This window comes from Symphalangus syndactylus, chromosome 19, assembly GCF_028878055.3.
Source record: "Symphalangus syndactylus isolate Jambi chromosome 19, NHGRI_mSymSyn1-v2.1_pri, whole genome shotgun sequence".
Classification (NCBI taxonomy): Eukaryota; Metazoa; Chordata; class Mammalia; order Primates; family Hylobatidae; genus Symphalangus; species Symphalangus syndactylus.
Window position 1 is genome coordinate 50,391,183 of NC_072434.2, and position 120,710 is coordinate 50,511,892.

Below are 120,710 nucleotides of genomic sequence, written 5' to 3' on the forward strand. Positions count from 1 at the left end.
CTCTCTGCTGAGAGCAGCAGACGTTGGGATAACCTGCCTGCAGAAAGGAGCTACCCACTGTGGGTCTCCTCTGAGCCGTTCTAATACTTAGTAAAGCTCATCTTCATCTTGTTCACCCTTCACTTGTTTGCATACCTCATTCTTCCTGGACACAGGACAAGAACTCAGGCTGGCCACAGAGGTTTCCAGCCAGAAAAATTGACACCTGGAAGATTCTGTAACATTAGGGCCCACCCTACTCAAGTATGACTTTATCTTAACTAATTACACCTGCGATTACCCTATTTCCAAATAAGGTTGCATTCTAATGTACTGGGGGTTAGGACTTGGACATAAGAATTTTGGGTAGGCACAATTCAACCCATAACATATGTTTTGAAAATCTTCTGGCTGGGCATGGTGGCTCATGCTTATAATCCTAACACTTTGGGAGGCTGAGGCGGGTGGATCACTTGAGCCCAGTTCAAAACCAACCTGGGCAACATGGCAAAACCGTGTCTCTACCAAAAAAATACAAAAATAAGCCAGGCATGATGATGTGTGCCTGTAGTCCCAGCTACTCAGGAGGCTGAGGTGAGAGGATTGCTTGAGCCCCGGAGGTGGAGGTTACAGTGAACTGTGATCATGCCACTGCATTCCAGTCTGGGCAACAGAGCCAGACCCTGTCTCAGGGGAAAAAAAAAAAAAAAAGGAAAAAAGAAAAAATATTCCAGTGCTTTGCTGTTATATTCTTTTCTTTTCTTTTCTTTTCTTTTTTTTGACAGAGTCTTGCTCTGTTGCCCAGGCTAGAGTGCAGTGGCGTGATCTCATTTCACTGCAACCTCCACCTCCTGGGTTCGAGCGATCTCCTGCCTCAGCCTCCCGAGTGGCTGGGATTACAGGCGCCCGCCACTGCGTCCGACTAATTTTTGTATTTTTAGTAGAGACGGGGGTTTCACCATCTTGGCTAGGCTGGTCTCGAACTCCTGACCTCATGATCCATCCACCTCGGCTTCCCAAAGTGCTCGGATTACAGGCATGAGCCACCACACCCGGCCGCTGTTATATTCTCTTAATGGTGTTGTAGCACATTAAAGATGGCAATAAATTCTTTTTCACTCTCTCCATTGAGAGTTGGTGTTTATTACCTCCTCCCTTGAAAAAAAAGCTTGTCCTATGACTGATTAACCAATAAAAACGTGTTGCAAGTGATCCTGTGTTAGTTCTGGGTCTAGCCTCGAGAGAAATGCAGATTCCATTTCTTCCCTCTTGAAAGGCTTGTTCTTGGAATGTTCATTCACTCTTGGGGCCCCAGGCTGTGAGAAGCCCAAACCACACAGACAGGCCATGTGTACGTGCTCCTGAGTCAACAGCCCAAGCTGGGCTCCTGGTCAGTAACCAGCATTAGTCAACCAGCCATGTGAAAAAACCCTCATGGACATTCCATCCCAACTGAGCTCAACCACAGCCATCATCTCCTCGGCACATTGAGATTTCTGCACTTCCAGCATGTGTGGCACTCTTAGGTTGTGCCGGAGAATGACCCAGGGAACAACTCTCACCACACACCAGTGCACGTAGGTGAATCGGGGTTGAGGCGCCCACTGGCCCAGCTCCGTGAGCATTGTGGGCCCGCAGTGCTGAGATAGCGGCGCCTCCGGGCTGATGTGCGTTTATCTAGGTGAGGAGCTCAAAGGGCCTAAGCGAGTGTGGCAGTGAAATCAGCGGTGGCAGAGGCAGAAAGGCTGCCGTGTCACTAGACATAATTTCTGTGCTGGCTGGGCTCGCCAGGAAACATGCATAGAGAGTTAGAGCTGGGAAAGTTTATCGGGAACAGCATCTGTGAAAGAAAGAAAGAATTGGGCAGGGAGAGCTGTCAGATGGCGATGCTTTGAGCAGACTGTCCAGAAAGGAATCCTGCCTTGGGGGGAAATGGTGAGGCCTCATTCCACCTCTTTGCTCAGTCATCGCCTGAGAGCTGCCCAGAGGCCACGGAGACCTCAGCCAGACAGATGAAGTGGTGTGCTGGAGCCAGCTTGCTCTGGCTCGCACTAGCTGATTGTGAAATTTTCAGGAATTTTATGAGCCAGTTGTTAAAGACAGCCATTATTACAAATTAAATTATGTAAACTTACAATTGAATAAAATATATTAAAAAACAAATCTAATACAGATGGCAAATAAGCACATGAATAGATACTCAAGATCATTAACCCTTAGGGAAATACAAATGAAAGGTATGTTTAGATATCTCTAAACACTGATGGCTAAAGTTTTTTTAAAACATTGATAATAACAAGTGCTGAAAAGGATGAGGGGCAACCAGATCTCTTGTACACTGCTGATGGCAGTGTAAAATCGTACAGCCATGGCTGGGTATGGTGGCTCACGCCTGTAATCCCAGCACTTCGGGAGGCTGAGGCGAGTGGGTTACCTGAGGTCGGGAGTTTGAGACCAGCCTGACCAACGTGGAGAAACCCCATCTCTACTAAAAATACAAAATTAGCCTGGTGTGGTGGCACATGCCTGTAATCCCAGCTACTTGGGAGACTGAGGCAGGAGAATCTCTTGAACCCAGGAGGCGGAGGTTGTGGTGAGCCGAAATTGTGCCATTGCACTCCAGCCTGGGCAACAAGAGCGAACTCTGTCTCAAAAAAAAAAAAAAAAATAGGTACAGCCACACTGGAAAAGTTTGGTAGCTCCTTTTCTTTTCTTTTCTTTTCTTTTCTTTTCTTTTCTTTTCTTTTTTTTTTCTTTTCTTTTCTTTCTTCTCTCTTCCTTCCTTCCTTTCTTTCCTTCTTTCTTTCTCTTTCTTTCTTTCTTTGTTTCTTTCTTTTTTCTCTTTTTCTTTCTCTTTCTCCTTTCTTTCTTTCTCCTTTCTCTCTCTTTTTTTTTTTTTTTTGACAAGGTCTTGCTCTGTTGCCCAGGCTGGAGTGCAGTGGCACAATCTCAGCTCACTGCAACCTCTGCCTTCCGGACCCAAGCAATCCTCCCATGTTAGCCTCACCACCATGTCTAGCTAATTTTTGTTTTTGTTTTTTTGAGAAGGAGTTTCACTCTTGTCGCCCAGGCTGGAGTGCAGTGGTGTGATCTCAGCTCACTGCAACTTCTGTCTCCTGGGTTCAAGCGATTCTCCTGCCACAGCCTCCCAAGTAGCTGGGATTACAAGAACCTGCCACCATGCCCAGCTAATTTTTGTATTTTTAGTAAAGATGGGATTTCACCATGTTGGCCAGGCTGGTCTCGAACTCCTGACCTCAGGCGATCCGCCCACCTTGGCCTCCCAAAGTGCTGGGATTATAGGCGTGAGCCACCGTGCTCAGGCTGCCTGGCTAATTTTTGTATTTTTTGTAGAGACAGAGTTTCGCCATGTTGCTTAGGCTAGTCTCGAACTCCTGGGTTCAAGGGATCCTCCCACCTCAGCCTCCTAAAGTGCTGGGATTATGGGCATGAGCCACTGCGCCCAGATTGGTAGTTTTTATAAAGTTGAACATACGTTTATCATATGAGCTAGCAGTCTTACTCCTGTGTATTTATCCTAAAGAAATGAAAATTTATGCTCACACAAACACCTGTACAGTGTTCTAGACATAAGAAAGTAAAGGAGAAAGGTTAATATTGCATACTAAATTTAAAAGTGTGCCATGTCTGTACATTGTAAATAGTACAAAAAATTGAGGGATATTCTAGTATTTGAAAATAGTTATCTGATTCACAAAGAAGTCACTCATGCTATTGAATAATGAATGAAGTTCCCAATATACACCTTTGTTCTTTTACTTTCATTTTAATCCTTAATGTAAACAAAAATACCAATCAATGTTCATGTCAGAATCATACCTGATATATGTTGAATAAGGATTCTTTAAACAGAAATACAGGTAAAACAATGTTAGATATTAATGGGCTGATGAAAATGTAACCAGAGGCCCTCAGGAACCTTATTCTGTATTTCCTCTAAGAGCAATGGTTCAATATTCACTATTTCAGTGTTTGAAGCCACTTTGTAGAACTTATAGAACTACAGAGAATACTGAGAGCCCACTGTGTATATGCACACATTTCTCCCTGATAAGAACTGGGATTTTTTTGTTTGTTTTTTGTTTTTTTGTTTTGTTTTGTTTTTTTGAGATGGAGCTTCGCTCTTGTTGCCCAGGCTGGAGTGCAATGGCACGCTCTTGGCTCACCACAACCTCCGCCTCCCAGGTTCAGCCTCCCAAGTAGCTGGGATTACAAGCATGCACCACCACGCCCAGCTAATTTTGTATTTTTAGTAGAGACGGGGTTTCTCCATGTTGGTCAGGCTGGTCTTGAACTCCCGACCTCAGGTGATCCACCCGCCTCAGCCTCCCAAAGTGCTGGGATTACAGGTGTGAGCCACCACGCCCAGCGAGCTGGTTGTTAAACAATACCAATACACCATTGACTGCAGAAGCTCACCACACTGGGGGCTGCCAGCAAACCACATGGCTGCAGCCTGGCAGTCCTGTCTTAAAGTGGGATCTGAGTGATACATCGCCATGTTGGCCCCAATTTCCAGGCCTACAGTTAAGAGAGGTTTAGTATTTAGGTCACAAAGATCTAAGTTTGAATCCTACCTCCCCAATTTACTGGTTGTGTGTCCTCACGCAAGTAACACTCTGCCTCAGATCCTCAATAAGAGAACAGCTATTTCAGTTTTGTTGTGAGTCCCAGTGAGGTTGTGTCATGTATATGAAATGCCAGTACATGGTAGATAGTGTGAAAGGAAAATATCTTGGGCCCCCAAAATCACTAAGGAAAACTCAAGCTGGAAACTGCTTAGGGCAAACCTGCCTCCCATTCTATTCAAAGTTATCCCTCCCCTCACTGAGATGGATGCATATCTGATTGCCTCCTTTGGAAAGGCTAATCAGAAACTCCAAAGAATGGAACTGTGACCTGGAAGCTCCCTCCCGCTTCACTTAGAATCTTCCTGCCTTTGCTTCAAGTTGTCCCACCTTTCAGACGGAACTAACGTACTTCTTACAATATTGATTGATGTCTATGTCTCCCTAAAATGTATAAAACCAAGCTATGCCCCCACCACCTTGGGCACATGTCTCAGGACTTCCTGAGGCTGTGTCACAGGCACGTCCTCAACCTTGGCAAAATAAACTTTCTAAATTAACTGAGAACTGTCTCAGATTTTCTGGGTTCACAATAGTGACTAGTATTAATCGTCCTACACACGACCCCAAACTCCAGCAAAGGCACAGAGATGCCCCATTCTGTCTGCTGCTCAGTCCTTTGATTACGGAGGATCAGACTGCAGTAGCATTGTGCCCAGTCATTCTAAATCAGTTTTCAACACGAGTACTCACTCCGTCTGAAAGGCCCAGGCTGGGTCCTGCAGTGGAGATGCCCAGACCTGAGATTTTAGAGATCTGCTGCCTGAAAAACTTTCCCTCTTTCCAGGAGCATACAAGGGGCCCACCTTACAGTCTAACTCTTGATGCTTTCCTGTCATGACAGGAATAGTAAGCAATGTTCTTGCTGGTGTCTCAGTGTCGGGGGCTTCTGGTTTTGTGTGGGGTGGGGAGGTGGGGGGGAGTGGGGGTGGGGATAGAGGATTTGCTTCGTCTGTTTTTCTCCCAGTTTCTCAATACCCTAATCTGGGCTTCAGAAGCCCAGGCTGCCCCAGTTCAGATCTTGCTTTCTCTGACTCAGCTTTACCCTCAAGACACAGTCTCATCTCTGAGTCATCAGGCTCGTCTCCTGCTTTCGAGGACAGCAGTCTGGCACTCCCGCTCCATCTTCCCAGGAAAGGTGCTGTCTCCACACCCCAGTGCCAGCCCCATGCCTAACTTGGCTCACAATGCCCAGAACCAAGAAACAAATTCTCCATGAGATCAGAGAATGCCCAGAGAAAAGGTTCCAGGACGAGGAGTTGTGGAATGTCTGCTTTCAGTTCCAGCTCCAACAATTTGCTTGTGTGACTTTGGGCCAGTTCTGGAGCCCACCTGAACTAGGCTTCCTCTTCCCTAAAATGGAAATATGATCCACACTGGGTCTATCCCACAGGGATGTTGAGAAGCCCAAATGAAAAGAGTGTGAAGTGCCCCCAAACATGGGAGCACAAAGCCCTGGCCTGTAGGCTGGATCTGGTCTGTAAAGCCATTTCCTGTGGCTTGAACAGTGTTGACCTGTGTAGAAAGTGTTTAGCATTACACAAATGAGCTCCTAAGAAATTTGGGGCCTTCACTTAAATAGCTGACTTATGGCTTTTTTTTGAGACGGAGTCTCGCTCTGTCACTTAGGCTGGAGGGCAGTGGTGCGATCTTGACGCACTGCAATCTCTGCCTCCCGGGTTCAAGTGATTCTCCTGCCTCAGCCTCCTGAGTGGCTAGGATTACAGGCACGCACCACCACGCCTGGCTAATTTTGTATTTTTAGTAGAGATGGTTTCACATGTTGACCAGGCTTGTCTCCAACTCCTGACCTCAGGTGATCCACCCACCTCGGCCTCCCACAGTGCTGGGATTACTGGCGTGAGCCACCGTGTCCGGCTGATGGCTTCTTTTTAAAAATGGGAGGATCTGGCCACATGAATCCCTTTCCCTAGATGACAAAATAGACTGAGCTTGAGTAGCAGCAGCCCCTTCCCTTGGGCAAGAGCCTGGAGCTGCTATCAAGCTCACCACAGTCCCCACCACTCCCTACTATGTCCCAACACTGGGACAAAGTCTCTGCTGCCATTTATTATTGCTCTGGGATATTGATTTGCTCCAATGGAGCTCTAGTGGAAGTGAAATCGTTCAAATAACCATATTTCTATAAAAATGTAAAATGAAAGTCCCAGAAAGTACTCCCCCATCTGGGTCACAATGTCAAAAATGAAACCCCTTTGTTTAAGTGTTAGCCCTTGCCAATGGGCCCATGAAGGATGCCCATTGTGGGGGTCAGAGCTAGCATCCGGAGTCTTACGGGCTCCACAGCCCTCTACTTCCCTATCTCTGTTTTCATCTGTAAAGGGGGAGTAGCAGCAGTTCCTTTTTCCTAGGGTTAGGGTGCACGACGCCCACCAGGCACTTAGTGAGCTGTTCATTCAACGTTAGCGGTTGAAACGCAAACATTTGAACTGGTAAAAAAACTCCGGTGGGCTGGGCGCCGTGGCTCACGCCTGTAATCCCAGCACTTTGGGTGGCCGAGGCGCGCGGATCACCTGGCGTTCGAGACCCGCTGGCCAACATGGCGAAACCCCGTCTCTACTAAAAATACAAAAGTTAGCTGGGCGTGGTGGTGCGCGCCTGTAGTTCCAGCTACTCGGGAAGCTGAAGCAGGAGAATCGCTTGAACCAGGGAGGCGGAGGTTGCAGTGAGTAGAGATCGCACCACTGCTCTCCAGCCTGGCGATATCGCATCACTGCTCTCCAGCCTGGCGATAGAGCGAGACTCCGTCTCAAACAACAACAACAACAAACCTTTGGTGGGAGGTCGGCGTGTGAAATGACTTAGTTAGGGTTCCCGAGTGGGACTACAGCAAGGATTGGAAAGAAAAAAAGGAGATGGAAAAAGACGATTTAGGAGAGGTAAAAGTTCTGTTACTAGGACCCCAGCCCTCACTGGCCCACATCCGCTGGCGAGGACCTCACTTACTGCACGCAGTTTCCCAGTGGCCAGACCAAGGTTCCAGTCCTGGCTGGGGCAAGTCATTACCTTGTCTAGTGCTGTTTCTGCACCTATCAAATGAGGATGGAAATGTCTAGATGAACCGAGATAAACGCATACGAAAGCACTTTGGGAATCTGAAAAGCGCTATGAACAGGTTAGGAGTTTTTGGTCTCTTTTCAAAAAGTTTTTCTTCTAAGCTCATGTTTATCAAGGGCTTTTGACTTTATCTAGGCTAAGACCCTCCCCTCGGTTTCGCAATTCTGCCCCTTCCTACACACCAAAGCCCGTGCCGCGTCAGGAGTCTTTTTTTTCTCCCCTAGCGAAGGCGGGGACTCGGGCGCTGTTGGCAGCTGGCGACCCGGGGCGAAGCCACGGCTGGCGGCGCCTGGCCAGTCCCGCATCCGCCGCGGTGGGTGTGCCCGCAGGGGTGCGCCGGGGCCAGGGCCGAGACCGTCGGCCAGAGGGCGCCTGGAGGGTGTGCGCGCCGCGGACGACCAGGGTGCGCCAGCCCCGGGGTGCGCGCCTGGGACGCGGACAGTGCACCCGGAGGTTGCGTGCGCCCCGAAGCCGGGGTGTGCGCCCAGCTGCCCCGGCCCCGTGCACCGCGGGCTGCCTCGCGCAGGACTTCCGCAGCTCGCTAAGGTAAGGGACTCTGCGACCCCAGTCCCCGGCAGCGCGTCTGCTGGGGTGTTCAGCACCCGCCCTGCGCGACCCGAGTGTTCGCCCCGGCGCTCGACCACTCTCCTTTCGCCTCTGCCACCCGCCTCGCCCCCTCCCCAGCGCCGCGTTCCCGGCTCCCTTTAAAGCAGCGGCTGCGGCAGCTTGGGCCGACCTGGCGCCCCCGCCTCCCAGCCTGGGGTCTGCGACAGAAAAGGAGGGGGGCTGCCCCTTTTCCAGCCCAGATTGGCTCTCCGCGCCCCAATTCTGGGGATGGAGAACACTGGTGAGGAGGGGGAGGCCGTGCTGTCCTTGTGGCTCAGGTGGTGCAGCCCCCGTCCACCTTTTCCGAGCTGGGCGCTGCGGTCGGTGATGCAGCCTGCGGGACCGGGCGCTCTTTGCCGCGGGCTCCCACTACTACCTGGAATCGAGCTCTTAGTCTCTCTCTTGTCGCGAAAGTCTCCCCGTAGTGCCAACCCTGGCACTCCTCGGCCCCTGGCTGAACTTTCCAGGGCTCCCTTTGGGCAACGACCTTGGGTGGAGGCAATGGGGCAGCTCCGAGTGCTCTAGACGCCGCCGAGGGCGCTTTGCCCAGCCCGCATGCCTCCTGTGAGCTCCTTCCCCTTCTGCCTCTCCGGTAAGGTCAAACCTGTGACTCTGGGTACTTTGACCCCGCAGACCGGCCAGAAATGGGAGTTGGAAAGTCGAGCCCACGGCCGCTACGCTGGGTCTGAACCTAACTCTTGCCCTGGGCATCCTTCGGGGCTGCCAAACGCAGTCTTAGTTCCTAAGCGCCCTGGAGTGCAAGGCTTTAGGGCAAAGAAGGAGTATTTTCCAGGAGAGGGAGGAGGACCCCCTGAGGCCTGGGCAAAGTCCTGTCCACCAAATAGGGCCAGAGGAGGATCAGATGCAGCCAGTGACCCGGCTGAGGCATGGGAGAAAGCATCTTGAGTTAAACACGATTCCCAAGGACCTGCTTGGGTAAATCAAGCCCAGGTTGCTTAGAGCCTCTCAAAACGTGACACAGGAAAGCTACGCTGGGAATAGAGGCAGATTCCGTTCTAATATTGCCTTTTCAAGCCCAGCCTTCCCACCTCACTGGACCATAATGTGACCTGGGGAAAGTGAGTTTTGGGGAATGGCTCGGGGATCAGACCAGACTAATTCAATCAACAAATGCTCTGTGCCAGGCACTGGTCAATGTAGTGAGGTACAGAAGTGAACAAAACTGGCACCTTCTGGCCTCATGGAGCTTGCATTCCAGTGGCCAACACCAACAGGAATCAAATCACTCACATAAATAGAGAATTCTCCAGTGCTGAGTTCTTTGAAAGGACTAGATACCCTGAAAACCTGATAGGTCCAGTAGTCGGTCAGTCTGCAGAATGACAGGAGAGAGTGGAATGAGCCTTAGGCAGAAGGAGCCGCATGTGAGAGGGCCTAAGGTGAGTAGCAGAGTGGGTTAGAGGAACTGAAAGCCTTTGTTGGCTGAGTTACTACCAGGGGCCCAAATGGGCAGTCCTTTAGTTGTGCATCCCATTGACTGGTCCAGACAGTGCCTTCCTTTCTTAACTGTAATAATGAGCAGTTGGAAGCCCCCTGGCTAGATCATAGTGTGGGGAGAAGGAGAGAGAGAGACCAACAGCAGCTCGCTGGACTCACTGCCCCATGTGCACACCTTGGTCAGACAGCCCATGCCTGCTCGTGGTGCCAAGAGCAGCGGTTCATTCCTAATGTCCATTCAGCTCACAGTGAACCAAAGCCTCTGCCCAACATTTAGGGATATTTGTGCTAGGAGTGGTGGCTCATCCTAGACTTTTAAAACTAGAAAGAACTTGCTGACAGTGTTAAATTCCTTAGGGTGGCATACATGGTATTTCCTCATCTGGGCCTTACCTGCCTTCCCAGCCTCACTTCTGGCTCTAACACTTTCCCAGCCCCTTGCAATGAGCACCCTCAATATGTTCAGCACAATTATGCTTCAAGTGGTTCCTGGGCCACGCGTTGCCTTTGCACATACTACTACCCTTGGTCTAAAATATTATTCTTGCCCACCCAGTGAATGCACTCTTAGCTTTGAACTTCAGCATTAAACATAAGGTTTTTTGCCCTGTAGAAGGCCCTTCCTGACAAGATAGAGGCAAATGCTGCTTTCTCTTTGTTCCTAAAGCTCCCTGGACATGCTTCTGTCACAGCAAACATCAGCTACACTGAGCACCTTAAAAACAGGGCTCTCCAAGTACCTAGCACAGAGCAGGGCACATAGAAGGTGTTCAAAAAATGCTTGTTAGATGGAAACTGTCCTGTCCAGTATTTCTTAACTTTTTTATGTGGGGAGGGGATGGTGGTTATTGCATATATCTTTGAGATTCTGGTGAAAATTATGGATACTCTCCTCCAACTGCGTAAAACCTAAAATATCTTGCATACAATATTACATGATTCACAGCTCCCTGCTCCATTAACCCATTTCCAAAACTTTGGACTTCAATTTTACAGAAAATGGATGATCAGTGAGGTGCGGTGACTGCCTAAGTACCCACAGCTGGCTATGAGTAGGGATTCCCAAGCTCCTTCCAGCTCTGTCTGCTTCTCTTAGCCAAGCAGCCTGTTTTCGTTCCTGGTACTTTATGAAGGCCACTGCTCATGGCTGGAAGACGGATATCTTGGTTTTGCTTCAGTTCAGTAGCAGCCTAAGGTGTGACAGGGAGAAAAATCTTATTATGGGCAGAGTTGACAATTAGGAAGACAGATGGGCCCTCTCCCTGGCCTGTTCACCGCCCTTTGCCTGCAATGTTATTACATCTGTTTTAGCTGGAGGAGGGTCACGTGTGCTTCACAGTTACCTCCTGGGTCCTGGATTGGGCCATGTAGGCCAGACTGGGGCATACGCTTGGTGGACCATTGAGATCAGAGGCCCAGCTATTGACCTTGTCAAAGGTTTCTTCCTGCAGAACAGGCTAAGGAGAGAACGGGGTTCTTGCTTGCTGCTACCAGAGCTCTTGCCTGCCTGACCCCTTTCTTAGCAGACTGGGATTTTCATTGACTCAGGAATTCACCCATTCTTTGAAACTGCATTGAGCCTCTGCTCTGTGCCAGGACCCGTGCTGATTCCAGTTTACAAGAAAGGGCCGTGGAGTATGTGCTTGTGCACTCGTGGCTCTGCTCTGCAGTGGGAAGGGAAGAGGCAACTTTTACTCCTAGTTCAACCTGTACTTCGGTAGGTATGGTGGGGAGGATATTTAGGACTTCCTAGTGCTGATAATACGCTTACTTTTATTTATTTATTTTTGAGACAGGATCTCACTCTGTTACCCAGGCTGGAGTGCAGTATCATGAACATGGCTCACTGCAGCCTCCACCTATATACTTACTTTTAAAACTCTGATGTTGTGCAAGTTATGTCATCTCTGGGCGGGGGGACTCAATTTTCCTGTCTGCACAGTGGGTTTGAGAACAATCCTTTCTTGCCAATTTCTGGATGGTGGCGTGGATACAGTTATCACAGATCCACTTGATTGTGTGTGAAACAGGAACAGTACAATATCATAATGTACATGTGTGTCGATCCCTGGCATAGTCAAGCCTCACCCTTATCCTAGAGTTAGTTACTGCCATAATCCCCAATGTATAGGTAAGGAAATCGAGGCTCAGAGAGGTTAAGTGACTTGCCCAGGGTCATGGTCCATATTAAATGACCATAAAACTGGGATTTCACAGAGCCCTCTGTCTTTGGAGATCAGATGGCTAACCACTTTGTGCTACACTGCAGTAGAATTTGTGGGAAGAGGCATGGGTTTGGAGGTCAGTGTATCCTGGGATTGGAGCCTAGATTCACCGCTAAGCAGCTGTGTGATTTACAGCTGGTTCCTAACCTCTCTGTGCCTCAAAACGCCAATCTTCCAGACCAAGTTTGGACTAAGAGGCTTCTAATGGGCCTTTTTGTGAACAGCCTCCAGTCTACACAGATAATATTTCAAAGTAGGATTAAAGGAGAGAAAAGGGGCCCTCCGGCTAAAAATAGGGCTGTCACAGTTTCCAGGATAAAATAAATGCTGTCCCAAGATTTAAAGTACGTAGATGGTGAATGTGATACATGGGCAGTTATAGATTGGTGGCGTCTGAAGAAGCTGGCCGAGCGTTCCTTCTCCAAGAGAAAGAAGCCCTGTTTTCAAAAGGATCGCCTCACTGTCTCGCCCAGGCCCTGGGCTCTGCCTCCTCAAATAGCTTTCTGGAGACACAGGCATTGTGGGAGAAAACACAAATCCCAGTTCCATCACTCTGCTCATTTTTTCCCCAAAAGTAAATAAAACTTGTTGGTTGGATAGTTTTTTTTTTTTTTTAATGTGGCTGTGGCTTTTCCCCCTTTGTGTGGAAGGATCCTTTGTGTCTGCAGAGTTTCCTTTGGTATGTATTTCTAATTTGTGGCTCTGACGTCAAGTGACAAGCGGGGAGAGAAATACAGCATCGGGAGAATTTGCTCCACACAAGGATAAAAGAGCAGCCTTCGGTGCCGATTCCCCTCCACAGCCTGGTTTCTGCCCAGCAGCCCAGAGATGCCAGCTCTCGGTGCCATCGATGTGGATGTTCCTAGCAGGGCACTGGGCAGCAGGGCTGAGTGTTTTCAGGCGCTGCGCTCAGTTCATCGGTGTTTCCCACCCCGCTGTCCCTTCTACCTTGGAAAAGGTAGCCATCCTACTCCTGGGGAAAGGTTTAAAAGACAGAATGCAGGCCGGGCGCAGTGGCTCACACCTGTAATCCCAGCACTTTGGGAGGCCGAGGCAGGCCAATCGCCTGAGGTCAGGAGTTCAAGACCAGCCTGGCCAACATGGAGAAACTCCATCTCTACTAAAAATACAAAAATTATCTGGGCATGGTGGCATATGCCTGTAATCCCAGCTACTCAGTAGGCTGAGGCAGGAGAATCGCTTGAACCCAGGAGCGGGAAGTTGCAGTGAGCCGAGATCGCGCCACTGTACTCCAGCCTGGGCGGCAAGAGCAAGACTTCATCTCAAAAACAAAACAAATCAAATCAAAACAAAACAAAAAGACAGAATGGCAAGTTCAGTAGTGGCTGAATATAATAGTGTGGTCAGGGTCTACAGTTATTAGGTACAACGTTGAGTGTGAATGGGGAGGGCATTTTATCAATGTTTAAATTAAAAAATATATTATTTTACTTTTAGCCTGGGGATACATGTGCAGAACGTGCAGGTTTGTTACGTAGGTATACATGTGCCATGGTGGTTTGCTGCACCTATCAACCCGTCATCTAGGTTTTAAGCCCCAAATGCATTAGGTATTTGTCCAATGCTCTCCCTCCCGTTGCCCCTCACCCCCGGCAGGCCCCGGTGTGTGATGTTCCCCTCCCTGTGTCCATGCGTTCTCATTGTTCAACTCCTACTTATGAATGAGAACATGCGGTGTAACGTTTGAATTTTTAAGAGATTATTTTCATGGATCATTTGTGTGATTTGAAATAAAAAATAATAACAAAAGGCATTACCCACCTGCCCTCCATAATAGGGTGTTTGGGAGTGAGAGGAAAAGAAAGGGAAAATGGCTTCACCATTTATTATCCCTGTGAGCCTGAGAACATTATTCAAGTTTACTAAACTTCAGCTTCTTTGTCTATATTAATAAAATGGTGCTGACCCGGGGCTCTTGTAACACAGAAAACAGAGACTCCCTTGAGTTGTGGTTCCGGGAAGAGACTGAGAAGCCATAAAATGCAGTACAGTAGTGCCTCCTTCCCCATGGGAGATACATTTCAGGACCCTCCGTGGATGCCTAAAACCATGGATAGTACTGAAATCTATATATGCTATGCTTTTTCCTATGCATACATACATACCTATGATAAAGTTTAATTTATAAATTAGCATAGTAAGAGATTAACAATAACAAAAGACAACAATTATAACAATAATACTGTAATAAAAACTATGTGAATATGGTCTTTCTCTCTCTCTCTCAAAATGTCTTGATATTTTTGGACCTTGATTAACCATCGGTAACTGAAACTTCAGAAAGCGAAACTGCAGATAACAGGGGTTTGGGGGGACCACTGTATTGATGTCTAAGCACAGGTCTGGAAGGAGGCCAAGCATCCTTGAGGCAGTTGATGCTGTGGAGAGGATTTTGAGTTCAAGGTCATCCCACCACTACAGCTGGTCACTGGCCTACATTCTAAGTGCCATGGATTAACACAGCCCCTGCCAACCCACCCCTTGCCCTACGATTGCACGAAGCTCTCTTTTGTTGCTGACTTCAAGTTCCAGAGAGTATCCTGATGTCTGAGCTGGTTCTCTGAAAGTGAGGCTTTCTCTCCAGTCTGTGTCTTGGCAGGTGCCAGGCAGCCAGGGCATGGGATGACACTGTGGCAGGGGTCCTCCCTGGGCCAGTTGGACGAGAGGGGTGGGCAGAAGAGAGTCCTATGTGAAGAACTTTTGAGGCAGAAAGGATGTGGGTGGAGATTCTTCAAGAAGGAGAGAAGGGTGAGCGGGAACTCAGAAATGTGCCCAGTACAAATACTTACAGAGCCATAAAGGATCTAACGGAGACTCTTAACTTAGGGTCAAGAGCCCCAAGGGATTCGTGTATAGAATTCAGAGGAGTCTGTAAACTTGGGTGGGGAAAAAAAAGAGCATCTTTATTTAGGATTTTCTTGTATTATGAATGTAGGCAACAATTCACAGTGTATTTGCAGTCCCTGTGACATTGTCACCAATAGAAATCACAGATATTTTCATGTTACATTTTAGCTGCTACAGATACCTTGAAATATTATTTATGTCCCCTATGGCTTTGTATTTATAGTAGTTACTATACCCGCTGCCAGAGCTTGTTATTTAATGCATTAATAAAGAAGAATATATTACTATATTACACAATTTAAAAAATTTTAATAATTTTATTTCAATATTATTGGTTTTCTTTGTAGTCAAGCTATGCATTTTATTTTACGCATTTTTAAATGTTCTGAGAAAGAGTCCATTAGGCTTCACCAGTCTGCCAAAGGGATGAAAGCACAAAAAAGGTTAGGACCCCCTGACAGGAAGTCAGTAAGCTTTATCCCCAATTTCCTACCCTCCCTCACCCTGACTTTTTTTTTTTGGAGACGGAGTCTTACTCTGTCACCCAGGCTGGAGTACAGTGGCACGATGTCAGCTCACTGCAACCTCCACCTCCCAGGTTCAAGCGATTCTCCTGCCTCAGCCTCCCAAGTAGCTGGGATTACAGGCACCCACCACCACATCCAGCTAATTTTTGTATATTTAGTAGAGATGGGGTTTCACCATTTGGGCCAGGCTGGTCTTGAACTCCTGACCTTGTGATCCACCCGCTTCGGCCTCCTTAAGTGCTGGGATTACAGGCGTGAGCCTCCACGCCTGGCCACCCTGACTTTTTATATACTCATCTATCACTGTCTAATTAGTGGAAGACATTCTTAAGCAGTAGTAAATTTTATTTAATTGTTGGCAAATTTGCAAAAGCACAGAATTTGTGGTTTGGGTAGAAGGCTTTGATGTTATCTAGTGGTCACTTTACAAATTGCAGGCACATACGGGTGACTCATCAGGTAATTCTATCAGCCCACAAACCCACCAGCCCCTGAGCTGATTGCTTGGTTAATCCCATGCAAAGCAACCTACTGGAACAACCACCTAGTGCACAATGATGATCCTGAGAGGTTAAGGAGTCTGTGTAGACTAACTGATGAATCCCTTGATCCAGTGCAAACTAGAATCCTAGAAAGGAGATGAAGCTGGTGAAGAAGTAGCTTTGAAGTGGGTTCTGAAATGGAGGGTATGCAAAGGAGGAGGAGGGAGGATGTGGAGGACTGGCCCCATGTTGATTTTGAGGAAGAAGCCAGGAAACAGGAGAGTCTACTGGAGCAATATTTATTACAGTAGTGGTTCTGTTTTTTTTGCTACCTTTTATCAAACTTGTGCCAGACACCATGCCAAGACCTTTGAATATAGCAGTTGTTTCATCTTTACCCGCTACTCAATAAGGTATGACTGTTATTCCCGTTGTATTGGTGAGCAAAGTGAAGCTCTAAGAGGTTAAACACTTGCTCTGGGGTACCCGAGATATCAAGTGGTGGAGCCAGGAGCTCAGCCTGGATCTGCCTGATTCTAGAAACTTGTTCTTAAAACCTACTACAGGCAACCGGGAAGAGTGTGTTTGGGAAAACTCTGGCTGCCATATTGTTTTGGTAGGAAAGTGCCTACTATCCATCCTCATCTTCCCCAATCCATCTCTCTGGCCTTTGCTTGTTCTCACGCCAGTTCCCTTCCCCTCTCACCCTTAACCCACTCACAGGCACACAGTCTGCAGGAGTGATGACAGAATAGAAATTACAAGCAAAAGCTGTGGGGTCAGGCAGAATGGGTTCTAATGCCAGCTCTGCTACCTGGCCGTGACCATGCTGAACCTCAGTTTTTGTATTTGTGAAACGGAGATAATGGTGCTTCCCTAAATTTACCTATTCTCCCTCTAGTGCTTCAGCGCCATTTTGGATAGTTCTTTCCATTTGGGTGGGAGGAACTAGACTTAGACTGGGTGAAATTGTCCCCATCTTCTCAGGTGAGCTCCTGTAGGAAGGCTTCCCTGATTTCTCTCCAACATGAGCAGCAGGCACTATTCATCATAGTACCTGGCTCTGGCCTTGTGAAGAGCTCATTGCTGTTGCTGTGCATGGCTGTCCCTCTGCATGGAAGCTCCCTCTCCCCTTCCCAGTGCCCAGTGCCGCATCTGTCATGGAGTCCTTCTCAGTAGAACCTTGATAAAAGCAAATGAACTGTTTCTTTCATCCCCCTTTTCAGGGAATTTGCCCATTCTTGTCACCCCAACCTCCCAAACCCCTTTTCTGGGCTCCGTCACCTACAGCTTGTCTCTCACCTTTCTTTGGCCCCTGCTGCTTTCTCCCTCTCTCTCCAGTCCTCCCTGCAGCCTACCTTGGCCATTAATGCTGCTGCTCCAAGTGCCAGATGCACTAGGCTCCTGCGCGGTTTTGTATTAGCTGAAGGTGGAAGAAACCTTACCGCTTACCTAGATCGTCCCCCTTGTCTTACAACTCAGGAGCGAACCAGAGAGGGCAGGTGGCAGGCCCTGGGTTGCAAGGGGATTGAGTGACTGAGCTGAATGAGGACTTTTGCCCCAGTTTGCTGCCGTGCCCTGGCACTGATGATTCCACGTTGTTAAGTGACTGATATTTGGGGCAAGGGGACAGGGGAGGAGCACATTCTTCAGGTGCTTGCTTGCCTTGCTGTAGTGCCTGCCATGGGGCTGGCCTTCCCTGACCTAATCCTCTTCTTCATTCTACCCCCATGTCCCTTGGCTTTGCCGACTGCTGAATGGAGCCCTGTGTCAGCCAGGCCGGTGGGCGGCCGCCTTCGGGTGATGCTTGGTGGTGCCAAAAGGCTCCTGCCCTGACAGCTCTGCCACTGGCAGAGAAATTCCCAGCTTTTGAGCCATTGCTTTGGGCTACTGTGTCTTCTCCAGGCAGCTCTTGTTAAAATGCAGTTGTGTTACCTGGAAGGAGAACCTGTTAGCCCATCGCAGTGTGGCCCGTGGAAGAGTGAAATTCCCTGGGCCTTGGCTAAGTCACATCGCTGCCCTATCCTCAGCTTCCTATCTGTAAAATGGGGACAAAAAAGATTGTATTATAGGGTTACCAAAGATGAAATGAGATAGTGCACTTAAAGCCCTTGGCATATAATAACTAGTTAATAAAATTAGCCTTTTTTTTTTTTAAGTAATGTAGTCTTCTTTCAGTTGAAGGTTTCTTTTTCCTTTCTAATTATAAAGTGGTTTTGAAGTTAACTTTCTTGCCTTTAAAATAGGTTAAAAGATCCTACCTCACTGGTGTGTTGAGGATTTATTTTTTATTTATTTATTTTTTTTTTAATTTTTTTTTTTGAGACGGAGTCTCGCTCTGTCGCCCAGGGTGGAGTGCAGTGGCGCAATCTCGGCTCACTGCAAGCTCCGCCTCCCGGGTTCATGCCATTCTCCTGCCTCAGCCTCTCCGAGTAGCTGGGACTACAGGCGCCCGCCGCCACGCCCGGCTAATTTTTTTTTTTGTATTTTTAGTAGAGACGAGGTTTCACCGTGGTCTCGATCTCCTGACCTCGTGATCCGCCCGCCTCGGCCTCCCAAAGTGCTGGGATTACAAGCGTGAGCCACCGCGCCCGGCCGAGGATTTATTGAGCTAAAGTGCCGGTGGATGCTACCAGGTCTGCCTGGAGTTCTCAATGAGAGCCTGGTGCTGTGGTCTGAAAGCTGGTGTCCTCCCAGAATTCATATGTCGACGTTCTAATCCCCAATGTGATGGTATTAGGACATGGAATCTTTGGGAGGTAATTTAGGTCATGAAGGTGGAGGCCTCACAAATGGGATAGTGCTCTTAGAAGAGAGAGCTCTGTCAACCCTTCTGTCACATGAGGACACACCAGATGCCAACAGTCTGCAAGCTGAAAGAGGGACTGCACCAGAACCCGGCCATGCTGGCACACTGATGGTGTTCTCCCAGCCTCCAGAACGGTGAGACATACACACATCTTTTGTTTGGAAGCCACCCATCCTATGGTAGTTTGTGATAGCAGAGCCCAGACAGGCTAAAACACGTGGTATTCTTCAAGTTATCCTGGAGGTGAGGATTGAAAGCCCCGGGGAGCCCCAAGGGAGGTTCTGGGAGGGTCCCTAAGGGAGGAGATGGAGGAAAAAGAGGCAGGAGAATCAGAAGTCAGGGGGACCCTGCTCCTCCACCCCAGCTGCTTAGATGCCAAGTCTAGGTGGGAGGGGACTTAGGAATCTGCCTTGCTCTGGCAGGGGTTGGGCCCTGTGACATTTTTCCCAGATCGTTGCCTTCTAGGCAAGTTCTCTGAGGTGCTGAGTTCCCTGGGGAGAGGTGCCCTCGGTGTTCCCTCCCTGGCTTGACTTTGGGGGTGGTGGTTGTGGTGGTGGTAGCAGGAAACGAGAGTTTTCCTTAACCCTTTGATCTTGGGATGAGTGTTGGTGGATGTTGGAAACTGCTCCTTTGAGAGGGTGGTTGGGCTTTTGAGAATGTCAGCCTGGCTAGATTCTCTGTGATTCCTCCTGAGACCAGGATAGTTCTCTCCAGCCTGGACCAGGAGAGAGATCGGAAGCAGGAGCACCTGGCCCAGTCTCCTGGCTGGTGAGTGAGGAGGGGTAGGGGGGTGCAGCTGCTCAGGAGTTTTCTGGTAACCAACATAGCCTCACTTCAGGGCTCTCTAGACGATCCTCCCACCCCTGCTCTTGTCCTGACTGCAGAAGGCACATTTTCTGGCCAGGCAGCCGCCCTGGGCAATAAGAGTGTCATTAGGCTCCTCTCCATGCAGGCGCCTGTGTGAGCCTCTCCAGCTGGCTTTCCTGTTAGCCTCTGGGGAAGGTGCGTCCCCACTGTCATCCATCATAACTGTAGTTAGCCTTCCAAAGAAGAGCCTGAATCATGCAGAAAACACTTTTCCCTAGGGCGCTAGAGACCAGGAGCAAAGGGCAGGCAGAGGTGAATGCTGGTTCCTGGGGCCCGGAGACCAAGCTGCAACCTGCCACTTGCCAGTCTGATAGAAAAGACAAAAAAGGGCATCCTACAGGGTGGATATGGGGTGAGCAAAGGCACAGGGGTGTTAAGGCAGGGGATGAGGTGTGAGTGGCATTTGTGAAGGGCAGAGGAATTGGAAATGAGGCTGGAGAGGTATGCTGAGACAGCCTTCAGGGCCTAGCTGGCAGGCACAGGGGTGGCATTTGGCTTGCATTTGGGTTTTGTTTGACCTTCATAGCATTTTTTTAAAAAGAAGAATTCTGTCAACATTTAAAAATCAGATTTTACATAAATCCACATGTCTAGCTTCTTTTGAAAAACAAATCAGGTCTGGCAACACTAGCCTTGAGTCACTCCCACCATGGCCACACCTGGCTGGAAGGTGAGCAGTGGACCTTCGGTGATGGCTGAGGTCCCACAGCCAATTGACTTGTCTGAGATCTCTGCCATAAGCTTACTGTGGAGTTATTACAATGTTATCAGAATGTTAATATGTTACAGGGGAGGAGAAAGGAAATTCTAAACTATTCACATTATAGTCTGTTTATCAGATTAGGAAATGAATTTTAACTACTCCTTAGGAATTTTTTTTTTTTTTTTGGCAGAGTCTCTTTCTGCCACACAGGCTGGAGTGCAGTGCTGTGATCTCAGCTCACTGCAACCTCTGCCTCCCGGATTCAAGCCATTCTCCTGCCTCAGCCTCCCAAGTAGCTGGGACTGCAGGTGTGCACCACGACGTTCGGCTAATTTTTGTATTTTTAGTAGGACAGGGTTTCACCATGTTGGCCAGGCTGGTCTCGAACTCCTCACCTCAGGCGATCTACCCACCTCAGCCTCCCAAAGTGCTGAGATTACAGGTGTGAGCCACCGCACCCGACTCCTCAGGAAAATTTTGATTGTGGGTTGAGAAGCAGTTAGGTGAGGCAAATGGGATGCTTCCTGCATGATGGCCTGAGAAGGAACCTGGAGGAAGTGAACGTGGGGCCAGGACATCTGGAAAAATGCAATGACGGGTGGGCCCGTTTGCTCTCAGCTGTGGTGTCTGGCATCTTTACTGGGGATGACACCAAAACACCCACCCTTGGCAAACATTTATTGCATTGTAAGATGTTTACTATCTTACTTTATTATCCTTTTAAGCTTAAAAAAAAGGACAGAGTGAAATGTTTGTGTGTGTTTGTGTGTTTAATTGCTACGGAAACTAATAGAAAGAGAATTTTTAGGAATAATTTGGAAAAGGAGGAGAGGAAAAGAAATTATTATTATGTTATATTGTATTATATTACTTCCTCCAAATAAAGTGTATGTTGGAGGGGGTGGCCTTTACAATTTGAAAGCCTCTGTGAACACTATTGGGAATTTTTTTTATTAAAAATTATTATAAATATCATACCAGTTAGCAGCAAACATTGAAAAATATATAGAGGCAATGAATTATGATCATGCCACTGCACCTCTGCCTGAGTGACAAGGATAGAGAATCTGTTTAAAAAATAATAATAATAAAATAATATAGAAGCATATAAAGGCAAAAACTTTAAACTGTCAAGAACTGGTGGTTAGAGCATATGGACCAGTTTGGAGGAAATTGATCTAGTTTGGCACTATATGTATATGATATATAACTGCATATTCTTATATAGTGTTAGATACATATCCAGATATATTTGGATAGAAAGTTTTTTAAATAAAAATGGGGCCCAGCTATTGTCCTGCTGTTTTTTTCCTCACACTCCATCTTGAACTTACTGCAAGTCATTATATTATGTCTGGGTCTGAGTAAAGAAAATCTGTGGTCTGGGTGCAGTGACTCATGTCTGTAATCCCAGTGCTTTCAGGGGCTGAGGCAGGAGGATCGCTTGAGGCCAGCAGTTTGAAACCAGCCTGGGCAACATAGTGAGACCCCTATCTCTACAATAACATACAAATAAAAATTAGCCGGGCATGGTGGCACATGCCTGTAGTCCCACCTACTTAGGAGGCTGAGCCAGGAGGATTGCTTGAGGCCAGGAGTTTGAGGCCACAGTGAGCCATGATGGCACCACTGTACTCCAGCCTGGGTGGCAGAATGGGACCTTGTCTTAAAAAAAGAGAGAGAGTGAGTCTGCAATGGGGAACACTACTAAATAGAAAGAGCGAGTCCTGAATCCCTACTGGGCACCTCCAAACCTCAGTTGCCAATTCTTTTAAATGGAGATAATAATTCCTTCCTTCAAAGGTTCTACTGAGGGTTAAATAAAATGTGAATGTGTTCAAAGCAGCTTTTTGGGTACTGGGTTATCAGAGCCCAGTGCAGCATCAAGAGAAAGCAACCCCTGCTTAACATCTTCCATTCTTTAGATTCCCCATTTTCCTTCCTTCACCGTGTTGCAGGAGGGTTCAGAGGGCCAGTGAACCTTGGATGAGTTAAAACTTTCACAATGGAGCTTAAAATCCTCCTTTCAGTGCTGTGTAACATTAAAATCTCAAGCAGGGCCAGGCATGGTGGCTCACATCTGTAATCCCAGCACTTTGGGAGGCTGAGGTAGGTGGATCACCTTAGGTCAGGAGTTCAAGACCAGCCTGGCCAACATGGCAAAACCCCGTCTCTACTAAAAATACAAAAAAATTAGCCAGGCTTGGTGGCGGGCACCTGCAATCCCAGCTACTTGGGAGGCTGAAGCAGGAGAATTGCTTGAACCCGGGAGGCGGAGGTTGCAGTGAGCCGAGATCATGCCATTTCACTCCAGCCTGGGTGACAAAGCAAGACTCTGTCTCAAAAAAGAAAAAAAAAAAAATCTCAAGCAATTCATTAACAGCTGCATTCGGGTTTTGTTTAGGACATTTTCCGTGGAATCACTTTTATTTATTCAGCTGCAGGAAAATTTCTGAAGCCAGGTATGTGGTGTTCTCTGATAGGAAGGCTTCGGCCTGTGCTGGCTCTTGGGGAGGTGGAGGTGCCCTCCTGCCGTAGGAAAGGTCAGCCCCTCTTAGTACAATGGAGGGGATTCACACCTTGTCTTTGCAAGTGACACCTCCTTCCTGAACCCTCCTTTTCCTTTTTCACGTCTCTTCTGCTTCCCTCTCTAGATTACAATATTCCCTTTCATCTGGGTATCACTTCTTCTTTAGCAAAGCATTTGTACTCCCATTATCTCATTGAACCCTCTGGCAAGTCCGTAGACTTAGGACAGTATTAGTAGGTAGCAGATAAGCAGCTGAGGCCCAGAGAAGTTGTGATGTGCCTTAAACTCACCCAGCAGAAATTGGACAAATCTGAGGTAGGATCTGGATTTCCTGGCTCACAAGCCATGCCGGTCGCGCTGTATCTATTGCCTCCTTTCTTAACTGTTGGCAGGAATCTCCTGAAAGGGGAGGCTGCTGGCAAGGGGGCGGGTAATCGGCCCCAGTGCTGGCTGGTTGGGAAAGGCTTTTTGGAATGCATGAGGTTGTTGGGCTTAGTGTCCTAAAGAGACTGGTGGGAGCAAGCGAAGAGGATGGGGCGGGGTGGGGCGGTTTGGAGGTCACCTGAGGTCAGTGGAGGGGGCAGACAGGAGCTGGGGAAGTTAAGGCCCAGTGCAGAGCTAGAAGGGGAGAATCCTGGATTGGAAGCAGGTCCAGGGTCATCCTTGTCTTCACTGGAAGGCTTGTGGGCTTTTTTGACATTTGGTCTCATTTTGAATGTTTGGCTCTTTTCTTGCCCCAATCAGTGGCACATCATAAAAATCTGCTTCTGGTATCCCAGTGAGCACCTCTTTCTTATTTCAGGTCACAGCTCCCTGGCACTCCATTCCCATGTCCAACAAATCAAAACGTATCAGTTCTGTTGCTATTCAGATCAACTTCTTGGTTAAATGGGCCCAAAACATTCATTTAGCCCAAATTTGGTATATGGACCAGCTCTTGCCAATAGAAGTAGAATCTGAAGGTCCAGGCGTGGTGGCTCATGCCTGTAATCCCAGCACTTTGGGAGGCCAAGGTGGGCAGATCACTTGAGGTCAGGAGTTCAAGACCAACCTGGCCAACATGCTGAAACCCTGTCTCTACCAAAAAATACAAAAATTAGCCAGGCGTGGTGGTGTGTGCCTGTAGTCCCGGCTACTTGGGAGGCTGAGGTTGGAGAATCACTTGAACCTGGGAGGCGGAGGTTACAGTGAGCTGAGATCACACCACTGCACTTCAGCCTGGGTGACAGAATGAGAGCCTGTCTCAAAAAAAAAAAAAGAAAAAAAGAAAAAGAATTTGAGATACATTTTAAGTTTTCTAGGAGTACATTAAAGAAAATAAAAAGAAAACAGGTGAAATTAATTTTAATATATTTTATTTAATCCAATATATCCAAAATATTATCATTTCACCATGTAAACAGTACCAAAAAAAGAGAAATTTTACATTCATTTTTTCATATTAAATCTTTGAAATTCAGGTGTACTTTACACTTATAGCAGATTTTAATTCAGACTAGCTACATTTCAAGTGCTCAGTAGTTAGTTAACTAACATGTAGTTGGTGGCTACCATATTGGGCAGCAGAGTTATGAACCAAGAAGACTTAGTTTGGGATGGGTGGTGGGTGCTTTTGGGCACCTTTGTAATGAGGGTGTCTTCGGGTCAGGGGGCTGGTCAGCAAACCTCAGCTATAACACATCATGGCTGCTCGCCCTGCCCTCACCTTTGCACTTGTTGGTATGGATGACATGGTGTTGAAAATACCGCCCCTCCCGATTATGCCAACTATCACGCCCTTCTTTGTGCTCTACAATCTCCCTCTCTCAACTCCTTTGACTTTTGTCAGCCCCATCCTAGATTAAACTTTACTGTCCCGTTTCTCTGACCCTGCCTTGGGACTGTTGGATCCGTTAAAGCCATGCCCTTTAACTTCAGCTGCTACTTGGCATCCTCCATGTGTGTCAGCTGCCTCTCATCCCAGTATCCTCACTGACTATTGCAAACCTCATCTACACTTCATAAGTTCCCAAGTCCATTCACACAGCCCTCAGTCTCAGCTCTTGGCCTCTTCCTACCTGAGAAGATGGAGATCATGTGGCTTAACTTCCTCGTTCCCACCTTGCTGTTTTTCTCCGTCTTTGCTCTCCTCTCCCTTGCCAAAGCCAAACCTTCCCTTCCCACCTCCAGAAACTCTAGCAAACTGGCCCTTTGGATAAAAGCCATGAACTCTTAAGCCAGAGCTTTTGGCTTCAAATTTCAGATTTTCCCACTGCTAACCTGGGTAAACTATTTCACCTCTGTCTTAGTCCATTTGGGTTGCTATTACAAACTACCGTGGACTGGGAGGCTTATACATTTTAATAAATTTTATTTCCCATGGTTCTGGAGGCTGGAAGTCCTGGGTCGAAGTGCTGGCAGATTCTACGTCTGGGGGAGAATCTTCTTCCTGGCTCATGGACAGTCACCTTCTTCTGAGTCCTCGGTGGAAGAGGCCAGGGAGCACTCTGGGGACTTTTTTATAAGGACATTAACCCCATTCATCCGCTCTATCTGCCGAAAGCCCTATCTCCTAATACCATCACATTGTGGGTTAGGATTTCAACATACAAATTTTAGAGGGGGCTCATTCAGTCTATAGGCACCCTCTCTTTGCCTAGTCTTCTCATTGTAAAATATGAAATAAAATAATAAAAGCACCTAGCTCCTAAGGTAGTGGTAATGAGTAAATTCAGCATGTGTTGCATCTTTTATTTAGCACAGTGCCTGGAGTAAATGTCGACTCCTATGCCACCTCCTCTTTCTTGCATCTAGAAGTTCATCCTTCTCCCTCGGCTTCTTCCTTCAGACCTGCAAACATGCTTACCTTTCCCAGAGCTCACCTTGTCCCTCCCTGGAGCTACTGTCCCTTTCTCTCCTGAATTGCACTGGAAAACAGCCAAAGGGTAGCCTATCTGCTGCTTCAACCATCTTGTCTACCCTTGACGTCTGCCTCCTGCTCTTTTGAAACTAAGCCCGAGCCTCATACGGTCTTCAAGTTCCATAGCATCTGACACCATAGAACAGTCTTCTCAAAATTGACCCCCTTTGGGTTTCTGAGCTGCACCCCACCCTGGCTCTTCCTTCTTACCTGCTCCCCATGCATAACTGTCTTCAGGGGTGCTCCTCAGACTCCTCTGCTTGCTCTTGCTTCTCACCACCCCCCACCGCCAACCACGTGGTGATCACACGGAAATGGATGGCTCTTGAATCTACATCTCTAAGCTTCAGGTTTCTCCCTTGTCCCAGCTATTAGGTGCCAAGTGCTTTCTTCCTTGCTTTCTCTCTGGTTGGTCATCTTTCAATCCCCACTGCAGGCACTGTGATAAGCATTTTACATACCTCATCCCAATTCATCTGTATAATCCTATAAGGAGGAAATTGTTTTTTTCTCGTGTTACCTATTTGGACACTGGGCTGGCAGTAGAGGTGGTGGGCACAGTTAGGGAACCTAAACACGCACTGGTAAGTGGCAGAGCTGGGATTCAGACCCAGATCCACACACTCCAAAGCCCACACCCTTAATCTTTGTGCTTTCCTGTCTCTGTCCGGTCTAGTCCCAGGCTACACTCTTTTCATAATTTAATAAGTGGTGGGTGCTGAATACCATTCATGTATGTCAGACATTCTTCTGTGCCTGTGTTCTGTTTACCCTGCTGTTAGCCAGGTTCATCACTGGTTAATTTCAGTCTGTGTCTGGACCTTTGGTGTTAGCACCTGAAAATCTTGACTGAGCCCAGGTCCCTGCTATGCAATGCAAGAACCCAGTAGTAGGAACGTGCACACATTTCCACATAGTGCATATGTTTCTCTTTCTCCCAGTCTCCCCATCTGTGAAATGAGAGAGTTGAACTCGGTAATTGCAGGAGCCTGTCCAGCTCTTGTGCTCCTTGGGTCTGTTTCATGTTCTGCTTCCTGGAGCCTACTGTGTTCCCAGCACATGATAGATGCTTTTGGGCAATGCTGAGAGAACACAAAAGGCATTGGGCTGTCATGGAGCCGAAACTCAGTCAGGAAGACAAAGCCAACACTCGTGAAACTGCCAACTATATAAGACGTTATGTAATTATGCCTGCAATTTCAGATTATATACATTTGTAATGGTTCAGTACAGGAGAAGAAAAGCTTCTGTTCTCTTATAAGAAAAAAAATAAATAAAAGGAGCATTTAGAGAAAGGTATTAAGTCTGGCCAGACTGCTTGCCAGACTTGCTATTTCCCTCTTGAAATCAGTTGTTCATTCTGTAAATATTTATTGAATGTCTACTGATAGGCCAGAATCTGGGGACATACGCCCCTCGTTGCAGTCAGAGTTGTATTTAAAACCCAGCTTTCATCTTGTTCCTCCCTGCTTAAGAACTTTTGATGGTTTCCTATTCTAGAAAATAAAATGAGCTGACTTCCAGCCTCTGTCTTCTGCCATCCACTTCCCCGACCCTGCCAGGATTGCTGGTCATTCTTCAAGCCCACCATACATGTTTTCATCTCTAGCTAGAGAGCTGCTTCTCCCATCTGCCTGCTGAATTTTTACTCATCCTTCAACACCCAGCTCAAAAATACCAGATCTGTGATGCTTTTCTGATCCTCTGAGATGCTCCGGCCACACCTCTCTAACACCACATAGGTCCTTGTTTATGTCTCTGCCTCCCATTTTGGACGGTGCGTTCCTTAAAGAAAAGAACCCTGTCTTTTTCATCCATGAGTCCACAGAACCTAGCCCAGTGCCTGAAGAAGAATTTCTGATAAATGGGTGATTGCACACAATCTGTAGAGGCTGGTCTTTGAACAGAAAAGGATCTCTTTTCTTCTTTCCTCAAGTTACTGGGCTGTTGAACTTCATGTCTCGTGGCCAGTGAAGGGGACTCAATGGTTGAGAAAGCATTGTGTCTCTTTCTCTGAGCAGTAGTGGGGAGACTGGAGCCACCGGAGCCTCACTTTTGCCCTGGAGGGGGACTTGCAGCAGCAGCAGCAGCTGAACCCACACACGCCAGAGGACTGTGGTGAAGGAGGCATTTGTGTTGGGCTTGGCAGGTGGGAGGCCTTTGTGTTCCAGAGCACAAGTGGGTAAGTATGTCAGACAGGCTGCAGGCTGCACACACATGCCGAGGGGCTGGGCCCAAAATGCCTTCTGACCTGGGAAGAAAAAGAGGCATTGTGTGCACTGGCAGCACTCCAAGGGAACTATTCCAGTTGTTCTTCTCTTTTGAACGGCTCACTCTTTTAAAAAAGAAAAGTCCAGAGGTGAACATCTCTCTCCCACTCCAAAACATCCTGCCTAGCAATTTCAAATCAGTTGCTACCCTCAAAATATGAATTAATCCATTATTTAAATAATTCATTAATTCAACTGCTACATCTTTATGAGGCAGCACTGTGGTCAGCACTGTACTAAGCACTTGGGAAACAGAAGTAAAGAAGACACAGTCCTCATCACTTTAGGCTCTATTCCTGATTGCTTGCTGGGTGTCTAAATCCTTTTGGAACCTCATCCTGCCCCTTCTCTTGGGCTTGATTTTTCTGTGCTCCTTGGCAATCCTTCCTTGAGGCTTCTGTCTGCCACTGCCCATTCTCTACCTCTGCACCCCCTGGTCCTGTACTGTGCCATGTTGTGGGGTCATCAGGTACCAGCTCACCACCTTTCCTAGACTCAGGTGGGCATGGACAGAACCAGGCTTCAGTCTGGTCCGTTAAGAGCTTGGGCAGTTATCTGGGTGTGTCGCTCATGCCTGTAATCTGAACACTTTAGGAGGCTGTGGCAGGAGAATCACTTGAGCCAGGAGTTTGAGACCAGCCTGGGGAATATAATGAGAGCCTGTCTTTACAAAAAATTTTTTTAAAATTAGCCAGGCGTCATGGCATGCACCTGTGGCCCCAGCTACTCTGGAGGCTGAGGCAGGAGGATCACTTGAACTTAGGAGGTTGAGGCTAGATTGAGCTGTGATTTTAACCACTGTAATCCAGCACTCCAGCCTGGGCAATAGAGCAAAACGCTGTCTTAAAAAAAAAAAAATCTTGGGCAGGAACACCTAAATTCATCCCTAGCTCTGCCTTTTACTATCTTTGTGGCTATGACCAAGTTATTAAACCTCTCTGAGCTTAGGCTTCCTAATCTGTTAAACAGAAAAAAAAAAAAATACATAGAGACATAGAGTCTTTGAGAAGAGTAAATAATAGTAGTGTAATACTTGGCACAGTGCCTAATATACCACACAACAACTCTCAATAAATAATAACAAAACAACTGACCATTATTGGGCACTTACTAGTTTCTTCCTTCCCTCAAAAACAACAGCAACCACAGCTTGTATTTCAGTGTCTTCTACATGCCAAGTACTGTGTAAAGTATAGGCATGTAGCCATCAGAATAGCCTTATAAAGTGGAAAGTATTACTTTGTACCATTTTATAGCTGAGGAAGCTGGCTTCAAGGGCTAGAGTGACTTACCCAAGGTCACACGGTTTCAAGTGCTGGTGCTAGGAATCATGATTCAGGCTGTTGAGCTCCTTCCCATTCCTCCCCAACCAGACAAATACCCTGACCACACACTTTGCTACTTGGCTCTGGGACCAGCAGATCAGCATCTCTTGAGAGCTTGCTGGAAATGCCAACTGTGAGGCCCCACTCCAGACCCACCAAATCAGCATCTGCATGTTAACAAGATCTTCAGGTGTATAGGCATACTACAGTTTGAGAAACACTGAGCTACAGTTTACCAAAGATTTTTAAAAGTAGGCTAGAACAGTACTTCTCAAACTATCATGTGCATAAAAATTACCTGGAGGGCTGGCTGGTTAGAACACGGATTCCTGTGTTCACTTCAGCAGCAAATATACCAAAATTGGAATGATACAGAGACGATCAGCATGGCCTCTGCACAAGGAATGACACGAAAATTCATGAAGCATTTCATATTTAAAAAAGAAAAAGCCCCACAGATTCCTACCCCTGTGATTCTGATTTGTATCCATGGCTTATTATTGACAGGGAGGACCATCGTGCTCCCAAGTTACCAAGGCAGGAGCTGTGGATGCCTGCATCAGCCATTCCACCCTCCCCCTGCCCTGCCTAGAGAACAACAGAGAAACGAAATTAATTTGTAACCTAAAACCCTTGTATCTGCCCTGAAAATATGTCTTTCTAATGGAAAATTTGACAGAGTGTTCCATCTGCAAAGAGCATTTTATATGAAATGGATATCTGTGTAACTCAACTGCTGCTATCTGGTTAAATAGCAATTAAACACCTCAAGACTCCTTGGAACTTTCAAAGATTATTTGAAAAGTAATTGTGTTTTATTGATTAAATAATTTGCAGTGGATTAGAAAGTCACTGAATTTTTTAGCTATTCCTTCACAAGTAAATTGGTCTTATTTAGAGACCTAGCGTGTCCCCAACCATGTTTATATTTTAATAATCGCCTGATGTTTAATAGCATGGCTGGTGGTGGAATTTAATGCTAGATTCGTTCCTTTGCTAAATCCTTCTATCTGGTTCTTTCTCTTTCCATTTAGACTTCCAAAAGCTACTTGCTTCATAGATGGCTACAGAAATAGGACCCAAAAGGCAAAGAACACTGTCGTTAAGAGCTCGGTCTCTGGAGTCAGACAAACCTCAATTTGAATTCCAATCCTGCCACTTACTAGATTTGTGCCCCTGAACCTGTGATCTCTGAAAAGGATATAATAGCACCTACCTAATATGGTCATCATGAACTTAAATAAGTTAGCATTTGTACAATATAGGACAGTATCTAGCTAGTAATAATAATTATTATTATTATAACAGTGTAAGTATTTACTAGTTTTTTTTTTTTGAGACGGAGTCTCACTCTGTCACCTAGGCTAGAGTGCAGTGGTGCAATCTCAACTTGGTGCAACCTTGGCTCACTGTAACCCCTGTCTCCCGGGTTCAAGCTATTCTCCTGCCTCAACCCCCTGAGTAGCTGGGACTATCGGTGCGCATCACCACACCCAGCTAATTTTTGTGTTTTTAGTAGAGATGGGGTTTCACCTTGTTGGCCAGGCTGGTCTCAAACTCCTGAACTCAGGTGATCCACCCTCCTTGGCCTCCCAAAGTGCTGGGATTACAGGCGTGAGCCGCTGAGCCTGGCCTAGTACTAGTATTATTAAGCCCGAGTTTTCTAATCTATAAAATGAGTGTACAGGGAATAAAACCATCAACATATGAGTATTAAAAACATGTTTGCAGCCAGATGTGGTGGCTCACACCTATAATCCTAACACTTTGGGAGGCCAAGGCGGGTAGATCACTTGAGCCCAGGAGTTCAAGACCAGCCTGGACAACATGCCAAAACACTGTTTCAAAAATTAGCCGGGCATGGTGGTGTGCACCTGTAGTACCAGCTACTCAGGAGATTGAGGTAGAAGGATCACCTGAGCCCAGGAGATTGAGGCTGCAGTGACCTGTGATCATGCCACTGCACTCCAGACTGGGTGTCAGAGCGAGACCCTGTCTCAAAAAAAACAAAAACAAAAACAAAACCACCAAAAATAATTTCTGTGCTTTTGGAGCCTTCTAATTAATTTCCTCCTAAGGACACTTCTGGCAGAGCTTTCTTGGCTGTTCTCCCTCCGTTATTATGCAGATTGAGGTCATTCAGTGATGAAAAAGCCATGGACAAATGGAGCCAATATTGGAATTCCCAATGAAGGGGCCAGAGAGAGGCTGGCAGTGGAGGGATGAGTAGATGCCAGAGTCGGGGGAGGTGAGGGAGTGAAGAACCAGGTGGGGGGATTCACATAAGGATGTTGGGGAATGGCACACACTGCTGCTGGGGCGGTTGCTCTGCCGGAAATAGACACCTAGAACAGCAGAGATGGGAAAGAAAAAATTTAAGACTTTTGCTTTGTGCTAAGAATGCACTTCCCATTTGGTATTTTCTCTAGAGACTGCAGCGAAGGTTTGGATTGCTTCCAATTAACTTTTTTCTACTTAACTGCTGATTCTTTGAACACAGCCCTGAACTCAGACTGGGCCATGAGGCAGCATCTTTATCTGGTTTACAGAGGAGTCTTGCCCATGTTGTCCTAGGTGCTGAGTAAGGATGGGTAAAGGACTTACATAGGACAGAGTCAATACTTAATTGATGTTGGCAACTATTTTTATTGTTATGCGTTATACTTTCCCTGTAGCCAGAGGCTGCAAGCAAAGATCACCAACAGAAGTATGAGCAGTTCTCTGGCACACTTTACCACAATAAAAACTCCATTATTCCACATTTCATCTAGGGACGCCGGCCACATTCTTTTTAAAGAAACCATCAATTCCATGTCCTCCAATATCACACTGAGGACCAGTACATGAGATTTGTAAAGGAAAGCACTGGGTTAGGAGTCTCAAAAGCAGACTCTGACCTTGGTCCTGCTGTATGGGGTGGGCAGGTCATTCAGCCTCAGTTGCCCCTTTATGGGTGCAAATGTTGTCCAAGACCCTGTTTTATACTTCTCTCCTCCCAATAGTAGATAATCAGTGGACTGATTGAACACTTGCCACCTGCAGGGCCCTGAACTGGTGCCATAAAGGATACCCAGGAGCACAAAACGGGAACCTTGATTTGAAAGAGCACATAATCTGGCTGGAAGAAAAGATGTGAGCAAGGCCAGGTGCAGTGGCTCACTCCTATAATCCCAGCACTGTGGGAGGCCAAGGCGGGTGGATTGCCTGAGCTCAGGAGACCAGCCAGGATTGCCTGAGACCAGCCTGGGCAACAAGGCGAAACCCTGTCTCTACTAAAAATACAAAAAATCAGCCGGGCTTGGTGGTGGGCGCCTATAGTCCCTGTAGTTACTTGGGAGGCTGAGGCAGGAGAATCGCTTGAACCCGGGAGGTGAAGGTTGCAGTGAGCCAAGATGGCGCCACTGCACTCCAGCCTGGGCGACAGAGCAAAACTCCATCTCAAAAAAAAAAAAAAAAAAAAAAGAAAAAGAAAAAAAAAAAGAAAAGATGTGAGCAGAGTCACTAATAAAAGTCTGCCTATGCTATGCTCCAAATGCCCAACCATTCTGTGACACCTTCGAGCAGCTCCATGGGGTGATATAAACCTGAGTGATATTGTCAATTTTGGCAATGCCTTTTCTTAGTAACTTTGCCCACATTAAAGCAAAACAAAACCCAGGCCGCAACAATATATAACCTTCCTTTGTATTACCGGATGGTACACTGAAGGAATCCCATCTCTTTTAAGGGAAAGTTGAAGTTGAGAGAAGTTTCTGGTGCTCCTCATCTCTCCTCGAGTCTCTTTGGTTCATCTCTGATGACATCTGCCCTTCCTCTGGCTGGCATGCTGCTGAGGCTGGGTGTCACCATCTTTGTGGACCCACATCACACATGTCCGCTTCTTGTCAGACTGAACTTGCCAGAGGGCTAGGTGGGGCATTGTGAAATAATAACAGCTTTCCCGTCTGAAAAATCTGGAAACATCGCTTTCTCCACCCAGGTGTCTGGGGATCACTTAGCCTCAGTTTGGTTTAAACTGATTTTCCTGAATGTGCAGGCTGTGCATATTTGAGCCAACAAAAACCTTCCTCCCAACCCAGAAGGCAGATGCAACAGCCCACACAAGCTCTAAACTGTCTGCACCTGCAACTGGAGCTACGGCGCCCAGCTGATGCCTGCAGAGGCATCTGCTGAATTCTGACCAGGGATGATGCTGCTTGGATGGGAGCTGCCCAAAGAGGGTGGGTGCAGGGGTGCCCCCCTGTGGAGTATTTGTGCCTACCCTTGAGATGCTTTCACTAAAGTGACCCAGGAGGGAGGAAGTGGAGCTGAATTCCTAGGAAACATTAATTCCAAGTTGTGGTTTCCAAGCCCTCTGGACTGTGGCCCAGTTCAGGGGAGCAAAAGACTTTGTGGCCCACTGAGTCCACTCACTCCTACTTTGCAGTGGGAAAGAATTTGGTAGTAACAAAGGATTAAAGGAGAAGAGAAAACTAATCAAAGTGGTAATGCAGCAAATACTCAGGACAACAATCAACAGAAACTCCTAAAAGTAATTTCATAAGTAATGTAAATTAATAGAGTAGAAGCAGTTTAAAACCAAGAGATTGCCGACGCTGCGTTATAGCCATCAAGGGTCATGGTTGCAAACACCAGAACCCGCTCTAGCAGTCCATCTATCTATAATAGAAGAGGACTTTATTAAGGGATATGAAGTAGCCAAACATCACTCCACCATCTCCCCATAATTGCTTGCTGTAAATTCCAGTTTCAATCTTGGGGAGGTGGGTCTTCTGAGAAGGAAATAACCAAGCATAGGAAGGGTGTTCACAAAGTGCTGGGTAGCTGAAAAAAAGCACACAACAAATGTCTTCTGCACTAATAACAAAACGCCCTTCCTGAGAATTGGAATTCCAGCTCTTAGCCTGGGTGCATACACAGGAGTTTTGCTGTATTGTTTAGTGATGGATGGTGGTCACCCTTCTTTACAGAATAGAAAATGAATATTCTCAGTAAACTCTTCTAACACACTAATTTTTGTTTATTAATGCCAAGGTTTATTAACCCTCAATAACTCACATACTATGTTCCTAGTTCCTTATAAAAATGAATTCCCATGTAATACACTTGCTTGTAAGAATTGAAGAGAATATATTTATTTGGGATGCATTTTTTATTCTTTTAGAAACCCTTAGTTTCTATCACTGGGCCAGGGACTCTGCTTTGAGAATTATAGATTTAAAGAATTGAGGCCGGGCATGGTGGCTCACACCTGTAATCCCAGCACTTTGGGAAGCCGAGGCCGGTAGATCATCTGAGATCAGGAGTTCGAGACCAGCCTGGCCAACATGCCAAAACCCCATCTCTACTAAAAATACAAAAAAAAAAATTAGCGGGGTGTGGTGGCGCATGCCTGTAATCCCAGCTACTCAGGAGGCTGAGGCAGGAGAATCGCTTGAACTTGGGAGGCAGAGGTTGTAGTGAGCCGAGATTGTGCCATTGTACTCCAGCCTGGGCAACAGAGTGACACTCTGTCTCACACACACACACACAAAAAGATTGAGACACTTAATGGCAGGGGCATTTCTGGGGCCCTATTAAGAGATCTCTGGGAACTGTGAAAGACCCAGAAGAAGAAGGCTTGATTCTTGCCGTCAGGGAGCTTTCAGTCCAGCAAGAAGCATTAGGCAATTATCCAGTGACAAAAGTGGATGGCAGGACAAGATAGGGACCATGAGACGAGTTAGTTAACTTGCCCAAGATCTCAATATATAGGAAAAGCAGCGTTTGAACCCGTGTCTGTTGGATTCCAAAGCTGATTTTTGCCACTACCCTGTCCAGCAGGCTGACAAATCAGTGATCAGCTGACTTCCTTGTGTAGAAGAGGTGATCCAAAACATGTCCAGATATATCAAACTGGGATTTCTGAAGCCTTTCAGCGTTCACCTCCCATTAAAGTAGAGATTTGTCATTCTCAATTGGAGGAAGGCTTTTATAGTTAGAAATTGGATTCCTAATCCCATGTGGCCTCACATGGATTAAAGAGTAGTTATTTACTATAGGATTTCAGAAAATAGAGAATTCTACCCAAATAGGCTCTCCAGATGGCTTCCTGGGGGAGGTGGAGTCTGGTGAGAGGAATGGGTAGGATTTGAACAATAGGTAATATGGGGAAATAGTGGTCCTTGAAGGAGAGGCTTAGAGTGCAGTTCTCATTGAGAACTTGCCATACCTCCTGTGTGTTGACATGTTTCTCGGGTCATGGTTATTAAGGAAGAAAACACAGAACGGGCCCTTGTATGGACTCTGTTACCAAGGTACTGTATGATACTGAAAACAGGGTTAGATTAGGTGACCTGAAAAAATCCCTTTTCGCTCTTGTGAACCTTGAAAACATCATGTTAAGTGAAAGAAGCCAGTCACAAAAGATCACAGTGTTGTATGATTCCATTTATAGGCAATGTCCACAATCGGCAAATCTGTACAGACAGAAAGTAAATTCATGGTTTCCTGGGGTTGGGAGGGAATGGGGAGTGGACTGGAGGGAATAGGGAATAACTGCTAATGAGTAGGGCATTTCTTTTTGGGGTGGCGAAATGTTCTGAAAATAGAGGGTGATCTTTTCAACAAATGGTGCTGGGAAAACTGAATATTCACATATAAAAAAATAAAGTTGTCTGGATATGGTAGCTCACGCCTATAATTCCAGCACTTTGGGAGGCCAAGGTGGGTGGATCATTTGAGGTCAGGAGTTCCAGACCAGCCTGACCAACACAGTGAAACCCCATCTCTACTAAAAATACAAGACTAGCCAGGCGTGGTGGTGCACACCTGTAATCCCAGCTACTTGGGAGGCTAAGGCAGGAGAATCACTTGATCCTGGGAGGTGGAGGTTGCAGTGAGCCGAGATGACGCCATTGCACTCCAGCCTAGGTGACAGGGAGAGACTCTGTCTCAACAATCAAAAAAAAAATTAGGTGGACATGGTGGTATGCACCTGTAGTGCTAACTACTCAGAAGGCTGAGGTGAGAGGATTGCGGAGCCCAGGAGTTCGAGCCTGTGGTGAGCTATGATTGCACCACTGCACTCCAGCCTGGGCAACAGAGTGAGACCCTATCTAAAAAAATTAATTAATTCATTAAATTATACAAAAGAATGAAGCTGGAAGCTTATCTTATACCATATACAAGATTATTGCAAAATATATCAAGAAGAAATTTTTTGCAAATCATGTATCTGATAAGAGGTTAATATCCTGAATGTGTGAAGAACTTGTACAACACAACAACAACAAACAAACAAGCCAATTCAAAAATGCGTAAAGAGCCGGGCGCGGTGGCTCACGCTTGTAATCCCAGCACTTTGGGAGGCCGAGGCGGGCGGATCACGAGGTCAGGAGATCGAGACCACGGTGAAACCCCGTCTGTACTAAAAATACAAAAAAATTAGCCGGGCGTGGTGGCGGGCGCCTGGAGTCCCAGCTACTCGGAGAGGCTGAGGCAGGAGAATGGCGTGAACCCGGGAGGCGGAGCTTGCAGTGAGCCGAGATTGCGCCACTGCACTCCAGCCTGGGCGACAGAGCGAGACTCCGTCTCAAAAAAAAAAAAAAAAAGGCGTAAAGAACTTGAATGGACATTTCTCCAAAGAAGATATACAAAAGCCAAAAAGCACATGAAAAAGATAGTCAACACAATTAGTCATTAGGGAAATGCACATCAAAACCACAGTGAGATACCAATTCATACCTACTACACCTACTAGGATGGCTATAATTTAAAGCAAACAAACATAAACCAGGTGTTGGTGGGACCATAGAGAGATTGGAATGGCCAGGTGTGGTGGCTCGTGCCTGTAATCCCAGCACTCTGGGAAGCCGAGGCAGGCGGATCATGAAGTCAGGAGATCAAGACCATCCTGGCTAACACGGTGAAACCCCGTCTCTACTAAAAATACAAAAAAAAAAAAAAAATTAGCCAGGCATGGTGGCAGGTGCCTGTAGTCCCAGCTATTTGGGAGATTGAGGCAGGAGAATGGCGTGGACCCAGGAGGCGGAGCTTGCAGTGAGCCGAGATCGCGCCACTGCACTCCAGCCTGGGCGACAGAGTGAGACTCCATCTCAAAAAAAAAAAAAAGTCCTTTCCATCCCTGACAGTCTCTGATCCATCCACCCATCCATCCATCTATTTATTTATTTGATTCAACACATTTTTATTGAGTTCCCATCATGCTAAGTGTTAAAAATGGGGTGAGAAAGAAAACAAACATGATCCTTGCCCTTTCCTTGCTTCACATTGTGGGTTTTAAAAAGTGATCCTAGCCAAATGTATTGAGTGTTTATTATATCCTGGGCACCAGCACAAGCACTTTGCATACCTTATCCCCTGCGGTCTTCACACGGTGTACTGAGCTGTGCTCTTCTTGAATAAGGACATTTGCTCAGGGTCACGCAGCCAGGATTTGAACCTGGCCTGTCCCACCTCAAAGCCCATGCAGCTGAGATCCAGCCACCTGGAAATGGGGTCTTCCCTGGAGACCTGAGTGACGACCGTCTGTCAGGCTGGCTACTGTGGTAGCATTGAAGGGAGAATTAAACAGGAGGTGGCATGACCCTCTCTAGGGAGGGGTTTGGAAAATAAGGTGCAAGTCAATGGACGTTTGTATAGCCATTTATAGTAATCATTACAAAGCAGGTAAAACTATACTTTTAAAAATGGTTATATAATAGAATTTTGAATACAAAATTGGATTTATAATTGAATTTATAATTGAATTTCTACTATTATATTAAAAATAACGAATGTATTTACTCATTGAACAGGACTACATACCGGACTCTGTTCTAAGTGGTTTGCATGTATTGTCATCCTATTTAATCTTTCTGACAGCTCCGTGACTTACAGGAAATACTACTAGTCTTATTTCACATGCAAAGCAACTGAGGCACAGGGAGGTTCAGTCATGTGACCAAGATTATATAGTCAGTCATTGGCAGAGCTGGGATTTCAGCTACTACTTGACTTGGAGCCCAGGCTACAAGTCCACTATAGAACTTGCCCTTCAGTTATGTTAAATATGCAAAATAGGTGATCATGAAAATTGCTGTAGTCAGGTGGCAGAATTATGTTGACTTCCCATCTCTTTCCCCCCAAATAATTTATTTTTTATTTTCCAAGAATACATCATAATAGTTATGATTCCTAGACCACCAAGGAAAGAAATCACACGTGACTATGACCTTTTTTTGTTTTCTTCTCTCTTCACCATTGTATTTTGCTGTATTTGATTTTGAATTCCCCTATGCACATGCACAAACTGGACAGTGCCATTGGACACGCAGGCAGTGTACTGGGAGATAGTCGTGGTGTGCTCGGAGGCATTGCCACGGCCTGAAGTTCCTCTCTTGGCTGCAGCTGCCCCCACTCTGCTGCAATCTTTTGGGGAGGGTGAGTCCCCTCCTCATCAACACTGACGCTCTTTGAAAAAAACGTTTTTCTAACTCGTAAGAGAGTCTGCTGTACCATGGTTAAGAGCAGCATATTAGCATCAGAAAAACATGGATTCGAATCTTGGCTCGGATGGTCTCAATACCTGGGCAAGTGCTTTAGGCCTCTGCTTTGACTTTGGACGATAGAAGTAACAGTACGCAGGGGTGTCCAAGGGAGAGAATGCAGTCACGGGTTCTTAATTTCTGTTTCTGGTTAGGCCAGTAAAGACCTTTCCTCATCCCTCTTTTCCACCTATCACTAGAGACAGAAACTAAAACCCATGGCTTCAGGTGCTAAAAGCCTAAAACAAAACAAAACAGAACAACAACCACAAAATAAGGCGGGTTGGACAAGCTTGGCAGAGTTTTTTTGGGAATAGAATGCTGTTTGGATTGGACCAGAGCACCCGGCTCATTGTAGGGTATGGCATGTCAAGATTTATCTGATATCTTTTTTATTAATTTGTGAGGTTATACATTTCTCAAATATTAACCATTTGTATTTCTTCTTTGATGAATTGCCTGCTCATGCTGCTTCCTCATTTGGCAATTGGCAGTTTGATTTTACGGTATGTTTAAGTCAAGGACCAAGAGCATTTTGGAAGCATCTAAATGAAAAAAGAGATGCGGAATGGGGGTCTTTTTCCGTGCAAGTCTAATGCCTTTTTTCCCTCCAAGGAGCATTTTTCATTGGTTAGTGCAGCCTCCTCTCTCCCTACAACTGGCCTGGCTTCTTCTCTCAGAAAATTACATCTGCTTTGTAGAGTCAATCTTTAGAATAGCTGATTTCCCTCCTGGATGGCTGCACCCACAGGTCTCACATGCATAATATCTTTCTCTGCCTATTTAGTTGCATTCTGTGGGAATGACTGTGGCTGTGACCAGTCTGCTCAGAGAGGCCCTATTTGAGTGTGTGAATACCTAACAAGCGTGCCCTTCTCAGCCCTGTGCAGTCATACAGGCTTCCAAAGCGCTGACCTTTCTGAGTAAAGTGCAAAAGCCTAAGGGATTGCTTAGATAAAAGGCGCATTCTTCAGATAGCTGAACCTCTTTTCCCCTCTGGCCTGGCGCCCATCTTGCTGGACTTGGACAGTTCATCTTTTTTTCCATCATGGGGCAGAAGGGACCTGGGCCATAGAAGTTGAGCATTTCTAAATTGCAAAAGGAGCCAAATCTCCCTCCAGTCCCGTGATTCTGGTCAGGAAAGTTCTTGTGGATAAACGTGTTTGGTTCAGGAGATGGTCCGTGTGGCTTGGTGGGAGCATGAAGCTGGCTGCTGGTCTTAAGACATACGTCTGAGTAAGGCATAGGGGTAGGGGATGCTGGTATCCCAGACATGGCAAAACCATGGGGAGAATTCCCCCCGAAAAGCACAGACTCCTCTAGAGAAAGTGGCTGTGGCTTCTCATGGGTCCCATTCCCAAGGTATCTCATTGTGTATATGCAAATATTCCAAAACCCAGAACAATTCGAAATCCAAAAAACCTCTTGTCTCAAGCATTTCGGATAAAAGATACTCAACCCATACCTTCCCTCATTCTGTAGTCTTTTAAAATCTGATAAGAGGCCTGGGGGCTGTGGGAATGGCAGAGCGCTCCCTTGACATGTAAGAAAGTGGCTGGAGAGGTCGCCTATGTTCAGAGCTGCAGGGATTGTAGATAAGTTCAGTTCACAAACTTTATGGAGCATTTAGCCTGTGATGCTGTCCAGGAGACAGATACAGAAGCAGCAATTAGAATATGATGCCACACACTGCAGTAGCAAGCAGACAGGGACAGTCGCAGCTGGAAGGATGGTCGCTGCACTTGGAGATGTCTGAGTGGAGGAACTGGACAGGCAGAGAAAGTGAACAGCATTCCAGGTAGAATGTGGGGTCTTGCAGGCAAGGCATGGCTCTGGAGGAAAACCTCTCACCTATTTGTCCTGGATAAGGAAGAATTTATCCCGGGAGAGGGAAAGACAGTGCTTATCTTGCTCACATAGATAGACCAGAGGGGAAGGGCGGGTGGCTGGAAAGGCATCGGAGCTGGTAACATGGAGGGCTTTTCTTCCGTCTGCATCTTAGAGGAATGCTGTGTGCCTCCAGCTGTTCTCTAGCCAGTTTAGAAAGGACAGTCGATGATCATTTGAAGTGTATCAGAGAAGCAGTTTGCTCCACGGTATATTTTTTCTATACCCTTAGAGTTCAAGGTATACTTTGGATTCTTTTTTATTCTGATGATTGGTCTGCGTACTCAGTTAACTGGAAAAATACTTTTACCAGTTGAGAAAAGTGATGTTGGTATTCCATAGACTTGCCTACCACCACGTCATCCTGTGTACTCTGCAAAGTCTCCTAACCTCCATCTTGAGCAAGAGTCTCTAGAATCTTCCAAGAAAAGTAAGGAAATTGATCCAGGGCAATGGGAAGAACACAGAACTTTACCCCAGGACACTCTGCTCTTGGATGACCCAAGAGAAACCACTTAGATTGCCTCTCATTTTCTTCACCTTTACAATGGAGAGATTCATCCCTGGTCTGGCTGCCTCAAGCATTGATGCAAGGATAAATGGGACACAGGACGGAAAGTGCTTTGCAAGTGTACCAGGCTCGATGCAGGCAGTGTTTCAGGGTGACACTCCTTGCCAGCATCAATTTCAGCATGGGTTAGACAGGAACCTGCTCTGGTCTTGGAAGGCACATCCAGACAGTCAGTGTCAGTGAAGGTCAGGGCTGCATTTGATGTGTCTTACTGTGAGGCTTCATTTCCCAGCACAGCCTCACTTGGTTAGAGGACCAGGAGGTGAAGGAACAAGGTCCCTCTAATCCTTTTACTGAGTCTGCATAAAGGAACCCAGACGCTTTCCTGGCCCCTCCTGGACCATCCCTGCTCCTTCAGGTCCGGGAGCAGCACAGGGTTTGGAGAGTGTGGAGTCTGGTGCCAGCACCTCACACCTGTCTCTGCTCCTAAGAACTGCGGCACTTTGGGCTGTAGGAAGACCCTCCACTGTGCTTGCCCCAGACACTCTGAAACCTTGCTCCTCTGACAGCTGCTTGCTCCCTGGCTCCTGCACCCCACCTCTCAGAGTCTCTGGTCTGCGCTGCAGTTAGAAACCCTGCCTGGAGCTGGATCCACGGTACAGTAATTTGGTCGTCACAGCAGGTACTTCCTTGCTTTTTCATTCCTGCCAGAATTGGGTGTGTTTTGGTGCTCTAGGGCAGCAGATTGGTAGAGCAGCAGGAATAAGGAGCTGCCAGTCCAGCCCCAGGAATTTACTGGTCATTGTTTCTGTCTTGGCTCTGCCCCGACAGACTTCCGTTTGTTTAATGATCAGAGGCTTCATGTGGTCCTGGGGCCCCAGGAGGGGGTAGGGAAGGATGTTTCTAAAGCAGAGCCAGGAAGAAAGTGATGCACTACTGAAGGGTTTCAACTCTAAGGAGGCTACGTCCTCATTAGGAACTAATTCATTAATGAGCCACATCAGCTGCAGGGAGGAAGAAGCTCATAATTAATTATAGCTGCTCAGATGAGCTGCCAGATTTGGAGGAGTCAAGAAGGAAGATTGTGTGTTGTTTGGATGTCTTTAGCTGTGTTCCTCGGAAGCGATGGCAGCTCTGGGAACTAACTTTCTAGTTGAAGGATTTGAGCATTCTTCCTCTTTCTGCAAGATCCAGTCTTAGCTTATTGAGCAGTGAATTCCTTTCTGACCCCACTCACCTATTCCCGGGAGCAAAAAGGAAGTCAGTATTTGCTTTTCCAGCAAGGTCAGGGATCACCTGACCAAGTCCTTCAACAGCTGCGAAACAGACACGGCTGTGCTGAAGGCATGAGCTATCAGCTCTGGCCCTGCAGCCCAAACCTGGCTTTCAGGGAAGGAGACGAGTCCTCCCTGCTATGCAGCAGGAGGATGCAAGGGAAGGTAATGTGGGCACAGCGTTCCTCCCGACTGTTTTCTCTTCTCCGTGAAGCTCCAGATTCAGCTGCTGCAATGCAGGTGAAAATGACAGACACTTGCAAAAAACGTGGGAATGGAGTTAATGAGATTGTGTTAATGTGTCATTTATTGAGCAGGAGTTATCTCTTTGTTTCCCCGGTCCACAGGAGGTGAGCCTGCTGGAGAACTCAGTTCTTTCTCAGTGCTTCTCACCTCGCCTGGTGTCCCGGCTTCGGCCCTCTCAATGTTTAGAAGCAGCAGTCAGATGCCTCCTGCTTCTTGGCACAGGGAATATTTACACTTGAAAGGCTGGGGTCCTGGGATGGGGAAACAGGAAACTCTCATCATTTTGGCATGATCAGTCCGAGGTACAGGTGATTTTTTTTTTCTCTTTTGGAAAGAGTGCTTTGTCTTTGCAAGGGATCATGCAGGGATTGGCAGGGTTGTTGTTTGGTGAACTACCTTGCTAAATACTTGACTTTGTAAGGTTGAATTCTCCAAGAATTCTCGTGGCAATGAGGCTGAGACTTGAGCCAAGCTGTCTTTTCAAGGAAATCCAAGGTGCTATTTATTTTGGCATGCAGCCAGCTCTGGGATGAAATACCACATTTTTATTATTGCAGAATAAAAAGAGGTTTGAAGAGAACAAAACTACAGAACCAGGTTTGTTTCAAGACTAAGTAAGGGAAGGTCTCTTTATATCTGGATTTGAGGTTAGAAATGGCTTGAAAATGGCATCATAAAAGGAGTAAGTGTGGAGAGGAGAGGGTGCGGATAAATGCTGCAGGAGTTGGGCTTACCTGGGGAAACCCATGCTCCCGGGCACTGAGGGTGGATCCAGCTGGAATGGTCTCCAGTCTGGCCTGGTAGCTGCACGTGGACTGTCATCGCTGTCTGCCAAGTGACCACTTCTTTGCTGGATTTTTGAATGGTCAGCCTTGGTCCTCACCTCCTTACCGCCCCATAGGCTTGGAAAAGCACTGTGGAATGATGGAGTCACACAAGCTATCCTGCTCCTAACTAACTGGGGAACTTTGGATTGGCCACATGGACTCTTTGTGCCTTAGTTTCCTCATTTGTAACTTGGACATGTTCCTGTTTCCTGGGATTGCTTGTATGAGGATGAAATGAGAAATTCTACCCAGTAGCTGATTCCCAGTGGAAAGAGCTGTTTCCATGGGTTCCCTTTGAAGACAGACAATCTTGTTCCTTTTATTTTGTTCATCTAAGAACCATAGACTGAGTGTCTGCCATGAGTTAGACATGAGGAGTTGGGGGTGACACGGGAACAAGACTTGCAATAATTCTGACCTTCACAAGCTTACAGATTAGTAGGGGAGAAGAGCTAGAGAGAAAGCAAGCTATGCATGCCCAAAACATCTAGAATATGAGAATATGATGATAGAGAGAGGCTGGAACTCTGGATCCTCGACCCTGGCATAGGACAAAAACAAATGAAAAGTAACGTAATAATACCAGATATTTAAAGGTTCTGAACAGTGGGGATACAACTTAACAGAATGGGTAAGAAATGGCTTTATGGTCGGGTGCAGTGGCTCACTCCTGTAATCCTAGCACTTTGGGAGGCCAAGGTGGGCGGATCACCTGAAGTCAGGAGTTCAAGGCCAGCCTGGCCAACATAGTGAAACCCTATCTCTACTAAAAATACAAAAATTAGCTGGGCATGGTAGCGTGCGACTGTAATCCCAGCTACTCGGGAGGCTGAGGCAGGAGAATGGCTTGAACCCAGGAGGCGGAGATTGCAGTGAGCTGAGATCAAAAGAAATGGCTTTATGTCAAAGCTTTAAATGATCCAGAGAGTTGCAAAATTCCATTTTAAAGGGGAACTGTGTCCCATAAAGCTATTTTCATATTCTGTTTTATTGCAAACAAGGTAGCATGCATATGTTGATGTGGCAGTTATTTTTACCTAACCTAACCACATTGAGCATCTGCCCAATGGAAGGAAACTCCCTTAGCTAAGCTCCACGATGTCTGTTGTTAGGATGATGGAGGAAAGTGGAGAAGGCTGGGGGTGGGAGTTGGGGCTGGAAGTGGTGACTTGTGCACATGACAGATCCCTCCTTCCTTCCTGTATTATGAGCCCTTTAGAGTAAAAAGTTGCCGAGACCCCTCCTTTGAGAGTTGGGTGTCAGCTCCACTTAATTTCTGTAGCCTTGAAATGATTAATTTTAGTGAAATCCAAGTCTAAGAGAAATCTTCAAGGTCTCTACAGAGTTCTTTTTAATGAAATTTGACCTAATGTGTGCTGAATAATTCTTTAAAGTCATATGATCTGATACACGACGGGCTGAATTCCTAATTCTAACCAAACGCTAGGTGTGTGATTGAAAAGTCCCTGGGCTGATGATGAGAGTTTGTGTAGCCAAAAGTCCAGCTGTACCCAGGTGGCCCCCTCCTCTGCAGTAGGAGCTTCTCCAGCCTTGGAGAAGCAGAGCTCTCCTTTGGCCCGGGAGGCTTTACAAGAGAGCCGTTCTCCTCTAAGCCCAGAGGCTTTTTGTGTTTACTATGGGAGAGGCAGAGAAGCACCAGTCAGAAGCATTTTCCCTCACAAGGGGAACTAAAGATCAGTCATAGTGTCAGGGAACCGGGCTGACTTACAAGGTGGACAAAGGTTTACAAATCACTTTTGTTCCCAACTCAGGCTTGGAGTCGTCTAGACTTGAGGGCAAATCCTGCTGCAACACTTGCTTGTTATGTGACATGGATCAGCCCTGTCAACTCCCTCAGCCTCAGTCTCCCTCCCGTAAAAATGGGAATAATAAGAATCCTCTTTGGGTGATGGTGTAAAGACTGCATGAGATAATTCATGAATGTCAAATACTCCCAGCTCTGCCTGTTGCCTAGTAATGTTACAGGGGTGGGAGGGAGAGGGGAGCAGGAGCAGGAGAGGCTGCGATGGTGGAGATGAAGGGTCAAGCTTAGGGTTTGCCACCTCACTCTTTTCTTCTGCAGGTTTCACCTGCCACTGCCTCCTGCATGCCAGCATCGCCTGCTGCAGACTGCAGAGCTGGGGTGGTGAGAGAGGCAGTGGTGTTCTCTGCCTGGGAGCCTTCTCTTTGTAACAAGAGCAAGCCTGCCTCACCCCAGGTTAGAACCTTCCACACCTCTCCACCGTCTGCCTCCTTGGCGGCCACTCTCAGCCTCTGCAAGACCACCTACACTCTCAGCTCCCTTGTCCCTAACTTCTCTAGCTCTTTGTTTTCAACAAACCAGGATGTGCTGGTGCATTGCCTGCTGCCTCAGAGGTAAGCAAGGTATTCAGTGTGCCAATCCTTCTGCAAGGATTGTCTCCGCTTCTAGAAAACATGCCTGCCCTTTGGGGCTCCATCCACCTGAATAGGGCAAGGCCCCTCTGGCAGCTGCTTGGCAAACGGGCTGGAGGAGATGAGGCAGAAGCAGCACTCGCAGGAAGAAGTGATGCTAAACTTTCTGGTGGCAAACTTTGGCATTTCTATCTTATTCGACAGGCCTCATCTTTTCCAGCCCTCTTCTCTAGTTACTTCTTTGCCCCCTTTTTTCCGTCCTTGGTTTCTGGGGGGCCACCCATCATCCTTTTCTTTCACTCTCAGTTCCTCCCAATCCTTCCCTCATCACCGGTTCACTTTCCTGGTCTGGAGTTCATTGTCAAGCACACTGGAATTCCTAAAACAACCCTGCTTCCACTGCTGCCGTGTCACAGATAATTCATTATTCTGATGTATGTGGAGTTACAATCATAAAAAGCCAATTTCCTGGGTGATTTATTGTAATGGGGGGCAGGAGCTAGGATGTTTACCATTTGAAGAAAGAGTCCTGGAAATGGATTAAAACTTTGGGGATAATTTATGGTCAAACCTCAAGGCACACTAATTCAGAGCCAGGGCAATATTCTGCTTGAATAGTTACCCATGTCTTCGGGCCACCCAGGTTGAACTTCCCCTTGTTCTGCCCATGGTTAGAAATCACCTCTAAGTAGCAGCTCCCTGTCAGTACTTGCAATTGTGTCATCTCTGTCTTCTGTTTGATTGACATGTCACACATCATTTATAGGTACTCTGATCCCAGCTTTTTCGCAAAGTGGATTATAAGTCTCTTCCCAGGATGGAGATAGGTAGATTTCAACTCTTGAGATTATGGAAAGAGCCCTGTGCTGGTATCAGAAGCCTGGGTCTGATACTAGCACCTTCATGAATATTCTGAGACACCTTAGAGCAATTAACTCCTCAGCCTCAGTTTCCTCATCTGCCAAGCAAGACGGCTGGACCAGATACTTCCACTTCTTTTCATGTCAACTATTGCTAATATTCCATGAAGAAACACCCAGAATTGGGCTCTAGAAATGTGTACAGGTTTTTAATCTTCCTCCTTGGAGGGCTGTGAGCTCATGGGCACCCTGGGAGAAAGGCAGGCATGGGTGTTACTTTCTTTAGGGCTGTGTTTCCCCAATACTTATTCAAACTCCAGTGAGACTCACCACTTCTGTATCCTCCTTTCTTTCAGAACTCTCCAATACGTTTTACAGACTCATTGGATGAAGAGTGCCTGAGACACTGAGGGTCAGCGCTCCAAAGATGGAGAAGACAGATGGTAGGCAAGCTGCTTTGTAGGGCCTGGTTTAAGATAATCACTTGGGCTGGCAAAGAATTGTTGCCACAAATCCTGGAAATAGCCTAGGAAAGGCCTGCAGGAGATATCCCCCAAACGGGCAGTGCTGGTAGGCTCAAGCATGTATTTCAGATTTTGTGTATCTCCAGCCCTAGCCTAAGAAAGAGGCACAATATGGTGAAAGAGCCTCCATTCATACCTAAGTGATTCTACAAGTCATTTAATGTCTTTGATCCTCAATCCTCACATGTATCAGTTAGCTTTGCTGTGTAACAAACAGCCCAACAATTTAGTCACTTAAAGACATTAATTATTTCTCAAAATATTCTGTGTGTTAGCAGGGCCATTATTCTGGTCTGGGCTGGCATGGATGATCTTTTCTGGGTTCATTCACATGTCCATGGGCTTCTGGGTGACTTGGCTGGGAGCTGGATGGCTTAGAATGGCCACACTCACATATCTGGGGTATCAGTAATGACTTGACCATGTGTCTCTCATCGTCCAGGAGGTTGGCTAGGGCTTGTTCACATGGTGGCAGAAGAGTTCAAGCACAACACAAGAATAGACTGACTCCAATGTGCAGATAATGTTCCAATCTCTGCATATGTCATATTGCTGTTGACCCACTGGCCGACACAAGTCATAAGGCCACCATCTAGTGTCAGTGTGGTAGAGGAGTACCCCAAGGGTCAGATATTATTGTGGCTATCTTTGCAAACAGTTGACCACACCTTGTCTATAAACAGGTATTAATACTATTTCATAGGGTTGGTAAAGAACTAAATTACGTAATGCATGGAAAGTTGTTGAGTAACAACTACCTAGCATAATGAACATCTGCATGTGCCCCTCTTCCTGTCCGCAAGGAAACTTGTGGAAGGCCACAGTCTAGACCCCAATCTCCTGACTTCTAATGAAATGTTTTTTCTAGATCACCATGTATCAGGAAAAAGAGAGCCTCTAATTCCCCTTGAATCACATGGTCCTTCATGGGCGCAGGACTTAGGGACCTGACATTAGCTCCCGCCATGCCTCTTCTTCGAAATGCAGTTCCCATTTATTTCAATAGTTGCCTTTCTCCCCAGAGAGCTGCCTTTTCAGTGCATCCCTGGCAGTGGTCCCACAGAACGCCCACTCATTCCCTCAAAGCTCCGGGGGCCTGTTAGCCCAGCTGCCTCTCTGTCCCTTCTCAGCACACTGGGGAGGTCTGCTGTCCACGTGATTGCCCACATGAGCTCAAGAAAGGCTCCCTCCTTTCAGCTATGGGCCTCCCAGAACAGGGACAAGCCTTCCCAGAGGGGAAGGCTTCCCTCCTTGTCTTGGCCTTTGGAAGAGTTTCATTTTACTACCCTTCTTTCTGGCTTTATTTTCAGCCACTTTCTCTCTAGTTTCTGTTTTTCCCATTTACTTCAGAGACTGAATATAGGCTTTTGAACTTCTCTTTCACACTTTAAATGCCTCTGGTTGGTTTGCTCACCTGCTTTACTTCACTTGTCCCTTCGGATAATTACTGTGGTTCTCCCTCCTTACCTTGTCCCCTTGAAGTCCCCGTTTCTCTTTGTGTGTAACTCTGAAGCTGACTGTGTTTGTAGGTCCTATACAAGGATCTAGTGATCTGTTGTTCTCTTAAGCAAGACTCCTTAGGGAATTCCAGGTAGCTCTGAGCCTCCTCTATCTTTCTTTTTTCTTCTCCCCAGACTCACTTTCCCACTTTCTCCAGAATTATTTTCTTGAACTCTCATTCCCTCTTGAGCTGTAGGGAGACAGCATATGCTCAGTGAATCCTCGCCTGCTGCATTCAGAACCAGCCCATCCTTGCTGTTAGGGTCCTTCATTGAGCGCCTGCTCTGGGCTGTGTTCTCTAGTGCATTCGTGCTAATAATGACAACAACTCTGTCAGTTAGGCGTTATTATCTCCACTTTACAAATGGAGAAATCAAGGCAGAGGGAAATGAAATAATTGCCCCAGAATCACACAAGTGGGAGATGACAGCCAGGATTCAAATCCAGTCAGGTTGGCCATGCATTGGTTTATTTGATCTGAATTTCATTTTGAACAGAGTCAGGTTTTCCTAACTGATTCTCACCCTAGCCAGTGCCTGGAATTCTGAGCTCCCACATACCTGTCACCAGGTAGAATGAATAGGAGCAGAGCCGCATGTGAGGGTAGTCTCTCAGCGTATCAGCTCAAACTCCCTCATCAAAGCTCAGCATTCCTCTTGTGCTGGGAGAAAAAGAAGGAAAGCAGAGTGGCAGGTGGCAGGCAAGGCAGCATGATGGATCACCGTGTGTGTGTGTGTGTGTGTGTGTGTGTGTGTGTGTGTGTGTGTGTGTGCTAGCTTAGGAAAGCACCTATTAAACCTGCTATTAAACCTGTCATCCTTGGTAGCTGCTCAGCCTCACTTGCCCTCCTCTCCCTTGCGGAAGATTCTGCCTTTGAATCTGCTATTTCTTATTTTATGCTATGATTGTATTTGTGCTCTGGACCTGTGCCCAGAGGCCGTTGGGCAAATCGGTGCATTTCTAGTGAATTGAGGCAATAAGCAGATAAATAATGCAGCCTCTCCTTTAGGAGAGCTCTTTGCCTTCTAGGTCATAAATCTGCTTTCTACTTAACTTTAGATAAATATCTCTTCTCTGTTTGGCCTGTCCTTATAATCTGGGGGGCTGTTGAGCAGACCAGTAGGTCTAAGAGTACAGCCAGTGCAACTTGGAAAACTAATGGAGAGCAATATCTTATATTGCCAGTGTGTTTCTTTGCGAGGGGATGAGAAGGTGGGGGAGCAAGTTGGTTAAAAAAAAATTGTGTGGGTCAGCCGGGCGTGGTGGCTCATGCCTATAATCCCAGCACTTTGGGAGGCCGAGGCAGGCGGATCACCTGAGGTCAGGAGTTCAAGACCAGCCTGGCCAAAATGGTGAAACCCCCTTTCTACTAAAAATACAAAAAAATAGCCAGGCGTGGTGGCACGCACCTGTAATCCCAGCTACTCAGGAGGCTGAGGTTGGAGAATCACTTGAACCTGGGAGGCGGAGGTTGCAATGAGCCAAGATTGCACCATTGCACTCCAGCCTGGGCAACAAGAGCGAAATTCCATCTCAAAAAAAAAAAAAAAAAAAAAGAAAGAAAGAAAATGTGCCCCAGGAAATGCCACCATTTGCAACTTTTTTAAACCTGTCCCTTTCCCTCCATTACCTTGAGCTCCTCTCACCTTAACCATGTCAGCAGCCTCCCAGCTGATCTTGGAGCCTCTGGTTTGCCTTTCTGTTAATCCTTGGCAAGATGCTGTTTTTGAAATCACATTCAACCAAGTCACTCCCTTGTTTAAAACCCTTCAGTGACTCCCATGACCTAGAGCGTAAAGTCAAAGCTTGTTCGCGTGCATACAAGTTGCTCCATGATCTGGCTGTTGCTGTCCTTTCCAATTTTATCTTTCTCTACCACGTTTTAAGTGCTGGCCATATCAGCTGCATTTATAGAACTTTGAAATACTGTGTGATTTCACCCTCCATCCCTTTGCACATTCTCTGTGGAGATCTAGATTTTCTGTCTTGGCTATCTGTTGCTGCATAACAAGCCATCCCAAAACTTGGTGGCTTAATACAATAATTTATTATTAATACAGGCTCAGTTCAGTGATTCTCACTTGGGGTCCCTCCTGTAGTTAAAGTCAGATGAAGGCTGAAGACTTTTTTACTCATGCGTGGCATCTGGGCTAGGATGACTGGAACTGCTTGGGGCTGGCTGGGCATTTCCTTCCCTCTCTCCACTTGACCTTTCTGTGGGGCTGTTTGGGCTTCCTCACAACATGGCAGTCTCTGGAAAGGTGGACTTCTTACATGGCAGCTGGCTTCCCAATGAGTGTACATTGTAAGAGACCCAGGTGGAAGCTATGGGGCTTCTTATGACCTAGCCTTCAAGATCTCTGAGCATCTGCCATATTCTTTTGGTTAAATCAGTCACAGGCCAGCCTGGATTCAAAGGCCTGGAATTGTAGACTCCACCTTTAAATATAAAATTAGCTTGCTTGTCCAAAGGGGGTAGGAATTGGTGGTGGTCATCTTGAAGATAAATTGCTACAATGTCTTTTACTCTTTTGTTCTCCTGGCAAGTCCCTATTTGTTCATTTATCACCCAGTCTTATGTCACTTTTGTGTAAACTCATCCCTCTCCTACCTAGGAAAAATCGTTTTCCAAGTCCAAAAAAAATAATTCTGCAGAAACTAGAAAAATAAGTCAGGGAAGAAGCGTGTACCATAAGCATGCATCTGTTACTTATCTCACTGCATTGTTGTGTTCGTGTCTCTCCTGCCTCACCATAAATCCTTTGAAGGCAGAGGCTGAACCTGATTCATCTTGGTGTCCTTAGGGTCTAGCTTAGCACATAGGTGCTCAATAAATAGGTGGTTGAGGTAAGTGAATTGAATCACAGCTATTTTGTAATTTTAACCTAGGGCCTACTACCCTTAAAACCAAGCAATCAACCAGTCACAACATGTTTGTGGAGACCAGCAGTGAGTCATATAAGTCACTTTCCGTTATGGGGCTTCCATTGTCTATATTTTGGGATTCCACAAAGATAAACTGAATGTTTATCATGTGAGAGGCATTGTCCCAAGTACTTTATTATTAATTAACTTGTCCTCACAATAATCTCTCTCTTTTTTTTTTTTTTTTTGAAATGGAGTTTTGCTATTGTTGCCCAGGCTGGAGTACAATGGTGCGATCTCGGCTCACTGCAACCTTCGCCTCCCGGGTTCAAGCAATTCTCCCACCTCAGCCTCCTGAGTAGCTGGGATTACAGGTGCCTGCCACCATGCCTGGCTAACTTTTTGTATTTTTAGTAGGGATGGGGTTTCACCATGTTGGCCAGGCTGGTCTCGAACTCCTGACCTCAAGTGATCCACCTGCCTCGGCCTCCCAAAGAGCTGGGATTACAGGTGTGAGCCACCGCACCCGACCGTCCTCACAATAATCTTATTTTACCTGTTACTATTCCCACTTTACAGATGATGAGACATAGGAAGGCTAAGTAACTTCCCCAAGATCACACAGCAGAGATCTAGACCAGGCTCCAGAATCTGTATTCTGAACCTCTTCACTCTCCATTAGTGTTCTCTCCTGAGCTCAGTATTTTCAGAGCCTGTTTAGCAGAATGTCACAGAGGTAATTAGGGGTGTCACATGAGGAATATTGAAGAAACAAAGACTATTGAACCTGAAGAAGAGGTTGCTTGGCAACAGGCCCCTGTGGATGCAGACAGTCGAAGGACTGGCTTGTTTCTAGTTGGAGTCAACAGGTGGATGCTGCAAGGAGATCCTGGAACCTTGGTGTAATGGAGAACTTTCTCATCATCATGGCCCCCCAGGGTCTGGGTTCCCCTGGGAAGTCAAGTCCCATTCTTCTGGGAGGATGGATACCAATGTCCCTTTTGACATTAATTGGCCCTGTTACCACCTTTTATCCAGTGTGTGAAAAATGCGATTTCTTTCTTTCTCTCTTCCTTCCTTCCCTTCCTTTCCTTTCCCTTCCCCTTCCCCTTCCCCTTCCCTTCCCTTCCCTTCGCTTCCCTTCCCTTCCCTTCCCTTCCTTCCTTCCATCCTTCCTTCCTTCCTTCCTTCCTTCCTTCCTTCCTTCCTTCCTTCCTTCCTTCCTTCTTTCCTTCCTTCCTTTCTTCCTTCCTCCCTCCCTGCCTCCCTCTCTCTCTCTTTCTCTCTTTCTTTCTTCATTGAGTTCCTGGCCAGAGGAGGTATTTTCTTACTTGGCATGGGTTTATGAAAGTGAATTTCGTGTTTGTTAAGCACTAGGCAGTTTTCAGATGCAAAGAGCATAGGCCGTGGATGATTACTTGTTCCAGCTCTCTCTAATCTGTGCATACCTGAGGCGCAGGCATCTGCACAAGCTTAAATAATGTAAACGGCATAACTCATTGATACCTCCAGCTTTAGCAAGATTTACTCCTACCAATTTGAGTCATGCAAGTTAGGGTTGTTTTTGCAGATTTCTTTTGTACTACTGAGCCACTTGTGTATCTTATCCTTTAAACCCTTCCATATCCGTAATTGCCAATTAGTACCCTGATTTGGCAAATTCCTGGCCACTTCAGTTCAGCAATTATATGATTCAAACCCAGAAAAGCAGTACGAGACCATTTTGTTTTGCTGGTTGCAGGCAGATTCCCCAGTAGAAACCCAGATGACATACTGCAAATTGGAAACCATTCCCCCTCCCTGTTTCCTTGCAGACATTGGCTAAGTACACGTTGATTTAATAAGATGATTTCCCAATACAGCCAAAAAGACTGAGCATCTCAGCATAATTTAGAGGCTAGAACATTTAGGAGAAGTCTCATGTGATAGTGTTAAGTTAAAATCAGAGATATTAGGCCACATCGCCCTGAAATGCGTAATTAACTTTGTGCTTTTTTTTTTTTTTTTTTAACTTATCTTGTGTCTCCCAGCCAAAGACCAGTCCTCTCAGGTGGATGAAGAGAAAGACCCTCCGAAGAGCCAACCTTACTCTGTGGAGACCCCATATGGCTTTCATTTAGATCTGGACTTCCTCAAGTATGTGGATGACATCGAGAAGGGAAACACCATCAAAAGAATTCCTATCCACAGAAGGGCCAAACAGGCCAAGTTTAGCACTCTGCCCCGAAACTTCAGCCTTCCTGACGGCGGGGCTCACCCCCCTGCAGCCCCGCCCCTCCAAAACTGGTACCCCGTGGTGCCAAGGAAGGCATCACTTGGGACACAGGAGCAAAACCAGTCACTGCCGCTTGGTAATGCCCCCCAGGCCTCAACCAGCGGGAGCGAGGTGAGCTACCACAGGAGGGCCCTGTTGGCAGAGGCCACCAGGCAGCTGGAAGCTGCTGAGCCAGAGGATGCCGAGCTCACCCTTGGGAGTGGACGGCCCCAGCTCTTGAGAGCATCCAGCATGCCTGCCACGCTGCTGCACAGCAGGGCTTCTGAGGAGCCAGGCCTGAGCCTGGGGCCCCCCGCCCCTCCTGCCCTCCCTCCCTTTCAGGGTGAAGGCAGTGTCTGTGATGGCACCTTTGGCCCCGCAGAAGGACTGGCAGGTTTCCACAGCTCCAGCCCACAAGCATCAACTCGGATTCCGGAGCTGGTCCAGGAGGGAGCTGAGCCTCCAGAGGGCACGGTGAAGGCTCCAAATCACCTCCCTCTCCCAGGCCCTCCTTTCTCATTCCAGAATGCGCTTATAGTTCTAGAGGACAAGGAAGATGAACACAAAGCCACAGAAGCAGAGGTGGTGTTCACCCCTGCCTCCCCTACACCAAGCCCTCCACCTCTGCCATCACCCATCCCTGAGAATGAGCTCCTCCTGGAAGAAATCGAGCTCAATATCAGTGAGATTCCACCCCCGCCACCTGTAGAGGTGGACGTGAGAAGCATTGGCATCAGGGTAACGGAGGAAAGCCTGGGCCTTGCCAGGGTGGATCCAGGCAGCATCTCTAGTCTGAAACAGCAGGTCTCTGCCCTGGAGGGAGAGTTGTCTGGAAGAACCGAGGAACTGGCGCAGGTCAGAGCTGCCCTCCAGCAACAGGAAGAGGAAGTCAAGGCTAGGGAGCAAAGAATTCGAGAGCTGGAGTTCACTGTAGCCCAACTGGAAGGACTGTTTCACCAAGAGAACGCCAAAGACACTCAGGGCCAGACGGACGCCATGGTGAATACTGACCCTGTCCATGGACTCTTGACCAGGGAGTCGTGTGACAAGGGCATTGAAGTCAACCTTCTAGGCAGCATTGAGTCTGAAACCTGGGGGCACCGAGGAGAGGAGAATGGCCTCCTATGGGGGCCAGATGGTCACAAACAAGGGAATCAGAGCCCAGCAGAACATGTGCTTCTGCCCCAGCTGTCACTGCCACAGGGACCCAAGCAGGTCCTTACCCCCTCCGTACATAGCTTCCTCTCCACTGAACTCAGGATTGAAGAAGCAGGCACTGAACAGGAGGAAGGCCCTCAGGGAGGAACCAGGGGAGCAGGAGGCTTTCTGTGGGGCAGCGAGAGAAAGACTCCCCCAGCAGGGAGGGAGGAGGCCTGTTCCAATCTCCCAGGGAAGGAGCACCCGGGAAGGCCACCGAGCTCGCCAACGGATGCCACTATTGGGCAGTACGTGAAGAAGATCCAGGAGCTCCTGCAGGAGCAGTGGAACTGCCTAGAGCACGGGTACCCGGAGCTGGCCAGCGCCGTCAAGCAGCCGGCCTCCAAGCTCAGCAGCATCCAGAGCCAGCTGCTGAGCTCCCTCAACCTGCTGCTGTCGGCCTACTCGGCCCAGGCTCCCCCACCCAAGGAGCCGCCGGCCTCCTCCTCATCCCCGCTGATGGGTAAATACCATCAATATAGGGGCCTGAGACAGGGAGCCATTTCTCCTTCACATGATGAGGCAGAGGGAACAAGGTTTTCAATTATATTAATGAGTTTTTAAAAAGATTTTAGCAGCTGGGAGCAGTGGCTCAGGCCTGTAATCCCAGCACTTTGGGAGGCAGAGGTGGGCAGATCTCCTGAGATCAGGAGTTCAAGACCAGCCTGGTCAACATGGCAAAACCCCATCTCTACTAAAAATACAAAAATTAGCGGGGCATGGTGGTGGGCGCCTGTAATCCCAGCTACTTGGGAGGCTGAGGCAGAAGAATCGCTTGAACCCGGGAGGTGGAGGTTGCAGTGAGCCGAGATCACACCACTGCACTCCAGCCTGGGTGACAGAGTGAGACGCCATCTCAAAAAAAAAGAAAAAAAGAGTTTAGTACTTCCGGGAACCCAGTGGAATAAAAACTGATGTGTGCGACAGTGGAGGCTCAGGACCTCTACTCCTGCCTTTGCTCTAAGGTTGGGTCTGACTGTGGGGCCACTGACTACAGCTGTATGGATAGCACAGGGCACAAAGATGCCAGCCAGGGAGGGCAAATGAGAGTTGAAAGCCAGCCCACACTCCATTTGCCAAGCCTTGCGCTGCAGCACCACATCCACCCAGAGGGGGCTGTTCTCATTTGCATTGTGCAAAGGCAGTGTCTGGGGCCAAGAATGGCCCTGCTGCGTGGACTCCAGACCTCTTCCTGGGCTTTTGCATTCCTGTGTTCCTCTCTGGTTCTTGCACAGTAGAGGTTTTCTCTAGCCTGGTTTTGGGGGAGCATTATATTGATATCTGGTATAGTTCACTGAATATTTTCTCTGCGTACATGTGTGTGTGTACCTGCGTGTGTGTGTACAGGGGCAGGAGATTGAGTGCTGCTCACATATGGAAATGGGCCCTTCGGTTGAGCAGCACTTCCTGTTGTAACAGATCAAACCCTCTTCACTGTTGGGTAAAGTGGAACCACATTTTGCTTTGCGGAGCAGCATGTGAGTCTGCTTGCTGCCACAAATCACACTTTGGCTGCTTTCTCATTGTTTCGGTGCTAGCTCTAGCCTTCCCCGTTGGGAGCCGCCTCCCGTCCTGTTGAGCACAATGCAAGATCTGTGTCCTTGCTCGCGTATCTACTGTGAGCACGGTGTCATCACCACCCCCACAACCCTAGTGTCAATATGCACTTGTGAGCCAGGAAGGACAACTGAGGTGCCCTTGAGCAGAAGTGGGTGCTAGACCATGAGTCCAGAGGCCTACGTTCTGCTCCTGCACTGCCATTCACTGAGCAAGTCTGGGCCTCAGATTTCCCAGCTGTAAGACAGGGACAACAATGGCACCTACGCCACATGGTTCTTCATGCTCACCTAGAGGGGCGTTGTTAACAGAGACAGTTCTCCCGACATTGAGCAGAAAGCAAGGCTCCTCCAACAGGTCCCCAAAACATTGACTTACATGATCCGCTTCCCTGTCCCTTTTTACCTCTCCACACACCTGCAACCCTTGTCCCCTCAAAGCAATATCCTGGTTTTGCTACATTCCCATGCATCCCCAAGATCATTCTAACCTGTGATGTTGTGTCTGCCTAGAGATCTCCCCGTTGACCAGCCTTAAATCCATAATGAAAAAGAAAGACTATGGCTTCCGTGCAGGAGGTAATGGGACCAAAAAGAACCTTCAGTTTGTTGGGGTTAACGGTGGGTAAGCATCGCTTGTGAAGCTCAGACTGCCTTTCTTGCTACCTCTCCTGCTATTGTCCTTTGCACTCTCTTTTCCTAGCGGGAGGCATCTGGTTTTCATTCCTCTTCAAGGGAATTAATTTCAATGGCCCTTTAAAACTCCATCTCGGGTTTGCATGCGTTTGGCTTCTTGCCAGCTGTGGTGGTCTGTTGAAACCTCTGCTTTTAATATGTCTTGGCTTTGCTCTTCCCCGGGGCCAGGACTCCAGGTGGCTTCTGGGAGTTTTGGGGGTATACGGGCCCTTAGAGGAAGACATTTAACCTGAACCATAAAACTGAAACTAGTACAAATTCTGTTAATTCGTGGAACTTCAAATTTCGTCCATTTAATTTTTTTCTTTCTTTAACTTCCTGCAAGCCAAACCCAACTGTTTGGGGATGAAGAAAAACAACTAGACTATTGACTTAGAACATGAACAAAACCTTATATATTCTATAGAATTGAATGTTTGATTTAGAATGTTTTCTAAATCATTCAACAAGCATTTATTAAATGCCAACAGTGCGCTCGGTCGTGGAGATTAAAAAGTCAAATAAATAAAGGTCCCTGCCTTTGGCTCACAGATAACAGAAGTAAAGACGAAATGCTGATGTGCTGAGATAAGTTCTGTTAGGCGAGGAAGCACAGGATGCTGTGGAAGCCCAAACCCTGAAGCCTGAGGAAAAAAAAAAAGAAAAGAAAAAAAAAATTGATGAACTGGGTGTCACAGGAGAGTTACTGTTCCCACTTCCACTACCATCTGACACGGGATCGTGTGCTTTCACAATTCATGTACAGAAAAGGAGAATCAGCCTAATCTCAAAGCCTAGTGTAGGTCATGTCTCTCCCCAGCTTAAACGCCCCCAATGGTCCCCAGTCTGCATCCAAACGTGGAAGAACCAAATCATGGCTCTGCCCAGCCTTAGCCCTTGCCACTGCCGTGCCTTCCCTCCCTCCAACGGGCTGAGGTCAGGCCCATCTCAGGGCCCTGGCACTTGCTGTTTCCCTGCTAAAGGCCCCCTCTCCTGGACATTCCTCAGCATTTGTTACTGCAGTACAGTGATTCTTAGCCTTCGTTACACGCTGGAAACCCCACGGGAGCTTTTAAAACATCCCAGTGTCTGGGTCCTTTCCCTGAACACTCTGGTTTAATTAGTCTGGGTGCAGTCCACATACTGGGAGTTCTAAATACCCTCAAATGATTCTAGTGTACCACTAAGGTTAGGAACTTCTGCTCGAATTAAAGTAGCCACTCCTCTTATCTTCTATCGCATGGCTCCTTTTTTTTATTTTATTCATTGTTTTTATCACTACCTGAATATAATATTTGTTTACATGTTCATTTTCTGACTCTACCTTCTAGAATATAAGCTCCACCAGGGCAGGGACTTTGGTATAGGATTTAGAACTGCGCCTGGCATACAGTAGGTGCTCAATAAATTCCTGTTGAATGAATAAGTGAACTTCCAGGCAAAGTTTTTATGCAAGCAGTTCCAAGATGAGCACTGTTTGGTAAATGTAATATGCCCTCCACTCTCTTAATCACTAACATGAAAGGTTGTTCCATGCATAATAGAGGAAGAAATGTCTGGGGTTTAAGTAAGACAGAATGCAAGCACACCAGGGAGCAGACTCAGTTTGCAAATCCATTGAGCACAGGGACTTTGTGTAGAGGCCACCATTCAGAGAAGGGTCCTTAGGGGGTTCAATGGAGGCCATGGCCACCAGTCCCTGTGGCTGTGTCCAATGGCCCAAGAACCTGAAAGCATCTTACCAGCAGCATTCCCCATTAGGGATCTCCTGTTGCATATCAGTAGAGGAGTCAATAAATCTTCCAGGACTTTCCTCCATGGCCTCTGGTCTGCCAACTCAACAGAGTCACTTATGATTGAACGTAAGGGTCACTACCAGGAAAGAGGGCCACGAGTCAAGTGGCCTGTGCTCTCCTTTTTGCTGCTCCAAGCAATAGTTCAAACAAGCTGCAGCAAAGACAGGTAGGTGCTGTGTTGGGGTATCCCACGGAGCACTGGATGTAGGTGTGGAAGAGTTCGTGCCTTGCCAGGTGCAAGCTGGGCTGGAGCAGGCTGAAGGGAGGTCTCGGTCTCACCCAGAGATGTGAAGATTTGCAGGCAACTTGGCGAACTCAGGGTGGAGGTGGGGATGTTTTGGCTGCAGTTGTGCCCCTCTCCTGACCTAACATTAGGATTCCACAAGCAAATGCTTCCATGAGAACGTTGGATGGCCTGTCTAGATCACCGAATGCATCAGCCAATGAGGGGACAGGCTGCTCGTGGGTTTGCTGCAATGAGCACAGTTAATTATTTTGACAATAAGCACAGATAATTGAGTCTCCCCAAATAGCTTCTCTGCACCAGAGCCAGGGCCCTTTACTGCATGTCTTTCTGACACTAAGATTCCTGGGAGCCTGTCACCCTGCCGGCAGGTGTAGAGAGTTGGGGAGGAGATTAGCAAGCTGCAGAGTGTTACTCGAGGCCCACCCAGCTCTCACTGGTGTTGACACGGTTACTGGGCAGGAAAGACAGGACGAGTGATCTTTGTTTCCTACCCCAGGTATGAGACCACCTCAAGTGAGGAGACCAGCGGTGAGGACAGCTCCCCAGAGGACTTGTCTGACAGCGAGGCTGAGAAGAAGTGTGACGGCCCAGATCACAAGCACGTCAAAGATGCCCACCTCACCTGCGAGGCTGGGCAGGGCATCCCCGAGGGCACCTGCCATGCTGCCCAGGAAAGTGGGCCTGGGGAAGAAGTCCCCTACTCCAAGGCCGAGAGGTGAGCAAATGGACACAAACGCGGGCACTTGTTCCTCTGAAAAAGGTCAAGGGCGTATATCTACCCGTTCATGCGATCGTTTTGTTCATTCATGTACCCATCCATTTGCCAGTGTTGTTTAAGTCTCTGTTTCATGCCCACACTGTGCACTGGTTGAATGAAGTAGATATATGGCTCCTGCTTTCGTGGGATGTACCGTCACAGCCGATATCTACCTGTAAAGTCAACATTTACCTAGCGCTGAAACTGTGAAGGACTTTACAAGTATTATCCTATATACCACTTCCAACAGTCCTGCAGGGCGGAAGTTATTGTGACCTCCCCACTCTACAGTTGTGGAAACAGAGACTTAGGGAAGTGCGGGGACGCGGCTAGCAGAGCGGCGACCCCAGCCTCAGTCCTTCTCATTGTTACCCATAAGCTTTTCTGCCTGTCCTGTTGACCATGCTGGCTTTTAAAGTGATGTGTCTTTTTTTTTTTTTTTCTTTGAGACGGAGTCTTGCACTGTTGCCCGGACTGGAGTGAAGTGGTGCGATCTCAGCTCACTGCAACCTCCGCCTCTCGGGTTCAAGTGATTCTCCTGCCTCAGCCTCCCGGGTAGCTGGGACTACAGGCGCTCACCACCATCCCCAGCTATTTTTTTGTATTTTTTAGTAGAGACGGGGTTTCACTATGTTGGCCAGGCTGATCTTGAACGCCTGACCTCGTGATCCACCTGCCTCGGCCTCCCAAAGTGCTGGGATTACAGGCGTGAGCCACCGCACCTGGCCAGTGATGTGTCTTTTAAAGTGATGGGAGCAGCCAGGCACATGGCTTACAGCTGTAATCCCAGCACTTTGGAAGGCTGAGGTGGGAGGATCCCTTGAGGTTAGGAGTTCAAGCCCAGCCTGGGCAACAGAGCAAGACTCTGTCTCTATTTTAATTAAAATATTATTTTTTTAAGAAGAAATAATAAAAGTAAAGTGATGGGAGGTCATACGGGAGGAAAAGAAGAGCACTGCCTTTGGAGTCAGGCATACCTGGACTCAATTCCTGCCTCTGCCACGGTGTTACCTTAGGCAAAGTCCTTGAGCTGTGGTTGCCTCAGTTTCCTCATCTGTCAAATGTGCATAATAGCAACCTGATAGGTTTGATTGAGAACTACACGAGAAAAAGCAAGTAAATGCCTATCACAGCGCCTCCCACATAGTAGGCTCTCAGTAAATGGTAGAAACAAGACAGTTATTATCATTATCATCACTATCACCATCTCCAACCTGGCTGCTGGAGGAGTGGTAAACAGTGAACGGGAGCCGATTGTCACCCAGGTCACGGCTGCTCCAAAGTGGCAGCAAGATAAGGATGGGCCAAGTGAGTAGGCTTCTTTGTGTCCAGCGCCCTTAAGCCTCACCTGAGGCCTCTTGGTGTTGAGCCTGCCTTCAGACCAACACGGGAAGAGTGCTTGTCACTGTGGACACCCCAGCTTCAACGAGTCTCATATTACTAACTCTATTAGTACTTATGATGTCCTTCATGGAAGAATAACCTGAAGAAATTTTCTGGTATGGATTGGATTCTTTGATTTTTTTTTTCCAGTCACCCAGGCAGAAAATGTTTGGTCCAAAGTCAGAAAGACAGGCCTCCCCTTCCCAGCATGCCAGGAAACGCAGTCGGGCCTGTCCACCACCCCCTACCACGACCCCCACCTAAATGCTTTGCTTATCGGCCCCAGCCCCTGGCAAAAGCAGGATTAAATGGGCAACACGCTTGGCTCATCTTCAGAAGCGTTCAGAAGCCAAGTCACACCGGCACACACCGTGGTCACTCTGGATTTCTGAAGCTCGCCCCCTCCTAGGGCAGTTGCCCAGTTTGGATTTTTGAGCTCCTGAGATGTGAAAGAGGAGGAGAATGAAAGTCTTGTTTATCAACATGAAGAATGATTATATAAATATGTGTATATATATTTGTTTTATTTAGATATAAACCCTCAGAAGAATTTCTTAATGCATGCCGGGCACTGAGCCAGCATCTGCCAGAAACTGGGACCACCACGGACCAGCTCTTGGTACTCTAATTTTTCATTGTCATGTAAAGATTTCCCTTCTGTTTAAGACGTTAGCTCTGCCAGGGTGACTTAGGTCCCATTCAGTGGTGTGAGGCAGGCAGTGGTGTGAGTGTGCAGTGGTGTGAGTATGCAGTTTACAATGTAAGGCAGTAGTATGGGTGTGCAGTGATGTGAATGATGTGAGTGTGCTATGTGAGGCAGCGATGTGAGTGTGCAGTGATGTGAGTGGTGTGAGTGTGCAGTGTGAGGCAGTGGTGTGAATACAGTGGTGTGAGTGCAGTGTGAGGCAGTGGTGTGAGTGTGCAGTGGTGTGAGTGTGCAGGGCACAGTGTCAGGCAGTTCTGTGAGTGCAGTGCACAGTGTGAGGCAGTGGTGTGTGTGCAGTGGTGTGAGTGTGCAGTGCACAGTGTGAGGCAGTGGTGTGAGTGCAGTGGTGTGAGTGTGCAGTGTGAGGCAGTGGTGTGAATGTGTAATGGTGTGAGTGTGCAGTGTGAGGCAGTGGTGTGAGTGTGCAGTGGTGTGAGTGTACAGTGCACAGTGTGAGGCAGTGGTGTGTGTGCAGTGGTGTGAGTGTGCAGGCCAGGGCCCATTTCCTCTGGGTGTTCTCTCCTTTACCCAAGCACGGCTGTCTGAAGTGATGGGTCACGCTGAGGAAGTGGAGCCCGTGGATATGCACAAGAAAGCAGGCCGGGGGCTCAGAGGCACTTCCCACGTGTCATTAGGCAATGCACCATGAGTGTCTGTCATCAAACTCTGTGGCTTAGGCTCACGATGGCCCTGTGGTTTGAGAGGACTGTGGGCAGAGTGTGAAAAGCATGTAGAATGGGAACTGAAGGTTCTATTCCCAGGACCCTCATCTGTGAGATATTGGGCGAGTCAGTTCGATGCTCAGGGCCTCTGTGTTTCTTCATCAATAAAATGAAGGTGGGGGTGGCATGTTTGCATTCCTCTCAAACCCTGACGTTTAATTCTGTAGTCATTACTGTTTCTCTTGAAGTGTACCTCTGGGTCAAGAGACTGAAAACAAAAAAATACTCATTTGCTCCTTCACACCTTCATGGCTTACAGAGATTTAAACACATAGTGATTCTACTTTTAATCAAGGGATATTGGCACAGACACATTTTCCCAAGTTATGAGAGCAGCTGTAAGACCCATGGTGGAACAACCCGTAAGCATTTTTAAAAGCCATTTTGCTCTCCTTTGCAAAAGAGCCCTAGAAGTAAAAACGATCAATTCATCAGTGTTTATTTCTTACCCAACTCATTTTTGTTATTTTATCTTAGCTGATTTGGCAAATAGTTGTTCCCTAAAGAACCAATATGTAGTGCCAGGGCCAGTGTCTCACGCCTGTAATCCCAGTACTTTGGGAGGCCAAGGCAGGTGGATCACTTGAGCCCAGGAGTTTGAGACCAGCCTGGGCAATATGGCAAAACCCTGTCTCTACAAAAAAAATACAAAAAATTAGCCTGGCGTGGTGGCACGCGCCTGTAGTCCCAGCTACTCAGAGGCTGAGGTGGGAGAATCACCTGAGCCCCAGAGGTTGAGGCTGCAGTGAGCTGTGATTGCACCACTACACTCCAGCCTTAGCGCTGGAGTGAGATCCTGTCACAAAAACAGAGAAAGAGAGAGAAAAAAAAAAGAACCAATATGTGATGTGGATGTTGATCAAAACTCATGTCACTTATTCTTAATTGAATTATTGAACTAAGGTCTTTCTTAGCTCTTCATTCAAAATCCACCACTCAGCTGGGCGCAGTGGCTCATGCCTGTAATCCCAGCACTTTGGGAGGCCGAGATGGATGGATCACCTGAGGTCAGGAGTTCAAGACCAGGCTGGCCAACATGGCAAAACCCTGTCTCTACTAAAATACAAAAATTAGCTGGGTGTGGTGGCCTGCGCCTGTAATCCCAGCTACTTGGGAGGCTGAGGCAGGAGAATTGCTTGAACCCAGGAGGTGGAGGTCGCAGCAAGCTGAGAACATGCAACTGCACTCCAGCCTGGGCCACAGAGCGAGACTGTCTCAAAAGAAACCAACCAACCAAACGAACAAAAACAAAAAACAAAATCCACCCCTGTGTTCCTTAATATTAGGATCTTTCTCCAGATTTTCTTGAAGATCCCATGGGTAAAGGAGATACTCTGATTTATAAAAGTGTTTCAGCCACAAAAGATTCCGCTGATTCTGCCCTAGAAAAGTGATCACAGGATATGCAAGCCGGGCACCATACCCATGTTAGGATCAAAGCACCGCATACTGTCTCCCTTGCCCCCACCTTAGAGGAAGAAGCAGGTGTGTAAGGACCTCACTCTGTAGAGCCATGGAAGGTAAGGGGCCAGCCCCCTCTTACTCCCATTTTATAATAGGACAAGTAAGGATCAGAAAGGTTATATGACTTCCAAGGTCCGACAGCTGAGCCAGGGATTTTTATTTATTTTTATTTTTATTTATTTATTTTTTAATTTGAGACGGAGTTTCGCTCTTGTTGCCCAGGCTGGAGTGCAGTGGTGCACTCACACGCAATCTCCACCTCCCAGGTTCAAGCGATTCTCCTGCCTCAGCCTCCTGAGTAGCTGGGATTACAGGCATGCGCCACCATGCCCGGATAATTTTGTATTTTTAGTAGAGACACGGTTTCTCCATGTTGGTCAGGCTGGTCTTGAACTCCCCGACCTCAGGTGATATACCCGCCTTGGCCTCCCAAAGTGCTGGGATCACAGGTGTGAGCTGCCGTGCCCGGCCGAGCCAGGGATTAAACTGTGTCACATCGATTCAGTGACTCCCAAGTCTAAGACTCTTCCCGGCATGAGTATGAAATCATTTATCATAATCACTTCTCAATAGCTTCTCCTCCCCATTAGGCAAATACCCTTTAAACACTGAGCTCGTGTCACACACAGAGTTGATGTCATTGGCTCTGGAACTCTTCTCGTTCATGGTCCCAGAGGAGCTGAATGCTGCAGATAGCAAGGGTCCTGCCATGGGTTCTTAAACCATTTATTCTCAAGGTCCTTGCAAAGCTTAAAAGCCAAACACGTCAAGCACACCTGTTTGGGTTTTATTTCGAGCATAAATTGGGGATGTTGTTTGCCTTCGCACGCATGTTTCCCATTAGTAAGATGTTTCGATTTTCCAGCTATGCCTATTAAACACACGCAGGTGTCCTAGTAGTCTGGGGCAAGGTCAGTGTGGGCTAGCTGGGTGAGGGGGAAGGAGAGGGCCTTTGTAATTGTGCGCATACCAGGGGTGTGAGCTAAACTTCCCGCAGACTCAAACTTTTTCCAGTTAAGTGCCTTGTTGCTGGTTACTAGGCCGTCCTCCTGGTCTTCCTTTCCACTCCCAGAGGGTGCTGATCGCACAAGTACAAAGTATGTTGCTGCGTTCCTAACCCCACCAGCTCTGAGCCCTTCAGGAATAAATCACACGGCAAGCTGGAGGGAGCCGAAGGGACAGAGGCCAAAGCTGTCTTTCCTTGTGTAAGGGAGGAACTCTTGCTGGCCGGGGAACCTCTTGGAATCGGTCTGTTTTGCGGTTCCAGAGGCAAAGCTTGAACACCGTCAGTCAAGAGTGGTTCCGCGTCTCCAGCCGGAAGTCGTCTAGCCCTGCCGTGGTGGCCTCCTACCTCCGCGAGGTCCAGCCTCACTCCCCACACTTCCTGAAGCTGCTTGTCAACTTGGCCGATCGCAACGGGAACACGGCCCTTCACTACAGCGTGTCCCACTCCAACTTCTCCATCGCGAAGCTGCTGCTGGAGACAGGTCAGAAGTGGTTGCATTCATACAGTCTGGGTCCCTCCTTGAAGAGCAGGGCAATTTTTAAAATTTTTCTCAAAAATTTCAATAGCTTTAAAGGTACAAGTGGTTTTTGGTTACATGGATGAATTGTACAGTGGTGAAGTCTGGTCTTGTAGTATACCCAACACCCAAATAGTGTACATGGTACCCAATAGGCAGCTTTTCCTCACTGCCTTCCGCCCTCCCCTCTTCTGACTCTGTGGTAGAATTGTCCATTATGCCACTCTGTATGTCTTCGTGTACCTGTGGCTTAGCTCCCACTTATAATGAGAACATGCAGTATTTGGTGTTCTGTTCTTGAGTTACTTCACTTAGAATAATGGCCTCCAGTTCCATCCAAGTTGCTGCAAAAGACATCGTTTTGTTCTTTTTCCTGGCTGAGTAGTATTCTGTGGAATGTATGTATGTGTGTCTGTGCATACATGTATATATAACATTTTATTATATGTATATGTATGTATATATTATATATTTATTTTATATATAGATAACATTTTCCTTATCCACTCATCGGTTGATGGGCATTTAGGTTGATTCCATGTCTTTGCAATTGTGAATTGTGCTGTGATAGCATATAAATGCAAGTGTCTTTTTGATAGAATGACTTGAAGGGCAATTCTTGTACCACATTTCTTTCTGGCAAGGAAATGCTTCACTGTTGAAAGTTCCCTCTGTGTTCCAGGAACTGGACTAGACCACTTTGCCTGTGTTTGCCTCGTGTGTTCTTCACAGCATTCCTGTGATGTGGGTATTGTTCTCATGTTGCAGCTAAGGAAACTGAGGCTCAAGAATTATAAAACTTGCTCAGGTTACAGTGTTGGTCAAGGGTAGAGTCAGGTTTTATACTCAGTCTGTCCACCTCCAGAGCTATATACCATACTGCCTCTAGGGAAAATGGCATTTTCCCATCTTCAGAAGATACTTTTTAACAAAGGTCATGGCTCCATTTGACCAATTTGACTCAACTTGATTCATTCATCTTTCATCAGATATTTATTCACTACACATGAGATCCATACTGGCTACTACCAGGGATGCAAAGGTGAGCCAGGTGAGCCCTCTGCTTCCTGGGAGCTCACAGCCTAGCAATTGGGATGGAGCTGGATGGTGGCTCATGAAAGAGAGATAGAGAATGTGATTTAGGAACTGAAATGAGAGCGTGTCTAGTTTAGGGAGTGGCAAAGGTGCACTGGAGCAGGTAGGGCTCCAGCAGGCAGGCAGTCTTCCGGGCAGAAGGAACTCCATGGAGGTTAGACAGGGAAAAATGCCTGGAGACCAGAAAGCTTCTAGTTTGGATGGGATGGGAGTTAAGGTTGGAAGGGTGAGTTGGAGCCACCACATGGAGAAATGGAGGACCTGGGGTGCTAGGCTGAACCCTGCTTGGAAGGTCCCAGGAAGTCAGTGCAGGTTTTTTTGTAGGAAACTCCATAACCAGGGTAATTCTCTAAAAGAGTCATTTGACAGTAGCGGTGGGTTAGTGAAGGGAGCAGGAGAGGAGGTGGCAGGGCAGACAGGAGGCCATTGCAGAGGTCCACAGAGAGGTAGTGAGGGCTTTAATAGGTGAGGATGGTAGGAACCAAACAGCAAAAAGCCATTGGGAGGTCAGGCATGGTGGCTCACGCCTGTAATCCCAGCACTTTGGGAGGCTGAGGCAGGCAGATTACTTGAGGTCAGGAGTTCAAGACCAGCCTGGCCAACATGGCAAAACCCCGTCTCTACTAAAAATACAAAAAAAAAAAAAAAATTAGCTGGGCATGGTGGCGTGCACCTGTAATCTCAGCTACTATGGATGCTAAGGCAGGAGAATCGCTTGAACCCAGGAGGCGGAGGTTGCAGTGAGCCGAGATCACGCCACTGCACTCCAGCCTCTAGAGCAACAGAGCTCCAGCAACAGAGCAAAACTCTATCTCAAAAAAAAAAAAAAAAAAAAAAAAAGGCTGGGCACGGTGGCTCATGCCTGTAATCCCAGCACTTTGGGAGGCCGAAGCAGGTGGATCATTTGAGGTCAGAAATTCAAGACCAGCCTGGCCAACATGGTGAAACCCTGTCTCTATTAAAAATACAAAAATTAGCTGGGTGGTAGTGACGCATGCCTGTAATCCTAGCTACTCAGGATGCTGAAGCAGGAGAATCGCTTGAGCATGGGGTGGGTGGAGGTTTCAGTGAGCCGAGATAGTGCCACTGCACTCCAGCCTGCACAACAGAGTGAGACCCTGTCTCAAAAGAAAAAAAAAAAAGCCATTGGGAAGGTAGTGCCCGACTGGTGAGGTGAGTTGGAGCTTTCTGTCAAGCCTGGATGGTTGAGAAGACAGTGGGCTGCAGGAGGAGAAGGACCAAATGTGGAGGAAGCAGAAAGGATAATTCAGTTTGGGGCAGATTTTTAGTTTCCAATGGATCATCTCTGCGGAGATGTGCAAAGGCTATTGAGAATTCCAGATACAAAATGAAAGGGCAACAGAGCTTTGGGTGGGGCCAGCCAGAGCACATGCAATGGGGCCTTTAGGAGAGGAGGCCTCTTTTGCTCTTGGTTATCCTGTGCAGAGAGAGAGCGAGCACGCCAGTGGAGGAGACCTAGGCAAAGTCGTGTGATAACTAGAAGAAATAAGAGGGTTGTGGCTGATGGGGAAGAACAGCCCGTGAAAAACAAAGATTGTCAACTGTGTCAGATTCTGCAGGGTCCCTGAAGGATGATGCCTGGGTTTGGCAGATGGAGGGGACAGGGAGTGCCACTGGTGACTTTGGAGACAGCTGCTTTAGGGGCATGTTGGGAGGAAACCAGCTAGCAGAGTGGAAGGAGCAAAGCGACAGGCTTGGGGAAGGCAGCGATGGAGTGTCTTGGCTGAAGGAGGCGGGAGAGCCTATGGAGAGTTGGTTTTCTGTGTTTGTTTGGGGAGAGGAGCTCTGAACATATTTTTTGACTGAGAAGAAGAATCCAGGAAAGAAGAGGAACAGATAAGGCGGGGGACAGAGACAGGGAATGAGAGACAGAGAGACACACAGAGAGATGGAGAGGAAGAGAATGAGAGACAGAGACAGGCAGAAAAAGAGAGAGAGGGAGAGAAAAAGGAAGAGAGATAGAGACTGACAGAATCAAAGACAGACAGAAGAAGAAAGGTGAAAGATACAAAAGAGAGAAGCCACTTGGCAAAGCAAGATCTGGAGGAGCCGGGAAAGCCTGCACTCCACAGCAGAGGCAGGTGAGGGCAGCCGAGGCAAGACGCTGGGCTATTCATTTCTCTGAGATGGAAGCAAAAAAACGAGAAAGTGGTTAACAGTGCAGAGAGATGTTGAGGCGAGCAGGGAGGTGGAGGCCACTGGCCTCAGATGGCCTCGATCTCCTCAGGAAAGTGCGAGTAGAATCAGGGTTACAGACTGGAAAGGGGTAGTTAACAGTCAATCAAAGACAGGTGCGTGATGAGGTTGAGCAAAAATGCATGGGCCTCGGTCAAATGTCATCTATGAGTTTAGGAAGGCTGTATGGGGCTGTCTAGCAGGGTACGTACAAGAGGTATAAAACCCCAAATGATCCCCACAGATGTGGCCTTCTGCTAAGTATTTAGCACCTGCTAAATATAATTTAAATTTATTATATTATAAATATTAATTATTAATAATTTATTAATTATAAATTATATTGTCTTTATAATTATAAATTATATTGTCTTTATAATTATAAATATAATTTATATAAATTTATATAAATTAATTTATATAAATTTATATAAATTAATTTATATAAATTTATATAAATTAATTTATATAAATAAATATAATTTATATAAATTTATATAAATTAATTTATATAAATAAATATAATTTATATAAATTTATATAAATTAATTTATATAAATAAATATAATTTATATAAATTTATATAAATTAATTTATATAAATAAATATAATTCATATAAATTTATATAAATTAATTTATATAATAAATATAATTTATATAAATTTATATAAATTAATTTATATAAATAAATTAATTTATATAAATTAATTTATATAAATAAATAAATTTATATAAATTAATTTATATAAATAAATAAATTTATATAAATTAATTTATATAAATAAATAAATTTATATAAATTAATTTATATAAATAAATAAATTTATATAATAAATAATTTATATAATATAATTTATATAAATAAATAAATAAAAAGATAATTTATATAATAATGAATATAATTATTTCATTTAATAATAAAAATTTATTATTAGAATAGGATGATTATCCCTCTTTATAGACCATGAAAGTGACATTCAGAAAAGTCAACAAACTTGCCCTAGATCACCCAATAGCTAAGTTTGCTACCAGGGTTTAAAGTCAATACTGGGCCAGGTGCAGTGGCTCATGCCTATAATCCCAGCACTTTGGGAGGCTGAGGCGGGTGGACCGCTTAAGCTCAGAGGTTCAAGACCAGCCTGACCAACGTGGTAAAACCGCATCTCTACCAAAAATACGAAGATTAGCCAGGCGTGGTGGCACACGCCTGTGGTCCCAGCTACTCGGGAGGCTGAGGTGGGAGGATCGCTTGAACCCAGGAAGCTGAGGCTGCAGTGAGCCATGATCGCACCACTGCACTGCAGCGTGAGTGACAGAGCGAGACCTGGACTCAAAAAAAAAAAAAAAAAAAGAAAAGTCGGTCCCGTTGCTGTTTTCATGTCTGTCATCTAGGAGGTAGAGCATAACTCTTCTTTTAGGAGGCCTGAGGTGGGAATTTAAATGAACATCAAAAGTCTGAATTTAGGATCCAACGGCTTTCCCCAACTTGGGTCCTGTCTGGCTAAAATCCCTCCTGTGGCCTCCTATTGCTCTTAGCGTGAGAGGCGGCCTCTTCAGCCTGGCCTTTGGGACCCCGCCTGCCCTGGCTCCCACCTGCCTGGGCTGTCTCTGCTGCCGCCACGCTCTCCTCCTTCCCTCCACTCCAGCCACGCTAGCCTCACTCACCAAGGTCATTCCCTCCTGGGATTTTTGTATTTGCCTTCTACCTGGACTCTTCCCCCTGAGGCTCTTCTTGTGACTGGCTCCTTCTCGTCATTCAAGTCACAGCCCCAATGTCACCTCCTCAGAAGTCTTCCTGGTGCCTCTGTCTAAAGTGGCTGCCCCCACCTCTCTCTAAGGGAGAACCTCTTTCTTTCTTGAGACACTCTTTGCTTTTCATTTCTACCCAACAGAATGTTAATTCACTCAAAAGGGGCTCCTGTCTGTCTTATCTGTTTCCCTAACACCTAGACCAGTTCCTGGTTCCTAGCAGGTGTTGAGTGAAAACGTCTGTTAAATGAATGAGCGATGGATGACTTTTGGGAGCTAGGTTAAATTCCAGTAAACTTCCAAGTCTCAGAATTCTGCTAAGCTGCTTTGAGTCTCTTCAGCTGAATGGGAAAGGCAATGTACATAATGACAGCCTGAAATTGTTTCTGATTTTCACATCATCAAAAGAAGATTAAATTATAGCTAACAGTGAGCTGATGTTATTGATTTCAGTTCTTCATGGATGCATGGATACCATCAAAATGGTAGATCAATTGAGAAAGGCACATAATTAAATGGAGCATGGCTCTGTGTCTGTTACTGTATTCAATGTTAGGGGCCATCAGTGTAGAATGTGAATAAAGCAGCTACTGCTTTTTCAGTGTCATCCTCATCCCAGACACTGGGCTTAGTGTGATATACATATACACTGTCATGTACAATCCTTGCAGGAATTGTGAAGCAGATCTTGATTGCCTTTTCCAAGTGAGGAAACTGAGGCTCAGAAATGTCGGGTAATGCAGTCAAGGTCACAGAGCCTATAAGAAGCTAATCCAGAATTCAAACCAAGATCGATCAGTCTCATAATCTGGGCTTTTTCTACTACCCTATCTATGCTTCTGGGACACTGAGACTTTGGGAACATTCATTATGGGCATGAAGAATCCAAAGACCGGTAACATACGGCCCTTGTCTTTAGGTAGCTCACAGTCTTGTAGCCTGTTAGAAGTTTCTGGGTGGGCCAGGCCAGGACAGAGAAGAGACAACTAAAATTTGAGTGGTATAAATATCTGCTGATGCTAAGAATTCACTTAATACTCATCGACTTCAAAGTGGTTTGGAAACTTTTCCCTTTAACATAGTGAAATAGCTAAATAGCCATAAAGGTAAAGTAAGAAGGGGGTTGGGGAGAATGGGTTGAGAGAGTCGTTACTTTCTCTCATCTGTAGAAGGGATGTTGAGGATGACAGATCTGTCACACTCCCAAACCTGGGGTGTCCTTAGAAGCAGTTGTTAAGCATCCAGAAAAAAAAAAATTACAAACTCTAAAGGGCTGTACAGAAGTGACTCATCAGAAAAGAAAAATTACAAACTGTAAAGGGCTGTACAGAAGTGACTCATCAGAAAAGAAAAATTACAAACTGTAAAGGGCTGTACAGAAGTGACTCACTATTGAGAATAGAGCCAGAGTGCACCTCTGCCGGCTCAGCCCCAAGTGATCCGTCCTTTATTTTGCCAAATGCCCTTGCAGGGCTTATTGAGTCAGAGGATGCTCTGTCGAGAGCCTTGCTCCTCTGTCATCTCCAGGGAGAGTTAGCTTTGCTGCCTGATGGCTGCTCTGAAGCATCTTCTGTAAAGTCCTGGGTCCCGGCAGGATGCAGTGGCTCACACCTGTAATCCTAGCACTTTGAGAAGCCAAGGCAGGCAGATCACCTGAGGTCAGGAGTTCAAGATCATCCTGGCCAACACGGCGAAACCCCATCTCTACTAAAAATACAAAAACTAGCCGGGCGTGGTGGTGCATGCCTGTAATCCCAGCTACTTGGGAGGCTGAGGCAGGAGAATCGCTTGAACCCAGGAGGCGGAGGTTACAGTGAGCCGAGATCACACCACGGCACTCCAACCTGGGCAACAGAGTGAGACTCCATCTCAAAAATAATAAATAAATAAATAAAATCCTGGGTCCTTAGCCCCTCCTAGTCCCTTTCCTGAGCCCCTGAGCAGGTGTCAGACCTCATTCTACTGAGCTAAAAATCATGTTTCTGAAGAGATAGAACTGATAAGCTGAGGCTCCTTTACACATCTTAAAAGCAAACATAAAATAATCAAGGGGTAGAAATAAAAAAGTTATTAGTAAGGCAGTGCAAATGTTCACTTCTGTATCAGGACAGAGCTATGAGGTGATGTATGGAGTTGTTATTTAGCTTCCATCACCTGCTGGCTCATGGCAGTGGTCCAAGGAGCTTGAGGGAAAACTGCTGATAAATGAGGCAGACTGATGCCTCTGTCTCCACTGACGGCCTGGTATTATCATGGCATACTTCTGAAAAATTGTTTGAAAAATTATGGGGTAGCCAGGCACGGCGGCTTATGCCTGTAATCCCAGCACTTTCGGAGGCCTAGGTGGGCGGATCACCTGAGGTCGAGAGTTCGAGACCAACCTGACCAACATGGAGAAACCCCGTCTCTACTAAAACTACAAAAATTAGTGGGGCATGATGGCTCATGCCTGTAATCCCAGCTATTCGGGAGGCTGAGGCAGGAAAATTGCTTAAACCTGGGAGGCGGAGATTGCAGTGAGATAACAGCATTGCATTCCAGCCTGGGCAACAAGAGTGAAACTCCATCTAGAAAAAAAAAAGAAAAGAAAAATTGTGGGGTGGAGGGAATATCAAACAAATGTTGCTTTTTTCCACTTGCACAGAACTTGCAAATAGCCCTAGTTGACATTTTTTCATAAATCATATTTTTACAATGAATACCTAAACCTTATGAGAATATCATTCTGGACAATAATAGTAATAACAGTGAACTCTTACTGAGTGTTTACTGTGTACTAGGCATGATTCTAAGTCAGGAGTGTCCAATCTTTGGCTTCCCTGGGTCACATTGGAAGAATAAGAATTGTCTTGGGCCACACATAAAATACACCAACACTAATGATAGCCGATGAGCTAAAAATAATGCTTTAAGAAACTTTATGAATTTGTGTTGGGCCACATTCAAAGCTGTCCTGGGCCATAAGTGGCCCACAGGCCATTGGTTGGACAAGCTTGTTCTAAGTGCTTTAAATATATTAGGCTGGGCATAGTTACTCATGCCTGTAATCTTAGCATTTTGGGAGGCCAAAGTGGGTGGATGGCTTGAGCCCAAGAGTTTGAGACCAGTCTGGGCAACATAGTGAAACCCTGTTTCTATAAAAAACACAAAGAATTAGCCAGGCATGGTGACATGCACCTGTAGTCCCAGCTACTCAGGAGGCTGAGGTGGGAGGATCACTTAAGCCCGGGAGGCAGAGCTTATAGTGAGATCATGCCACTGCACTCACCCTCAGCCTGGGCAACAGAGTCAGACTCTGTCTCAATAAACAAATAGATAAATAAACTCAATAAATTTCACCTGTGAGCTGGGTTGTGTTGTTATCCCCATTTTATAGAGGAGGAAATGCTAAGAAAGGCTAAGTGGCTTGATTAAGTGTAATTGTTTTTCTATTGCCCAAAGGAGCTATATAAGGAAGGATTGCTTGAACCCAGGAGGTTGAGGCTGCAGTGAGCCATGATCGCCCCACTGCACACCAGCCTGGGCAACAGAGCAAGATCCTATCAAACAAACAAACAAACAAAAAAAGCAACATAATTTTTTCAGATAAGCAACAGTACAAAGACGTTTGGTTTTCCCATCGCCCTTGAGAGGTGGGGTCATTTACATAACAGGTATCAGTGTACGCCTGATGATCCCCTACCTCTCCTTAGGTGGGGAGGAATATGGATACATATCCCCAGGGCTACAAAGCAGGACTTTCTTTAAAATTCTCATTTACTACTTAGTCTTAAAAATATGTCAGGTTTGGCTAGGCGCGGTGGCTCATGCCTGTAATCCCAGCACTTTGGGAGGCCGATGTGGGTGGATCACGAGGTCAGGAGTTTGAGACCAGCCTGACCAACATGGTGAAACCCAGTCTCTACTAGAAAATACAAAAATTAGCCGGGCGTGGTGGCGTGCGCCTGTAATCCCAGCTACTCAGGAGGCTGAGGCAGGAGAATCACTTGAACCCAGGAGATGGAAGTTGCAGTGAACCAAGATCGTGCCACTGTGCTCCAGCCTGGTGACAGAGTGAGACTCCGTCTCAAAAAAAAAAAAAAAAAAAAAAATACCAGGTTTGATCAGGCACGGTGGCTCATGCCTGTAATAATCCCAACACTTTGGGAGGCCGAGGCAGGCAGATTGCTTGAGGTCAGGAGTTCGAGACCAGCCTGACCAACATAGTGAAACCCCATCTCTACTAAAAATACATTAAAAAAAATAAAAAATCAACTGAGCATGGTGATGCACACCTGTAGTCCCAGCTACTCAGTAGGCTGAGGCAGGAGAATCACTTGAACCCAGAAGGCAGAGGTTGCAGTGAGCCAAGATCGCGCCACTGCACTCCAGCCTGGGCGACAGAGAGAGACTGTCTGAAAACAAACAAAAAAATGCCAGATTTTTGGCTGGGTACAGTGGCTCACACCTGTAATCCCAGCACTTTGGGAGGCCGAGGCGGGTGGATCATTTGAGGTCAGGAGTTCGAGACCAGACTGGCCAATACAGTGAAACTCTGTCTGTACTAAAAATACAAAAATTAGCCAGGCGTGGTGGTGGGCACCTACAGGCTACTCGAGAGGCTGAGGCAGGAAGGTCACTTGAACCCAGGAGGCAGAAGTTGCAGTGAGCTGAGATTGCACCACTGCACTCTGGTGCAATCTCACAGCCTGGGTGACAGAGTGAGACCTTTTCTCAAGAAAAATAAATAAATAAACAAATAATGCCAGATTTTCATTGTATTGTGAAATGTAATTCTTAATTGTTTTAATATAAAAATTGTGGAGTTTTTCTCCCTCTATTTTTCAAGTGAGATGGTTGTTCCTAGAAGATTTCCCACATTTGTCCCATGGTGTTGTTCACCCTCCTGGTACTTGGCACAGTAGACCCCTAGGCCCTTGGAAAGGACCTACAAACACAGCCATTAGTTTGTTACACACAAACGTGAGCTAGTGAGTGTGAAACCTAAAATACACAGCCATGGTGGCATTCCAGGCATATGGGCAGGTGAGGGATGAGCTCCAGAGCCGGACAGACCTGAGTGTTCCCGACCCACTTCACCTTCACATGAGTGGACAATGTAACTTCTCTGGCCCTCAGTGTCCTCATCTGTAAAATGGGAATAACATCTTGTGCTCCAGTTTAGGAGATGAAGTCATGGCCACTGGCCCTTTGGCCATCTCTGGCTTTGTTGTGGGACTCCCTTGCTGGGTATCCTCAGAAAACTTGTCAAGAAAAGTAACCAGCCGGCCGGGTGCGGTGGCTCATGCCTATAATCTCAGCACTTTGGGAAGCCAAGGAGGGTGGATCACAAGGTCAGGAGTTCGGGACCAGCCTGACCAACATGGTGAAACCCCGTCTCTACTAAAAATACAAAAAAATTAGCCAGGTGTGGTGGCGCATGCCTGTAATCCCAGCTACTCAGGTGGCTGAGGCAGCAGAATTGCTTGAACCTGGGAGGTGGAGGTTGCAGTGAGCCGAGATCGAGCCACTGCACTCCAGCCTGGGTGACAGAGCAAGACTCCGTCTCAAAAAAAAAAAAGAAAGAAAGAAAAAAGAAAAGAAAAGTAACCATCTTTAAAGGCTGCTACAAATGTAAACCACTGGCTCCACCTGTGGAAAGCATTGCCCTAGTCCATGGCTTTCTAACCAGCAAGCAGTGTCCTGTTGAAACGGCTGAAGTGGAGTCTGGCTCCTGGCCCCTCAGGAGCCTTTCCAGCACCCATTGCTTCTCTTGCAGGCGTCTGCAACGTGGACCATCAGAACAAAGCTGGCTACACTGCCGTAATGATCACTCCCTTGGCTTCCGCAGAGACCAGTGAAGACATGGCCGTTGTCTGGAAGCTCTTAAGAGAAGGAAATGTGAACATTCAAGCTACTCAGGTGGGTGGAATGAACATGATCTCCTCTTCAGTAAATGCAGGGGCACCTCCCAGCTTTATTCTGCTAGTGGGGTGAGAAATTTCATGCAGATCCATGTAGTTTTTAACCCAAGGAGGCTGGGACCTCCAAATGGCATCAGGCAAAGCCTGAATATTCAGTTTTCCTTGTAGGCTCCCGAGACCCAGCCAGGCTTGCACAGAGGTCAGTGAGCTTCTAATATAGGTCCCAGTCTGAAACTGAGCAAATTCCATCTGGACGCAACCTCTAGAACCAACATTCCCAGTTGCCATCTTGAGAAGGCATTTGCTAGTTGGCTGCTCTAAGAAAGCCCTCACAGGTGACCCACCTTGATCTTGGCCCACAGGCACCTAACTAGGCTCTTTGGAGGTCCAGTCTTTTAAAGAAGTTCTCACCTCTATCACCCCAAAGCCCTTTTAACAAGGTCATGAGTCCTCAGACTGAGGGAAAGTGTGGATAGCCAGGGCAGACAGAAGCATTGGCTGATCACTCCTAGGGGTATGAGGATTCCCACTCTCCAGGCCTCAGCTTAGCTCAGAGGCTTATTATAGAGTTCTGCAGGTCATTATCAATCAACCTGGCATGCTGCCTCAGCCCTTGAAATAACCAGATCCCAAAACACTCCTATCTGCCTTACCTCTGCACCAACAATTGTGAGTGGTATTATTCCAGACACACAAATCATGCCCCAGTCCCCAGGAGCAGTGCCATAGGCCAGGCTGGGAACAGCAGTTGCTGTGAAGACCCAGTGGGGCCCTACACAAATGTAGTAGCCAGGGATTCAGGACACGTGGGCTCCACGAACTCACTGGGTCACTTGTGCCTTAGGTCAGAAGAGCCCTTAAATGTCACCTAGGTCTACCCCTTATTATTTTGCAAAATCCTACCAGATGGTCTCCTGCTTCTTTGCTTGGTCTCCAGATCCAGGACCTCCAGTGTCAGGAAACTCATGCTCTACCAAAGTAGCCCATTTGTTACTCTAGACACCTCTGATAACTTTTTACACTGAGTCAAGACTGGGTACTCTGAATCATTTTTTTTTTTTTTTGAGATGGAGTCTCACTCTGTCACCCAGACTGGAGTGCAATGGCGTGATCTTGGCTCCCTGCAACCTCCACCTCCCGGGTTCGAGCGATTCTTCCGCCTCAGCCTCCAAAGTAGCTGGGACTACAGGCACCCGCCATCATGCCCAGCTAATTTTCGTATTTTTTAGAGATGGGGTTTCACTATGTTGGCCAGACTGGTGTGTTGAACTCCTGACCTCAGGTGATCCACCCGTCTTGGGCTTTCAAAGTGCTGGGATTACAGGCTTGAGCCACCGCACCCGGCCTTTGAATCTTTCATGGAGTGATTAAGTAGAAGTTGATTGGGGTTCACTCCAAAAAGGATCTTAAGACAGCAAAGGCAGCACAGAGGGTTGGAATGTCTATTCATCTTCTGGGGCCCTCTGCTTGCGAACACAGGGTAGGGGTGTGGTCCTTACCCAGAAGGGCTTTGAGTTAGACAAGGCTCCACATGGAACAACGGGGACTCTTCAAAAGGTCATTTGCCCATTTTTTGAACCTACAGGAATGAATGGAGTATGTTTAACTCTCCTTTCCCCTGGAGTGATCATAGATGAGAAGGTAACTGTTGAGAACTGTGAAGAGTCTGGGCTTTTACCCCACGTTAAAGCTAACAAGGTAGCCTGCTACAGTTTTGTGGATGCTGGCAGAAGACATGAGACTTCTGCGCCCGAGACAAAGGACCGTGTATTACCCACAGCCGAAGCAGTAGCCACAGTATCAGCATTGCCCAAATCCCAGCTCCCACGGGGCAGTGTGAGGAGGGCCACAAAGCTAAGCATAGAGTGGGCTGTGTTACAGGACAGGACCCCTGAGCGTAGGGAACCTAAAGCTTTGATAATGGACAGTAAGCCTGCCTACCCTTTTCTCCAAAGAAGACACTATCTCTAGCTTCTAAGGCTGTTCACTATATAAACAGCCTTAAAAAGATAGTCTAGAACAAAAGGGCAGATTGTGTTGTGCTTTACTCACAAGATGTGCAGAAAAGCAAGAGACTTATGGAAAATGGACTCCTAACAATATATTAAGCACCACTGTCCCACACTCCCCCAGAGTGATTGCAGATAGTAACCTAACCTGATGGCAAAGTCACCGTTGCATACTTCATCTAATAGCAACCCTAGTGATGGCCAGAAACCGATATTTATAGATTACTTTCTGGTTTTCAAGGTATTCTACTCACCTACAACTCCTGTTCCATAAGACTCAATACAGCTAGCCGGGCGCGGTGGCTCACGCTTGTAATCCCAGCACTTTGGGAGGCCGAGGCGGGCGGATCACGAGGTCAGGAGATCGAGACCACGGTGAAACCCCGTCTCTACTGAAAATACAAAAAAAATTAGCCGGGCGTGGTGGCGGGCGCCTGTAGTCCCAGCTACTCGGAGAGGCTGAGGCAGGAGAATGGCGTGAACCCGGGAGGCGGAGCTTGCAGTGAGCCGAGATCGCGCCACTGCACTCCAGCCTGGGCGACAGAGCGAGACTCCGTCTCAAAAAAAAAAAAAAAAAAAAAAAAAGACTCAATACAGCTAATGTTTCATTTTAACTAATGTTTCCCATAAATAAGTTAATTATTTTCTAAATTGTCCCTCTTGTAAGAGGGGATGCTTGCAAGAGGATCAAAATCAACCCCTTCTTTGTACAGAGAAGAAACTGATGCTGTAGGAGGGCAAGGGACTCATTCCGGGTCACCAAAGGAGGGGTGAGAATGCATAGCTGCAGCCATTCCCTTTAGCTCCCCCTGGGCCTTCACATGTGAAGAGAGGCAGAGGTACCAGGTTAAATGGGAATACACTGGGAGTGTATTCCTAGGAAAAAGCTGCTTCTCTCTGGATCTCCAGGGCAGTGCAGCAGCATATAGTAGCTCTCTATAAATGCTCATTGAATTAAATTATATTGAAAGGGACCGGGAGGACGATGAGGAAGGAAGGGGCCCTGCATCAGGCAGAGGGGCAGATGTGAGGACCATCTGCATATGTCATCTGGCTTTAATAACAGTTGGGGGCTGGCCATGGTGGCTCACGCCTATAATCCCAGCACTTTGGGAGGCTGAGGCAGGCTGATCACTTGAGGTCGGGAGTTTGAGGCCAGCGTGGCCAACATGGTGAAACCCCATCTCTACTAAAAATACAAAAAATAGCCGGATGTGGTGATGCACACCTGTATTCCCAGCTACTCGGGAGGCTGAGGGGCAGGAGAATAGCTTGAGCCCAGGAGGCGGAGATTGCAGTGAGCCAAGATCACGCCACTGCACTCCAGCCTAGGTGATGGAGCGAGACTCCGTCTCAAAAAAAAAAAAAAAAGAAAAGAAATATACACAGAGTCAGGCACAGTGGCTCATGCCTGTAATCTCAGCACTTTGAGAGGCCAAGGTGGGTGGACTGCGTGAGCCCAGGAGTTCAGGATCAGCCTGGGCAACATCGCAAAACCCCATCACTACAAAAAATACAAAAATTGGCCAGATATGCTGGGTGCGGTGGCTCATGCCTGTAATCCCAGCACTTTGGGAGGCCGAGGTGGGCAGATCACCTGAGGTCAGGAGTTCGAGACCAGCCTGACCAACATGATGAAACCCCGTCTCTACTAAAAATACAAAAATTAGCCTGGCGTAGTGGTGGGCGCCTATAATCCCAGCTACTCGGGAGGCTGAGGCAGGAGAATGGCTTGAACCCAGGAGGCGGAGGTTGCAGTGAGCCGAGATTGCACCATTGCACTCCAGACTGGGCAACAGAGCAAGACTCTATCTCAAAAAAAAAAAAAAATCGCCAGATGTAGTGGCACATGCCTATGGTCACAGCTACTCAGGAGACTGAGGTAGAAGGATCACTTGAGCCCAGGAGGCAGAGGTTGCAGTGAGTCGCGATCGTGCCACTGCACTCCAGCCTGGGTAATAGAGCGAGATTCTGTCTCAAAAAAAAAAAAATACATATATATATATATATATATATATATATATATACACACACACACACGCACACACAAACACATACACATATAGTATATATAAGAAAATTAAGAAAATCTGTGGGAAATGATGGTCAATTTGTAATCAGAAAAATTACTACTGTACATTATTATATTTACATCCTTTATCTCACTTGATTCCCACAAAAGCCCTGTGAGGTACACAGGACAAATCATTGTTATATTAATTTTTTTTTTTTTGAGACAGATCTTGCTCTGTTGCCCAGGCTGGAGTGCAGTAGCGCAATCTCAGCTCAATGCAACCTCTGCCTCCCGGGTTCAAGTGATTCTCCTGCCTCAGCCTCCCGCATAGCAGGCGCCCGCCACCATGCCTAGCTAATTTTTATATATATTTTTTTCTAGTAGAGACAGGGTTTCACCATGTTGGCCAGGCTGGTCTTGAACTCCTGACCTCAGGTGATCTGCCCGCCTTGGCCTCCCAAAGTGCAGGGATTACAGGCATGAGCCACTGCACCCGGCGCCAGTTGTTATATTAATTTTTAAGAGAAGGAAAACAAGCTGGGCACAGTGGCTCACACCTGTAATCCCAGCACATTGGGAGGCCGAGGCAGGCGGATCACCTGAGGTCAAGAGTTCAAGACCAGCCTGGTCAACATGGGGAAACCCCGTCTCTACTAAAAACACAAAAATTAGCTGCGCATGGTGGCAGGTGCCTGTAATCCCAGCTACTTGGGAAGCTGAGGCAGGAGAATGGCTTGAACCTGGAGGCGGAGGTTGCAGTGAGCCGAGATCGTGCCATTGCACTCCATCCTGGGTGACAAAAGTGAGACTTTGTCTCACAAAAAAAAAAAAAAAAAAAAAAACTAGCCAGGTATAGTGAGTGGCACATGCCTGTGAGCTCAGCTACTTGGGAGGCTAAGGTGGGAGAATCACTTGATCCCAGAAGATTGATGCTGCAGTGAGCTGTGATTGTGCCACTGCACTCCAGCCTGGGTAACACAGCAAGACCCCATCTTTAAAAAAAAGAAAAGAAAAACCAAGAATCAAGGAAGACAGTGACGTGGCCCGAATCATGCATTAGGAAACAGTAGAACTAGAGCTTGCTTTCTGATTCCAGCCCATTTCTATGTCCACCTATGATTACAGAGATGCCCAAGATTACTGTCAATGTCTATAGATTAGAAATGACCACGGGACATGCAACCAGAGATCGTGTTGAGAGAAGAGGGTTCTGGGTATCCTTAAACTGAAAATTTCAGAGGCATTGAGCAAAGAAGGCTTCCTGGGGAAAGTCAGGCTGGAGCAGACAGTAAGAAGCCATGATGCTCAAGCATTCAACCTTCATCTGTTCCATCATTCAACATTTATCAGCACGTTCTTGGTGCTAGACACTGGGGAGACAGGGACAAAAACACTTAGTCCCTGCCGTCAACAATGTCACAATCCATGAGAAAGAGAAGTTGACAGGTTGCAATACTAAGTGGTGAGTGCTGTGTTAGGAATCCCATGCCTGGGGAGTGAGAGAAGGCTTTAGAGAGGATGTAGCATTTGACTAGTCTTAAGAGAGTAGAATTTTGCCAAGCAGAGAAGGTTATGTCCCATATCAAGGGCAGGAGATTCAAATCAGTGGTTGTGTTATTGAGAAGTCTCTGATGAGCACACCCAGGCTGGAGAGGGGGTCCTTCCCCACTGGCAGCAACCTCACCACATCCTTGTGGCTCTGCATGCAGGGAGGCCAGACTGCGCTGATGCTGGGAGTCAGCCACGACAGGGAGGACATGGTTCAAGCGCTGCTTAGCTGCCAGGCAGATGTCAATCTGCAGGACCACGATGGATCCTCGGCTCTCATGCTGGCCTGTCACCATGGCAACGTGGACCTGGTGCGGCTGCTCCTGGCACACCCGGCCTGCGACAGCAGCCTGACTGACAAGGTGAGACTTACAGGCAATTAACAAGTAGATGTTGCTGGGCAGAGTGGCTCATACCTATAATCCCAGCACTTTGGGAGGCTGAGGCGGGAGGATCACTTGAGCCCAGGAGTTCGAGACCAGCCTAGGCAACATAGGGAGACCCCATCTCTTAAAAAAAAAAAAAAAAAAAGGAGCTGTTTAACTTGCCCTCCTCAGAGTGCCTTGCCAGCCAGCAGAATTCAAGGAATCCTATGGCAGTGCAACAAAATTAGCCTCCTAAGGCTGTTGTGGGATTTAAATAAGAGGCTCAGCACAGTGGCTCATGTCTGTAATCCCAACACTTTCAGAGGCCAAGGCAGGAGGATTGCTTGAGGCCAAGAGTTCAAGACCAGCCTGGGCAACACAGTGAGACCCTGTCTCTTAAAAAAAAAAAAATAGCCTGGCGCAGTGGCTCACACCTGTAATCCCAGCACTTTGGGAGGCTGAGGCAGGTGGATCACCTGAGGTCAGAAGTTTGAAACCAGCTTGGCCAACATGATGAAACCCCATCTCTACTAAAAATACAAAAATTAGCTGGACCTAATTTTAGGTAGGAGCCTAATTACAGGTAGGAGCCTGTAATTCCAGCTACTTGGGAGGCTGAGGCAGGAGAACCGCTTGAACGTGGGAGGCAGAGGTTGCAGTGAGCCGAGATCACACTATTGCACTCCAGCCTAGGCAACAACAGTGAAACTCTGTCTGAAAAAAAAATTAACCAGGTGTGGTAGTGCACGCCTGTAATCCCAGCTACTCAGCAGGCTGAGGCAGGAGGATTGCTTGAGCCCAGAAGGTTGAGGTTGCAGTGAGCCATGGTCAGGCCACTGCACTCCAGCCTGGGTGACAGAGTGAGACCCTGTCTCTAACAAATTAAAATAAATAAATAAATAAATGAGATGATTCATGGTAAATGTTTGGAGTCTTAGAGCTGTGAAACCCACAACCCTGATCTTTCACAACACCATCCTGTGCAAATATACGCAGGCCTGGCTTGGCCCTGAGTCTCATCTGGTCATGGCAATAACAGCATGTGGGCTTTGAGGCAGTAGCTTATATGGGGAAGCTCTGCTGTCCAGCAGGGACTCAAAAGCCTTCAGAAGGAATCAACCTTACAGAGTCATCTCTATAGTCATTTAACTGAAAGTGCCTCTCAGACACTGACTCACTTTCTGAAGCAGCCCATTCCATCAAGCCAGTCTAGTTGAAGTTGCACTGTCAGTCACAGGCTTCTTAAATAAACTTCCTCGTCAGGTGATGGCAATGACGATGATGACAATAGTAACTAATCAGTAACAATAGTAACCAACACATATGGAGGGCTTACTCTGTGTCAGGTACTGTACTAAGCATTTGCCATGGACCATCTCATTTAAACCCCACAGCAATCTTGTGAGATTGACTGTCTTCCTGCTGTCCCACTTTGCTCAAGGAGACGGAGGCATCAAATGGTTAGGTTACATACCCAAGATTACTCAGCTAGTGGAACCTGGCTCCATTAAACTCCTGGGCCCATACCCTTAACTGTTCCATCATCATCACTGTTGTCACATTGAAGCATCCATGTCTCTGGCTCCCTGCTGAATCCCCCACACCTAGTAGAGTGCCCGCCACATATCATTGAATCAATCAACAAATGAATGAGTGAACCCCTAAACTTTGGAGGTAAGTCAACAGTAAGTAACCTTGTTCCTGATAATTACAGTAGATATAATAATATTTCTAGAGTGCTCCTGGGAACTAAACCTTTCCCATGCATTACCTCTAATCCTCTCAGTAATCCAGTGAGATAGATACTGATCCCCACTTTTTACTGATGAGAAAACAGGCCTGGAGATGTTATGTAACTGTCCTAAGATTTTCAAGCTACTGATTCTCAGAACACAGATTCAAGCCCAGGTCTGACTCCTTAATACTGGCACCATAATTTAATGATTTAAGCAGATGACTTTATGCTTTCTTAACAGCCACAATTCAAAGGGAACAAAAACCTGGAGAGGGGAAGAAAGTCCTCTCCCTGCCCAGGGACAGCACCTCTTACTGGGCCACATTTAAACTACCCAGAGATTGATTCAGCAATTTAAGCTGCTGAGTCCCTCAGTCACACCCAGACAGCAGGCACCCACCCAGTGACTCTAGGTCCTGTGAACCTTAGCTTCACCCCAAAGCCATTTCTGAGATCATTAGAGGGCACTGACCTTCTTGACATTCATAATGGAACAGGGGTGGGCTACTGGAAACCAGAGCCTCCTTTTCCAAACATTATGTGGTCAGACAAAGGATCTGTGTTAATGAGCTCCCTGCTGGGTTGTCCTGGGGGAGAAGGAGGCAGCCCTTAATCTGGAACAGGCCTGTACATCAAAGGCCCCTGGCCCTCTAAGGAGTAGTCACTGCTGATGCCCAAAGAGGTCTGAGATGGGAGGCCCGTGGGACAGGCAGGCAGGCATGAGCTTTGGAAGTCCCTAGTTAGCTGGGATAATCAGGCAGTGGATCTGAGAGCTCTCCTGGGTATCTCTGGAGGTCTGTCACAGGTATGAGAGAGCTAAGTGGCTGCTTTCTGGTGGTGGAAGAGTTGTGAGATCTGTTGCATTTCAGACAACTCAAGCATGATTGTTAGAAGCATGGACTTTAAACACTCATGAGGCCAGGTGCAGTGGCTTCTGCCTGTAATCCCAACACTTTGGGAGGCCAAGTCAGGAGGATTGCCTGAGCCCAGAAGTTTGAGACCAGTCTTGGCAACAAAGTGAGACCCCCTGTATCAGTCCGTTTTCACACTGCTGATGAAGACATACCCGAGACTGGGCAATTTACAAAAGAAAGAGGTTTAATTGGACTTATAGTTCCACATGGCTGGGAAAGTCTCAATCGTGGCAGAAGGCAAGGAGGAGCAAATCACATCTTACATGGATGGCAGCAGGCAAAGGGAGAGCTTGTGCAGGAAAACTCCCCCTTATAATAACCATCAGATCTCATGAGACTTACTCACTATCATGAGAATAGCACAGGAAAGACATGCCCCCATGATTCAATTACCTCCCACAGGTCCCTCCCACAACACATGGGAATTCAAGATGAGATTTGGGTGGGGACACAGCCAAACCATATCACCCCCTCTCTACAGGAAATAGAAAAAGATTAGCTGAGAGTGGTGGCTTGCACATGTAGTCCCAGCTACTTGGGAGGCTGAGGCAGGAAGATTGCCCAAGCCTGGGAAGATGAAGCTACAGTGAGCTGTGATCATACCATGAAACACCTGTCTGGGTGACAGAGTGAGACCCTGTCTCAAAAAAAAAAAAAAAATTAAACACTCATGAGTTTGAATCTAGGTTCAGTGACTTTGGGTAGGTGCCTTTGGGTAGGTGACCTAACTATTCTGGGCCTCTAGATGCTCATCTGTAAAATGGGGACAGCAGTAGACTCTACCTAAATACTGTAATGTTTATAAAGGCTGAATCTAACATCTAGGAGCATACAGGGGATGTAACTGTTTTAATTATGAATAGATGAACAGTGATAGCTGAAACAAAAAAAACACCACATCAACCAGCAGGGACCATGGCATTTACAGACAGTGTCTGGAGGGAGCAGGGAGAACAAAGGTCTGGAATTAGGGGAACCAATCAGAGTAGGGCGACCGACCCCCGAAGGGAGAAGCCACTGACAGACTTGGTTCAGTGTAGTGGTTCTCAGCCAGGGGTGATTTTACCCTCTGGGGGAGATTTGGCAATGTCTGGGGACATTTTTAGTCACAAGTGGGTGAGCAAATGCTCTTGACATCTAGTGGGTAGAGGCCAGGGATGTAGCTAAACATCCTACAATGCACAGGAAGAGCAAAGAATTAACAATTATCCATCCAGGCCCAGTGGCTCACACCTGTAATCCCAGCACTTTGGGAGGCCGAGGCGGGCAGATCACTTGAGGTCAGGAGTTCAAGACCAGCTTGGCCAACATTTTGAAACCTGTCTCTACTAAAAACACAAAAATTAGCCAGGCATGGTGGCACGCGTCTGCAATCCCAGCTACTCGGGAGGCTGAGACAGGAGAATCGCTTGAACCTGGGAGGTGGAGGTTGCAGTGAGCTGAGATTGCGCCACTGCACTCCAACCTGGGTGAAAGAGGAAAACTCTGTCTCAAAAAAAAAAAAAAAAAATTATCTGGTCCAAAATATCAATAGTGCTGCAATTGAGAATGCCTGGTTTAGGCAAACACTGAAATCCAGGTGGGTTTAGGTAACTAATCCCCGTGAAGTGCTGGATCAGGGAGAGCCAGGCCAGGCTGAGTACCAGGCAGACTGGAGTTCAGGTAGGCTGTAAGCCTGGAAGGGAGGGACGGGAGTGCTAATCAGGAGATGGAGGAGGAAATCTATCATGGCAGAAGCTGGAGTAAATTAGGGAAAGCCCAGCCAGCACAGTGGTGCCCAGGTAGTGCAGGTAATGGGCCCACAGGTAAAGTGGGTTCCAGACCCCACTCATGGATAGGTCACATGCTGCCCACCTGGGTCAGGGTTGATTCACATGCAGATTCCCAAGGGTGGCTTTGGGGAGCACAGTGTCTCCATCCACAGGGTGAGACATTTCAGTGGGAAAAGGGAGCTTTTGACAAGGCTCTACCAAGTACCAAGGCTTGTACCTGGTGCTTCACATTTAGAGGGAAAGTCTGGCCCTTATCATACCCGCCATATCATTTCCATGTTCATCTTTCCTATGGAGGCTTAGATGTTAGCAGCAGAGCTCATTTGGGAATGTCTTTGGAAAACTGGGAGAGAATTCATGTCCTGAAATTGGTTTATTTCATCAACATTTAAAGTTCGGTATAAATGCAGAAATCCCAAAACAGCTGGCCAGGCCCTTTCCCCAGATTTAAAGACAATTTGAGGAAATCTGCCACCCAGCCTCTTCCAGGTCCCAGAGCCCACCCTTCATTTTGGCAGCTTCTTTAAAGCACCCATCAGATTGAAAACTTCTTGAAGGCAGAGATTATGCCTTGCTCATCTTTGGGTGATACACAGTGGGCTCGTGATGAATTCAAAGACACCCCCCTCCAACACATGGATACACACACAGTTGTGCCAGCTGCCTGCACGCTTCTCTTTTTCTTTCCTTTTTTTTTTTTTTTAGATACGGTCTCACCCTCTCGCCCAGGCTGGAGTGCAGTGGCACGATCATGGCTTATTGCGACCTTGACCTCCTGGGCTCAAGTGATCCTCCCGCCTCAGCCTCCCAAAGTGTAGGGATTACAAGCATGAGCCAGTGCGCCTGGCCAAGTGCAGATTTTTGAATCCCTGAAGTTACACGCAAATTTTGCACCATACCTGGCTAGTCCCCTATCTCTTCAGTCGGGGTCTCCTAGAGCAGCTCTGGAGTGTTGTCAAGCAGAGGCTCACCATACCTGTCTCCCACGGGAGCTGCATGGCATGGGCTTTTTCCCAGGGTTCTGGCAGAGGCATCTGGGGAACACTAACCCTCACCAAGTGGTCTCTCTGGCCACACCTCCTGAGCTGAATGGGGTCCTGTGCTCTCCCTGTCTGCAGTCGAGGAGTCCACAGCTGCAGGCTGTCCTCCAGATGGACCCTGTTAAAAGGTGCACCTCCCCGGGACTGGCCCTGTGGCTCTTCTCCGTAAACATTGTCAGTACATACTCTGTGTTTACATAGAGGCTCAGGATTGACAAGGCACAGCAGATGAAGTTCAGGAGCAGGAACCTGGGCCTAAGTAAACCCAGGCTCCTTCTTTAGGAGGCTTTTACAGGACTCCCTGCTTAAAATATTTGCTTTGTTCCAGTACTTTCCAATGTAAGAACCCATTCACTAGGATTTGGATTCCATCATCTTGAATGAATACCGTTAGGTTCTTGTGCAGCATTCTCTCTTTCAACAACGTTTGTTGAGGGCCAACCAAACGCCAGGCCCTGGGCCAGGTGCCAACATGCAGCAGTCAACAGGCCAGATCAAGTTCTTGACCTCGTGGAGACCGAAATTTATCAGATAATCTCACAAATACCAGCATATAACGAGTGGTAAAAGAAAAGTCCAGGGAGTCATGAGGGCTTTTTGGGGAAAGAGCTTTGTATGTTTTGAGAATCCCATGTGCCATCTTCGGGGGTCCCACTGAAATGCCACTTCCTTCCTCTGCCTCCCCCCGAGCCATCTTCTACCCCATCCTGGCACACAGTGCCCATCCTCTCCCCTGAGCTCACTCTGTTCCTGTCTTCTGACTTGTTTAGTGCTTTGCCATGCTTTATAGTTATTTCCATGCATGGGAGCCCTGATGGCCACTGGATTCCATCCCCACGCATGGGAAAAAGCCTAAAGAGTGTTAAGCTGGGTATTATACTTCCTACGCTTCCTACCTGCTTCTGTGAAAGAATTGTCCATATTTTAGGAAGTAAATCTGTGCATATGCAGTAGAGAACAATCTAGTGGGGTCTTGGGTGTCCTCTACCCATCAAACCCTTTACAGCAGCAAAATGTCAAAATCTTCACAGTAGGCCAACAGCCTCAGGTCAGTTTTCAGCTTCCAAGAAGTTATCTAAAGAATGTGGTTTTTGGAGCTGTTTAGAGTTCAGAATTCTGTACATGGGATTGAGCTCATTCATAAGAGACTGCAGCTGCTCAGTCAGGCTGGTGGTGCCTGATGAGAGCCCTCTGGGTGCAGCTTCTTTAGACAGTGGGGACTGCCAGCTTCCTGCATCACCATGTCGATGTAAAGAGTGCTGTGGCATCACAGATCAGGAGGTAAAAATGTGCGTGTCCTTTAATGCTCTGAGCCCACTTCTTTTTATTTAATTAAATTAAATTAATTAATTTATTTTTTGAGATGGAGTTTCACTCTTATTGTCCAGGCTGGAGTGCAATGGCACAATCTTGTCTCACCGCAACCTCCACCTCCCAGGTTCAAGCGATTCCCATGCCTCAGCCTCCCGAGTAGCTGGGATTACAGACATGCACCACCACACCAGGCCAATTTTGTATTTTTAGTAGAGAGGGGGTTTCTCCATGTCGGTCAGGCTAGTCTTGAACTCCCGACCTCAGGTGATCCACCGGCCTTGGCCTCCCAAAGTCCTGGGATTACAGGCATGAGCCACTGCACCCAGCCTCTGAGCCCACTTCTAAGAGTCAGTCCTTTTTCTTGTAAAGTAGGCAAAGGATATTAACAGACACTTCTCAAAAGAAGACATTAACGCAGCCAACAAACACATGAAAAAATGCTCATCATCACTGGCCATCAGAGAAATGCAAATCAAAACCACAATGAGATACCATCTCACACCAGTTAGAATGGCGATCATTAAAAAGTCGGGAAACAACAGGTGCTGGGGAGGATGTGAAGGAATAGGAACACTTTTACACTATTGGTGGGACTGTAAACTAGTTCAACCATTGTGGAAGACAGTGTGGCGATTCCTCAGGGAACTAGAACTAGAAATACCATTTGAGCCAACCATCCCATTACTGGGTATATACCCAAAGGACTATAAATCTTGCTGCTATAAAGACACATGCACACATATGTTTTATTGCGGCACTATTCACAATAGCAAAGACTTGGAACCAACCCAAATGTCCATCAATGATAGAATGGATTAAGAAAATGTGGCACATATACACCATGGAATACTATGCAGCCATAAAAAAGGATGAGTTCATGTCCTTTGTAGGGACATGGATGAAGCTGGAAACCATCATTCTCAGCAAACTATCGCAAGGACAGAAAACCAAACACCGCATGTTCTCACTCATAGGTGGGAATTGAACAATGAGAACACTTGGACACAGGATGGGGAACATCACACACCAGGGCCTGTTGTGGGGTAGGGGGAGTGGGGAGGGATAGCATTAGGAGATATACCTAATGTAAATGACGAGTTAATGGGTGCAGCACACCAACATGGCACATGTATACATATGTAACCAACCTGCATGTACCCTAGAACTTAAAGTATAATAATAATAATAATAATAATAATAATATAGAACCAGTCCTTAGGAAATAATTAAAAATGGAAAAATGCTTTTTGCACTAAGATTATGGTGGCAGAGACTTAGAAACAACATTTCCACTGAAAGGAAGTTATGGAATATTTCCATAATTAGCAAAAATTAGTAAATTATGGACTATTACACAGCCAAAAAGAAAAATCATGCATTATAATGGCTATGTAAGAATACAGAAAAATCTTATAGCATATCATGATAAATTAAGAATAAAAGCAAATTCAAAGTTGGTATACAATATAATTCCTTTATTTAAGAACCAACAACAGGACAGGTGCAGGACAGGACAGGACAGGATTACAGATTCACGCCTGTAATCCCAAAACTTTGGAAAGCCAATGTGGGAGGGTCACTTGAGCCCAGGAATTCAAGACCAGCCTGGACAACATAGTGAGACAGGTTTAAAAAATTAAAAAAAAAAAAAAAAGAACCAACAACAAATTTGCACAGGAGAAAAGGTTGGAGGAAAACACACCAAAATGCTAACTTTCACTTAGATACATGTAATGGAACAGCAAGAGTTATTTTATTTCCTGTTTTCCAATTTAAAGTAGAAAAAAGTGGGGCTGGGCTCAGTAGCTCTAATCCCAGCAGCTATGATCCCAGCAGTTTGGGAGGCCAAGGTGGGCGGACCACTTCAGCCCAGGAATTTGAGACCAGCCTGGGCAACATGGTGACACCCTGTCTCTACAAAAAAATACAAAAATTTTCCAGGCATGATGGTGTTTACCTGTAATCCCAGCTACTTGGGAGGCTGAAGGTGGAGGATCACTTGAGCCCAGGAGACGGCGGTTGCAGTGAGCTCTGATTGCGCCACTGCACTCCACCCTGGGTGATAGAGTGAGACTCCATCTCAAAAAGAAAGATAAAAAAGAAGAGCATTAAAAACTAGATGGCCCTTCTTTATTTCTGTTGTCACAGATTTCCCAGGAGTCACTATTGTTTCTGTGGAAGGGACCGCATTTCTGGTGATCCTCATGCCATTTGAATCTTCTCTACCGAGGTCTCTGGAAGCCTTAATAGACACCTGTGTCCCAGGCATACCTGCTACTCCCAGCTTGCCCTTCCCCCCTGGGCAGGAGGCAGATTGGATGATATTTATTTCTCCTTTCCTTTTTCTCCTGTAGGCTGGCCGCACAGCTTTGTCCATCGCTCTGAAGTCACCCACCCATATGGAAATTGCTGGGCTTCTGAGAGCCCACGCAGAACAGGGCAGGTCCCTGGGGCTGTAGGGGCTGCAGAAGAACTGGCGGTGGGGAACAAAAGCCTTCTTCTCTGGACTCCTCCCTCGCCCTTGAAGAGGGCAGAGGTCACAGGCCAGAGAGCCACCCCTCTAGAGAAGAAACTATGTCAAATATGCACATACATTCCTGTTGTATAATTCTGCTCATTAGGATGCTTTGTAGTTTTTGCCTTAGGCCAAGCCCCAAAACTACACAGGCTTCAGAGCAGGGTTCAAGGTGCAAGGTAAGGGGTACATCATTGTCATCCAAACATCCAAAATATCTTCAGCCTTGAATTCCTCATGACTCTACCCTCTGTAGCATCGTGTAGCAAGCAGGCAGGCAGGAGCACATTAGCACATTAGAAAAGCAATACTTTTTACATGGAATTTTAAAGTGCACTGTCGTTTTTTAAGCAAGTATATACAAATATGTCCCACTGATATGCATGTCTAGAGATGGGAGGGGATTTAAGCCAACCCCCTGGCAAGCATTCTGTAGAGGACCCTAGAAGAATCACCATGCAGACTGGTGAAACTGAACAAGCACCATTTGGGAGCTTTGTTTCAATGGAGTTGACAGAGAAATCTTAAAATCTGACAGGGTAGGAAGAAGCACTTTGGCGTCAATGCCTTATGTACAGTCTTGACTATTTCTGAGTCATCTAGTGGCTCCAATTTGCTCCAGGGAAATTGGAATTAACTAAGAAATTTATTATCTAGTAAGTTGCTATGTAATAAAGGAAAAAAAGAAATTCAATCCAGTGACACACACCACATGTATTTGGGCAGAGTCAGATTCTCTCAGCTATTTTGAGTCTGTGGAAGAAACAAAAAAAAGCTTCCTCCTGAGGATGGATTATTGTCATCGAGAAGCCACCTGCATAGCCGTATCCATTACCTCATGGTAGTTCCCGGTGCTTTCCCCTCATATCCCCTAGCAAATATCTGTTCTGAGGTTTTCTGGGACTTGTGGCTGCAATAGGAGCAAGGGACCCAGGCAGGGCAGGGCAATACCTTCCGAAGCTTCCCTATTCCCTGGGGCCGGCACATGCAAGGTTTATATGGTCAGTAGCTCACGTGAGGTCATCTGAATCTTTCTTAAATCAGCTCTTTCTTAAAATCTCTTATGCAAAAAAAAAAAAAAAAAATCCCTTCCATAAAAAGAAGTAATGTCAAAGTTTGATGAGCTTTACGTTGGAAACTCAAAAGCTGGCACTCATTTTGGCTCGGATGCCGATTTGCTGGGTGCCCCTGTGGTGAGTCATGAAACCTCCTTGGGCCGCAATTTCATCATCCCTAAAAACAGAAATTATCATACAACTTACCTCCTGGGGGGTGCTGCACGAGGAGCAGTTGATGGAAGTTTCGAAATCCAATTTGTGGCCGGGCACGGTGGTTCACATCTGTAATCCCAGCACTTTGGGAGGCTGAGGCAGGTGGATCACCTGAGGTCGGGAGTTCGAGACCAGCCTGACATACATGGAGAAACCCCGTCTCTACTAAAAATACAAAAATTAGCCGGGCGTGGTAGCAGGCACCTGTAATTCCAGTTGCTTGGGAGGCTGAGGCAGGAGAATCACTTGAACCCGGATGGCGGAGGTTGCAGTGAGCCAAGATCGTGCCATTGCACTCCAGCCTGGGTAACAAGAGCGAAACTCTGTCTCAAAAAAAAAAAAAAAAATCCAATTTGTAACCCATTAAGACCATCTACAGAAATGGTACAGCAAACTTCTTTTGCCATTGTGATTCATAAGAGAGGCTCAAAGTCCCAGAACACAATGACATGTGTTGATGCAACTCAGAGGTGGAGAGAATGCAGCAAATAATGAGCAAAAAAAAAAAAAAAATGCTTTAAGTGAGTTTATTTTGACTTCAGAATACATTGTAAGAGCAACATCCTACGTTAATAAATGCTCTAGCCCGGTGCTTCGCGAACATTTATGTGCATACGAATCACCTGGGATCTTGTTAGAAGGCAGTAGGTCTGGGGTGGGGCCTGAGATTCTGCATTTCTAACCAGATCCTGGAAGATGCTGATGCTATCAAGCCACAGCCACACTTTGAGTCGCAAGCCTCTGGCCTATCCTTATTTTTGTTATATTAAAAAGCTGCCTCTCAGTCTTCTGTCTCAAAATTTCTTTGCATTTCTCTGCTCTTGGTTCTTGGGAATTTGCAGTGCAGGTCTTATTTCCTATTGTCTCTGCAGACAGCAGTATGGGGTCTGTGTCCTGTGTTGCCTGTTGAGGATTTATTTCTGCATCTCATATTAGGTGGCAGTTTTCATTGAGTCACTTTAAAAAAATGAAATCATATTAAAAACAACTTATTTACCAGGAAAAGCAAACTGGATTTCCTAGAGCTTGAAGACTACTTATTCATCACTCTCAAAAGACTGTCCATCCTTTCTGAGATATTTAATAATTTTATTTTAATCTTGAGTTTCGGACATGAGCATATGATCTCATCCTTTTTAGCCATTTCTTTCCTTTGGAATGTCTGAGCTTAGAATGTGGTGAGATGAACAAGCACAGCCTGCCTTCCTGTCACTGCCCCTCAGCTCTAAAATTCATTTAAAAATATCTATTGATTGGGGTGCTGAGGCGGGCAGATCACTTGAGGTCAGGAGTTAGAGACCAGCCTGGACAACATGAGGAAACCCTGTCTCTACCAAAAATATTTTTAAAAATTAGCCAGGTGTGGTGGTGTGCGCCTGCAATCCCAGCTACTCAGGAGGCTGAGGCTGGAGAATTGCTTGAACCCGGGAGGCAGAGGTTGCGTTGAGCCAAGATCGCACCACTGCACTCCAGCCTAGGCAACAGAGCGAGACTCTGTCTCAAATACATCTATATAAACCGGCCAGGTGCCTGACACTGTTCCCAGCACTATGGACATCACAGTGAGTCCAGTTCAGTCTCTTGCCTCATCACCTGCTAGGGAAAACACATAGAAGGTCAGAAGGAAGCCCAGAGGGGTACCACTAAAGGGCACCAGAGCTGGCCTTAGGAGGTCAAGGGAGGCTTCTTGGAGAAAGGGCCACTGAACTTAAAGATTACTGGATGTTAGGCAGAAAAGGAGGCCGAATGAGAGGTGAGTGTGCCAGGCAGAAGAGTACTGCTGTAACTGCCTAGTGAGTTCACCTTGTCCGTTGCCTAGACAGAGCCGATTTATCAAGACTGGGGAATTGCGATAGAGAAAGAGTAATTCACGCAGAGCTGGCTGTGCAGAAGAACAGAGTTTTATTATTACTCAAATAAGTCTCCCCAAACGTTCGGAGAGCAGAGTTTTAAGGACAACTTGGTGGATGGGGGAAGCCAGTGAGCTGGGAGTGCTGATTGGTCAGGTCGGAGATGAACTCATAGAGAGTCGAAGCTGTCTTCTTGCGCTGAGTCAGTTCCTGGGTGGAGGCCGCAAGATCAGATGAGCCAGTTTATTGATCTGGGTGGTGCCAGCCAATCCATCAAGTGCAGGGTCTGCAAAATGTCTCAAGCACTGATCTTAGGAGCAGTTTAGGGAGGGTCAGAACCTGGTAGTCTCCAGCTGCATGACTCCTAAACCATAATTTCTAATCTTGTGGCTAATTTCTTGTCTTGCAAAGGCAGTCTAGTCCCCAGGCAAGAAGGAGGTTTGTTTTGGGAAAGGGCTGTTATTGTCTTTGTTTTAAACTGTAAACTTCCTCCCAAAGTCAGTTCAGCCTGCACCCAGGAATGAACAAGGACAGCTTGGAGGTTAGAAGCAAGATGGAGTTGGTTAGGTCAGATCTCTTTCACTGTCTGTTATAAGTTTGCAATGGCAGTTTCACTGCGGAGGCTGAAAGAAGGGAAAGCAGGCATTTGGGGGCCTTCATTCAGTTCAGTGTGGCTACCATGTTTGAGTGGGACACTGAAATCAAAGGGTGTATTTTTAAGAGACGAGACTAAAATTACATGGAGACCACATCAGAAAGTGCTGTAAAAGCTGTGGTAAGGCTTTATTCCAAAGGCAACAGAAAGCTATTGACATCAAGATTTAAAATGGAGAAATCCATTCCTCTAACGCACATTTAACACATATTTATCAGGTACCTCTTCCCTTCTAAGTGCTGTGCTTGAGGCTGGGGCTACACCAGCGGGCAAGTTAGGCACAGAGTGCACTGCACGTGAGCAGGGAAGGAAGACAAATGAACCACCGCCTTGCAGTGAGAGCCACGTTGCAACTGGGCGAACAGAGGGTGCTGGGGGTGTGCATAGATGAGGCCCTCAGCCTAGTCCCGCCTTCACCTAGAAGTGGGGAGAGAGGATCCAGGAAGGCTTCCTGAGGGATATTTTAACTATCTGAAGGATACGTAGGAGCTAGCCAGGCAAAGAGGAGCAGGAGAACGTTCCAGGCAGAGGAAGAAGCAAGAATAAAGCTTCAAAACAAGACAGAATATTGATTTGGGCCATTCAAATAATGTTATTGTGCCTATGCGGGGCACAGTGGCTCATGCCCGTAATCCCAGCACTTTGGGAGGCAAAGATGGGTAGATCATTTGAGGTCAGGAGTTCGAGATCAGCCTGACCAACACGGTGAAATCCCATCTCTACTAAAAATACAAAAATTGGCTGGGTGTGGTGGCATGTGCCTGTAATCCCAGCTACTTGGAAGGCTGAGGCAGGAGAATTTCTTGAACTGAGGAGGTGGAGGCTGCAGTGAGCCGATAGCTCACCATGGCACTCAAGCCTGGGTTACAGCCAGACACCATTCCCCGCTCCCCCCCAAAAAGGAAGCAATGCTCAGATTCACATGTTAGAAACAGCGCTCCAGTTTTTTTTTAGCATGAGTGACATTTATTCAATAAACATTTGTGGAGTGTCCATTCAGAGTCCTGGGCTCCAGAGTTAATGGTTTGTTGGGGGGTGGGGGCAGATGTAAGCTAACAACAACTATGAAATGTGACAAGTGTTGGAGGCCTGAATCGAGCTGCAGAGACTGACTTGGACAAAGGGAGTCAAGGAAGCCTCCCAGAGGAGGTGGCTTTTCAGCTAAGCCATAATGATGCCTAGGAGTTTAGATATAAGAGCAGGTGGATGGAAGATGTGGCATGTGAAAGAGCGTGACCTGGGCTAGGCACGCTGGCTCACGCCTGTAAACCCAGCTATTCGGGTGGCTGAGGCAAGAGAATTGCTTGAATGCGGGAGGTGGAGGTTGCAGTGAGCCGAGATCACGCCACTGCACTCCAGCCTGGGTGACAGAGTGAAACTCCATCACGAAAAAAAAAAAAGGAAAAAAAGAAAAAGTGTGACCTGTTGGGCAATGGAGACAATTTCAAAATGACTTTAGTTTCAGTTACGCGGGAGACGTGACTAAACAGGAGACTTGAAAGGGAGGTCAGGAAACATACCACACTCGTACATGGATACTTGGAATTTGGACTTGTGCCTGTAACTTGAGGGGAATAACAGACCCCTTTGAAAATGCAAAGGCCTCATAGGCCAGGCGCGGTGGCTCACGCTTGTAATCCCAGCACTTTTGGAGGCCGAGGCGGGCAAATCACGACGTCAGGAGATCGAGACCACGGTGAAACACCGTCTCTACTAAAAAGTTAGCCGGGCGTGGTGGTGGGCACCTGTAGTCCCAGCTACTTGGAGAGGCTGAGGCAGGAGAATGGCGTGAACCCAGGAGGCGGAGCTTGCAGTGAGCCGAGATCGCACCACTGCACTCCAGCCCAGGTGACAGAGCGAGACTCCACCTCAAAAAAAAAAAAAAAAAAAAAGAAAATGCAAAGGCCTCAACGGAAAAAGTTTGGGAGGCCAAGGCGAAAGGATTGCTTGAGGCCAGGAGGAGTTTAAGACCAGCCTGGGCAACATAGCAAGACTTCATCTCTACAAAAAAATTTTTAAATAAAAAATAGACAGGCATGGTGACACTTGCCTGTAATCCTAGTTACTTAGGAGGCTGAAGCAGGAGGATTAGTCCAGTGAGTTATTTTCGCACCACTGCACTCCAGCCTGGGTGACAGATTGAGACCCCATCTCTAAAAGAAAAAAAAGAAAGAAAAAGTAAAATGGCCAGGGGCGGTGGCGCACACCTGTAATCTCAGCACTTTGGGAGGCCAAGGTGGGCTGATCCATTGAGGTCAGGAGTTCCAGACCAGTCTGGCCAACATGGTGAAACCCCCATCTCTACTAAAAAATACAAAAATTAGCAGGGCATGGTGGTGCATGCCTGTAATCCCAGCTACTCGGGAGGCTGAGGCATAAGAATCACTTGAACCCAGTAGGCAGAGGTTGCAGTGAGCCAAGATTGCGCCACTGCACTCCAGCCTGGGTGACAGAGCGAGTGAGACTCCATCTCAAAAAAAAAAAAAAAAAAAAAAAAGTTTTGTTATTAAAAAAAAAAAAGAAGGCAAAATTTGCATATAACTTCAGGAATTCAAAAATCTGCACTCAGCTAAATGCAGTTGCTCACACCTATAATCCCAACACTTTGAGAGACTGTGGCAGGAGGATCACTTGAGCCCAGGCTGGTCGACATAGTGACACCCTATCTCTACAAAAAAAAAAATATTAATAACTAGCCAGGCGTGGTAATGTGTGCTTGCAGTCTCGGCTAAGGTGGGGAGATCACTTGAGCCCAGGAGGTCAAGGCTGCAATGACTGTGATCTCACCACTACACTCCAGGCTAGGTGACAGAATGAGACCCTGTCTCAAAAAAAAAAAAAAAAAAGGATTCAAAATCTTACTGCTATGGGCAGTGGAGAGCCATTGATTTCCAAACAATAGGGGCATATGATCAGATTTGCTATTTATTAATAGAATGATCACAGAAGGTCACTGAAAGCAAAGGGATCAGCTAGGATGTTCTAATGAGACACTGGGTATAAAGCAGGAGGGGCCCAGTGCATGGTGGTATTGGTGGGGATGAAGAATAGAGCCCCGTAGGAAAGGCATCAGGAATGGGATGTGCCAGCATGTGGTGACAGACTGGATAGTGAGTGGAGAGCAGTCAAAAACGGTGACAGAATGGTGGGATATGCATTCTTCTCTTCCTCTTCCTCTTTAATAATAGAATTCCCAACTTTTAGCTGGGCACATGGCCACCCAGAAGAGACTTCATCTGCCAGCCCTCCTTGCAGCTTGATGTGACCCTGTAACTACGTTCTGGCTGGCAAGGTGAGAGTGAAGTGAGGTGTGCAAACTCTGGCTCCTGCATTTAAAGGAAAAGGAAATGTATTTCCCCCTTCTCACTGGCTGGAATGTGGTAGTGATCCATCTTGATCCAAGGAGATGAGGCCACCATCCTAGGGATGATAGAACAGCAAGTCAGAAGGAGCGTAGATCCCCAACACCATAAAGCTGTCATCTCCTCTCTGGACTGCTTATTCTGCATTTGATATCTGAACAAGAAATAATCTTCTCACATGTGTAAGCCATTGTACACTTGGATCTCTGTGGCAGTAGGAGTTAGACAACTGCACTTAGCACCACAGGGCAGTGTCAACAGTGAAATGCTATGTTAGTGGATTTCAGGGGGAAACGCTGGGAAAGGCCTTTCGGAAGGAGTATGCTTTCAATGCCTAGGCATAAGGAATGTCTCCTTATGACACCAGCCGGTGTTCCACGCCCACGGTGGAGTCATCCAGCCCACAGCCTTGCAGAAGGTACAGCTATGTGTTGCTCTAGCAGATTCCTGAACACAGGCTGTGCACCCTGAGGCAGCCAGTCCTTAAGTGAGTCATTGCCTATGAAGTGGCCTGGTGTGGAATTACGGGTGGAACCATTGAATTATCTGAGAAATCTGAATGAAGAAACATGTGGCATTTCAGGCAGTCACAGTGGGGTGCGATTAGGGAGAAGAGAGTGAAGCCGTGAGGTGGAGTGAGGCATAAAGGGAAAGGTAAAATTTGCATGAGTAGAGGTCAAAACAGGCTGAAAGCGCTGGGCACAGTGGCTCATGCCTGTAATCCCAGCACTTTGGGAGACCAAGGTGGGTGGATCACCGGGGAGGTCAGGAGTTCAAGACCAGCCTGGCCAACATGGTGAAACCCTATCTCTACTAAAAATACAAAAAATTAACCAGGTGTGGTGGCACATGCCTGTAATCCCAGCTACCTGGGAGGCTGAGGCAGGAGAATCACTTGAACTTGGGAGGCGGAGGCTGCAGTGATCCAACTTCATGCCACTGCACTCCAGCCTGGGTGACAGAGCAAGACTCCGTCTCAAAAAAAAAGAAAAAAAGAGAAGAATGTGCTTACGGAGTAGATGCCAACCCTCCTTGCCTTGGAACTTCTCCTCAGCCCCATCCAGGATCCCCGACTGCAGGAGGAGCTCTCACACTCCTACAAGAAAACCTGGCTCTTGGCCATTGCAGGACAGACACCAGACACTGCCTGGGCCCATGAGGCCCTCTCTTGGGAATTTTAGAGCTGAGATTTAGGAGAGAGATTCAGTCTCCTTCTGGTGTCTGGACTGTATCATGTAGATCTCAGCTGCTGATCACCAGGGTCAGCCTTGTGGAGTTAAGGGGCCAAAGGGACTCTTCAAGTCATTAAGCCTAAAGAGGTGGTTAGAGCAAAGCAGAGAGAAGAATTTCTGGCTTCTCTGGAGCAACACTTGTTCCTTCACGAAGACCCCAGTAGACACCTACTCTTGAATTCTGTAACTTGTTTCTCTTTTCCCAATCTCCTCTCTGGGTTAGGCAGCTAGTGGGAAGCAAGGAAGGGCTGGTATCTGGAGTCAGATATCTCAGGTGTTGAATTCCAGCTGGACCACCTTCTTCACTCAGCTTTTGATCTGTAAAATGGGGGATAATTGTTCCTTGTTCCTCCTCTGTCTTTTTTTTTTTTTTTTTTTGAGACAGGATCTCCCTCTGTCACCCAGGCTGGAGCCCAGTGACGCAATCTCAGCTCACCGCAACCTCTGCCTCCCAGGCTCAAGTTACCCTCCCACCTCACCCTGCCCCCTAGTAGCTGGAACTACAGGCATGCGCCACCACACCCAGCTAAATTTTGTATCTTTTGTAGATGGGGGGGGGTCTCACTTTATTGCCCAGGCTGGTCTGGAACTCCTGGGCTCAAGCAATCCAGCCTCCTAAGGTCTGGGATTACAGGCATGAGCCACCACACCCAGCCCCCTCCTCTGTTTTTATGTGTTTAGCTAAAATGGTCCCTGTGATAGAACGTAATATACAGCGGACAGCATCCCCTTTCCCCTGGCTGTTTGATTCTTTTTTCCTAGACCTGGGCCCATAAAAACAGCAGCTTGCCTTCACTGAGTACTTAGAAATGCCCAGGCATCAGTCCTAAGGGGTTTGTATGAAGTTACTTATGTCTCATCATAACCCAGTGAGCTAGATATTATCCCTGTTTTACATATGCAGAAACTGAAGCACGGAGAGATTAAGTAACTCACCTAAGGCCACACAGCCTAGTAAGCAAAAGATCTGGGATTTCAAGCCGGATCAGGCCCTGTGACTACACTCCACTGACTGCTGTGAGCCCAGAACTCTTCTTGCTCCCTTGCCAGTGACCCAGGCTAAGGGAGAGAGGTGCCTGGCTGCAGGCGGTGGACACTGCTGAGAAAACAAAACTGCTTCGGGGACCTGACATGAAGTCAGTGCCTGACCTGCAGGTCCTACTGGGTGGCTCAGGACAAAGGGGACAAACAGGCAGAGTGTTTGGGACTGGAGGAGTTGAGGTATCAGGATGCCCATGTGCTTAGCATTCCTGGGGAAGAAAGAGGCCTCTGTCCAGGGCAAGATGGTCTGAACCCCGCATTACCTCCACTGCCCCCTAAGGAAGGAGTTCTCGACAGTTCCAAATCCATTCCTTCACACCCTCTCCCATTTCAGTGAGAGCTGGGCCTGGAACAGAGGAAGCCCAGCTGCTGTCTGAGGGAGTCCCGCCTGACCTTCCCTCTGAGCCCCATCCAGCCCTCGGTCCATTTCCACGCTTGGGAGAGGTATGGAAAGGGCTGCGGGACCTCTGCTCTGAAGCAAGCAGAACAATTCTGTTGCTGTTTGGGGATTTGAGAGTATATTCTCCAATCTCATGTTGCCTTTGAGATGAGGGGATTTCCACTCTTCTCCCTGGAAGGGAAAACTATGGGAGAAAATTGTCCTTTGACACCCTCTCCCACAATCCCAGTGGTCAGATCCGGGGCAGGAACTGAGGGAAGCTCAGGCCTCGTTCCCACAAAGTGGAAGCGGCTGCTGTTCTCTCCACCCCTCGTGGGTTTAACAGGGCGGGTCCAGCCCAGTGTGGGTCCGTGTGACTGCGCGTGAGTGTTAGGATGGTCACTGTAAATCTATGCCACGCCCTTCTTCTGAGCTTTAGTCAGGAATAAAGTTGATGTCTGTCTATAGTATCTTATCTTTCAATTGGTTCCCTGCCTGGGAAATGAGAAAAGTGATGTTATTTATTGTCCCTGTGCCCCAAGCCCCACACATTCCCTGGTCAGCACACTGGGCTTGTAGATGACACCTAGCTTGGTCCAGCTAGGAGAAGTGGGATAGAAAAAGAGGGGTGAGGGTGACAGGGCATATGAAATGGAGCACTGCCAGACCCAAAGGATGTCTGAGCCCGCAGCTGACATGGCCCTGTTGAGGGCTCACTGTGTTCCAGGAGCTGCCATTCACAGAAGACACAATGGTGCTCCCTGGAGTTGTACAACAGAGTGCCCTAGGTCCCAACGTGAGGTAGGACGGGGCCTCACAGGAGGGGAGATGGGGCATCCAGGCCTTGAAGTTCAGAGGTCTGGTCAGGTAGACAAGGGGACAGAGAGGCAGGCAGGACCATACCAGGGGCCAGGGTTTGCTGCCCAGGAGCCTGCCCAGGAGTCAGAGGAAGTCAGTGGACCAAGGTGGGGCTTGGTCCAAGTAGCAAAGAGGGCAATAATTCAGGACAGCAACAATTATGGAGCCACCTGGGTGCCAACCCCAATCAGACCCGATCTGGGTTTTAACGCACTCACATTTGAGGCCAGGCACAGTGGTTCACTCCTGTAATCCCAACACTTTGAGGGCCTAGGCAGGCGGATCACCTGAGGTCAGGAGTTCAAGACCAGCCTAACTAACAAAGTGAAACCCCGTCTCTACTAAAACAAACAAACAAACAAAAAACAAAAGTAGCCGAGCGTGGAGGCACACGCCTGTAGTCCTAGCTACTCGGGTGGCTGAGGCAGGAGAATCGCTTGAACCTGGGAGGCAGAAGTTGCAGTGAGCCGAGGTTGTGCCACTGCATTCCAGCCTAGGCAACAAGAGCGAAACTCTGTCTCAAAAAACAACAACAACGACAACAACAAAAACCACTCACATTCGAGGCCGGGTGTGGTGGCTCACGCCTATAATCCCAACACTTTGGGAGGCTGAGGCGGGAGGATCGCTTGAGGCCAGCACTAAAAATACAAAAAAAATTAATCGGGCATGGTGGTGGGCACCTGTGGTCCCAGCTACTGGGAGGCTGAGGCATGAAAATTGCTTGAGCCCAGGAGGCGGAGGTTGCAGTGAGCCAAGATTGCACCACTGCACTCCAGCCTAGGCAACAGAGCAAGACTCTGTCTCAAAGAAACATACAAACTAAGTAAAATAAAATAAAATAAAATATTCATATTCAAATCTAAATGGACATAAGAAAAACAAAATATAAAAACACTCACAGCCCAGCAGGGAACAGACACGGGAACCAAGGGGTCAGCTGAGCCAGGACTGAGCTGGGTCTTGTAGCATGAATAGGAAGGAGTTCACTCAGCAGAGATGTGGGGTGAGCATTCCAGACTAGGGGTCCAGGCAGGAAAGAGCACCGGGATGTCCTCTGACATCCAGCAGTGGGTGGCTACCTGGGGCTGAAGTACTTAGGGGATTACAATAATCTTAAAGGCGATTGTTGATTGATAACTCACTACATTCACGTGCTTAACGTAGATGCTAAGTTTGTTGAAGAGTGAATTTCATAGGCTTCAAGACCATAGCATGCCATGCTGGACCATAGCTTCAGAATCACCCTATCCTCCTTGAATTCCTCTAGGGTTCCCTTAGGTAAACTGGAGAAGGGAGGGAAGGTGGATGGGGAGGCCACTGGTGCTCTGGTCCTCTCAGAAGTCCTCAGGTTGTGCCAGTTGGCTCTCTTTAGAATGTGTGCCAGCAGGCTGGGCATGGTGGCTCACACCTGTAATCCCAGCACTTTGGGAGGCCAAGCTGGCAGATCACCTGAGGTCAGGAGTTTGATACCAGCCTGGCCAACATGGTGAAACCTTGTCTCTACTAAAAATACAAAAGTTAGCCGGGCATGGTGGTGCATGCCTATAATCCCAGCTACTCGGGAGGCAGAGGTTGCAGTGAGCAGAGGTTGTGCCATTGCACGCTAGCCTGGGCAACAAGAGTGAAACTCTGTCTCAAAAAAAAAAAAAAAAAGAATAATACACAAGATCAAGTGGAGTTTATTCCAGAAAGATGGTGCTATATTAAGAAATTTTGGGCCATGCGCGGTGGCTCACGCCTGTAATCCAGCACTTTGGGAGGCCAAAGCAGGCAGATCACTTGAGGTCAGGAGTTTGAGACCAGCCTGGCCAACATAGTGAAACCCTGTCTCTACATTAAAAAAAAAAAAAAATTAGCTGAGTGTGATGGCAGGTGTCTGTAATCCCAGCTACTTGAGAGGCCGAGGCAGGAGAATCACTCGAACCGAGACAGAGGTTGCAGTGAGCCAAGATCGCATCACTGGACTCCAGCCTGGAGGACAGAGTGAGACTCCGTCTCAAAAAAAAAAAAAAGAAAAGAAAAGAAATTTCGTAATATAATTATTAAGTCAAAAGAGAAACTATATATATAATCACCTTTATTAATGTTGAAAATACATTTAGTCTGGGAGTGATGGCTCACACCTGTAATCGCAGCAATTTGGGAGACCAAGGTGGGTGGATCACTTGACGTCAGGAGTTCAAGACCAGCCTGGTCAACATGGCGAAACTTCAACTTTACTAAAAATACAAAAATTAGCCTGGCATGATGGCATGGGCCTGTAATTCCAGCTACTAGGGAGGCTGAGGCCCAAGAATCGCTTGAGCCCAAGAGGCAGAGGTTGCAGTGAGCCGAGATAACACCACTGCACTCCAGCCTTGGTGACAGAGTGAGACCTTGTCTCAAAAAACCAATTAAAAAAAAAAAAATGAAAATACCTTTTGGCCAGGAGTGGTGTCTCATGCCTGTAATCCCAGCATTTTGGGAGACCGAGGTGGGCAGATCACTTGAGGTCAGGAGTTCGAGATCAGCCTGTCCAATGTGGTGAAACCCTCTCTCTACTAAAAATACAAAAATCCATCATGGCTAACACGGTGAAACCCTGACTCTACTAAAAATACAAAAAATTAGCTGGGCGTGGTGGGGGGCACCTGTAGTTCCAGCTACTCAGGAGGCTGAGTCAGGAGAATCGCTTGAACCCGGGAGGCGGAGGTTGCAGTGAGCCAAGATCACGCCACTGCACTCCAGCCTGGGTGGCAGAGCAAGACTCCGTCTCAAAATATATACAAAAATTAGCCAGGTGTGGTGGCAGGCGCCTGTAATCTCAGCTATTTGGGAGGCTGAGGCAGGAGAATTGCTTGAACCTGGGAGATGGAGGTTGCAGTGAGCCGAGATCGTGCCACTGCACTCCAGCCTGGATGACAGTGCAAGACTCTGTCTCAAAAAAAAAAAAAAAAAAAAAAAAAAAAACATTTCATGGCTGGGCGTGGTGGCTCACGCCTATAATCCCAGCACTTTGGGAGGCCGAGGCGGGCGAATCGCCTGAGGTCAGGAGTTTGAGACCAGCCTGGCCAGCACAGTGAAACCCCGTCTCTACTAAAAATACAAAAATTAGCTGGGCATGGTGGCAGGTGCCTATAATCCCAGCTACTCGGGAAGCTGAGGCAGGAGAATTGCTTGAACCTGGGAGGCGGAGGTTGCAGTGAGCCGAGACTGCACCACTGCACTCCAGCCTGGGTGACAGAGCGAGGCTCTGTCTCAAAAAAAAAAAAAAAAAAAAAAAAAAAAAAAACTCAGAAAATACATTTAAATAAAATTTCTATACCCATTCCTAGTAAACTTCTGTCTTAGTCACCTCAGGCTGCTTTAAGAATGTATCATAGACTGGGTGGCTTCAACAACAGGCTGTTACTTTCTCACCGTTCTGGAGGCTGGAAGTCTGAAATCAGGGTGCCGACATGGTGAGGTTCGGTGGGGCCCTCGTCTTGGCTTGCAGACAGCTGACATCTCACTGTATGGTCACATGGCCTTTCTTTGGTGTGTGCTCATGAAGACAGAGCTCTCTGTCCCTCCTCTTATAAGGAAACTAATCCATTGCAAGGAGTCCACTATCATGGCCTGATCTAAACCTAAGTACTTCTCAAAGGCCCCACCTTCAAATACCATCACATTGGAGGTTAGGGCTATAGCATATGAATTTCGAGGGGACACAAACATTCAGTCTATAACAATCTCTTAATACATATTTATGGGTACTTCTTTATCTTACTCTTTTATATTTATTCTTTTAAATAGAGACAGAGTCTCACTATGTTGCCCAGGCAAGTTTCAAACTCCTGGGGTCAAGTAATCTCCCAACGTTGGCCTCCCAGAGTGCTGGGATTACAGGCGTAAGCCACTGTGCCTGGCCACCTTTATTCTCTTTTTACCTCCAGCTAAAAGTAAATAAAAGTAGCTGGGCGCAGTGGCTCATGCCTGTAATCCTAGCACTTTGGGAGGCCAAGGCAAGTGAATCCCTTGAATCCAGGAGTTCGAGACCAGCCTGGGCAACATGACAAAACTTCATCTCTACAAAAAGTACAAAAATTATCTGGGCGTGATGGCACACATCTGTCGTTTCAGCTACTTGGGAGGCTGGGGTGAGAGGATTGCTTAAGCCTGGGGAGGCGGAGGTTGTTGTGAGCCAAGATCGCGCCACTGCACTCCAGCCTGGGTGACACAGCCAGACCCTGTCTCTAAATAAATAAATAAATTAAATAAATAAATAAATAAATAAATATTAAAAGAATTAGTTTGTATTTTCTATTTAATTAAAGATAAAAAGGGCTGGTTTGTATCTTTTTCATGGAGTCTTATTTTTCCCCTTAAATTTTAACTATCATCATCTTGTCTGATGTCTGTCTTCTCATTTAATTCCATTTTTGTAACTTTTAAAAATAAATGAGGCCGGGCCCAGTGGCTCATGCCTGTAATCCCAGCGCTTTGGGATGCAGAGGTGAGTGGATTGCCTGAGGTCAGGAGCTTGAGACCAGCCTGACCAACATGGTGAAACCCTGTCTCTACTAAAAATACAAAAAAAAATTAGCTGGGCGTGGCAGTGGGCACCTGTAATCCCAGCTACTCAAGAGGCTGAGGCAGGAGGAATTGCTTGAACCTGGGAGGCAGAGGTTGCAGTGAGCCAAGATCATGCAACTGTACTCTAGCCTGGGTGACAGAGTGAGACTCCGTCTCCAAAAAAATAAAAAATAAAAAAAAAATAAACCCCAAGCAGATATAATAAAGGACACTTCATACAAATGAATCAAAAATGAATTAAAGCCAATGAAAGAAAAAGTTGAAAACACGAAATTAGAGGGAATAAAAGATATGGTGCGTGAAATAGGCCCAGTTCTTTAGCCCTATAAAAAAATAAGATAAACCACATTATTTTTATTTTTATTTTTTTTGGAGTCAGAGTCACTCTGTTGCCCAGGCTGGAGTGCAGTGGCATGATCCTGGCTCACTGCAACCTCTGCCTCCCAGATTCAAGCGATTCTCCTGCCTCAGCCTGAGTAGCTGGGATAACAAGTGTGCGTCACCACGCCCAGCTAATTTTGTATATTTAGTAGAGATGGGGTTTCACCATGTTAGCCAGGCTGATCTCGAACTCCCAACCTCAGGTGATCTGCCTGCCTCAGTCTCCCAAAGTGTTAGGATTACAGGCGTAAGCCACCATGCCCGGCCTTATTTTTATTTTTTTGAGACAGGCTGCACTTCATCACCCAGGCTGTAGTGGAGTGGTGTGATCACAGCTCATTGCAGCCTTAACCTCCTGGGCTCATACAATCCTCCTACCTCAGCCTCTCGAGTAGCTAGGACTACAGGCACACACCACCACACCTGGCCAAATTTTGTAATGTATTGTGGAGATAGGGTCTCACTATACTGCCTAGGCTGGCCTTAAACTCTGGAGCTCAAGCAATCCTCCTGCCGAAGCCTCCCAAAGTGCTGGGATTATAAGCGTGAGCCACCACGCCCAGCATAAAGCACATTTAAGGATACAAAATTCGGCCGAGCGCAGTGGCGCACGCCTGTAATCCTAGCACTTTGGGAGGCCAAGGAGGGCAGATCACTTAAGGCCAGGAGTTTGAGACCAGCCTGGCCAACATGGTGAAACCCATCTCTACTAAAAATACAAAAATTAGCCAGGTGTGGTGGTGCATGCCTGTAATCCCAGCTACTCGAGAGGCTGAGGCAGGAGAATCATTTGAACCCAGGAGACAGAGGTTGCAGTGAGCTGAGATTGTGCCATTGCACACCAGCCTGGGGGACAAGAGTGAAACTCCTAAAAAAAAAAATGGCCGGGCACGGTGGCTCACGCCTGTAATCCCAGCACTTTGGGAGGCCGAGGTTGCAGTGAGCTGAGATTGTGCCATTGCACACCAGCCTGGGGGACAAGAGTGAAACTCCTAAAAAAAAAAAATGGCCGGGCATGGTGGCTCACGCCTGTAATCCCAGCACTTTGGGAGGCCGAGGCGGGCGGATCATGAGGTCAGGAGATCAAGATCATCCTGGTTAACATGGTGAAACTCTGTCTCTACTAAAAATACAAAAAAAAAATTAGCCGGGCCTGGTGGCAGGCGCCTGTAGTCCCAGCTGCTGGGGAGGCTGAGGCAGGAGAATGGCGTGAACCTGGGAGGTGGAGCTTGCAGTGAGCCGAGATCGTGCCACTGCACTCCAGCCTGGGCGACAGAGCAAGACTCTGTCTCAAAAAAAAAAAAAAAAAAAATACAAAATTAAAAGCCCAATTTGCTTAGATAGATGAGTGCAGTATGGTGGAAGTAATACAAACAGAGGTGTTCTAATCACACTAGAAATCAACATTGAGCATCACAAGGTAACATTTTTTTCTTCATTAAAATGTGTTTTAAATTATGCCCTTTGTTGACAGGGAGAGGTGAAAAGGCAGCTCTCTCAGTTGAGACAGTATAAGTCGCTAACTCTGTTTTTGAAAGCAATATGGATAATATTTAGCACAAGCCATAAAATGACCAGACCCTTTGGTCTATTAATTCCAGTCTTGCTAGCCTGTCCTACCATAAGGGCGGGGTGGGAAAGGAGAGTAGGACTAAATAAAGGAAATTCTTATTCATAAAAATTTACATTTGTATATATGGTGATTAGAAACAAAATAACTGCAATGTCAATGGTTATTTTAGAGGAAAGATTTAATTTAAAAATTGGCCGAGCACAGTGGCTCACACCTGTAATCCCAACACTTTGGGAGGCCAAGTTGGACGAATCTCCTGAGGTCAGGAGTTCGAGATCTGCTTGGCAAACATGGCAAAACCCGATCTCCACTAAAAATACAAAAAAAATTATCCAGCGCCTGTAATCCCAGCTACTAGGGAGGCTGAGGCACAAGAATTGCTTGAACCTGGCCGGGCGCGGTGGCTCACGCTTGTAATCCCAGCACTTTGGGAGGCCGAGGCCAGCGGATCACGAGGTCAGGAGATCGAGACCACGGGGAAACCCTGTCTCTACTAAAAATAATAATAATAAAAAAATTAGACGGGCGTGGTGGCGGGAGCCTGTAGTCCCAGCTACTCGGAGAGGCTGAGGCGGGAGAATGGCGTGAACCCGGGAGGCGGAGCTTGCAGTGAGCCGAGATTGCGCCACTGCACTCCAGTCTAGGCGACAGAGCGAGACTCCGTCTCAAAAAAAAAAAAAAAAAAAAAAAAAAAAAAAAGAATTACTTGAACACGGGAGGTGAAGGTTGCAATGAGTCGAGATCACACCATTGCATTCCAGCCTGGACAACAGAGTGAGACTCTGTCTCAAAACATAAATAAATAAATAATTGACTTTTAGCAGCTTGAATTGCTTATTATTATTTGAGATGGAGTCTCGCTCTGTCGTCCAGGCTGGAGTGCAGTGGCACGATCTTGGCTCATTGCCACCTCCACCTCCGGGTTTCAAGCAATTCTCCTGCCTCAGCTTCCCAAGTAGCTGGGATTACAGGCATGCACCATCACACCCGGCTAATTTTGTATTTTTAGTAGAGACAGACTTTCTCCATGTTGGTCAGGCTTGTCTTAAACTCCCGACCTCAGGTGATCAGCCTCCCAAAGTGCTGGGACTATGGGCGCAAGCCACCGTGCCCGGCCTACTTTTCATATTCTTATGCAAGTTAAGCAAATAATTGAATTATTCCTATTTGTAGGGCCGCATTACGGGTGTGAGCCACCGCACCTGGCAGGCTATTCTTTCGATCTGGAAGCCCTTTTTCCTGCCCTTGTTGAGCTAAGTCTAGGATCCTTCAGGACTTGATTCGGTTATCACCTCCCTTAAGAAGTCTCCTTTCAGGCCAGGAGCGGTGGTTGCAAGAATTTGGTGATCTACAGGTACCCTCTAACTCTCTTCCTATGCTGCCTGGGACACGGCCGGGTGCAGTGGCCCACACCTGTAATCCTAGCACTTTCGGAGGCCAAGGCAGGTGGATCACTTGAGGTCAGGTGTTCGACACCAGCCTGGCCAACATGGTGAAATCCCATCTCTACTAAAAATACAAAAATTAGCCGGGCAATATGGCGTACGCCTGTAGTCCCAGTTACTGGGGAGGCTGGGGCAGAATTCCTTGAACCTGGGAGGCGGAAGTTGCAGTGAGCCAAGATTGTGCCATTGCACTCCAGCCTGGGTGACAGAGCCAGACTCCATCTCAAGAAAAAAAAAAAAAAAAAAAAAAGACAAGGACACGTGGGCTGGGAGCCTCTAAGTCCCTAGGATGTTTCTATTTCTTTACAAATCTGGTAGCAGATGGGAATGTAAAATGGTGTGGCTGCTGTAAAAAACTGTAAGGAGGTTCCTCAAAAAACTAAAAATAGGCTGGATGCAGTGACTTGTGTCTGAAATCCCAGTACCTTGGGAAGCTGAGGTGGGAGGATCACTTGAGCCCAGGAGGCCAAGGCTGCAATGAGCTGTGATCATGCTACTAGTACACAGCAGCCTTGGTGACAAAGCAATACCCTGTTTAAAAAAAAAAAAAAAAATTAAAAGTAGAATTACTATATGATCTGGGCCGGGCAGGGTGGCTCATGCCTGTAATCCCAGCACTTTGGGAGGCCAAGGCGGGTGGATTGCCTGAGGTCAGGAGTTCAAGACCAGCCTGACCAACATGGTGAAACCCCGTCTCTACTAAAAATACAAAAAAATTAGCTGGGCGTGGTGGCATGCACCTGTAATCCCAGCTACTCGGGAGGCTGAGGCAGGAGAATCGCTTGAACCTGGGAGGTGGAGGTTGCAGTGAGCTGAGATCACGCCATTGCACTCCAGTCTGGGCAACAAGAGTGAAACTCTGTCTCAAAAAATAAATAAACAAACAAACAAAACAAAACCATCTGATCCAGCAATTCCATTTTGGGGCAATAATTCAAAAAGATATTTACACATCCATGTTCATTACAGCATTATTCAAAATATCCAAGAGGTGAAAACCACAAAGAAGTCCATCTAAAGGTGAGTACATGAAGATGTGGTATAAACATACAAAGGAATATTATGCAAAGGAATCTTCTTTTTAAAAGAAGATTCTTTCACATGCTACAACATGGCTGAACCTCGAGGACGTCACACTGAGTGAAATAAGCCAGTCACACAAGAACAAATACTGTATCTGTCCATTCACATGAGGTATCTGGAGTAGTCAAAAAATCACAGAAACAGGTTGGGTATGGTGGCTCATGCCTGTAATCCCAGCACTTTGGGAGGCCAAGGCGGGCAGACCATTTGAGGTCAAGAGTTCAAGACCAGCCTGGCCACCATGGTGAAACCCCATCTCCACTAAAAATACAAAAATTAGCTGGGCGGTAGTGCAGGAGGCTGTAATTCCCTGCTACTCAGGAGGCTGAGGCAGGAGAATCCCTTGAACCCAGGAGATGGAGGTTGTGGTAAGCTGAGATCACGCCACTGCACTCCAGTCCGGGAGACGGAGTGAAACTTTGTCCCTAAAAAAAAAAAAAAAAAGAATCATAGAAGCAGAAAGTGAAAAAGTGATTGCTAGAAGTAGGGGGAAGGAGCAATTAGTGTTTAATGGGCATAGAGTTTCAGTTTTGCAAGATGAAAAAGTTGTGGAGATTTGTTGCACAACAATATGAATATACTTAGCACACTACTGAACTGTACACTTAAAATGTTTAAGGTGTCAGCCAGGCACGGTGGCTCACGCCTGTAATCCCAGCACTTTGGGAGGCCAAGGTGGGTGGATCACGAGGTCAGGAGATTGAGACCATCCTGGCTAACACGGTGAAACCCCGTCTCTACTAAAAATACAAAAAATTAGCCGGGTGTGGTGGCGGGCGCCTGTAGTCCCAACTACTCGGGAGGCTGAGGCAAGAGAATGGCGTGAACCTGGGAAGCGGAGCTTGCAGTGAGCCAAGATCGCGCCAATGCACTCCAGCCTGGGCGACAGAGCAAAACTCCGTCTCAAAAAAAAAAAAAAAAAAGTTTAAGATGTCAAGTTAAATCTTACGTGATTGCAAGCACAATTAAAAATAAAAAATTTTTAAAAACACCTGAAGGCAATACACGGAAATACAAATAACGTAAGTTTGAAAAACACAGATGAACCATTTGAAATTTAAGATCATTGACCGGGGCCTGGTGTGGTGGCTCACGCCTGTAATCCCAGCACTTTGGGAGGCTGAGGTGGGTGGATCACGAGGTGTGTAGTTCGAGACCCTCCTGGCCAACGTGGGGAAAGCCTGTCTCTACTAAAAATACAAAAAATGAGCCGGGCATGGTGGCACGTGCCTGTAGTCCTAGCTACTCAGGAGGCTGAGGCAGGAGAATCACTTGAACCCAGGAGGCGGAGGTTGCAGTGAGCCCAGATTGCGCCACTGCACTCCAGCCTGGCAACAGAGCGAGACTCCGTCTCAAAAAAAATAAAAATAAAAAGATCTTTGACCAGGCTCAGTGGCTCATGCCTCTAATCCCAGCACTTTGGGAGGCCGAGGTTGGTGGATCACAAGGTCAGGAGTTCGAGACCAGCCTGGCTAACATGGTGAATCTCTACTAAAAATACAAAAATTAGCTGGGTGTGATGACGCACGCCTGTAATCCCAGCTACTCAGGAGGCTGAGGCAGGAGAATTGTTTGAACCAAGGAGGCAGAGGTTGCAGTGAACCGAGATCCCACCACTGCATCCCAGCCTGGGCAACAGAGTGAGACTCATCTCAGAAAAAAAGAAAAATAAAATAAAAACAATATGGGATTGCTACCCAGATATACGAGGAACTTCTGCAAACTAGCAATAAAAAGAAAAGAGGTGTTTGTTTGTTTGTTTTTGAAATTGATGAAAGAACACTGATGGTGGCTCATGCCTATAATCCCAGCATGTTGGGAGATCGAGGTGGGCAGATCACCTGAGGTCAAGAGTTTGAGACCAGCCTAGCCAAGATGGAGAAACCCCATCTCTACTAAAAATACAAAAATTTTCGTGCCGAGCATGGTGGCTCACGCCTGTAATCCTAGCACTTTGGGAGGCTGAAGCAGGCAGATCACCTAAGGTCAGGAGTTTGAGACCAGCCTGGCCAACATGGCGAAACCCCGTCTCTACTAAAAATACAAAAATTATCCAGGCATGGTGGCACATGCCTGTAATCCCAGCTACTAGGGGGGCCGAGGCAGGAGGATCGCTTGAACCCGGGAGGCGGAGGCTGCAGTGAGCCAAGATCGTGCCACTATACTCCAGCCTGGGCAACAGAGCCAGACTCTGTCTCAAAAAAAAAAATTAGCTGGGCATGGTGGCTGGCGCCTGTAATCCCAGCTACTAGGGAGGCTGAGGCAGTAGAATTGCGTGAACCCGGGAGGCGGAGGTTGTGGTGAGCCAAGGTCGTGCCACTGCACTCCAGCCTGGGCGACAGCATAAGAATCCATCTCAAAAAAAAAAGAAAGAAAGATATTAATCAGCAATTCACAGAAGACAAACTCTAAATGGCTGAAAAATATGTAGATTCTCAACTTCACTAATCAGAGAAGGGATACGGTTTTGTGATGGTAAAAATGAGAATGCAAGGGAGGATACAGGGAAATACGTATTTCATCCTAGGCCTTCAGGTGGAAGAGACTCAATATACAAACAGACAATGGCCAAACCATACATGACAACCGAATTCTGACCAACAACTTCTGCAGCAATCACTGTGGAAGCCAAACTACAACCTTTGCAGCAATTGGCCCAGAACGGTCAGAGTTGGTCAGCGACGGCCAATTTCCCTATTTTTTTCTCCAAACTCAGGACCAAGCAGAGAAAAAGATACGTTCCTCAAAGCCATCACGTAAGAAGTCCTGCTTCGGCCGGGCGCGGTGACTCACGCTTGTAATCCCAGCACTTTGGGAGGCTGAGGCGGGCGGATCACGAGGTCAGGAGATCGAGACCACGGTGAAACCCCGTCTCTACTAAAAATACAAAAAAAAAAAATTAGCCGGGCGTGGTGGCGGGCGCCTGTAGTCCCAGCTGCTCGGAGAGGCTGAGGCGGGAGAATGGCGTGAAGCCGGGAGGCGGAGCTCGCCGTGAGCCGAGATTGCGCCACTGCACTCCAGCCTGGGCGACAGAAGTCCTGCTTCTAGTTAGCCTCTCCATGCCAACAACTTCCAATCAGAGGACACACATACCTGAGGCCATCCCTTTTTATTTCACTATGAAGCTTTTCTGCTCCCCCTGACTGCCTCTGCCTCTGAGTCTTTGTCAAACACTAGTGATGGTGGCTGCCTCCTTTGCCAGAGCAAGGTCTGAATTATTTGTTTGTTTGAGATGGAGTTTCGCTCTTTTTGCTCAGGCTGGAATGCAATGGCATGATCTCAGTTCACTGCAACCTCTGCCTCCCGGGTTCAAGCAATTCTCCTGCCTCAGCCTCCCAAGTAGCTGGGATTATAGGCATGCACCACCACGCCCGGCTAATTTTGTATTTTTTAGTAGAGGCGGGGTTTCTCCACGTTGGTCAAGCTGGTCTCAAAACTCCCGACCTCAGGTGATCCACCTGCCTCAGCATCCCAAAGTGCCGGGATTACAGGTTTGAGCCACCGCACCCGGCTATTTGTTTGTTTTTGAGACTGAGTGTTGCTCTATCGCCCAGGCTGAAGTGCAGTGGCGCAATGTTGGCTCACTGTAACTTCCACTTCCTGGGTTCAAGCAATTCTCCTGCCTCAGCCTCCTGAGAAGCTGGGATTACAGGTGCACACCACCACACCCAGCTAGTTTTTGTATTTTTAGGAAAGACAGAGTTTCACCACGTTGGCCAGGCTAGTCTCAAACTCCAGGCCTCCAATGATCCACCCGGCTCGGCCTCCCAAATTGCAGGGATTATAGGCGTGAGCCACCATGCCTGGCAGAGCAAGGTCTGAATATATAGCCTGTTTCTCCCCATTTGCATGATCTTCATTCACTATCACAGTACTACAATCACTTACATAAATTGAGAACACACTCACAAAATGATGTATTTTAGAAGAAATCCATGTCTCCAAGGACTTACATGACACATAGAGTAGGTGAACACTGGGAGGCAGGGGAAGAATGAGTGAGGACTGAGGATAAAGGGGAAAATCAAGAGAGGGACCCTGCCTAGACTTGATCGAGTAGCAGGGACAGGAGATTCTCAATTCTATCTACTTTCTGCACTGGAATTCTCTTTTCCTTTCCCTCCGCCTTGGAAAAAAGCGGCTTAATTACTATACTCAAATAAACCCCACAAGACAAGTCTTGATTTTGTATAAATATGTCAAAGTGCTCAGGCAAGGTGGCTCACGCTTATAATCCCAGCACTTTGGGACGTTAAGGTGGGCTGATCACTTGAGCCCAGGAGTTTGAGACCAGCCTGGGCAACAAGGTCAAACTCTGTCTCTACAAAAAACACCAAAAAATTAGCTGGGCATGGTGGTGCATGCCTGTGATTCCAGCTATTTGGGAGGCTGAGGCAGGAGGATCACTTGAGCCTGGGAGGTTGATGCAGTCAGCAGATTCCCGTGGTTTGGCCTCTTCTAATTTTCCACCCACCAATATCTCTGCAGCAACCGACTATGAGTCTAGGGGACAGCAGTGTTTGGGAGGTGAACTGGGTTCATGACTACTGCATTCGTTTTGTAGGGCTGCCATCACAAGGCACAAGCTTAGTGACTTAAAATAAGAATGTATTCCCTTGTGGTTCTGGAGGCTAGAAGTCTGAGATCAAGGTATTGGCAGGACCATGCTCACACCAGAAGATCTAGGGAAGATTCCTTCATTACCTCTAGCTTCTGAGAAGCTAAAGTTGCTGAGAACACATGGTGTTCCTTGGCTTGCAGAAGCATCACTCCAATCTCTGCCTCATCTTTGCAGATGGGGATTATGGGATTATGAACCATCACGCCTGAACTGATTTTTTTTTTGAGACGAGTTTCACTCATTCTGTCTCCCAGGCTGGAGTGCAGTGGCACAATTTTGGCTCACTGCAACCTCCACTTCCTAGGTTCAAGTGGTTATCATGCCTCAGCTTCCCAGTAGCTGGGATTACAGGTGCCTGCCACCACATCCAAGTAATTTATTTTTAGTAGAGATGGGGTTTCACCATGTTGGCCAGGCTGGTGTCAAACTCCTGACCTCAGATGATTCGCCCATCTCAGCCTCCCAAAGTACTGGGATTACAGGCATGAGCCACCGCGCCCAGCCTGATTTTTATAATATACCAGTTATGCCAAAATGCAATTGTTTGGGGTGAAAAAAAAGGAATATACTAAATTAATCCTAGTAGCAGTCTAAATGACTAGATCACTCCCTCTCAATTTCTTCATTACTCATCCATTGCAAATGGATATTTTTTTTTGAGATGGAATCTCGCTCTGTCACCAGGATGGAGTGCCGTGGTGCCATCTCAGCTCACTGCAACCTCCGCCTCCCAGGTTCAAGGGATTCTCCTGCCTCAGCATCTTGAGTAGCTGGGACTACAGGCAAGCACTACCATGTCCATCTGTTTTATATTTTTAGTAGAGATGGGGTTTCACCACGTTGGCCATGATGGTCTTGATCTCTTGACCTCGTGATCCACCTGCCTTGGCCTCCCAAAGTGCTTGGATTACAGGTGTGAGCCATGGTGCCTGGCCAACTCATTTCATTCTTGAATAATTAACTGAAAACCTAACTGTCACACGTTATGGAAGAGATTTCCTCTCTCCAGAAATGGGTTTGTGCAATAAAATGTAACTTACTACACTACATAAAGTACTTCAGAAAATGTAAAATCAAAAATTTTTTAAGCAAGCAAACAGCATACATTATTCAGAGGAAAAAGATTTAATATATTCAAGAATCACATCATGACAAATGATACAAATTTGTGAAATACCATTTCTTCCTCTTTTCGCATTTTTTTGTAGACAGTTTTGCCACATTGCCCAGGATGGCCTTGAACTTCTGGGCTCAAGTGATCCACCTGCCTTTGCCCACCAAAGTGCTGAGATTACAGGTATGAGGCACTGAGCACTTTTCTATTTTAACTAATCTTGCCATCTTTTCCCCTGTGCTTTTGTTACTGTCTCCTCCCGTTTTCCTACTACACTGACAGGTTATCTTGACAGGTGCAGCCCTCCCCCAGTAGTATAGGAAGTTTACTCTTGGACAAGCTAGGACAATATAAATTCTAAAAAGACTAGTCAACTGTAGTGAGGTGGTTGGGGGGAGGTAGAAGGAATTCTATCTGTAACTGACTGTGAACAATCAACTGAAATACCTCACTACATTGAGACCAGCCTATTTTTTTTAAACATACCCTTTATTAACATCTAGGTAATATCTGTAATATTCCTTGCTCCTCATCCCCAAGTGTGCTTTTAGCTGTCCATTCTTCTGGGTAGAAGTGTATTTTCCAGTTTTACTTGTTGATTTTTGGATGTGTGCTGGGGGAGGAAAGCATATTGTTTGCAGTCACCCTAGAGTGCTAAAGTATATTATTCCCCAGTAATTCTCTCAAGGTGGGCATATGCGAAACATAATCTCTAAATTCTTCAATATCAACAAATACCTTTGTTTTACCCCTAAAATCAAATGCCATTTTGGCTGGATATAGGATTCTAGGATTAAAACCTTTTTCCAGCAGAACTTTGAAGACATTGCTCCATTTACTTCTAGCATCCAGTGTGTCCAGTGATAAGTCTGATGTCAACCTGATTCTTGTTCCTTGGTAGGTAATTTCTCTTCTCCCTCTAGAAGCCCTTATTATTTTCTCTTTATCATTAGAATTCCAAAATTTCACCAAGATGTGTCTAGGAGTCAGTCTCTTTTCATCAATTTTACTAGGTACTCGACAAGCACTGACAATCTCAAGACTTGAACCCTTCTTTAGTTCTGCAAAGTTTTCATCAATTATTTCCTTAATTATGTCCTCTGCCCTATTCTCATAATTCTCTTTTTCTGGAATTCCTATCAAACGAATGTTGCAACTTCTAGATCTCTCCTCTATATCTCTTTGCCTTTCTTTACTAATTATCTGTTTGGTCATTTGCACTGTATCCTTAGAGAATTCTTCAATTTGATCTTCTAGACTGTCTATTCTTTCTTCAAGTATGTCCATTCTGCTACTCAGATCATCTACTGAATTTTCAATTTCCAAGACACCTGGATGGGAACTTTTCAAATTTCCAATCTCCTCTTTTATCTCTCTGATGCTATTAATCACACTACTTCTCAAGTTTTCTTCTGTTTCCTGTGTTAAGTCTGCTTCTTTGGATGTTAGTTCTTCTGTGTGCAGAGTTCTGTGTTTCTTTTCTTCTGTTTTCTTAAAAAGTTTGGTGACCCCTGTTGAAATACTCAGATTTGTACGTGAATGCTTTTTATGCTCATCATGACCTGTCTCTAGTGACTTTGAGGGAGAGGCCAAACATAAGGTCAGACAGGGTGTGCCAGTTCCTTGACTTGTGGGCACAGCTGTTTCCTCTTCCTCCTGGGTTTTGTGCACCACCTGGTATTTCACCAACTTTTTCTTCCCAGAGTCCTCAACCAAATAACTAAAGGGAATTTCTTTTTGTCTATGTGAGGCTTCTTTTTTCTCAGTCAGGGAGGTAGTCTTTACCTTCCCTATTTCAGAGCTCTTTCCTTCCTCTTCCTCCTCTGGTTCAGAATCCTCGGTGGAATCAATGAAAGTAGTTTCCATGCCATCACTGGTTATCTCAACTTCATGCTTTGCATCTACCAAAGTATGACCCTGAAAGGTTGAGTCGTGTTCTGAAGTCTGTTCCTCTTCCTCCTCTAGCCCTGAGGCCTCGTCCTCCTCCAACCCTGAGGCCTCTTCTTCTTCTTCCTCCTCCAGCCCTGAGGGCTCTTCCTCCTCCTCCTCTAGCCCTGAGGTATCTTCTCCATCATCCTCCATCCCTGAGGCCTCTTCATCTAGCTCCTCTAGCTCGGAAAACTCTTCCTCCTGAGTCTCTAAGTTGTTCATCTCCTCTGGCTTAGCAACTTTTACTTCTTCAAGAAATAGAAAGCTCAAGCCATTACTGGTCATTTCTCCAGCTCTATGCTTTGAGTCTATTAGGGTTTTACCCTGAAAGTTAAACAAAGAAGAAAAAGAAGAGTTATTTATTTAAATCATTTGTCTTTTAAAGAATTAAAACTTCAATTTCACTAATTTTAATATGGCTTCAATTCTGACAGAAAATATCTGAAAAAGTGCTTAAATGTTAATTGTTCTTGAAGGCCTAGGTCCCCAAACAAGTCAAGTTTCCCTATGATCATCTCAAGATATTTGTCATTTCTTGTGTAATCTTGAAACAGATTCTTAGGTCATAATGTCTACTTTCTTCCTTCTAGATCCCTCAACACTTACTGCTGTGTATGTGATTGATCCTCAGTACTTACCTGTTTTAATGAATTGTCTGCTTATTATCTGTGACAGTCCTATGGTAAATAGGCATTGTAATCTGGCTAAATTTTACAATCTGCTTTAGGAAGATCATAAGCACACACAAACAAAAACCCCAAGCTCACATTTACCTTTCCCCACAGATAACCACAAATTCAATTAAAGAAAAAAAAAAAAAAAGACCCCAATTGCAGTTCACACTCTAGCCTTATGACTTTAAAGACAAGCAGGCTTTGGTTAGGAATACAAGCTCAGTTCAAAACTATTCAAACCCTGGCCTAATTGCCACATTTGCTACTAGTGCCTCACTTTTCCTTATAAAGCAGGGTCTAATGACAGCACCACCCCAGGATTGTTGTAATATAAAGTAAGGCAAGGTACTGAGCTTCTGATGATGTCTGCAATATAAATATTGGCTCCTAATATTCCTTGAAGCCCTTAGTCTGCCACTGAGCTTTTCAACCTTCCCAAACCCACCAGGGCAGGTTAGGTGTACCTTTTCCTTCTGGATTCTCACTTTGCAGAGGTTACACTTGGAAATGTTGGAAAGGCAGAGAAGCGTTCATTTGAAAACATG

At 46.8% G+C, this 120,710-nt stretch overlaps 2 protein-coding genes, 1 non-coding gene and 1 pseudogene across 4 annotated transcripts in view; 3 read left to right on the forward strand and 1 right to left on the reverse strand.

Annotated features, from left to right (window-relative positions):
* The first annotated feature begins 7,923 nt into the window (after positions 1-7,923).
* Positions 7,924-94,197, forward strand: KANK4 (KN motif and ankyrin repeat domains 4). Of its 2 annotated transcripts, XM_055235428.2 has the most exons (10): positions 7,924-8,252; positions 47,158-47,244; positions 53,721-55,604; positions 57,211-57,322; positions 59,912-60,130; positions 62,087-62,174; positions 65,715-65,934; positions 76,770-76,912; positions 82,647-82,847; positions 91,980-94,197. In XM_055235428.2, the coding sequence occupies exons 2-10, from the start codon at positions 47,229-47,231 to the stop codon at positions 92,082-92,084; spliced, it is 2,988 nt and encodes a 995-aa protein (XP_055091403.1). In that variant the 5' UTR covers positions 7,924-8,252; positions 47,158-47,228; the 3' UTR covers positions 92,085-94,197. The 2 variants fall into 2 exon arrangements, with proteins under 2 accessions (XP_055091403.1, XP_063469408.1); XM_063613338.1 differs by lacking the exon at positions 53,721-55,604.
* Positions 29,607-29,714, forward strand: LOC129459030 (U6 spliceosomal RNA). The gene has a single exon (XR_008649848.1). It is a non-coding gene; the product is annotated as a U6 spliceosomal RNA (small nuclear RNA).
* A 23,599-nt stretch (positions 94,198-117,796) lies between the features above and the next one.
* Positions 117,797-120,710, reverse strand: part of L1TD1 (LINE1 type transposase domain containing 1) — a 12,932-nt gene continuing 10,018 nt past the window's right edge. Inside the window, exon 3 of the mRNA XM_055235430.2 lies at positions 117,797-119,815. Within this exon, the coding sequence (XP_055091405.1) occupies positions 118,217-119,815 (1,599 nt within the window). The 3' untranslated portion in view covers positions 117,797-118,216. The remainder of the gene's footprint in view (positions 119,816-120,710) is intronic.
* LOC129458792 (large ribosomal subunit protein eL36-like) overlaps positions 120,060-120,710 on the forward strand; it is a 1,308-nt pseudogene continuing 657 nt past the window's right edge.

Bases quoted from the DNA above. Each gene is read 5' to 3' on its own strand.
- KANK4 (XM_055235428.2), top strand. The intron at 65,935-76,769 runs GTCAGAAGTGGT...CTTCTCTTGCAG, and splicing joins GAAGCTGCTGCTGGAGACAG to GCGTCTGCAACGTGGACCAT. The intron at 82,848-91,979 runs GTGAGACTTACA...TTTCTCCTGTAG, and splicing joins ACAGCAGCCTGACTGACAAG to GCTGGCCGCACAGCTTTGTC.